This window comes from Eucalyptus grandis, chromosome 2, assembly GCF_016545825.1.
Source record: "Eucalyptus grandis isolate ANBG69807.140 chromosome 2, ASM1654582v1, whole genome shotgun sequence".
In the NCBI taxonomy this organism is placed as follows: domain Eukaryota; kingdom Viridiplantae; phylum Streptophyta; class Magnoliopsida; order Myrtales; family Myrtaceae; genus Eucalyptus; species Eucalyptus grandis.
In genome coordinates, this window is record NC_052613.1 from 3,769,508 (window position 1) to 3,891,403 (window position 121,896).

A 121,896-nucleotide genomic window follows, 5' to 3' on the forward strand; every position below is an offset into this window, starting at 1 on the left:
GATAAAATATTTATATAATTAAATTATATATTTATCTAAAAACTTAAAATTTTAGAATGGATGATAATAATCTAATTTTTTTTCTTTTTATAATATCATTGCAAGAGTCCTCAATTCAAATATTTTCAAATCCTATTTGTCTCTTCAATTAAATATGCCAATGCTTGATATTAGGTAAATGACCAAACTAAATGTAAGGAGAAGCGATATTCATTTAATTGCTTAAATTTTTAGAACAATCGACGATAATCCTACAAAATTTCACTGTTGCTTATCGACCTCTCTCACTCCTTTTCTCCCTTGTGCCCACAAAAAAATGGGCTAAGGCGAGAAAACATCTGGAGTCCAATTTTCTTTGCCTTAGGCAAAGATGACAAACATAAGGTGTCAAACATTTTTCTTATGAATTGTTTGCAATGTTTGCTCCATTTCCTTTGCCTGGTCATGATTTTGCATGGGACGTGCTACTACCCGGAAAGGACTAACAATGACTCTATTCCTTGAATTCAAAACCCTGGGAAGTCATCCCCTGACCCACCACCCATCGCCTCTGTCATCCTTGCCGCCGATGCATTTTATTGTCATTGTCGTCGCTGATAGAGTGTTTGAATATTAAACCATTTATTCATCTAAAAAGTTAAACTTTTAGAAGTAGTGATCTAAAAAAAAAAAAATTATATGATATTACAATAAGAGGTTTGAGGATAAATCTTTGCCTATGATACAAGCTGGGGAAAACAAAAACAAAATTTTTAACAAGTATGCTATCTCACATACACGGCCCTTCCTTGACCTCAAAATAGGGACTACCTATTAGCCACTAAATTCACTTTTGTTTTTTTGACTCATATCATAGAAGATTTTAAAGTAACAAAAATTCTATTGTACATGTTCCACATTATGGCAAGTGTAGAGCATACTACCGGGATTGATAAGAATATTTCTAGTTTTAAAAATCATACTAGGCATAAAAGAAGAGGGGAGAGAGGTTTTAGAGATTCATGACAAACTAAATAATATTATTTTTTGAAAGGGTGTGTTTAGCCCCTCAGTGGTTACATACATTGCCTTATATAGACATAAAACAACACACTAGAACTTCACAGACTCTGTTTGGTCGACAAAAGCCAATTATTTGTGCATGCTAAGCTTTTATACTGACAAACTAACTTTAGCACTCATTATCTCGCTTTTTTCGGTTCTGCCATAGTGCTACAATACTAAACAATACATGAACAATACTTTGGGTCAAATTTTTCATCTCATTCACATGATTCCTCTACCTCTTATGTTTTGTTTTGGATGGTCTCTAGTGGAGTCTTCTTTCCCTTAACTTATTATGCCTATGAATATGCTCTCTAGTTCTGTCATCTAAGTCATCCGAGCCTTCTCCATACTTTTGCCTCCGATATTCTTTAAGCATTCTTTCGATTTCCAGAGCTTCAACATGTTTGGAACTTGTATCATCTAGAGACTAGAATGGCTGGATGGGTTGTCAAGAGGATTGGTAGTGTTTTTTTCTAGATATTGTTGCTTGAGCGTTTTGAGGAGCTTTTCTACTTCTTCAATTGCTTCAGTCGGCCTTGGTCTTTTGGATGACTAGTGAGAATTTTAGGAGCATCAGAGGAACTCGTTGGAATACCAAGTAATGGACTTTCTCTATCAAAACCTAAATAAAATGTAACCTATAATTCACTATGATCAAAAGGATCTCGTGACATTAATCCTCCCCATGAATTTTCTGATGATGAAGTAAGATCCCGTGAATTTGTTGGTGACTCAGAAGTGTCCAGTACATCCATTTGTAGTATTTTCTTAAACAAGCATCAATCTTGGATGGGTCACACAATAGTCATCACCATGATCCCGAAAAAGGGGATCATTTTCCGTTGGCCATGCTTCTAGCAAAATAACTTGATTGTGCTAGCACAATATCCTTTATAATTCCAAATATTGTCAAGGATAAGCTGAGATTTTACTAGAAAGTGTTGCAAAAATCTCATTTTGAACATGTTGGGGCTTATATATGGATACTCCAATATATGCTAGAATTTTATACATATCTCTATAGGGTCAAGCCTGTATGCTCTAAGTTGGGTTTGAATAATATTTTTCTATGCACCCAATGGTTTAAACCAAATAAACATGTTCCCAAGATATTTATGCTTGACTTCTCCTTGAATAATTCTACTAATAATAAGAGGCATTTTAGCTGTTGGAAACTCAATAACCATGGTATAAAGATTAACAAATACTAATAAAACCATTTGAGTTTTTCTGGAAATTTCTTTATGGGAAGAAAGTGAGAGGATGAATGAATGGGTATTTAGGATGCAAATCATCTAGCTGGAAGAGAAGACCATGATATTCACTAAAAATATGTAAATGATATGACCACATAAGTCTTCCAAGATTTTCAACAAGAACATTATCTTGGATAAGCCAGGGATTTCTGGCAAGTATAGATATGAAGACAAGTTGGGCTTGATTTTTCAAGCCTTGAATCCACCCCTTGGATTTCTTACCACATGCATATTTATGAACATGATAGTTGCAAATTCTTTTGGCTTGAACAGAAAATCAGCAAGTATTTTCTTTTTTCTCGCAATATATTTGGTCTCAAAGGGATACTTTGAAAACCATTCTGCCCACCTAAGAAGCTGTGGATACGGAATTTTCTTCTGTTTGAACTTTAATATATGAGAGAATGAAGACATGTCCATCTCCACCTAGAAATGATGTCCTATAAGATGGAATTCAAACTTTTTGATGACAAGTTTTACCGCCTTGATTTCTTCGAATGTAGAGTGGTAATGCGTTTCTACTTGCACAAATTTTTCACTTTTATGTCCACAAACTTGTCGCTTTCCACCAATTTCTTCAAAAAAGACAGCAACCCAATATTCATCACTAGGGTTTGTTTGCAGTACTCTTTTTATTGTAGAAGGGATTTGCAAAGGAGGAAGGTACTGCAAAATTTCCTTAAGTCTGCGTACAAACTTAGTTTGATGTGGTCTTCACGAATGAGCATCTTTCTTGAGTATTTTTGTAGTAGACTTACAAACTCTGTGATTTTTGGAACAAAATCCCGAAGATAATTTATAATCCCTAGGAATTGCTGAACCTACTTATGAGAGAGATTTTCATTAAGGAACTTTTGCAATTCCTCGACAAATACGAGGATTAGAATAATAAGTTACATTTTTGATATGCATCCCAAAAAATTCAATTTCCTTCTAGGCAATGATCATCTTCTTCTGGCTTAGCATGATACCATATTTTCGCATCAAGTTTGTAAATTGGGCTAATAATTTACAATAAGAATCCTCATTTGGACTGTGAAGGAGGATGTCGTCAATACAAATCTAAGCATTGGTTAGGATGGGCTAGAAAATTCTATACATAGCCTTCTGAAACAATGAAAGAATTGTTTTGAGGCCAAAAGGGAGCACTATCCACTGGAAATGTTGGTTTGAAAAATAAAACCCAGTTTTGTACTTGTCTTTAGGGTGAATTCTTAATTGTCAAAATCCAATTTTAAGATCAAACTTAGATTACACTTTGGCTTGAGTGACCCTTAAGAGTAGAGAATTTAATGTGATAGAGGAAATTTATTATTCTACAAGTATTGATTGAGAGGCTGATGGTTAATAACCAGCCCCATCTTTCCTCTGTTTTGCTACGCTCACTTGTTGACATAAAATACTTCACAAGCCAATTGAGAATCTGAGGGCTCAATTTGTCCTTGATGAAGTAAATGCGAACATTCCTTTTGTGTTAAAAGTAAATGTTCTAGATTCATTTTAGAGTGACTGGTTTTGGTGGATTGACATTCTCATTTTTCTTGAAAGGAAGATTGATGAAGAAGTCAGGATTTTTCCACAAAGGGTTGGAAGCATTTTTGGACAAAGTCTCATGAGAGTCTGCACATACCCCAATAAGCGTTTGTAGAATTAGATCTATAATACTCATTTGGATAGTGAAAAATATTTGGAGCTGCCCTTTGAACCATAGTCCATTAGGTACAATTATAAGTTTAAAAATTTGTGTAAGGATATCTTAATCAATAATGATATCTTTATCTAGTGAACTTGAGTCAAGGATTTAAGTGGTGATTGAACATTGGGAAAAGAATTATATAGTGATGGGTTTGCTTCATACTCTTGTAACAAAGGTATCTCTAGAAGTAGAGTTAAAATACCGGGTGTATGACATCCGTTATTTTTCTAGAAGTATTTTTGTATCAAGAATAGAAACACTAGCTCCGGTGTTGACAATGGCAATAAGAGGAATAGGCTTGTCATAATTAGATGGGTATATTTTCACAAGGAAATACGAGAGGATAGAATGAGTATATACACAAAGATCTTGGATTGCGGGAGGTTTAGAGAAAAAGAATACATCTTCTTCCGATTCTTTTGATGAGCTTTCAGTATTACTAGTTTGTGACCATGTCTGGATAGCACACATAATGTGTTTGGTTGATTAATCTTCCAAGGAGAAGACCTATTCAACATTATTATCCTAGAGTGATACTCCAATTTACTTCTCTATATTCTAGATTAAATGGAAATTTCTTCCTTAGCTTTTGGATATTTCTTAGCAAAATGGCCTTTTTTATTGTAAATTTAATACTTGTCAGATTTTCTACATCTTCCAAAAGAGCTTCATTTAGAGCGTCTTTTTCATGAGAATCGCCACTTGCACCTTTTCTTCGTATGTTCTAAGGAAAATCTTTTGAAGTGTTTTCATTTTCTACATCGATCTCCACAAGAAGGATCATTACAAGAGTCTTTCTTTAAACACTTGATTTTTAACTCAGGCTTTTAGCAAGCCTAGTTAAGTCCTTTGTTGCTCTTGAGATAACTTCTGAAAGCCTTTCTTCGGATATAAAGATCATCAAGAGCAAGATGTATCTCCTGTTAAAGTTCTCCAATAGGAACATTGGCAAAAATCTTCTACTTATTCTGAATGGATCTTTCCACCATTTGTCCAATTTCTTTTGGGATGGAAGCTAAGAAAACTTGTTTTAGGTTAGGATCAGCTTCCAAAGCATAGAATAGTTTAAGCATTTCTTGGAAATGCCTAGTAAGATGCTTTCTTTGTAGAGAGCAAAATTTTCTTTCAAAAAATTCTCTTCTCCTAAGCTTAAGGAGATCTTCTAGTTTGCCAATAAAGAATCAATGGATAATTCAAATCACCTAATAAAAATCTATTTGGAACATAAATGTCATTTGATCTTAATTAGAAATAGTTCCACCAATTTTTTAAACTTCCAATGAATCTGCGCATGAACTTGGTCAGTATGCCATATTGGTGTTCAACAGAAAGTGCTTTGGTGTTGAGCCAAATATGGAATTCCTGCAATCTATCTAGCTATTTGAAATATGGAATGTTATTGGGTGTGAAGTAGCATTTTGAAGTCGAAGACTTCTGTTTGGGATTTGAGTTATGATGATGTACTACTTCAAGCTGGGATGAATTTGATTCCATCTCTACTTCAGGGGGATCGGTCATAAAGATAGCAGGCATACGAGATACTGGCATTTGTGGTTCAAAAGTTGAAGTGGTTTTAGAGGAAAGGGAATCTAATTCTGAGACTAATTTAAAGGTATTTTGCTTGGCATAATCAAATGCAACAATAGTTGATATACCTTGTCTATTTTGATCTTGCAAGAAAGTCCCAAGTGGGTATGAAACCATATGAGCAGAAGCGGGTTCCGGAAAAGGTTTGGCAATTGGTTTCTTTTCTTCGCTAATTTTTCTTTGCTTTTCTACCTCATTCCTAATGGTTTCAAAGCGTAATAATATCCCTTTGATCTTGCTTTGGAACTTCATCAATAATTGAAGCAATTAATGTAGCCCTAGAAGGGCCCGCTTCCATTGAGATTGTTTATCCACATTGAGAAAGTGGAGAAAGTGGATCTGGATGATCAACAACTTTGCCATCTTGTAGGGGCTTGATTTGTCTCCTTAGTTTACCCATTTCAACCATCTGGTCTTCCAAATAATGATGAGAAACATATCTCCCATATTCCATCCGGTGAAGTTTCTTCTGAAACATCTCAAGCAATTTATTTGTGACCGAAGTCGTTTGATCCACCTTCTAGTCAATGTGATCAAGACAGGCTTGGACAGTTGAAAGTTTTGCGTTGATTATCTTGAGAACATTATTTTGGGCTAAAGCATTTTTTGACTGCCCATTCAGGATTGTTTCAGTAGCCATAACTTTCTTTTGCCTCCCATGATCATCAATATATGTCGGCTTTGAGACCTTAGGGATATGACGAAATCAATTATAGATATCTGTAAATTCTTCTAATGCCGGGAATGGGGAACTAAAATTATATCTTTCTAGAGGAGGAAAGTATGAGGATTTGAACATGCAAATAGATGAAAGGACAAGTGGTGGTTTTGGTTTTGGGGAACATGAAGATTGAGACTATGAATTGATATTTTCCTCCATCTTCACCAAGAGGTCCAAACATGGGATCTCCATCAAGGTATCTCAGGTAAAGTTTATCTTTTGACTATTTCTTTCTTCTGGACAGTCTATCATCTTCTTCGTCATCAGATGACAAGAACCAACTCAGTCTTCACGTTACCCAAAACCAAAAGCACCACCTATCCTTTCATCTATTTGTATGTTCCAATCCTCAAACTTGACACCTCCGGAAAAACTTAATTTTAATGCCACATTCCTAGCATTAGAAGAATTTATAGATATTCATAATTAATTTCATCATATCCCTAAGATCCTAAATATGACAAATATGGATGACCATGAAAGGCAAAAGAAAGTTATGGCTGCTGAAGCTGTCCTGAATTGGCAATCAAAAATACTTTGGCCCAAAATAATATTCTCAAGACAATCGGCACCAATTTTTCAACTTTCCAAGCTTGTCTTAATCATGTTGACCAGAAGGTGGATCAAATGACTTTGGTCAAAAATAAATTACTTGAGGCATTTTAGAAGAAACTTCACCGAATGGAATCCGGGAGATATGTTTCTCATCATTATTTGGAAGACCAGAAGGTTGAAATGGAAAAATATGGAAACAAATCAAGCTTTTGCAAGACATAAAATTTGTTCATCCTCCAGCTCCACTTTCTCCACTTTCTCAACCTGGACAAACAATCTCAATGGAAGTGGATCCTTCTAGGGCTACATCAATTGCTTCAATTATTGATGAAGTTACAAAGTAGGATCAAAGAGAGATATAGTTACGCTTTGAAACCATCTTAGGGAGATAGAAAAGCAAAGAAAAATTAGCAAAGAAAAGAAGCCAGCTCCTGAACCTTTTCCAAAAGCCCCCTTTGCTCACATGGTTTCAAACCCACTTGAGGCTTTCCTATGAGACCAAAGCAGACAAAGTATACCAACCATTGTTACATTTGATTTTGCCAAGCAAAATATCTCTGAATTAGCCTCAAAATTGGATTCCCTTTCCCCTAAAATCACTTCAACTTATGAACCACAAATACTAGTATTCCGTCTACTATCTTTATGGCCGATCCCCCTAAAGTAGAGATGGAATCAAATCCATCCGAGCCAAAAGTAATACATCCTCATGACTTAAATCCTGAACAAAAGTCTTCGATTTCAAAATACTATTTCACACTTGATGACATTCCATATTCCAAATGGTCAATAGATTGCAAGAATTCCACGCTTGGCTCAACATTAAAAAAAAATTGTTGAACACATGTATGACATACTAACCAAGTTCATAAGTAGATTCATTGGAAGCTTAAAAGATTGGTAGAGAACTATTTCTGATCAAGATCAAATGACATTTCTGCTCCAAATAGATTTTCATCAACTAATCCGAGTAATCCACCAATTCTTTATTGGCAAACTAGAAGATCTCATTGAGCTTAGGAGAAGAGAATTTTTTTTTCAAAGAAAATGCTGCTCTCAACAAAGAAAGCATCTTAATAGGCATTTCCAAGACATGCTTAAACTATTTTATGCTTTGGGAGCTGATCCTAACCTAAAAGAGGTCTTCTTAGCTTCCATCCCAAAAGAAATTAGACAAATGGTGGAAAGATTCATTCAAAATAAGCATAAGATTTTTGCCGATGTTCCTCTTAAAGAACTCTAGCAGGAGATACATTTTACTTTTGATGATCCTTATATCCGAAGAAAGGCTTTCAAAATTTATCTCAATAGCAACAAGGAACTTAACCGGCCTTGCCAAAAGCTTCAGTTAAGAATCAAGTGTTCAAAGAAAGACTCATGTGATGATCATTTTTGTGGAGATCAATGTAAAAGACGAAGATACTTTAAAAGATTTTCCTTAGGATATACAAAGAAAAGGCGCAAACGGCGGTTCTTCCGAAAAAAAAGGCTCTAAACAAAGCTTTTCTGAAAGACATAGAAAATTTGATAGGTGTTACATTTGTAACAAGAAATGTCATTTTGCCAAGAATTGTCCAAAGGCTAAAAAAAGAAATTCCCATTTAATCTAGAAGATAAAGAAGTAAACTGGAGTATCACTCAAGATAATGATGTTGAATCGATCTTCTCCTTGGAAGATAAATCAACTAAACATACTATGTGTGCTATCCAGACATGGTCACGAACTAGTAACATTGAAAGTTCGTTAGAAGAGCCAAAAGAAGATGCATTCTTGTTCCCTGAACATCCTATAATTCATGATCTTTGTGCATATATTCCTTCTATCTTCTCGTATTTCCCGTAAAAATATACCCATCTAAGTATAACAAGCCTATTAATCTTGTTGCCCTTGTCAACACTGGAGCCAATGCTTCTATTCTCAATACAAAAATACTTTCAAAAAAATAATATACGTCATACACCCGGCATTTTAACTCTACTTCTAGAGATAGCTTTGCTATAAGAGTGCAAAGCAAACCCATCACCGTACAGTTCTTTCCCCAGTGTTCAGTCACCACTAAAATCCTTGACTCAAGTTCACCATATAAAGATATCATTATTAGCTGGGATATCTTTACACAAATTTCTAAACTCAGAATTGTGCCTAATAGACTCTAGTTTAAAGAATAGTTTCAAGAATTTGTAGACATCCAAAGATTTTTCACTATCCATATGAGCATTTTAAAGCCAATTCTACTAACCCTTCTTAGGGCGTTTGCATACTCTTATTCAGACTCTGTCCAAAAATGCTCCAACCTTTTGTGGAAAATCCCGACTTCTTCATCAATCTTCCTTTCAAGAAAAATGAGGATGTTAATCCCACCAAAGCGAGAACATTTACTTTTAACATAAAATGAATGTTCACATTTATTTTATCAAGGACTAATTGAGCTTTGAGATTCCCAATGGGCTTGTAAAGCATTTTATGTTAATAAGCGAGTGAAGCAAAACAAGAAAAGATGAGGCTAGTTATCAACCATCAACCTCTTAATTGATTCTTGCAGGATGATACGTTTCCTCTACCACATTGGAATTCTCTATTCTCCAGCCTCACCAAAGTTTATTCCAAGTTTAATCTTAAAGTTGGATTTTAGCAGTTGGGAATTCACCATAAAGACAGGTACAAAACTGGGTTTTGTATTCTGAACCAACATTTCCAATGGACAATGCTCTTTTTGGCCTCAAAACAGCTCATTTGTTATTTCAAAAGGCTATGTGCAAAATTTTCCTGCCCATCTTGGCAATGCTCATATTTATATTGACGATATCCTCCTATATAGTCAAAATGAGGATTCTCATTATAAATTATTAGCCTAATTTGCAAATTCGGTACGAAAACATGGCATCATGCTATCCCAAAAAAAGATAATCATTGCTCAGAAGGAAATTGAATTTCTTGGGATGCATCTTAAAAATGAAACTTATTGTCCCGGTCCTCATATTGCTGAGGAATTGCAAAAGTTTCCTAATGAAAATCTCTCTCATAAGTAGGTTTAGCAATTCCTAGGGATTGTAAATTATCTCCGAGAAAGATGCTCCTCCGTGAGAACCACAACAAACTAAGTTTGTATGCAAACTTAAAGAAATTTTGCAGCATCTTCCTCCTTTGCAAATCCCTTCTACAAGAAAAAAAGTAGTGCAAACAGACGCCAACGAAGAATATTGGGTTGCTGTTCTTTTTGAAAAAATTGGTGGAAAGTGACAAGTTGTAGACATAAAAGTGGAATGCATTACAACTCTACATTCAAAGAATTATTTATGGTAAAATATGACATCAAAAAGTTTGAATTCTATCTTATAAAACATCATTTCTTAGTGGAGATGGACATGTCTTCATTCTCGTAGATGCTGAAGTTCAAACAGAAGCAAATTCCGCATCCACAACTTTTTAGGTGGGTAGAATGGTTTTCAAAATATTTCTTTGAGACTAAACATATTGTAGGAAAAAAGAATATATTTGTTGATTTTCTATTTAGACCAAAATAATTTACAGCTATTATGTCCATAAATATGTATGTGGTAAGAAATCCAAGAGGCGGTTTCAAAGCCCGAGAAATCAAGCCCAATTGCCTTCAATACCCATTCATTCATCCTCTCAGTTTCTTTCCAAAAGAAGAATTTCCACAATAACTTAAATAGTTTTATTAGTATTTGTTTAATCTTTATACTATTGCCATTGAGTTTCCAATAGCCAAAGTGCTTCTTATTATCAATAAAATTATTAAAGGAGAAGCCAATCATAAATATCTTGAGGACATGTTTAGTTGGTTTTAACCATTTGGTGCATGAGAAAATGTTTTTCAAACCCAACTTAAAGCATTTAGGCCTTTAAGCTCTCATTTTATTTTTTAGGTCATGGGTATTTGTTCAACCTAGTAGAGATATGTGTAAAACTCTAGCTAATGTTGGATTATCCACATATAAGCCCCAACCCGTTCAAAATGAGATTTTTGCAACACTTGTAGAATCTCAACTTATCCTTGACAGTATAAAAAATTACATAGGATATTGTGCCAACACAATCAAATTATTTTGCTAGAAGCATGGCCAACAGAAGATGATCCTATTTATTGAGATCATAGTGATGACTATCACGTGACTCATCTAGCAATCCATACTTGCTGAAGAAAACACTACAGAATAGATGTATTGGACATTTCTAAGTCACCAACAATTTCACAAGATCCAGCTTCATCATCACAAGATTCATGGGTTGGACCATTGTCACAAGATCCTTTTGATCATAATGAATTACAACTTACACTCAGTCTAGGTCTTGACAGAGAAAGTGCATGACTCAAGCTTAAGTATTTACCCCAAGCTTGTATTCTAGTAAGTTCCGTTGATACTCTTACAAGTTCTCACTAGTCATCCAAAAGATCGAGGTTGACTAAAGTAATCAAAGAAGTAGAAAAGCTCCTCGAAACACTCAAGCAATAGTATCCAAAAAAAAAAACACTCCCAATCCTCTTAACTTCCTATCTAGCTCATACCGGTCTCTAGATGAAATAGGTACCCAACATCTTAAAGCTTTGGAAATCTAAAGAATGCTAAAAAAAAATTAGAGGCAATAGTATGGAGAAGACTCGGATGACTCAAACGACAGCACTATATAACCTATTGATAGGCATAATAAGTGAAGGGAAAGAAGACTTTACTGGAGACCTGTCCAAAAATAGACGAGGCAAAGGAATCACATGAAGGAGACGAAAAATTTGACCAAAAGTACTGTTCATGTATTATTTGGCACTGTTTATGTACTATTTAGTATTGTAGCATTGTACCAAAACCGAAAAAAGCAAGATAATAAGTGCAGAAGTCAATATGTCAGTAGAAAAGCTTAGCATGCGCAAATAATTAGCTTTTGTCGGCCAAATAGAATTTGTAAAGTTCTCGTGTGTTGTTTTATGCCTATATAAGACAGTGTATGTAACCGTTAAAGGGCACAACATACCCTCTCCAGAAATAATATTGTGTGATTTGTCATGAATCCCTAAAACCTCTCTCCCCTCTTCCTTTTTGGCTAATTGATTCTTTAAAACTAGAAATGTTCTAATCAATCTTGGTAGTATGCTCTGCACTTGCCATAATATGAAACCTATACATCAGAATTCTTCTACTTTAAAATTTTCTATGATATGACTTAAAAAACAAAAGTGAATTTGATGACTAATAGGCAATCCCTATTCTGAGGCCAAGAAAGGGCTATGCATGTGAGATAGCATACTTGCTATATATACTATTTTTGTTTCCCCTAGCTTGTATCATAGGCAAATTTTCAAGTAAAAAGACCTGACTAAGCGTAAGAAGGAACGATATAATATTTAGATATTAAATTATGTTTTCATTTAATAACTTAAGTTTTGAGAACAATTGGCAGTGGTCTTACAAAGCCTCACTATTGCTTGTCTACCCCTCTCATTCCCTCTGTCCCTCCTTTCACTCCTACATTAGGCGAGCACACCTACTAAAAAAAAGGGCTAAGTTGACAAAACATCTTGGTTGCTGTACAAAAAATCAAGGACTTTTTGGACACTTTTCCCCATTTTCAAAGAGAAAATATTCAGTTGTATGAGCACGTCACGTCATCCGCTAACGTGGTGCGCATTTACCACTTAGATATCGACATGTGTCCTATGGGGGATCCGCTGAAAAATGGAAGGGCAGGTTCTCTTAGCCGGCTCGACTCAGCTCACTGGGAGCATTAAAGGATGGTCAATAAATGCATAATGCTCCCACCCAAAAAAATTCTCTCTCCTCAATTGAATTTTCTAGGTTTCTTTCTTTTTCTCTCCTCACATCGCAAGAGAACAAATAGAGAACGATCGAGATGTCCTATATTTCCTTCTTCGTGCATCCCAGCCCCTCCACCTCCACCTCCCCAAAAGCCTCGATAGTCATCTGCCTTTGGTACGTCGGCTCCTCTAAGAGCCTCACTAGTCACAATTGGGTCCTGACCCCCTCCACCTCCGACTATTTCTAATGTGGAGATCGAGCACAAGGTTTGTGCTCGTGTTGGTCTCTCGGCAACTTCTGGACCTTTGTCCGATTGCATCCCTCCAACGAACGTGTCATCCACTTCAACTCTGAGCCGACGTGAGGTCTTTGAACTCTATGTTCTTGAGGTTGATGGTCGGGACCTGAGGGCCTCATGCTTCTTCTCCTCCTCTGCCTCCCCAAAAGCATCGCCAATCATTTGTCACTGGCACATTGCCCCTCGAGAGCCTCGCCGATTGCAATTGGGTCTCGAGCCTCCTCCACCTCCGTCTCCACCTTCGACTGTTTCCAACACAGAGATCGAGCACAGGAGGAGAAGAGAAGAGAGGAAAAAAAACCACCCCACTTCCCTCCCTTCCTGTCCCCTAAACTCCTCTCATTGTTCCCAACAGCTTCATGGATGCCTTCGATAGTTGTGCTCCATTCAGCTCAATCCCCCGAGAACTCCAAAAGCAAGAGCAAAGAGAAGAAGATGAAGGCGAAGGTCTAGCTCTAGGCCGATGGCAACTTTGAGTCTTTGGCGTCAGATAAGAAGCACAAGAAAGAAAAGAAGAGCGGCAACAAAGGCTTTGAATCCAAGTAGCCAAAGCTCCTGGAGCATCAGGGGGATGCGAAGAAGGAGAAGAAGAGGAAGGCGCTGGAGCTACGCGAGGAAGACGAGGAAGAGAAAAGCAAGACTAGCTCCAAGCTGGTCGACCCCGATAACTTGAAGGGGAAGAAGAAGAAGGCAAGGTTAAGTGACGGCGATCATGAGGTGGCTTAGGAGGAGAACCCCAATGCTGTGTCGAATTTAAGGATCTCGGACAGCTTGAGGTTGAAGATGAAGGACAATGGGATCGAGGCGTTGTTTCCCATTTAGGCCATGACATTTGATATCGTCCTCGATGGGATTGATTTGGTCGGCCGTGCTTGCACTGGTCAAGTGTCAAAACTTTTTATTTGAATTTTGCAGGATTGACATGTTGATGGTCGCGTGCTTGTTTGAAATTTGCTAATTAACTGATAAGTTAAAGAAGTGAATGGTCTGGACGTTGGAGTAATGATAGTGTGTGATGCGGAAAAGGGTCATGAAATCGACATAGTTGAAAAGAGAAGCAGGTTTTATTTGCTATACGAATGGTTGATGTATAATTAACGGCACAACAAAGCAATTGTGGTGTAGAGTGTAGCACAGTGCAATTGGTTCGTGAAATGTCTTTCGTGCATTTCTAGTCCTAAATCCCTGCATTTCAGCCCCGATTGTCATTGTAAAAGACAAATTCCAGCCGATCTTTTTAGGCATTGGACCTATAGCTGATAATTCAACCAAAAAACCTACAGCTAAATAAATCTTCTAATTTCTGGCAAATTCATCTATACATTAGTTAATTGGTGTTATTTGATATATATAAACCAAAAGTGCATGAAGACTGTTTGGCCGCACTTGCATTTCAAGTTTTCTAAGGATGATTGGCTGCTAGGAACATGAGTTTTCAAACTATTTGCTCTTTTTTGTAGTTGATGGGTTTTTACTTTTTGGGATAAGTGCAATAGAAGTCCTAAAACTTGTCACGAAAATGCAATTGAGTCCTAAAACTTGCAAAAAGTGCAATCAAGTCCTAAAACTTGTCAAATTGTTTTAATCGAGTCATAAAGTTAACACTGTCAACATTTTTAATGGAAAATGCTAACGTGGCATTTAAAATGAATTTTTATTTTCCATGTGGCTTTTTAATTTTTTTTTCTAATTTAAATTATATTTAAAATCTAAAAAGAAAAGTTAAAATTTATTTAAGCAACAAAAAAATTCAAAAAAAAAGTGGTTGGCACTTGCTTTGCCACCGCCCATTGCCGGAGGAACGGTGGGGGAGGAGCTGCAGTTTTGCTTTTTTTTTTTTTTTTTTAATTTTTAAAAATAAATTTAGCTTTTCTTTTTAGTTTTTAAATCTAATTTAAAAAATTGAATAAAAATAATTTAAAAAGCCACATGGAAAATAAAAATTCATTTTAAATGCCATATCGGCACCACGTTAGCATTTTTTGTTAAAAAGGTTAACGGTGTTAACATTGAAATAATTTGACAAGTTTTAGGACTTAATTGCATTTTTTACAAATTTTAAGACTCAATTGCATTTTCATAACAAGTTTTAGGACTTCTATTACACTCTGGCTTTTGTCTTGCTGATTTTGGAATCTTTGACGAATGGGCCTGCAAAAACCTCAAGGAAGATAGGATATAGTAGGCCACCAAGTGCTTTGGTGCTTTTACCTACTAGGGAATTGGCCAAGCAGGTATTGCAACCAAGCTTATGGAAATATTCTCATCTCTTTATGGAGATAAATGTCCAACATCATTTACTCTATTATTTTAGGTGTTTTCTGATTTTGAAGTTTATGGTGGAGCAATGGGCTTAACATCATGTTGTTTGTATGGTGGAGCTCCTTATCATGCTCAGGAGAGCCAATCGAGGAGAGGGGTCAATATAGTGATTGGAACACCTAGCCGTGTGAAAGTAATTCATTGAATTGGAAGCTTATTTGGTTTTCTTTCACCCGTTGGGAATAACGCATGTTCACAGTTGTTACATCTTGTGGCGGGATCACATTGGGAGGGAAAATATTGACTTGAGCTCTTTAACCTTCCTTGTCCTTGATGAGGCTGATGAAATGCTAAGGATAGGTTTTGTTGAAGATGTAGAGCTAATTCTTGGTGTATGTGTACTAATTTTTTTCACTATGAAGTTTTTGGCGGAAATATGCTTTACTTATCTATTGCAATTACAATTATTATTAGTGATGTTATCTTTTGAAATTTGACAATAGGTTTTTCAGTTTCAGCATCATGCAGCTGCTTAGAACCTTTTAAAAAAGAGATTTTTAAATCTTATTTTTAGAGCAAGATCTTCATTTTCTTTGTGCCTTTTAAATTCTCTACATGTAACATATCTCTTTTTGTGCATACATTGAGAGGGGCTCAAACCAATATTGCTATTCCTCTGCTTGAGGCTTGTCTGAGTAGGTTTACGTAAGGCATTATCTAGGCTGCGGTTTGAAAATCAATAATCTCCTAACATATTTGGAGAATCTCTATCTCAATTATGTGATTTTTTTCGATTTAACCACATTGCTGATAGATGTGGATATACTTATCCTTCAATTCTTCTGGTTCTTGCAGGCAAGGTGGAGGATACAAGTGAAGTTCAGATGCTGCTCTTTAGCGCTACTTTACCAGACTAGGTGAAGGGTCTATGTAACTCAATCTGGCAAAATTGTTTTGTTGTTCTGAATTTGTATCTTGGTTGTCAATGTTTGGTTTTCCTTATTTGCTTTCATGCAAACTCATCTTCACCCAACTTTTCCTGATGGCGCGACTTTGCATTTCCAGATTTCTTCCATGTTCCTTAAACAAAACAAGAGAACTATTGATCTAGTAGGTACTGAGAAAATGAAAGCCAGCACCAATGTTAGGCATATTGTTATTCCTTGTACAAGCTCGGCTAGACCTCAGCTTATCCCAGACATAATACACTGTTACAGCAGGCTAGTTGTTTCCATTTTCGTTTCTTCAATTCTATGCTCTTTTGTTAGCCACGAGATTTACTTGACAATATACACTTTTTAAACTTTCTTCTCTGGTTGTATTTTCTTTAGTGGAGGCTGTACCGTAATTTTTACTAAGACAAAGGAATCTGCTTCTCAACTTTTGGGATTGTTGCCTGGAGCACGGCCCTTGCATGGAGACATACAGCAAGCCCAACGAGAGGTAAATGATGAATGTGCAGAATCTTTAGAGATGCTAATACACGTAAGAGTATTAATGTGGTAACACGCTGAAGAGGAGATGAACAAAGAAGACAAAGCATGGTTTATTATACTAAATTACATGACTACGGATAGTTGGTTTGCCTGCTGTCTAGTTGTCAACCACATATAGCGAGTGACAATGTCTTGCGAGTTTGTTACTATCTTAATCAAATCAACCAACCTAGTTTGCCTAGAAGTTCATTTTCTTGGAGACTGCTGATATATTGATGTGTGGTGGTTTCACAAGGTATAAATGATTACGGCAATAAATGTTACATCCAGAGGCAAAGATATTGGTCTGTGGCAAAAAATTCCCTTTCATTTTAAAATATTTTCAGAGAATAAAAGTGGCTGATGCTTAAAATGGGGTACCTGCCCTCAGATTTTCGAGTGATGAATGCACAGGTCTAGGCTTCAATAGAATGAATTATGAGCATTTGCTTTTGGATCTAATTCATTGGTAGGTCCGGCATCATGACTGGAAACAATATTCTTTTGTTAATTTGTAGGGGCTATCTGTTTAAGTGATGCATTCCTTGTTGCTACTTGTTTTCTGGTTTCGTGTATGCAAGTACTTCTAGAAATTAACTCTCACATTCTAGGGCATGTTTGGTTACACTTAAGCAAAAGCGAAAAGTACTTCCCGCTAAAATTTAAAATATTATTTAAATTTGATTTATTCGAGATTAAATTCAACATTTTGGAGCATGATTTGCCTCTGGCACGTCGCCTCCCCAAGAGCCTCACTTGGTCGCAGCTGCTGGGTCCCGAGCCTCCTTGGCCTCTATCGTCACCTCTAGAGCCTCATTGCACTGATTTTTGGGAACCCTAGCAACATTTACTTTGGCTGCACCATCTCTCTTCGCCTCAACAACTTCTAGGCCCCTGTCTGATTGCGTCCCTCTGACGAGCTCGTCGTCATGCCTTACCCTATCCACAATCTCATCATCTGGGAACATTTCGGATACCGGCGGATGACTGCGTTGTTTGTGTGTTCTTCTTCCTCAACCGAGCTACTGAAAACCTGGAACATTGCAGTCGGTGAGGATTCTCCAAAATTGGAGATTCCTCTTCGCTGAGTTCACTACACCTAGAGTCCCTGTAGAATTTGGAAAGAAGATGTCGATTGTGTATGTGTCGGAGTTGCAAACGAAGGGGAAGGTTTGTCTCCATGTGTGTACGATCTATGTTTTTGTTCGATTCTTCTAGAATGATGCTGAGAAAGTTGTGGACTCCTATTTTAGTGTGATTGCGTCATGAATCTAGCTGCATTTTACTTTTTCGCGATCTGGTTTTGTTTTGATTCTCTTCCTCATGCTTTGTTTTTGGAAATGTGGTTGGAATTTGTGCTCTAATGAGTTGATTAATGTGAAAGCAATATTAAGATGAGCTATCAGGTTCCTTATGCATTAGATTCCAATCTCCGATTTGGTTTCTGCACCTTTGCTATGTGGAAATGGCTGCCAAGGTTGAGCCAATTGCTCACCTGCCTGCAAAAATTAAGATGAGTGAATTGTGAATTGGGTCGAGATTGCTTATGCAATGCTCAAGAATGGACAGGGGATTAGCTTCTTAGGGATTGGGTTTGTGTTCTATGGGTGATGTTTAGAGAGCCATGATGCAAAATGACAATGCTTTAGAAATTATTGCATTCTAATTTATTTATTATTCATAGATTATGAAGTTTTTAACGTATCTTCGGAGTGCACTCGCATTGAAAAGATGATTAGATCTTTCATTTGGTTTGTGCTAAAGATAGATTTTGTTGTGAGAAGAGGAAATTTCCAATTGTTTTGTTAATTTGGTCTTTCAGCAACAAGAATAATGAACAGCACTTGAAAAGGAACAACAGTAAAGCATTTAAACTAAACTTGGTAAGTAATCTTTATACACAGAAGGTCTACATTGACGAACCTGCTCAAATCACGTCTTTCAACCTCAATAGAAGAAAGATGAAATGTCATCAACCAAGTTTTATAGTTTTCGACTCTTCCTCCAACTTTAGCATTAAAATTCCAGCCGATAAGAGAATAACCACTGAAAATCATTCAGATTGTGCAGTTTGATATCACTATCAATGCTTATATCAGCTTGTCTATCATCAGCAAGTCCACCTGTCTCCTACATCTAAGTTGATTTTACCAGAAGTACTATGTTGATGTCTGTCCTGCTTCTCTAGAACAAGTAAACTAACAGAATTAAGGATGTCTACAATACATACAGAAACATAAAACGATGAACTTGCATCATTACCTCTAACACGAAAGCCCAAAACCCAATCAACCTGAAAAGCAGAAAAGTGTCATATGAATTAAGATGGATTCTAAGATTGATCACCAGAATCAAACAACAAAGTTGATCATAAGTAGATTTACCTGCTGAAATCCACTCTGGCGATGCCGCTGATGCACACTGGTATATCATTCAGATGACAGTCTCTTTTCATTGGCTTTACCGGTGGGCTTTTCAACTCTCTAGAAAGATTCTGCACCACAAAATCAATTTTGAATATATCATCAAGCCTCAATAGAAAGGACTTTTATGTGCCTTTGCACGTGGAAACAATCAACTTAGAACTAGCAACCAAAAGATATCCAGGGCTCCTAGATATCTTTAGAAAACAAACACGCCATGCAAGAGGACCAAACACCAAACTGCATCCACTCAATATATTGTAGAGGTTCATATCTTAGGAAGCAAAGCAAAAAAACAAAAACAAAAAAATTGTAAGTTCCATAGATTTGCTAAATGTAACTGAATGCAAGAAAGTATCTTACCTTTGTATATACGTAATATGTCAGCAATGATAAGGCCAATGTAAAAATATCTACCCTTCGTTTATTTGGACCATTTGAACCTTCTTTTGCTCCATCTTCTTCCATGGCAGACCGTGAACCCTTGTTTACAATTGTTCTCTTTCTTAATTGTGAATTACCTATTTCAGGTAATGCAGCTTTCTTCTTCGATCCATGTCTCTTAAAAGTAGCTATAATTTGCTTGCCATCATCATTCCAGATCTTAGAAGCAGCAATAATTTGCTTGCCATCATCATTCATGCTCTTAGAAGTAGCAATAATTTGCTTTTCATTGTCAGTCATGTGTTTCTTCTGAATGTCATTTTTCTACACAAGCTTTCTCTTCTTAGCTCTCTTTAGTAACACCAATTCCAAGAGAAGCTTGACCATCTGGACTACTGAATTCATCAGAACCTTGAGAATTTTGCTCTGATGCTTCATCATATTGTTCTGAACTCACTGGTTGAGAATGAGATGAAGCGAGCATATAAGGAGAAGCTAACCTTCTGGTTGAAGGTGCTTTTGCTGGAGGTACATCTACCTTCTGTTCATCATCATTTTTCTGAGAGGAAGAGGTTCCATCCATAGAACCACCCAGGGATGGGCAACCAGGCTTGATGGTGCATGGGTCCTCTCCTGGGGACAGATCCAGCTTACCTTCCAATGGCTGAACTTCAGGTGTTACAATAGAATTCCCTCCACTAAAAGACCTCTTGCTTGGAAAATGGGAGCCACCAAGCATTCGAGATACTTTTTTCGTGCTAGACAATGTCTTGGATCTTGACCCACAAACTTTCGTCCGAGCTCGCTTCAAACTAGAATTGAGATGGCTTATTGGCTCAACTGAATCATTTTTCAAGCGGCACTGAGGACATTGCCATTTCCCTAGTGGAATCTGCTAGAAATGGAAAACCATAAAATGAAACGACTAAATTATCTCAATCGAGTACGGTAAGACAAATGACAGCAATTAACGCATCTAACTCAAGGCAAGACCCCTCAAATAGCTATGAATTACCTTGAGAGGAGGATCAAGGCACTAAATATGAAAGGTCTGGGGACAACCATCACAAATAACACCTTCATAGTAATACTGCAAGACAAAATGTCACAAAAACCACTAGTCAAAGAACAATAAATGGTCCTAAAAAAGTCCTCAACATCGAAATGATATGAATCCTTAAGACATCTAATTGACACAAAAGAGGATAAAATTTTATCCTATAGACAAAATTTTTCCTATGGTCACTGCTATAATTCAACAAGGGTTTAGAGTAAAAATAAAGGAAAACTAGAAGGTGCCTCACAACTTAAGAAACGGCATAGATACGAATAAACGGAATTGGCATGTGATGCCAAAGCAATTAACAATATATTTCCCCATCAATTCCTTTCTTCTTCAATAAATACCAATCTGGAGAAATTTCAGATTTTAGCTTGTTCTTGGCAAAAGTTGTAGTCTTTGGGACCTCCAAGGCTACTGAAATTTGTTCTTTACCATTAATCAAATCATGTCCGCATGGCAGCTTTCTTTACTTACATTTGAACACCCAATTTTTGTTACTTATGTCATTTGTCAATGAACCGTCGTCCTTCATCTTCAAAATTCTTCCTCACATTTGCAGCTACCATGTGGCCTAAGCATGTCATGAATCAATTGAAAAGATGAGTGATACTCAAATGTGGCCAAAATTATGTAAATGCAGCTAAAGTACATCAAAAAGAAAAGCAATGAATGCTGTAACAATGGCTGGAAGTAATTAGAGATAACATTGTCATGCATCACTTTAGTGTAAGAAACATCCTAAGACACACCCAAATCGACAGCAATGTTTTCAGGGCAGAGAAAAATGATACAGGGGTTCAAGAGAATTCACAGCTTGGACTGAAAGGATGAATACATTCAATTTAAGAGTAGAAACATATTGTTCAAAACAATTTAATAGAAACGGGAAGAAAAATACTTTTAAAATGGGATGAGAAGTATCACAAAATTTTACGAACGGGACTAAAACATATAAATGCATGATAAAATTGCTTAGCCAAGAGAATGACCAGATATAATCTAATCTAATAACAACAAAAAGACAAACAAAATCATTCCTTGCACAAGAGATACAAAACTAGCACAAGATGAGTATCAAGGACAAGTTATTCGGATGAAGACTACAACAAGATCCATTTAATTCAAAACCAACCATTTCAATCCAAGTCCGTCCATTATAGATTTTCATCTTCCCACTTACTCTCGACTATCCATATACAAAATCCAAAGTTGGATCATGATCACCAACAAAGCACTTTAGGGTGGGCAACGGCATTACATCTCGACTTAATCATCAAAAAGTGAGATTGCATCAGGTCCACTGCAGTAGCGACACAATGCAATATGTTTCTAGTTAAATTTCCAGCCATGACTAAAGTGAGTAGAAGAGTAATTTGGTCTCGCAACATCAAATATATAAGAGTAAAACTCATTACCTTTTTTGAAACCACTCTTGAACCTCCAAGGTTGAGTTTTTCTTCAACAACTCTGCCGGTTGTTGTCCAAGAGATGAACAAATTTTACTCCTTAAGAGTTGAAACTATCATTTATGTCTAGCACACAAATAAATGAAAGTTTGCACTTACTTTCTCTGATTACATTCTTTGGATATTTGAGAATATATTACAATGATGTCCAAAAATAAGTAGACAGACAAGCATCAAAATGCTGCTACATCATACGAAGAAGCCTTTGAGTAGTTTTAGCAGCTTGGTTGTTCATTCCAACATTGGAACAAAAACGCCTCTTAAAGGTCAAATGAATCTTAGTGTTAGAGAGAGAGAGAGAGAGAGAGAGAGAGATTATATTGATCTAGATGGAAAAACATAAAGAAGCATACATAAGATCTTTTACCATAAAATTTGCAGCATATATTGTTTCCATTTTTACTAATTGTCCATTTTTTAAACCCAATTGCTTCACAGTGTACTCATGCTTATTCCGAACCACAATCAATAACTTAAGGACAATAGAAGGTAGATTCTTAAATAAATTCTAACAAAAAATAATAGATAACTAGTCACAGAGATTGTGTAAGGTAGATTCTTAAATAAATTCTAACACAAAATAATAGATAACTAGTAATAGAGATTGTATAATCTATTCCTTCATCAAACAAAAAAATTGTTTGATGAAGGAAGATGCAACGATAATGACCACATAAGGTCAATCCTGCACAAAAGTGAGAGTATCATAAACTTCATGCTTTTAATTAATGAAATCATTCTATAGAATTAAACAAGTATCATACCTTATGTGAGGTGCCTCCAGTGCATGAAGACACTTTTCTCTTTCGCTTTTCACTGATGCCCTTCAACCGAGTATTTAGTATATATTTTGGTCTTCTCCAAAGGGGATCAAGTATTCAAATTTCAGAGTTCTCTACATCTTCATATTCATCATTTCTCACTAAGAAATTAATATATTCACTACTGTCAAAGATTGCATTTAGTTTGTGATATGGAGTGAAGACGCAACAAGGTTATAGTTGCAAGTTCTTCCGTAACATCATAATTTGCACTAAAATTCATAACACTGAAAGATAATTGCATCAACCTCTTCAAGCGCAATGTTTTTTACTTTACCACAGTATGAGAGCTTTGTTCAATATCACAATAAATCCCTTGTTTTGCTACTTTTGTCCACCTCGTCTGAATATATTGTAAATGAATACTTATAACATCTACAACATTTCTCAAGATGCATAAAGTATGCCTACACAACCATCCTCGCATTTCAAATAACTTGCAGTTACATGTAATGGTTAAATCATTCGGAGTAAAATGAATAATATGCCTCCTTTCATTACTTTCAGTTGCCACAATATAAGTATGCAATGGTCCATCAATTTTCGATCTACAAATAGACACGGACAAAACATGCAAGAACCCATCCTGAAAATTCCCTTAAATGACATGAGTGTATACATCTGTAGCATGTTTCAAAATTCCGCTATTTCTAATTGCAATTTGCAGCTTCCCTCAAGCGCACTCAAAATCACTAACAACTTCAGAGTTGCGCATTTTTCTGCTTGTTTCTCATAATGACTGAGAAATTCAGACAAAGTCATAGTCTTACATTAGTCTTACATGCTATATCTTGAAAGACATTATTTGTGCTCTCACTTCTTCGTGTGGATATGATTCTTGCAGAAAAAATATCCCGGCCAAACGCTAGACACCATTAATGACACAACTGGTACATGTTGTTCAATCACTTGTGATCTCTCAAGCTCTATTCTTGACACATATCTTTCCAATCATTCTCAATTCCCATTTCAGATTCACAATGATATAAAAGCTTATGTCAGTATCATCGTGAAAACACGACTTTCCAAGAAGATGCCCAATATGATGCGTAGCATTTTTCCCAATATACCATATATATAAACGGTGGTTAGTTTTTGGAAGAATAATCTTAATGGCATTCGCCATGGTATGATCTTGATCAGTGAAAATAATCTTGGGTACTTTGTTACCCATTGCCTCTAAAAAAGATTGAAATGCCCAAACGAAAGAAACAATTGTTTCATCCAATAAAAATGCACAACTAAAGAAGACATTCTTCCAATGATGATTCAAGCGAACGAAATGAGCACATATCATATTGTACTTATTTGTACGATAAGTTATATCAAATACCACTACATCTCCAAAATTTTCATAATCTAGCTTGGATACACCATCAGATTAGAAAAGTTGATTAATCTCTATTACTCATCCAGTTGAAATGTATAAGAAAAATTGTTTCTATTTGATTGTAAGAAATTTTGACAATCACGTAAAGTAAAGCTAATATTCTCCTACCATTTTACTTTACCACTAAGGTAAGAGTACGCTTTTGTAACCCTTATACCAGCTCTAGCTATAGAAGTCAAAATACTTTTACTAGTATTCGTCATGTGTCGATATGATCATATGAGGTGTTTCTGTTTATCATCAATGAAAGGATGATCATAAACATCATTAAACTTGTCCACTATCCATACTCCATTTTCGATTTTGAATTTTATACAAGCTTGACATCCAGTTCTCTTCATAGTCCTATCAACATCTCTTTATTCATGAGGTGGGATCGGTGGAAAGTGTCATTCACAATTACAAAGAAATGTGCATGTTTGTAATATTCATTTACTATTGTTAACCTTTTGTCATTTTCTTACTCCAAATTCCTTGGAAATTGTATATGCATTGTATGTTTTATATGATTTATTCTCATTAGCAAATGTCATGCTAATTCTAAATTAAAATTATTTATCAACATTATACACAATGATATTATCCTTTGCGGTCTCTTCAAATTTTTGAAAGAAAAAATCCAATCATTTAAAAAATGCAGATAAAGGGAAACTAACTTTAATTCTAAAAGAATGAGTCATACCCATTTATCCTTAGAATAAGTTAAGCTAGTAGCAGAGTACTCAGAATAATTTGTCGAAAATTTGTACAAATATAAGTTAGTGACTTCAAAAAATTGTGAAATGTGCACATTTCAATCATAGAAGAAAATGCCATACCCACTTATCTACGAGGTTACTCCTCGTTTTGTTCTCAGTCTTGGTTTTGCAACTAACATGTACTTTACTTCCTCTAACTGCAAGCTCAACACACCACCATGAACAAGTTTGTCATTACATAATGAATTCAGCATAAGAGTTTCCAAAAATACAACCCACGATAAAAAAAATTCAGATTTAGTTTCACACAGTTAAAGTAGTTTACGCATGAATGGTCAATAGCTCTAAAAGCAAATAAACGAAGCCCCACATTGAACAATTCCGCAGAAAAAAAAAAAATCTAGACAAATAGCACAACTTTATCGGAACCTATCAAAGACTTCCAAGGGAAGGGAAAAAAAGAAAACTTACACGACAAAGAGGAAAGAGAAATGAATTGTTAGTAATAATCATTACGTGAAAACTTAAGATGGATATTGGTACGAAAGTACGAATCAAATACATCATTCTAGTCAATGTCGACACAAACCAAAGTAATCCCAAGCTTAAAGACCAATGTAAATGCTAAAGCATGAAAATGTAAAAGCTTAGAATTAGAATAATCCAACCTACTTTGATGAGAGTTTATTGCGTTATCTAAGACTTTTAGAAGTGATGCTAGTCAATGCTAATACTTAGTCCATATGGGAATGTAAAAGTAATTTCAAGAAAAATGTAAACTCAAAAAGGTAATTGTACATTCATTCCTTCAAGAATGAAGGAAAGAAAATTAACCTGTATTACCTTACTTGGAGAAATCTGTCACATTCATTTCTTCAGGAACAGTAATAACACTATCATCATTCTTCACAGAGTTTGCAACACATACATCCTCGCTCAAAATACGAGGTGATTCGCCTCCCCCGCGCTCTTTTATGAGCTCATTATTCCATTTGAGGGACTGATATATAAACATGGAGAAAATTATCTCGAGAAATCAATATTATTTGAGCGAGAATTCCATTGAACTTATTTAAGTGAAGTACATTAAAAGAGCACTCAAATCAAGACAAAATTCATCAATGTATGGAGGAACATTTTTCATTGCAAATTCCCGATGCAGTTATCCATCATTCCCACTTATGTTTTATATCAAATCACAAACTATGCAATTATATTCTAATCAACTTCTTACCTACTAAAGGATTCACACTACAAATCATTAAAAGATAACCCCCCCCCCCCCGGCGGCAAAAAAAAAAAAAAAACAAAGAAAATAAAAGCCACTAGACCAAAGTTCACTCAAAGAGAAAATTGTGACATTCTCCAAAAAAACTTCACACAATAAGTTCTGAAATAATAGAATTTTAATTTTACCAATAATTACTTTTGCATAAAAGATGTACATAAAAGAATCAGTTTATAAAGTTGCAACCAATGAAACATACACATAAAGATGTTCAAAACTCAAGCTATTAAGCAAAATACCCCACCTTCACTGACCGAACAAATCATTCTCTCCCTTAGCACACTCGATGGAAGCCCTTTGTAAAATCTGAAAGCAAGAAAAGCATTAAAATGTTTGCACTCAGTCGAAGCTCAAAAGAAAGGCCTATAAATGGACATACTTAGGCTATGTTTGGGAACCCATTTGCAAAGCTCTTTAGACCTGTAAAGGCCCTTGAGTAAATGCTAATGTGTTTGGCATTTATTTTTAGTAGCCCATTTCCCAAATGCTAGCATTTCCAAGGCCTTCTAAGGGTCATTAGCCCAAGGCTCCCTCCCACTTACTTTGGTTTTCTAACTTTCTCGGCATGTAAGGCTGCGCATGGTAACCTTCCCCAACCCAAGAATTTCTGTTCTTTTCTTTCTCATAACAAAAAAGAATAGAAACCTGTTTGATAACGGCAAGTTAGTTTTTGTTCCCGGGAACAAAAAGTTAGCCCGGAATGGTTTTGGAATAGAAATGAAAAGTAAAAAGTTGTTTCTTGTTCTCGAGAACAAGTTTAAGAAATAAGTGAATTTTTTTCTTTTATTCTTCTCATGCTGACCGCCATTGACCGCCGTTAACCCCGCCCGCCGTCGCCCACCGCCGCCGATCACCGCGACGCCGCCGCTGCCACACGTCGCCACCGGCCAAGAAATATTGCCATGTGCAGCCTAAGTGGCCTGGTTAATGAATTTTTTGAATTTTCGATATTACCCTCACTCACTAATCATTATTCCACATTTGCCCCTTCTTAAATCACATCTTCTCTCTCTACGTGCGACCCTAGCTCTCCTTGCGAAGACCACCGCCGCATTGCACCTCTCGCCACACCTCCACCTCTTCTCCCTCCACACTACCGCCCCTTCCCTCTTTGCCGCCGCCACTAAGGGGCCGCCGTCCCTCCCGACCCCTACACCCGTGCACCTCCTTCCTCCACCTCCTCGCCCCAAGCCTCTCTAAGACGGTGGAGTACATGATCTCCAAGGTCAATGACCTCATGAACTAGGCCCACTGCGGCTCCATTTGACCCATGACCTTTAGCCTCGCTTGTTGTGCCGTTGAGATGATGCACACTGGCGCCGCCCGGGACTATCTCAATCACTTTGACATCATCTTTAGGCCCAACCCTCACCGGTCCGATTGCATGATCGTCGCCGGCCTGCTCACCAACAAGATGGCTTCTACTCTTTGCAAGTAGGTTTGCATCTACTTCCTTCTTTTCTTCCCAAATTTTTCTATTCAATCGATTGTAGTACGGTTTGACGAGGGATGATGCCAAAGCAATTGAGATAGTCCCAACTACAACGACCATGGAAGCTCCAAAGTAATGGAATATCATCTTCACGAAGCACCTAAAGCTAAAGCTAAAGCACAAGGTCTATCGCAATGGCTTCCTCTCTCTTCACACCTCCATCGGCAAGGTACATTTGCTTTCACTACTAATCTTTGCCATTGATGTCTAGCTCAACCCGAACAGCAATTTAGTTGCCTTTCATTGGGTTAGGACATGATTCGGTTTGATTGGCTAATCTATGTCAAGAGTGCAATGACAATAGATTTGTTACCATTTTCCCCCGAATTTAGCTTGCTCGATTGAATTGAATGGCCACTGCTCAATGCTGCTTGATATTTTATTATGTCTATCATCATGAATTGTTTCGTTTTGTGTTTCTGGTTGTAATACTCTCCGTGATTGAGCTTGTTTTCGGGAGATTAGTCCATGTTGTGATTAATGGAGTATGATGGCAGCAGGTAAGCAGGATTTTGAAGAATGATGAAGTTATTTGTTGTGTCACTAATGTTCAATGCTTATTTGGTTGATGTTGGAGAAGCCTAAAGATGATACTTATATTCACAGCCTGATTATTGTTGGGTAATTGGATTTATAGGTTCCCTCTATTTAGGGTATTGCTTGCTTGTCTTCTTCATCATAGTTGTTTTGTTGGGTGAAATCGTTAGTAGGTGCAATATGATGAATGTGAAGTTCTTGGGTTTGGTTTGTTAAAAGTCTGAATGGTATATATTAATCTTGTTTGTCTTGGAAAAAAGTGTGTTGCTTGCATACATATATGCATAGATCCTCCTTTGTGATGCTTTTCTTGTTGTTCATCTGGGAAATTAAATATTTGATCTTTTGCTTATTAAGAACAGCTAATTGGGTACGGTTCAATATATATTTGATTGATTTAGAACCTGGATGTGAACATTTGCAATTGATCTATTGTTGCTTTTGTTCAATGTGCAACTGGTCTTTTGAAACTTCATATTTTTTAGATTTTTCTTTCATTAACCTTACTTTCAATTGATGTAGAGTATTGATTGAATTTTTGGTAAGGTTCACTATATTCCACTCTATGAACTATGAGGTGCATTTTCCTTTTGGCTACTTAAATCCTTTGGCATAAAATTTATAGTTGCATTGCCTTCAGAACTTTTCATTTTTTGCATGTATACAATTCCTCAAAAAACCGAAAAAGAAACACTTGTTATTTTAGAAGAAGTTGGTTGCTCATGATGTTGCAACTTGCAGGAAAATGGGAACCAAATTTATACTGTCCTTGTACCTCACATGTATAGATTCTACATTCCAGATGGCACAGCATGCTTTAAAATGCTTCCAAAGGACTCCTAACTAGTGGCCTTCAGGGATTGAAGTCATGGACGAACTGTAATCAATAGAAGCTGCTAGTGCTAATAGAATACTATGGGGCAATGCTTTAATTTATTTGTTATGTCATTCTTACTTGATGTGATGTTAATCAAAGTCTGTTGCTCCACATTTTTCCATTTTTCTCAGGATGAATCTTGGGCTTTGAATGTTCATTTTCATTGTATCCAGCAGTTATTAGGAGTTGTCTTCTCTTCTAAGTTCTTTGGAATATTCATGACTTGTATATCGATAGGTGCATTGACTTGTGAATTGAGACATTGTTATGGTACTTTTGTTTAAGGGAGGAACAGTTTTTCTAAGGCTAATCCTCGACTTTGTCAGCAATCTAAGGTTCACAAAAGAAGTCCATTGCTCCTCGAGAGTCGGAGCTCTTTAATTTTTTGGCATGACAAGGCTTTGAACATGAGCAAAAGCTCATTATTATTGCCATCACGAATGTGTTCAGGGGGTGATCGCTCTACAATCAATCTCCAAGAAGTGTTATGTTGTTCGGTCCATTCCTAGTGGATTTTGAGCTCTAAGATTGGATGGGTAAATTGATGGAGTAATTTAAAGCAAAGAGTTGCTCAGTTGTCCATTCCGAATGAACAAGATATGTCATTTAGTGATATCATGTTGCAGCTAAGACATGTCTAATTTTTTTTGTTGCAAAATAAGAGACATATTTCTTATAACATGCCAATATTAGATAAAACTTTCCATATGATATTGTAAACAACAAATTTTATTTTCATATTCTCATTAACTTTGTCAATTGGTCAGTATACTTTCTTTACCATTTGTAAATTTAAGGGCCCTATTATTTTCGACACTTCTCATGTGATTTTTTTTATATAAATTTGTTATCATGTCACTTTTACATTTTTCTTAATGCGAAAATATAAAAATTACCATCATTGTGTTATTTTTTCTATTTTAAATAAATTAAAATAGAAAAAAATTAAATTAATCATATTAAAGAACTTTCCAAATATATATTTACCAAACAGCATTTTTCCAAAGTTGCTTCCCAAATAACTTTTCAATTACAATTTACCAAACAGTCTTTATATTTTAGTAAACTCCTTTAGGCTAAAAGCCTTTGCTTTTTCCCAATAGCTTTCCCCAAAAGTTAAACCAAACGCAGCCTTAGTCCCAAAACAGTAATCATTTTCTTGCTTTAAGTTGTCCATCCAGCCTGTTAATTGGAGCAAGTGCAAACCATGGACAATTATCACTCATGCACTCTTCCTCAGCAACAATAATAAGGTTAAAACTTTTATATTAAAGGTCATGATGACAAATACTCCAATGGGAATGGCAGGACGTGACTTGCTTTCGGGAGTCAAAAGGGCCGACGAAGAACTCTCCCTCTCAGTCTCCTAATAAGCTCTCCGACTCTAGCTTGACCTAGAAGCCAAAGCAGCCACTATCACCAAGCCTCCATGCCTCTTGAAACAGAGGTGATAGAAAAGACAAAAAAAAAGGCAAAGGAGAAAGAGAGGTCTCACAGTACCCATACGCCTCTCTCTCTCCTCCGCCACAATATCCCTCACAGCAGTCACGACGTCGCCAAAACCCCAAAACTTAGCACCGCCACCAGTATATCTAGCCTCGCAAACCTCTTTTGCTTCAAAATCCTTGGCTACATACTTGAGCCTGAAATCGGGACCGAATAAGAAGTAGAAGACAGAAGCTCAAGAGGCCAGTCAGCGGTCGGTGATTTTTGGAGCTGCGACTAGAAAGTCGATGACGGTAATGAGGACAGAGGCGAGGAGGGAAGCGCTTAAGGTGAGTGAGAGGGCTTGAGACAGAAAGGAGGGGGTGCTTGGGGTGAGTGAGAGGGCTCGGGACAGAGAGGAGGGGAGTGCTTGAGGAAGAGAGAGGCAAAAGCGGGAAGAAAAAGTGCACGCTTCATTGAAAAAAAGAGAGAGAAAATGCTGCAAGCCTCTCCTTCTTCGCCGCACCGTCGACCCCGCCCAAGTCTATCGAGATCTCCCTCGCAATCGAGTGGGCTAGCGTCAGGGATAGTGCTTGGTCAACGACAGGGAGCCTGGTGCCACTCGGGAACGAGACCGAGGCCACCTCCCTCATGCCAAAGGCCGATGGCTTTGTGACATAGACCAACAGCATGGTTGGCATGAGGGATGGAGAGGACAAGCAAATGCCGAAGACGGAGCATGCCAAAGGTAGATGACCAGCGAGGCTTTTGGGTAGGCAAAGATGGAGGCGGAGATGGAGGCGGAGAAGGTGGGATGCGCAGAGAAGGAAACAGATGAAGTCTCGATGCTTCTTTGTTCTTTTACGAGGAGAGAGAGAACCTAGAAAATTCAAGTGAGAAGAGAGAAATATTTTTAGTGAGAGTATTGCTGACCCGCCCTTTCTTCTGCAATAGAGCCGAGCTGAGCCGAGCCAGCCAATAACCGGCCCTTCCATTTTATAGTGGGTCTCACTCACAAGACACGTGTTGGTATCTCATTGGTAGATGCGCAACACGTCGGCAGATGATGTGACGCACTCATACCACTGAATATTTTCTCATTTCGAAAACCCTCGAAAAGATTTTGGTGCAAGGCAAGTTCGGAGATTCTTTGAGTTTTGAGCATTGAGTATTTTCGGAATGCAAAATACATGTTTTCATTTCAATTTTACCACACTATACTTTCATAATTGCGAAAATGTCCTGAAAACCCTCCCCTTACATGACATGCTGGCGAAGGTCTCAATCATTGGTGAGCGGCGGATAAATTCTATTTGCCATTCCTAAGAGGGGAGTGTAGAAATGTTTTCAATTGTTTTTTTTTTCCTCAAATAGTCTTGTTAACAAGAGGGTTTAATGCGTAATATACATATACATGTATATTTATGATGATAAAACATTTTATTTTTCAAAATATCAGATTGTATATATATCATGGGCACAATTGATGCATTGAAAATTGTACTATCTTCCTCTTTTGAATGCTTAACACAATTCGAAAAGGAGATTTAACATTGCTAAAACAACGTATTGATTTCTATTAGATGTAACTATTTCAGTCCATGTCGTGATACAGTAATTTCTCCGTAATCATTTAGTCCTGCTAGACTTGAGCCGCGTAAATCTACCGAATCACTGCATGAAGGAAAAAATCATTATACTATTCATTCGACTATAATTCATTTAGCAAGATGTATCTAGCTCTTTCTGCCTTAATTTTGAACCATGTTTTGATTTCTTATCTAAGTACACCAAGAGTAATATGCATCTGCACTCGCTTATTCGACCGAATTTTCTCTGACTGAGAAGCTAAAACTACAGAAACAAAGGGCCATAAGTACGTAAAACTGTGTTGGGTTATACTCTAAATTGGCCCACGGGACTTGTTCTCGAGCCCTTGGACCCTTGATGCGTTAAGAAAACAACTTCTTCGAAACACTAGACTCTTGATTTTCTTGGATTGATATAAATCATGCATAGTTTATGTATATACGCACGACTAGGGCTTGTTTATTAACCATCCAAATAGTACATGATTCTTGATTTTTTTGAGTTAAGAGTAATTTTGAAAAAATCGTATTTTAGTAAATTTTTGTTCTGAACAAATTTCTATTTTTTTTGTTCCTGAAATAGATTTGGAACATAATCAAGAATAAATAAATAAAAGTCAATTCTTGTTCCAAAGAACAAATCTAAAAATCAAGACCATATTTTCTTCTTCTTCTTCCCTTTCATTCTTCTTCATCTACCGCTATCAGCGATTGCTGTTCACCGCTGTCCACCGATTACCGACAACCGGTCCGATGAGCTCGCCGAAGGCAAGCCCAGCCACCGACAAGGCTCGCCCAACCCCGGCAAGGCCCACCTGGCCACCAGCGAGGCTCGGCAGGTCAAGGCGAGCCTCGTGATCTGGTGAGGTGAGCCATGTGAGGCCGAGCCTCACCGATGGCAGGCGCCTCACCCAGAGGCGAGGCTCAAGCCCCGTTGATGGCCATGAGTAGTGCAGCCCCGACGAGGCTTGCCTTGAAGGTCGCCGAAAAAAAGGGCCAAGAGGGTCAACAACGCTCCGATGAGATCAATTTTTTTAACCTATTTTTTTAACCGACCACTTGAAGAAGAAGAAGAAGAAGAAGAAGAAGAAGAAGAAGAGAGAGAAAGGAAAAAAATATTAAAAAATTATTTAAAAATTAAAAAAAAAATGATTTAGAGTAGAAATTTTGAACACCATACTAAACACAATTATATTCTAGAATAAGAAATTTTGGGCAATTACCAAACGGCTTAAAATACTTAGAAATTGTTCCCGGTAACAGAATAAAAAAGAATCATTTTTTTTTATCAAAATTTGTCCCCCAAACAAGCATCATCCAAAACACCCCTAGTTTCCACCGATTTATACTAATCCTTTGTATCTTGACCACGAGTTAATGGTGTGGGTTTTGATAGGAAAAGTGTGTTTTAGAAATTAGTTTTTCTAACTTTCACCCATTTGATTCACTGAAAATGACTAATCAATCAAAAATACTTTCTAGTTCACAAAGATTTTCATGCATAAAATTAAGAAAGTGAATTCCTAAATTTAAAAAAGTGAAAAAAAATCAATTATTCTCGATTGTTTGACGACGGTCGATGACAGCTTGAGCCTTGCCCAAGGTTGATCAACCGGCACACTTAAAGACAAGGGCGAATCGTGTGTCAAATCGCAAATGAACTTTCTGGTCGTGTGTTAAAGAAACCGCGACGGGCGACATTACTTTAGACAGGATATAAAGACAGGACGATGTGTGGTCTTTGTTTATTGGGTTGCAAGGATGGGATGGTGCTCGACTGCAAAGATGTAGCTCAACAAAATAGTGTCTGGACCAGTTTCTTCTAAGGGAAGCCATCATAGGAGAACAATCAAGAATCTTCTACATGATAATCATCTGTCGGGGCAACAAGAACACAAGTTTAAAAATTATATATGAATTTTCGCATGCTTTCCTTTGGTTGCACTTAAAGCTGCATGGATCCATGGAGATGTCGCATGCTTTTGTCAGCGTCCGAGACTCGCAGAACACGCGCGCTTTCTGTCAATTCAATGGCCGGTGCTTCTTGAATTGCCGAGAGAGTGGAAATCATCCGACGAAACTCGAGATCTCTTTCTTCTTTTTCTTTAGGTTTGTGTTGCCTGGGGGGATGAATGGGACAAGACAAGAGGACATAACCTATGTATTGTAGGATTTTTGTTCCATCTGGAAATTAAATTCAAGAAACGATCGATTTCCTCTCTTTTGCATTTGCCTAAAGAGAGAATTCCCTTTAGCTTTTTCCGAACATTTCTGGCTAAAGGTTTCAGCTCAATTCAGCTTTGGCAACTTTTCTTTTCCGTGTTTATTACTTTATTCGCAATAGATTTACCGACAGTACTTTATGGAGTTCTTTAGAACGGAATTTCATTGCTGCAATTGTTGCTTTTGTTCAACATGCTAAAAAGCATCGATCAAATTCAAAATTTTTGTAAGGGTTTGGCGGCATTTCGAAGTTTGGTAACAGTAACGAAAAGGGAAAAAACACAAAAAGCAGTTTCATTTCGCTTCACTTCGATTGAATAAGTTATGAACCACGGAACGAAAGCACAACCCAAAAAACCAAAAAAAATAAAATAAAATAGAGCAACCATAGAAGGAAAAAGCTTTCTGGTTGGTTCAACCAATATCGCAACCTAGCTTGAGAAATTATCATTGAGTATCGAATATGAACTAAATTGAATCTAAATTATTAACAATAGTGGGTTCATGTAGGTACCACATGAATCCCACCAGATCACACGGTCCAATTTTATCTGAGCACATGGACCCGCCTCAATCGGGCAATTCCTCGCTCAATCCACGACCGTCCACATCATGTCATTCTCGAAGATCCAGTGGCACACCTCTATTTGCCCGGGTCTGGACCCGAGCGCCACAAATGCACCGTGGTCCGGACTCCACGACGACGTGTCGAGATGACATATGGCGACCCCATGGTTAATCCTACTCCTCCCCACAAAGTTTAAAATATCAGCCTCATAAACTTTCACTTTAGGCACAGCGTGACAGTAGTATAACAAGTATGGGTATAGGCTCTGGTGGCACGACACCGACTTGGTCGGTTCTCCACCCTTGATCCCTCTGACCGAACCGATCACGACCTTCTGCTTCGACCCATTGACGTTCTCTGTCGTCCGGACCGTGATGCCGCGGCCGAGGATGGACGATGCGAAGTCGACCATGTCCTCTGCGGACCCGACGCACCGCTTCATCTCTCCCCGGCTCGGTGGCCTCTCGCACTCGCGCAGTGCGTTGAGGATCACATGCTCCGTGGCTGAGCCCTCCTGCACGGCGAACAGCTCCTTCACTTCCTGCAGCCGCTGGGTCGAGAACGGTAATTTCGATGCGATGGCCCGGGGCAAAAATGACCTTCGGGGCATCTTGTCGACGATGTCGGGCATTTGCATAACGGTCCCCGGCCTCAACTCGGACTCCCTGAAGAATCTGCCCGGCTCGACCCACCTATTTACGGAGCCGCCACTGATGGTACGTGAAGAAGGTGACGATAGCTGTGCTTCGCTTGAAACATTGCTATAACCAGCGAATGTGACACCCTTCTGGGCGTAATCTTTGAAATTTCGATCGACACTATACTCCTTGAAATCGATTGTGGTCTGGCCTTTCGATCCTTTGCCATACTCTTTGAACGTGTCGTTGCCCTCATTGAACGACTTCCCGTAACTCGCGAATGTCGTCTTTGCGGAGTTGGCGCTCCGGGCATAGGACTGAAACGAGCTGTCGCCGACATTGGCTTTGTTCCGATAGCTCGTGAAGCTCTCTGTGGCGGAGTTCCCGCCGGTGCTATAGCCCTTGAACGTGTTATGCGGGTCATTCGCGTTCCCACCGTAGCTCGTGAACGTTTCGTTTCCGGCGTTGCCCAGCAGCCCGTAGCCCGAGAAGGTCGAGGAAATCGTGTTCGAGTCGCCGCTGTAGGTGGCGAAATGTGTCGGGGAGCTGTTCCCGTGCTTGGCATAGCTCGTGAAGGACTGGCCTCCGGTGTTGGCGTCTTGGTTATAGCTCGTGAAAGACCGCTTGTGATCGTTGCCTGTTCGGAAAGGTCGTATCATCAACCAGAATCGACCAAGCTAGGAATGTCTACAGGGAATTAGGTTCGATAATCAAAAGAGTTTTACCGTCCGAGTCGTAGGTGGTGAATAGCAGGTTCGGCACGTTCACTCTCAAGTGGTAGTTCTTGAAGTCGCCGGACCCGCCGTTGGCTCCGAACGCGTAATTGGCGAAGCTGCTGTTGGCGACGTTGCCGTCCGTCGCGTAGTTGGCGAAGCCCTCGCTGTGGCCCGAGCCCTCCTTGGTGTACTTCTTGAAGGAGAAGTCAGGCGTGTTGAGCCCCTCCGAGTAGTTCTTGAACGAGTCCGCCCCGCCGAGCCGGCCCGTGCCGTACCCCGCGAACCGCTTGTTGGCGTACACCGCGAAGTTCACGTCCTCGTCCACGTCCTTCCGGTGGCTCCTCAGGCCCTCGTCGAAGGAGCAGAAGAGGTCGGCGAGGGAGCAGAAGAGGCGGAGGTGCGAGGCGAGGGTGCTCCCCGCGGCGAGCTTCGCGAGTTGGGCGGCGGCGGCAGCGGACAGCGGGGAGGCCTTCGAGAGGAGGAAGGGCGGCGGGGCGCCGCCGCCGGAGAGCTGCGCCTTCCAGTAGCGGAGGAAGGCGGCTTTAGGCGCGAAAGGGTTCGGCCTGGCCGCGGTGCCCGGCGCGTCTGCGGCGGCGGTTCCCGTCGCCGTCGCCGCATCTACATTCCATGTGAAAAGGGACGAAAGCAAGAAGATCAGAAGGCAGATCCGGCTGCGTTTGCAGTCCATTTGAGAGAGAGAGAGAGAGAGAGAGGGTGAGTGAGAGTGAAGTGAGATATCGAGAAGATCATATATAAGGAAGAAATCGAAGGAGAGAGAGAGGGCGCTTTCGCTTTTCTCCATTTTTTTTTCCTTCCTCTTTTACTTCTGTCTTCTGGTCTATAATGATGAAAGTGTCCTTAGGGTTTCCGTCGTGCCAAGTTATTTCCACTTTGTTTTTCAATCATATTTGTTGTTGTTTATTTTTATTTTTTTCATGAATTATGTACATCTTGGCCTTTGCGTAGGTTGACGGACATGGACACCCATAATAATAATAATAATAATAATAATAATAATAATAATAATAATAATAATAGTCATGAGTATTCAAGCACGCTCCTCATGATTTTGCGGTCGACATGAAGCCATGAGTGAATAATGCCTTGCAAGCTTTCTCTTCCCTTTTCCTCAATTGTGGATCGTGCTGCACTAGGACAGTGTGTTGAGTATATTTCGATTAAGTTTTGAATTATCGAAAGCTAACACCTTTTGTAACGCTTCTTAACGTTAGAAATTTGTAACGTTTTTCGTTCGTCATTATTCTATAACAATCTTGTAATATTCCAAAACGGTTTTATAACTGTCTTAATTATTATTAATATACAATAAATTTGTAACGGTTGGAATGCGGAAGAGAGAATTATGAGATTTTAGTATATTTCCATATATATAAAAGAGTACGGGGACAATTTATTTATAAATTGAAAGAAAGGAAATCAAAGGAAATCAAATTAGCTGTGTACAATCAAAATAGATACCAAAAATTAGAGAAAATATTCTAAATATCTTTAAAAGATATAAAAATATTGCGGACATCCCTAATATCGTTAACAGTAACATCTTCCAATTAAATGCAAAAATTGACGATGAAATAAAGCCTCTTTTTTTGACCTACAAATTGTTACATATAAGAAAGTTTATAATTGATCGTTGTCGTATGGCGTGTGTTACATTGCTAATTAACTTGTCATAGATAATATTATTATCTTAAGGAGGGCTGCAGAATATGAAGCACGAAGTGATGGGGCTGATAAAGCAAGTTTAATTCGACACGGCAGAGAATATATCGGAAAACAAGAACCGGCTCGGAGCCCGATCAACGGATTCAAGAAGGGCACAAAGATCATCCCCATTATTTGAAAAATTAGATTGCTGAAATGGAACGAAAAGAACTAATATAAATAATGGGTAGTGGAAATATTTCTTTAAAAAATTGTTAAAATTCACTGCCCCTCGAAGAATCGAATGTATTCTCCACACGATCTTAACATACCCGATCCCATTGCTTATTAGCACGTCGATTTTTTACAAATTAATCTTAGTGAATAATCACTCGTAGCATTACTTTCTAGATTAATTTTTTGAAGGGAAAATGCAAATTTACCATATTTTTTGGGATATAATGCGTTAATTTATGGAATGTGAAATTGATTTTCACGTACTAATTGCACAAAGCGGAATGGCGGAAAGCGTTTGAAACTGCAATAAGTATTTTGCCGTTGAAACCGACCTAAATTGCGCTGTCAAATTGATGACGATGACTACTTTGCGTGCAAAAATGGATAGCGAGGGAGTGCAGCCATTTATGCTCCCACCACGCCCTCTAAAGTATTAATTTACAACAGCTGTGGTCCTTAATGTCGCCACGTGGTGCATGTGCCTTGGCATTGACTCTCGTATGACTCCTTTATTTATTTATTTATTTATTATTAATTTTGTTAACGAGTATCCTAAAGCACTGGTTAAATTTTTAGAAAAATATGGTTTGTCATTTGGAAAGCGCTACCTTTCTCGCGCTATGCACAATCGATGCGTTAAGAATGAATATACCTTTTTATTATTATTATTATTGGTATAGGACGACTGAATTGTCGTTGTGATTGGAGCGTGAGCTTTTTTTGGCATTACAAAAACAAATTGTTTTTTTTTGGGATAATTTTTGTTTTCCCTTCGGATCCAAGACAAGTAATTCAAATGCACGTGGAGGAGATCGTCAATGCTTTGTTTGTGACTAACTTCATGATAATTGGATCATGCATTGTGGATTAAACCAAATAACCGATGGCCTTTAAAGGCAGTCTGGGAATTGTGGGTGTAAGAGGATTGTTTTGAAATGAATGGGGTAACTGGCTTGATGGTTTTGCCACATTCATTGGAATATGTTTGTTGTCATGGGCTGAACATTGAGATCATGGTTGCGACTCAACTTCGCAAAATAATTTGATTATCATAAGATCATCACTTTAAAGCCATCATTGATCTTATTAGTCCATAGTTCACGGTTGATGCCAGACCCATGCTTTACTTAAATATATCAAAAGACTATTCAATTTGGGTTTGTTGTGACCTTTTCAAAGATAAACCATCACGAGAAAGTTAATAAATTATTCCCACCCATATCAATCGCAACTTTAGATTTTAATTTAATCAATTAAACATGCAATTTAATTCATTTAGAAGTCACCATTAATCTAATATGGGCCGATTAGAAACCAAATAAAATGTGAGAAAATATATTATTTCTGCAAACCAAAGATATTATTGATATTGAGACTTAATTACACTAGATAAATCTAAAATCATTTCGTTACCTTTTGTCTTTATTGAAAAATCATTTTGCAAGCGTCTTTGCTAATTTTTAGTCAATTATTCGAGTGCGCAAACTATTGTGGCTAGTGATATAACCTAGAGGGAATGAATAGGTTATTTAACAAACTTGACAACATTTTTGTTGAAATGAGTAGAAACAAGTTTATATGTGTAGGAATAAACTCGATATATGCATAAACTACATGCGCATTGCTTTTATCGAATAAATGAAGTAACAAGTAAATAAGATAGAGATAAATCCACACAAATTTATGATGGTTTTATTTGGAGTAAGTCTACATCTATTATTTCAGACTTAGCCACCGACAAGATTGGAATTCACTAGTGACTCTTGAGATGTACTGCTCTACCCAAAAATGGTATAGATCACACTACCAAGATACACGCATTCCAAAAATGGTAGATCACACTACCAAAATACACGCATCATTATGGTCCTTGTATACTTCTCACATGATGAACAATCAGTGCACGACTTTCAATGAGTCTGTCAATCGATCACGAAGTGTGTAAGTATCCTCGTAATTCGTGTGGTACATCTCTGTTCACATTGGCTCATTTTGGTCCCTTTTATAGTCATCAACATTCAAGTCGACTTTTGACTAATCTTTGAGATAATCAAAGTAGCTGTTGTAGATTACAACAAAAGCAATCATATTTTCTAGCAATCTTGCCACTTCCATGAATAGTCTCCGAGTTAGGAAATAATCCTTGTCCAATGGTATGATGAGTAATAGATTTGATTTTTTTCAAAGCAAATAAATTCGCAATTCCAAGCTTGTGATTGGCTATCAAATTCCTTTAAATGTGCAATCACGATCACAGAAAATCCGGGTCTTTATTATGTCACTCGTCAAAGAGTGATCTTCTCAATTTGATATAAGTCGTAGCTTTTACCAACTTAAATTGGTTCTACCTAGTGGTCTAGTTGACAATTCTTGTGTTTATCAAACTCTATCGATTTTTCCCAAGCAAGTATATGAATTAGACATTCACAAATCTGTTCACCTCTAAGTCCTCACGAACTCTTCGTTGTCTTTGACTTGTTCACCCTTGAAGTCCTTCTAGTCTTTCAAGTTCTTTCACTTAGCGGTGCCAATGACAGTTTGGATGGTGTCAAGTAGAGGTGTTAAAACGGGTCATTTGTTTTTTTGACAAAAAGTAATTAAATGGATTTAATAATTAAAAATTTTGATAGGTGGGTTTTAAGTGGGTCTTAAATAGGTTGGATTTAGAACCCATTTTCACCCAAAACCTCACAATCTCTCTCTTCTCTCTTTGACTTTACAAAAATATATTTTTTTATAAAAACCGAAATTATAATTATTTTTTATTTAAATTTTCTTTTCTTTTCTTTTTCTTTCTTCGATGGCCGGCGACCAGCTAGGTGAGCCTCGAGCTCGACGGCGTCGGTGAGCTCAAGCTCACCGGATTTGGCGAGGTGGAGGCCTCGCCGACACTCGCCGAGGCTCGAGGCTCGCTAATCCGGCGAGACTCGAAATCGTTGGCATCGGGCAAAGCTTGAGGCTCGCCAAATCCAACGAGGGGTGAGCTGGAGCTCGCTTGACGCCGGCGAGCCTCGAGCTCGCCAGATCCGGCGAGGCGAAGGCCTCGTCGATGTCCGGTGAGGCTCGAGCCTCGCCAAATCCGGCGAGGGGCAAGCTCAAGCTCGCCGGTGTTGGCGGCGGGCGAGCTCCGAGGCTCGCTTGTGGTTAGCCAAAGAAGAAGAAGAACAACAACAACAAAAAGAAAAAGAGAAAAGAAAATTATATTTAAATAAAAATAAAAATCAATTTAAAAATCAATTTAAAAAATAAAAAATAATTAAAATTGGATTTTTTTAAATAATTACTTTTAAAATTATAAAAAAATTTCATTAAATTTGTGTTGTATAAAACTATTTTAGCAATATCATTTATATATATACATAATAAATAAGCTTTCTTAAGTTTAGTTAAATTGGTTGGGTATGCATCAGGTAGGGTATGGGTCAAAAATTTTGCATTGCAATAAATGGATCATAAAAGGGTTAAATAGGCCGATTTGGGTCCGACCATTTATGACCCGGGTCGAGCCACCCGTTTAACGGGTATAGTGTCGAGTCATCAATAGCCATCTTAATTGAAACAACACCGGCATCTACTACAAAGAGTAAGAGATAGTTTTGTTAGTATTAGAATCCATTTTCTTAACAATCTCCCCTCGATGCAATACATGTAAGAGATTTGAGGCTTGAGATAAAATGTCAATTGCTTTGAATTTTCTAAATAATCGGTGGAAAAACCAAACAATTGATATAGTCTCTGAAAAATTGATGTAGACTAACGAAAGCTAGAGACATAGAGACAATGTAGAATTCGAACTAAAATCATGTTTTTATGTATAGATATAAAGTGCAAGCTAATTTAATTTGCATCGAGTAAGAATGAAAATGTCGGTAAGGAGAAGCATCATTGTGCTTCCGCTGTTTTGATGCTCATGTCAGATACTTTTTGCTGCTTCTGTCAAGCTGCTTGTGCTTCCCATGTGCATGTAGTTCTCATATGCATACACACAACTTTCTCCCCCTTTTTTTAGTAGGATAATAGATTTTCAACGTTAATTCTTATATTCGATTTTTAACCATTTTTTATAGCAAAAAAGAAAAAGGTTTTGCACACATATCATGAAAGAAATACGATTACAAGCTTTCCTAAATTTGTCATATAATACGTGCCGTTGGAACATTTATTACTAAATTTCTTTTATCAATAACTTTGTTTTTATGTAATGTCAAATCGGTATATCAAGTGAACTTTCAAGTTATGTATGGTCATTCGGATTTCTAATCAGGATAAGATAGGTTATGAGATTTTGTTTTATCCTATCTATTATATGATGATTACCATAATTAAGTGAGAAAAAATTTCATATCATCCTATATATATATATATATATATATATATATATATATATATATATATATATATATTATTTGGTATAAATGCCTATATAAATTACAAATTTTACAAACGAAGATGGTAAAAATCTCTCGCAACACTTTTGTCCACTTTAATTTTATTTTATTTTCTCTCTTTTTTAATTAATTCATTTTTTTATTTTTTTCTTTCCCTTCCATTATTCTCTAATAAAATTTTATTAAATAGAAAATTGTACTAATATACCTAAGATACTAAAACACCTAAAATATGTGATAAATATATATTTATATATTGAATTTATATTATAAGATAGGATTAAATTTGAATATATAAATAATAATAAGATTAAATTAAAAATATATATATTATTTATTATTTATTTTGAATTTCTTATATTAGAATTCAAATATAAATTTGAATATATAAATAATAATAAGATTAAATTAAAAATATATATATTATTTTTTATTTTGAATTTTGAATTTCTTATATTATAATTCAAATATTATTTATATTGAAATATAATTTTAATTTGTTAATTTAAGAAATTTGTTATTTGAGAAAAAACTTTTTATTATGTATATTATCAATCTTATCCACATTTATCACACATTCCCCATTGAATAATTTTATTCAATCTATATTTCTTCTAGGGAAAATCTCAAATAAGAACCTGAAGTGGAGTCATTTTCTCAAAAAATGACCTAAAGTGAATATTGTTTCAAATAAGAACCCGGAGTGGCTAACTTACTCTCAATTAAGGACATGAACTTCTAATTTTATTCACAGCCAGGGGTACTTTTGTCCAAGAATATTGTTGTTTATTTTTAGTCTCTCTCTTTCTTCTTTTTTCTTTCATCATCTTTCTCACCCTCTACATCACCTCCATTATTAGCCCCTCCATCGCTCTTTGTGTCATCTTGTTGTATGACCAATATTGGATTTTCTTTAAATGAGCCATTACAACGTAGTCTAACTCGTTGAAAATTTTAAATTTCGCTCCTCAAAATGGTTTGTAGACAATTCCACGAAGCCAAAATAAGCTTTCAAAAATAAGTTATTTTTATTCTAACGTTCATCGCAAATTCTAATCTCAAAGCCATAATATGAATCTACTTTTGCTGAGACTCAACTTCTTGTCCAACTCTCAAGCTATGCAATTAATCCCTTTGGCGATGTATTTCTCTCACCTCGAGAGTGCATCAAATTCCACTTATTCCGAGCCTTTCGCTAACCCTGCAATTTTTTGTGTTGTTTTTTGTCCTGCTTGCCAACAACAAAGTAGCAATATCCAAACATCGCCAGATCATCTTGTTTGACTAACTTATGCCTCTATTCAATTAACACTTGGTGATCAACAATTTCACGCTAAAGAACAATTTTGTTGCAGCTGGCAACAATTTCAACCTTGACAAGAGTTTGCCTCATCAATTTCAAATTTGTGTTTGCCTCTGTTGCGTAAATTCAATCTTTCAAAGATCCCCCTTCCCCTTTGCAATGCCAATGGCTCCTTTCAATAATCCATAGTCTAGAGACACCCACTTATACTCTTGCCATTCTCATCAACACAGCTCTTCTCTTCAATCGATGTCGCATCTTGAGATTGATCATTAATCGTATCTAACATCATTACCTGTAGAAATTGTTGTACTTCGTTACCCCATTGCTGCCATTGACAAGTCATATTCGAGCTCTCGACCTCATCAACTGCTGCCTCTAATAGAAAATCCAACATCATCGTCGTCAGATGGAGGTCAATCCAAGCTTTAGGCTAAGCACAAGCAAGCCGAGATTTGATGCATCATGAGGAACTGAGGATTTTAGCATCCGAGAAGGTGGCCAATAGCAAATAACTCCAATCCGACTTCTTGTCACTAGGACCAACTACGTGATGACATGAAGCTCATGAGGTCGTTGGTAGGGGCCCTGATTATGGTGTTGAAGGAGGCAATGTAGAGTGAAGGAGGAGGTGTGAGGAAGATGAAGAACAAAAAAAATTAAAGAAAAAATGTTATTGGACAAAACTACCCCCAAGCTACAAATAAGATTGAAAGTTTGGATCCTTATTTGAGACAAAATCAATCATTTTTTGTTCTTATTTGATACAATGTCTACTTTGGATCCTTTTTTGAGAAAATAAACCCACTTTAGACCCTTATTTGAGATTTTCCCTTTCTTTTATATATCCGATTTTATCCTATTTTGAGTAAACATCAAACGCAAGATATGATAAATTTTGTCTTATTCTAAATTTTATTATGATCACCAAATGCAGCTTCACTGGATTGGACATGTTAACTTACTTAATTTGCAGCGAGTCTAACGTTGCTCGGTTTCTCCAACCTTTCCTTATCCATACCTGGGAAGATGGAGAAAATGTCAAACTATCTCCGTCATTTTATTTTATTTTTGAATTCAGGCATGCTATTCCATCCGTTAAACTTGGAAAAAATTTATAAACCAAAATGTCAAATTATTTAAAATGGCTCCACTTCACATTTTCATATTTTCGTGAACGTTATAAGGGAACAAAATTTCAAAGTTAAAAAATAAAATAAAAAAATGATTCCAAAAATATATAGATTTAAAAAGAAAAAAATAGATTTGGCGCAAAATGGAAGCTCCTCTCGTTAGAGATTTTTTCCCCTCGAATTATTTGACGAAGACGAAGATGCTGACAGCGTCCACCTGCGCCACCTCCGCGCGTCCTCCATCGCCGCCGCTCCCTCCGCGGAAAGATGAGAGCTTTCACCTCAGACCCGCTTCTCGGCGGCAGCTCCTCGCCGCCCTCGTCTTCCCCGTCGCTCCTCTCCTCGTCGCCGGCGAGCCCACGTCTCCGTTCTCGCCCGTCGCTGACGCCCGCGGCCTCTTCCAGATGCCCCCTCCTCGGCTCACCAATAGGTGAGAGTGAGAGTGAACCTTGTCTGTGATTTTGCTCATTCTGACGTATACTGCTCTTGCCGTGTCGGGTTTGCTATGAATTGCTGGTGTTAGTGTTGCTTGAGGCAGTTTTTGATTGGAAGTCCTGTCCTTTTTTATTCTCACGGCTCAAGAAGCTGTGCATTTTTGTTTACTACGGTTGAATTGTGCTTGCATTTTGTTCAAATGTGAAGTTTAGAGGCACGGGCTAGGTATTTATTGGTGGGTTTGCTGTGGGAAGGTATTTATTGGTGGGTTTGCTGTGGGAAGGTATTTATTGGTGGGTTTGCCGTGGGAAGGTATTTCTTTGCGAGGGCAGGGGAGTCTGAGTATGATGCCCCCTCCTCGGCTTACCAATAGTTGAGAGTGAGAGTGACCCTCTGTTTGTGATTTTGCTCGTTTAACATGTATTGTTCTTGCCGTGTTGGGTTTGCTATGAATTGCTGGTGGTTATTGTTGCTTGGGGCAGTTTTTGATTGGAAGTCCTGTCCTTTCCAATTCTTGCGTCTCAAGAAGCCGTGCCTTTTAGTTTACTATGGTTGAGTTGTGCTTGCCGTGAAGTTTAGGGGCACGGACTATGTATTTATTGGTGGGTTTGCTGTGGGAAGGTATTTCTTGGTGAAGGCAGGGGAGTCTGAGTACGAAAGCCTTGGAATAATCAACACTAATCCGGTCGCGAAGACGTCAGTCGATAGCGGGTTGTCAGAGAAAGGGAAGAAGCAGATGGTTCGGGCAGCCTTTGATTTGAAGGAGATGGGGGCATGCGAAAGGAACTGTTGGATTTGGCCTTCTATCACTCAGAGAGCTTACCAAGCTGCTGAAATCATTGCTTCGGTGAACAGGATCAGTCGGAGGTGAGTCATTAACCTCTTTGAAACCAGTATGTGAAGAGGCTTGAGAAGTTCAAGTCGCTGGACTTAAATTAAATTGCACAGGGTTTTAGTCATAAACCTCTGTTTTGTTTATAGAAGCGCAGGTAATTGGTATGGTAATTTTTTACTAAAGAATTCACGAGTTTCAACTTAGCCAATTCCAATTAAATTGGTTCAATTGGCTTTCCACTGTCAAGCTGTGGTGAACTTATTAGAAGTCGAGCTATGGTCTCTTATCCTTCTTGCTTATCTTATTTGAATGGAACACGCACTTCTGTAGTTAGAATTCTGAAGTTGGATGTCATAATGATGTTGCGATCACTGTTGGCAAAAAAAATCATGTTTTTATGTTTACTTGTCACTCCAATTGTTTCATTATCCAATTGCAGCTACATAGTCCCAGAGTATACCTTCCTAGATGCCAGGGGATTGGGAGCCTATGAAGGGAAGAACCTTGACTCTGTTTCAGAGGTAAGAGGAGAGCAAAGCTGTATTTGCTTAGTATGATTGAATGTTGTTATTTCCACGTTATTAGCTTTTCTCATACTTGAAAGTATTGTTCATACCTTGCCGAGTGGAATGTTTGGTGGAGGGTTTTCTATGCTAATGTATATCTGGAGAGGATTAACCATCTCTTCTACTGGATACTTGTTTATGGGTTCATGTGCTCATTTATGTGTGTGTTTCCTTCTCTTTGTAACTGGACGAACTCTCATCCATAATAGCATTAGGTATATGCATCTGACAGCATCTCTCCAAGGATCAAGCCTCCTCCCATAGATGATGGGACTCCTAATGAGAGTGTCGCAGACGTATTCGTTCGCGTCACACAACTTATGTCAATTCTTGAGACCCAGTACTCAGAAGACACCGTAATCATTGTCTCGCCTGATTCTGACAACTTGTCAGTTTTACAAGCTGGCATAGTTGGCCTTGACCTTCGGAGGTAGATGTTATCAAATTTATATGATACATAAATCTTGTAAACAGTGGCCTTTGTTGCTTCATTTTGTGAAGTTTTTCAGGCACAGAGAGCTTTCTTTTGCTCCTGGAGAGGTCAGATTTGTCGATGCCAGCAGCATACCAACTTATAAACAGCCTGCATCTGCTGTTTATAAATGCTTAAATCCACCGAGTTGTACCTGAATTGTATACTCTCTCTCAAAATCTATAATTAGTATGAGGTATCCCAGCCTTCTATTATTTTTAACATAGAGGTTGCAGAATAAACCTGTGACATTTGAATATGTAGAGGGCAAAGGCCCTGTAAGAGGGAAAACTCTTAACTAAATTTTATTTTTCTTGCTGTGCTGGCCCTGTCATCTTAGGTATAATGTTGACACTACCAATCATGTGAAACAATATTGTACCTTAAGGACTTGGTCTTGATAATTTCGGGCCTCATCAGTTAGCTGCCGTTAATGAACTTACATGGTTTGGCTGTATCTGCTAAAGGAGTAAGTTGTTTTATACATCTTTTATTCATTTTGAAGGCTTTAAAGCTCTTGCATCTAGAACTTAGGAGGAAAAGCTCGGTTCATGTTGGAGTTGACGTTCACTTATTCGGAAAGTAGTAAGTCTGCATGTGTGAACCTGTTGGAGTTCATCGTCACTTGTTCTTATAATCATCTTCCACTCTACCTTTCCAAAACGTTGTATTGCAGTCTGCAATTGTCACTTTTGTTCTAAGGAAATAATATCCATCTTTATATGTTTCTTTGGTGTCTAATCATTTTTGCTTTCCATAACGAAGCAATGTGCAGAATTCCATTTTTAGTCAATCATGGAAACGGAGCCTTTTGCTTTGCATTTATATGTTTTGGGCCAGCCTCCCCACGTCGCTTCATGAGTTACTCTTTCTCATTAAAATAGTCATCATGGAATTTGCTCTCTTCCTTTTGAGGCATCAGATGACTAATTTTCCATGAGGACTAATGCTGATATTTCCTTCTTTACCTCTGGAAATGCTTGGTTCTCTAGTTTCCGGTTCTTTGTGTGGCCTCCTGTTGAGAATAGGATGGCTTTCAATATTCAAGTTCAATGTATTGTGACAGATCCCACGGAAGGATTTGGTCACAAAAACCTGTGAGATGGGTAAGAAGTATGGCCTTTTCGCATAATGATTGACCTCGTATGCCCAATCTGTGTTCTCTGCTGATTTTCAAACACCCTATCCCATTTCAAATTTGGATCATGCCGAAACTACTAAGTCACATTGATTTTAAACCGCCTCTTGTAAAATTAACCCCTTGAAGTATTTAGATTGTCTGGTTACGGATAATCCCACCTAACTCTCATGCTTTGTTGCGAATCCGGTCTTGTGCTCAATTGTCAATGCCTCCTAGGAACTCCTCACATCTGACAGTCAAACGATTTTTGCAGGCACAAAACTATCCTTTCCTTTCGGATGGCATCGCTGCAGATACACGGAGATCAGCGAGGAAGGCATTTGTTCTGATTACAGGAAACGTGACCCGTTCGATGAGATGCTGAGCAAAACTGGTGCAGGGGTACTTGGCTTCTGTGGTTTTAGGTGAGTTGAGGTGGGAAGGAAAATCACAAAGTTGTGGAGGGCTCTTCTGATGCCAGATCAATGAAAACTTTGGTCAGCTGCAGCTGCTGCAGCTGGTGTGTACGTTTGGTCTAAGCAGCTCAACCCCCCATCCCCCACCCCCATCAAACGCTTTTGCATTTCTTGACTCTTGGTGTAATATTCAGTCCATCAAATTCTGATCTTGAGAATTCCAATTTGCACTGTGGAACTGCTCTTTCCCTCTCGACCGTACATGTCCAGATATACTAAAGTCACTAAAAAGTTCGCTTTTTCAGGTACTCCCCTCGCTTAATTTACTCATAATGCGAATGATCATTGGACAAAACAAATTTACAAACCGACCAAAAAGAAAAAGAAACGAAATAAAGAATTCCATTCAAATTTAAAAAAGGAAGGAATTCGCAAGAGAAGGAAATATGAAAATTCAGAAAGGAGGCGTGCTTTTTTCTGTTAAAAAGGCGCAAAAAAGCAGAGGAAAAGATAAGGCGTTCCGGCCAGCCGGCCAATCGAGGCCCGTGTATGACGTATCGTCCACTAATGCAATTATCGATTTTCCGGCGCACAAAAAGGGAAGTTGGGGGAAAACTAAATTCGAAATACGCGACACGTACGATGAAATAACATACGACGGCAACTCTCTCTCGTCTTTCTCTCTCTTCCGGTCGTCGATCGGTTTGGTTTGATTTGATTTGATTTGATCATCAAGCACTCCGAATGCCGTCATAACACCCCCGCTGATCGCCGTCAAGAACCGTCCGCCCCTCTTTTAAGGGTCGCCATCGCCGCCGTCCTCTGCTCTGCTTCGGCTTCACATCACATCACCGGTCGACTGAGCTCGCGTTCCTTCCATCTCTCTCTCTCTCTCTCTCTCTCTCTGTGGCCTGCCTTTGAAATTGGTCTTGCCGGGGAAGGTGGTTTTTCGATTTGGAGGGGAAAAGGTGGATTCTTGATGCGCCGCTAGGGATTCTTCTCGATCGGGTCGTTCCTCGCGATGGCTATCCGGGGTGTCGATTTCAAGTGGTTAGTTCCCCGATCTCTCCTCGACCCACGAGTTTTTTCGGGAGCGTTCTTGCTTGGATGGTCTTTCTTGATTCTGGGTAATGACGAAATGGGTGTTCTTGCAGGTACGACGGCTTCTTCTTGTCCATGCTCGCGACCAGTGTGTATCCTTTGTGGGTATCTTTCGAGTTGTCGTGCTCTTTTGAATGGGGTTTCGTCGGGGTGATTTGTAGCGTTGGGAATGCGAGTGCGTATTTAAATTGGCGAGATTTCAAGAGTCGGTGTAGTAATTCTCCACATTGGATGTTATTGGGAAAGAGTTCGCGGATTGATTGAATCTTTGAATCTTCCGAGATATCTGTGCAGCATTGGATGCATTTCTCATTGTTGGAGATCGATTATGGACTAATCTTTTATTATCACTTGTTGTCGAAGACGTATTTTTCTTGACCACGTGTTTTCAGTATCATTGTGGCGATCAACTGGAAGCGGTATCATCTCTGTACATACCCGTTGCACATATGGATTGTGGTGGGTTTCGCATCTCGATTTGATTATATTGTGTGCATGTGTGTGTGAGTGAGGATCTTTTGTTCTTTGCACAATGAAGGATTGCTTTTTTACCTTATGGATACTCTTTGGTGCAGGTTGATTACACGACTGTATTCGTTTTTCGATTGTTAATGTTTGTAGATAATGGACTTGCTGCCGGAATGGGATTGTACGTCCTTCTACCATTCATATTGATATTTTGGATATCCTGTGGGGTCGTTATGATTGTCAAGTGATTGTGCATATATGAGTGCTTGGATATTTTGTCATTCTGGAGCTTATTTTTTACTTATGCAGTTTCAAACTAATTCATCACATCAGGGACTATCTAAATAGTGCTTTTTTTAATCCTTTCAACACATCATGTCTTGGCTGTGCATAGTTTGACACCATTTCATCTACTCTACCAATTAGTACAGATGCTGTGGTCTATGTTATTGCTTATCCTATACCTGCTTTATCTCTCATTCGTTAACTTGAGAATTATTAGTGGACACTCAGTGTAATCTATAGATAATTGTGCAATCCATGCGGTTCAAATAGAATTCGCTTTTGTCAAGCATCTAGAATTCTAATCGCGTGCGGTGATGTCAAGTTGCTGTACTGTCGGTTAGTGACTGTTCATAACTGTGTTCTGGACTCTGAGGTTGTGGAACTTTCGTGCTTGTATTGCACGAAGAATTAACGATGAATAAATTTGATTGTGTTTGTGTAAGTTGCAAATGTCCTTTTGATATTTATATTGAATATTTGTGGGTTCTTAGGGACTTTGGTTGGCAGCAGAGATATGCTCGATTTTGTGGGAGAGTAGTTGTACTTTCTGTTCTCTCCCTGATATTATATCCGTTTCTTTGGGCCTGGACTATAATCGGCACCCTATGGTTCACAAGTGCAAGAAATTGTGTAAGTCTTTTCTTTTGTCAAATCAGTATTAGTGCCCGCATCATCAGTGAATTTAAATTGAAGACTTTGTATTTCGGTTTTCTCAGTTACCAGAAGAGGGTCAGAAATGGGGTTTCCTTATTTGGTTACTCTTCAGTTATTGTGGCCTCCTGTGCATAGCTTGCATGTCTGTGGGAAAGGTTTGTGGCTTTGTTCATTTAAGCATTGTCCATATTTCCATTGCCCCTTCCCACTGCTCCCAAAACTGTCTCGACCTTTTCCTCATACTCACCTCTAGACTTGCCGTGACCTACATAATTGTTTATTCATAGAGATTGCTTCTTCTCTAACCTGTCATATAATGGAAATCACAGTGGTTGACACGAAGACAAGCACACCTTGTGCGAGCTCAACAAGGCATACCCGTTTCAGAGTATGGGGTAAGTACGATAAAGTGATGCAGAGATATGGATATATGCTTAAAAAGTTGTACTTTTGATTAATTTTTTTTAAAGACTTTATTTTTATACTTGAGGTTCTTTTAAGAGTCCATTCAACTTTATGTTTACGTTATCTATCTTGCTGTTACTTTGATAAATCATTTGTTCCTTCTCTACAGCGAAAGACATATAAAAGCACCTCTGTGCCAAAGAATAGACTTGTGCTTGTTTGTCTTTGTATTTCAAAACTATTGCGTCATCGATTAGAATTGGTTTGTAACACGACACAAACACGGACTTGGGTTAAGGATCAAGGATAGATCCTTATTTCTGCCAGAATATCTAGTTCAATCTTCTGTTAAGGCTTCTTGGCTTCTAAAGTTACAATAAAGATGAGCAAATTGCAATTATAAGTTTTGCATGAAGTAACTTCATTGGATATAGTGGGGTCAAGGTTCCAATCCTACTATGTCAGTTATGATTCCTTTGTTCAGAGCTACATTAGGGAACTCTAGAAGCATTTTTCCCCCATCTCGGCATCCATATTGATGTAGACCTATTCTGTGTATTCTTGGCAATATTTTCTAAAATTTTTGGTTACTTTCCCCTGTAAATTAATTCTTATTACCAGTGCAAATGTTTTTCTATCACATTATGTGTTTGCTCATTCCTATATCGTGCCCTGGAGTTCTTCTGCAGGTTCTAGTTGATATGGTACGGGTGCCAGACTGGGCATTTGAAGCAGCCGGTCAAGAGATGAGGGGTATGGGACCGGATGCTGCTACTTACCACCCTGGTCTATATCTAACTACAACACAGGCAAGTGGCGCTTTTGATTTTGGTTTGTAGGTCAAGGATTTAGATTCCCTAAGTGATAGGTTTTTCTGTTTGCCGATGGGATTTTGAGCCCCTATGATCTTATTGGATTCAGGGACCACGGTTGATGTAATGTGAGCTAAAAACCTCCAATTAGGATTGGTCTTCTGTAAATTGGCTTTAGTTATCATCGATCCAATCATATTCACAGGGGAGTTTTTCACAAACTCGTTGATGGCAAGTTTAAACTTTGGGGTGAGCTTCCTATTATGTTGTGTGCAGAGGGAAGCCGTTGAAGCCCTTATCCAGGAACTCCCCAAGTTCAGGCTTAAAGCTGTTCCAACTGACTGCAGTGAATGCCCCATCTGCTTAGAAGAGTTCCATGTGGGGAATGAGGTAAGAAAATATGCTTCTCTTCAGAGATTTTTGTAGCTTATGAGTGGAATAATGGTTGAGCCTCCTCATTTCAGAAGTCCACCTTAAGTTAAAAAGGTTACATTTCAGAAAGGTGGAGACACTAGTGCTTATAACAAGTTTCTTCTTAGTGTTGTGTCGATCTATTGTGGTTAACTTTGAGGGTGTGGGACAAAGTACCTTACCCCCAAAAAATTTCAGGTTCGAGGCCTTCCTTGTGCTCACAATTTTCACGTGGAGTGCATCGATGAGTGGCTACGTCTTAATGTGAAATGTCCTCGGTGCCGCTGCTCTGTGTTCCCAAACCTGGACCTCAGTGCCTTGTCTAACCTTCGCCCTGAATCAGAACGATCACCGGCCCCTATTATCACAACAAACCGTTACGTGCAGACCCAACAATCTTCTAGCCAAAGCTATCTGATGAGATTGCCTGGCTTTCTCCGTCCAGTTCGGTCTGAGAATGCGGGGCTGCCCAACGGCAATGATGTTCTCCTGGACATCAGTGAGAATGGACAAGTGGCTGCGGCTACTCAGGAACGAGCGAACGGCATGGGACTACTACCTCCCGATGGGTCTAGGCTCAATGGACAGTCTACATGAGGTAAAGAGTACGTTCATCATTGTTTCTCGTCTCACAAAAGTTTTTCCTTTAATTTACGCTAACCCTGTCCCGAGTAAAGACAGAAATGTTCGTCCATGTGATCGTCATTTGTCCATCGCGTGGCGCCCGTCATATGTGATAAGTCTTACTGATGTAGGGTACGGATTTTGTAACAAAATTGGTTGCAAACTCATTTTCAGATCAATGATATGCGGATATATGCCTTTTACCAAGCTGAATTATATGCCTAGCCCGTTGGACTGATTTCTTTAAATCAAGCTGCCTTTAACCAATTGGGTTCAAAGTTCCAGCTCAGGAAAATTTGAAATTTTGAACATGCCGACGTGCATCGATATCATTTTATGATACGGTGACTCGCATCTCACTTCTCATTTGCTCTTTATCGATCTTTGTCTGCCGATGTGTTGTGATTGTACGACACGGGTCGAATCTCGGTTTGCAAATAAAGAGGGTATTATATGTCCGAAGAGCTTGTGTCATACATATATGTATATATGATTCTGAATTTGTCTTGGTGGAGAAGCAGACTGCATCTAGCTTGTGGGGTGGAAAAAGGAGGGAGGAATGGGGTTTGGATGCTTTGCTTGTTTATGATAAGGTGATGTGTGTCTTACGGAAATAGTGGAAATGCTTGGGACATTATTCGTGACATCTCTTTTTGTCGGCCTCTTGTATTTCGCGTGAGCGTTTGGATGTCCATTAGAGGAAAAAAATTTGAGGAACAGGGAGAATCTGTGCGCTTTAAGATCCATGCAGAATAGCCCCGTGTTAAAGTAAGCTCCTCTCTTGCCAACTCCTTTTGTCGTACCGGCTCTTAGCCTTTCGAGCCTTTTACCATCCTGGAATTCCATTTCGAGCGAGCTTTATCATGGTGTCGATGAATTGCTAATCCTAGGATCGGAAGTACCCTCGCGGGGCGAACGGTGGGGGCTTTTGTCGACGGCGGCGGCGCCGTCGTTGTTGAATCGAAAACGAAGGCTTGTCCATGGATTCGTGGTCTCAGTTGTGCCGACGCATACGAAAGCAATGGGATTATCTTTGACTTACTGGGCAAAAAAAAGGAAAGACACTAGCTCAAATCATATGCTTAAGTATCCAATGGGAGCTGATTGACGGTCCTTGTCAATTTTATGAGTCAATTACTCTATCTATGTTGGAAAAGTAAAAATGAAAACGACAAGAATAGAAGAGAGCAAAAGAAATTGAAGGGTTAATACAATATTAAAAAAAAAATACCCATTGTGTCGTAAATATCTTAAATTTTATTTGGATCTTAAAAATTATAAATTTGCCCATTGTAATACGAATATCCAAACGTGTTTTGTAACAAAAAAATCCTAAATTTTCCTATTGTAATACAAATACTTAAAAAAAAATTGTAATATGAAAAACCTCAAATTTAGACTAATGTAAAATATACATTAAATGGAATTGAAAAAGATGGTATAAGTAAACAAAAAAAGAAACTTGACCCATGGTTTGGGTCTTTTTTATTAAGCTTAGGATCTTTTGGGTGTAAAGAAAGTTCGGGGTATTTACGTTGAGGCCTTTTGTCGTATTCGCCCAAAACTTAACCCCTAAGCTGAGTGCCACGTCATCGAGGTCCCCACCTCGGGGCCCCGCACGTGTCCGCAAGCTGTCGGCTCGTCTCGTCGGGGCGACCTCACGCAACCACTGACCACAAGCTTCCCCCTGACAAGATCCACGTGGCCACTGGACCCCACCCAAAATCTACTTCCCACCTTTTCCTTTCTCTCTCTCTCAAATATTAACCTTTTTCGCTTTCTTTCGTTTTCTCCTCTCGCAAGTTCCCTGTCCCCCCACGAATTTATTAACCCCCTCTTACGTAAGATCTCCGCCATGAAAGCCAAGCTCCAACTCAATCTCAAGCTCGACCTCCTCGGACTCCTCGAACTCCTAGGACTCCTCGAGCCCCGCCGCCGCCGCCGGAGACGATGATGAAGAAGAAGCCGCCGTCCCTGTCCTCCTCCCGCGACCTCGACTCCCCCTCCCACCTCTCCGAGTCCCCCCACTCCCCGCTCCGCTTCCACTCCCCTCTCCGCTCCGACCTCGGCGACCCCCGACACCCCTCCCTACTCCTCCCCCGCCGCCTCCCCCACTACCACCACCACCACCACCCCCCGCCGCCGCCGCTCCCGCCGCCGCAGAAGCCCGCCGCCGCCGACCGGTCCCCCTCCCCCCCCCCGCCGGATGCCCAGAAGCCCCTGCCCACGGCGGCGCCGCCGGGGAAGGAGCCCCCCGGGGAGTCCGGTAGCTGCGCGGAGGAGGAAGAGGAGGAGGAGGAGGAGGAGGAGTCGGGCGCGTCGCCGGCGGGGCCGCCGGTGATGGTGATCAGCAGGGCCGTGCGGGAGGGGGGGCCGGCCCGGGAGTTGAGGCACAGGCGAGGAGGAGCACCGAGGACGGCGGCGAGTATGAGGAGGCTGAAGGTGTGGGGGAGGTTGAAGCGGGCGGGGCCGTGCTTCAGGGTCGCGGAGGTGGTCCTGTGCATGGTCTCGTTCTCGGTCATGGCCGCCGACAAGACCAAAGGGTGGAGCGGCGATTCCTTCGATCGCTACAAGGAGTACAGGTGAAGGGCATTTTCTTTGTTGTTATAGATTACATGAACAGGTCCTGGCGGAGGGGCTTATGGAGCTAATGCTGTGTGAGCTTTTGATTCGATGGCAGGTACTGCTTGTCGGTGAACGTCATTGCTTTCGTTTACGCCAGCTTTCAAGCTTTTGATCTGTTCTTGTACATGAGCAAGGGCAAGCACGTCATCCAACACCGAACCCATTATTACTTCAATTTCTTCATGGATCAGGCAAGTAATTCCCATGTAGTAGTGTCGTTTCTGCTGAATTATGATGTTCCATGATTGATCGCCGCGCTGATTGTAGGGGAAATGGATGAATTTCCTAGTGTTCATGCCAAGAGGTCTGGTCGCATTCTATTCGAACCATAATGATCGTCCTTGATAAAAGGTGTATAATGTCTTGTCACTGTTATAGGATCGTTGCGCTGTATCTATCATGTTTGAGCATGAGCTTCGAGTGCGATTTTTGCAGAGTTTCTTGTTATCCTATAGGTTTTGCTCTCTAGAGATTAAGGCAGGCGGGTATTACTTGTTCTTCTAAACATCATTCAATGATGGTTTCAGGCCTGCTCAGCAGTATCGATTAGTGAAGAATATGCTTAAAAATTGTAACTTGGTGGGGACCTCGTTTCCTGCTGCATCAATTTATGCTTGCTTCCTTTTGTGGCTAAGCCGATACCACTGAAGAAAGAACAAGAAGCGCATCCGGAGACATTAGGAATGAAACTATCCATGGGATGGAATGAGAATTACTGAAAGAGAGAATTAAGAGTCCCTCGGTTCCTTTTAAGATCTTGAGTGATGGTATGCATACTGAGAAATGTCTATAACATTGATATACTACAGACGATGCGGTAGAATATTGGTGGTCGTTTGAACAAGGGAGCCATATGGAACACGCCCAATAAGAGTCAGCAGGCCACTTAGCTTGATATACTAAATTTGCAAACCTATCTCACGTTTTACCTTGCACTGTTTCAAAAGATCTCATTGCCTCACTTATCAATTTCATTCCCTGAACTGCTTGTCCTAGCAATCTCAATATTGTTGTCGGCTCTAAGCCTATAATAGCCTTAATTACAAGTGTCAAAGGCTTCAAAATCCCAAGGCTATGGCTTCTTTGATTGCTTTTGTGCAATCAACTTAGGAAGATGAAACTACTAAGAGAGGGATACGCTATTCGAGTGCAGAATTGCCTTATGCTTGAATCCGCGTGTCATCTCTTAGCTATAGGTTATTCATGGCCTTTCACTTGACTGTGAATCTTTGAACCTATACATGATGTGTTTCTTTTTTCTGGATAACTTCGAGAGTTTTATTGCATAGACAACACGGCAGGGTAGCAAATGTTGCTTCATGCTCAAGAATCTGTACACTGATCAGCTAAAAGCATGTTGGCACAAAGTGTTCTTTGTCGAACCTAAACATGATTTGAATAAAAGCAACTGTTCCCATGAGGAGATTGACGGAAACTGACCAAGAATTTTCACTGCAGATTCTGGCGTATCTTCTGATGTCAGCATCATCATCCGCAGCAACCCGCGTCGACGACTGGAAATCAAATTGGGGGAGCGATAAGTTCACGGAGATGGCCAGTGCTTCCATCGCCATGTCCTTCTTGGCCTTCATGGCTTTCGCCATCAGCTCCCTCATTTCCAGCTACAGCCTGTTCATCCGTTTATAATGATCTGGGAAAGCTCGATACATACTGCTGGTTCTCCAAGCTACAGGGGATTAGTCATATAGGAAATTCTTTTTTACCCGACATTACGAAATTAAGCATATCATTTGATTTTTGTACAGGGAGAAATAAGTGCTAGCGGCTCAGATCCTTTCTACCCCGTTGAATGGGAAGCATGTAGATGTAGGGTACCATAAAAGCAGCTGGATGTGGCTAATGCATGTATACTGTTCTGTATACTGAATCAATAAGCAGCCATCCTTTTCTTCCTGCTCAAAATAAGAGATCTTTTGCCTTGTACATCTAACTTCATAAGTTGTGCATAATCTGATGTCAAAAATGATGAGCAAGCCGATGGCTCTGGCTAATGAACCCATCCACTTTGCTTCTTTGAGCGCATGTCGTCGATTTTAATCATGCAAACTGATTCATTACCGTTTGCTCTCGGTAAATTGGCTATTTATCTTATCAGTGACAATGGATTTTGCCGTCCGAACAGACGTGAGATCACTAAATTTGCGTTAGACTATGGTGCCGTTAGCTGTAGGAAACAATAATAAATATCAAGAAACTGAGGTCCAGCTTTAAACAATCAAGACAGTTTGGCCGAGTGGTCTAAGGCGCCAGATTTAGGCTCTGGTCCGAAAGGGCGTGGGTTCAAATCCCACAGCTGTCAGTTTTTCCTTTTCTTTTTCTTTTTCCTTTTTAAATTTTCCTCTTATTATGGACCGAATCATTTTGTATTTTCCACTTTGTTCACGGTGGCCCTTGGGCCCTAACCCAAAAACATCAAACGTCCAATGTAGAATGCATTTGGGAATCACTTTCAAAACTCTCTTAAGCTTTAAAAGCATCTGGGCAAATGCAAGGACCAATTGTCAATTTTTTTTAGAGAGCTCTAGGATTTGCTATTATGTTTCCAAAGGCCTCTAACCCAAGGCAAGTCTAGAGTGGTTTGGCTTTTGACTATTTTCGTAATGCGAGTATATACCATCCCTATAATTTCATAATTATAGAAATACTCTTGACTTACTCTACCTTGCTAGTGCGGGACTCATCCATCGATGAGCAACTAGGCAGCCTCACTTGGGGTTTACAGAAACCCAAGTGGCGTTGCTTGAGGTTGCGACTTCAAGCAAGGGTGGCCAACGGTGGTTTGAGTTTCATTGATGAAGTTCTAAAATTTTAAAAATAAAAAATAAAAATAGCAAAAAGTCTTTTACAAAGTGTAGTATTTTCCAAATAACATTTACATCAAAATTATTTCTCGACATATTTAGAAATTACACTTTACCAAACACTTTCACATTTAAAAAAAAAATGCTCCTTCACCTCAAAACCTCAAATCTTTTATATGTTTTTCGAAGGCTTTTCCCGACAGCGCTAGCCGTAGTCTATCGCTGCTATGATAAAACATTGATGAGCTTCTTTGACTTTTGAAACATCCCAGGACGCAATCTTCATTCAAGTACCAATGAAAGGGGGTAGAAGTTACAGCTCCTAGGTTTGGTTTTGGGGGTTTCTCTTGCTGGCTTTTCTAACTTCCCTTATTACCTACCACTTCACTTTATCACATCGAAAGATCCTATATGCAAAAGACAAATTAGGGACGTCAGCGTGGTCCGAAGATTTCAGCCTCTGTCCCAAACTCTTACCTCATGTGTGGGGTCTCATGACCTCAGGCGACATTGGCCAACAGCTTTGAGTTCCGGTAGCAAATAATTAAAATTTTAGTAATGTCGAATTAGGGACGTCACCATGATTTGAAGATTTTACTTTCTATCTAGATGTTGAACCGTTCTATCTATTTTGAATTTCTCGAGCGACCTACCATTCTGTTCCCTCCGGTGGGGTTTCAACTTTCCATCATGCCCCCGCTCTTGAAGTAAAACTCGCACCTCATAAAGTGCTAGAAGTTGAGTTAGCAAGCAGGAAATTATTAAGAGCCATAGAGAGAGTTGAAGGGTCTAATGGCTCATCATTAGTCTCCCCGATGTTCGTGGCCTTGCATATCATGATTGATTTGTCAAACAATCATCGAGTAAATGTCCCGGATCGATTTGCATTTACCTAAATATTCTTAGAAATAGCACCTTTCGACATATTTATTAATACGATCACATGATTTGACACAAAAGGGTATATTTGTCTTTAGAAAAACTCAACAATAAAGGAAAATGTATTTTATCCTTTTCAGATTAGAAAATTCATTTTCTTGACTTTAAATGTGCATGTCTTTTATCTTATCGTAAGTGATTTTTCATTGAGTAATCATTTTTTCAACAAAACAAGATACACAAACTTCACTTATACATATACACCCATAATTTTTAATTATTTGGATTTAACTCAATCTCTATCTTGCCACCCATCTATGATGCCAGCCTGTTTTCCTCTACTAATGAATGTACATGGAAAATTCTTCAACAAATCATTGTTAGTTGCGAAAGCGACGCCCAAGATCTCCATAATTTGAATCAAGAACACATATACAATTGAGTAAAGAGATTTGCATATTTAATTTGGAATCCATCATTTTTGTTATAGAATAGCCACAATTTAAAGCTTAAGTATTTTTTTCTTTATTGCCCTCTATATTATTAACTCAATGAAATCGCCCCTTACCCTTAGTGATCAATAAATGCTCTTTAAGTAAAGTTATTTGTGTGTCGGGATTAGAAAATAGGCTTGAGTACTATCTATGAAGTTTTCATCTATGACCTCTTATCATGGGCCAGGTTTAACTCGACCCATACTAATTAATTCTATATTAAACTAATTAATAAACCTTATATATTACTTGATTCAACCAATCTCGTAAAAATTACGATATCAATTAATGTAACTCACATTTAAAAAAACTCTTACAATCATAACTTTTTTTTTGTGGTGGTACTGTACAATGGCATGAAAAATGAATGAAAAATGAATGAATACGGTGAGGTGAGATCAATCAATGATCTTAAAAATGGTCCCGACATTCATTAATCCGGTCTTGACCACGAACGGCTTAGAGAGCTTAGAATGGTTCCAGCAAGTACAAAGTATCATTGGATTCCAGATCAAGTATCATTGGATACCAGATCAAGCCAACCGCGATGAGCATATCTTAAAAAGTCACGAACCAGGCAATCAAATAAAGCCCTGTCTGTGGGGTCCACACGGAAATTTAATAAAAATATGACAGCGAAAAAAAAAAAAAAAATCGGAGATAGGAGCTAAATCTTATAGGCACATGCAAGGCTACTTGTTCCTTCACGTGTGCCTCGCTTTGATGTCGATGAAATGTAAATGGACTTTTTTTAGGGGTTGAGAGGATGGAATTTTATCCAAAAAAAAAAAAAAAAATCCTAAACTTAAAGTGTAGTGGATTCGATTCTAGACATTATAGCTCAATCGGTGTGATCATATATCTTTTGATAGTTTCTTAATATAATTCCATTGGCCAATTTATGCTTTTTAATCTTTAACATAACAATCCAATTATTGTCCTCTATCATAAATATCACGGTCAGTGGTGACGTGAGTGATTTTTATAATTTAAAAAAAATTCTGAATTTTCTTTTATTTTTATGTCCTTTTTTTCTCCCCTTTCTTTTTACCCCTATTTTACTGTTTCATTTTTTTTTTTTTTTTCATCCACGGGTCATCTAGGCCTTGGCAATAACCGGTGATTTAGGTATAGAAACCTAGTCATGATTCATTATGAACCCAACTAAGGGCATGCTTATTTTAGTGAAAGTGTTTCTCGAAAATTAATTTTGTGGACTTTTTACCTATTTGATTCACCGAAAATGACTAGTCAACGAAAAACACTTTTCAGTTAATGAAAACGTGCGTAAAATTGGGAAAATGAATTCCTAATTCTAAAAGATAAGAACATATTCTTAGAATCGCTCCTCTCAATTTTTTTAATTTTTAATTTTCTTTTCTTTCATTGTCTTTTCCTTCTCTCTTCGCTAATCGCTAGATCTCAGCATAGAGTTATGAGATTGAAATTATTAAAAAATTTGACTATTTTTTTGTCTGAGATAAAGTTATATGAGATAGAAATTATCTTCCAAATAATACCAAACACTAGAAAACGTTTTCGACCAAAGATTATAAGTTTTTTTGAAAAATGATGTCCTGAAAAATATATTCCTTTATCATAAAATTCTCTTCAAAACAAACGGATCCTAGGACATTGATTTGCCAACTCATTCTTTGGAAACCACGTATGCTTCCCTCACGACACGATCTTCTAAATCTTCTAGCCATGTTAGCCCGAGTTAACTCACTCCTTGCAGACTTCTACCGACGTGAAGGAAACTCGGAGCGAGTTCAAGGTTGGCAATATGAGGTACAGCTCCTGCGAAAGTGATGGAGTCGTGTTTACATGTAAAGCTAAAAAGTCAAGATTCAAACCTAGAGATGACGAGCTTAGAGACCAAGTTTAGGAGAGTACGAAGTAAGGTTTCATGACCCCGACCCTCTGTCTAGATTAAATCCAACATTTCACCTACAATGCAATCATTTTGACAGCAAGACCCCTCATTGAGTTCCTTAACGTGCACATTTGATTTTCAATTAGGTCCCGTAATACATAACTTTGTTTTTATGCCCACGCCTCCTCAATTTGACTGGAGCGTGTAAAAGCAAAAGGGTTGTCGATACCGTCATAGTGCGTTATAAAAATTATATGAAATTTTGAAGATCGCCACCACCCATCACTTTCCCCTATATTAAACTTCTTATTTGAAAATTTAGGGCAATTTGCATTGTGGACCTTTTATACAGTGTCTTTAAATTTGGATTGGCCAAAGAACCGGTGAGTTGATCGACGGAACCGCCAAGTTGATGATGTACATAGTTTACAACTGTATTAAAAAGTACCAACTTATTTATTTCTTTTCTTTTATTTTTTTTTCATTTTCCTTCTTCCTCCACCAGTGCCAGGCCTCAGCAATGGCCAGCTACTACCCACAAGCGAGGTTGCCAGCTATCCTGAGGCCCAATGATTGACAAAGGAAGAAGGAAAATGAAAAAACAAAGAAAAGAAAAATATTAATATTTGAATTTTTAAAAATTAATTTGTAAAATGTCTAATCGACATATAGGACGGTTAGAGTCCAAATCAGCACTTTTCGATTAAAATTGACTAAAATGATTAAATTGACAAATTGACAAAATTTATGACTCGGTTTGACAATTGAAAAGTTTAAGACCTGAATTGATATAAATGATATAGGTTTATGATTTTTTTTATAATCATCAAAAGGCTTATGATTCTTTTATTTGCTAAAAGAAAGGCTCCTCGCATAAAATTAAATGTATCATGTCCTAAGTCTTTTGTAGCATAATATAGGGGAAATATTAAATTAAATTCGACTCTTCACATTTCTAATACTCTCATCGGTTGTCCCACAAATTGTATTTCAATTCAAAGATTTTTTCTAATGAGTTCATATTATATATTAGAAAATCGGTTAGCAGAGATCCTTACACGAAGCTCAGACTTAGAGTAATTAATGACCTCAATGACTTGTACTTCAAAACTAAAAAACGCTGCATATTATAAAATAATTAGGTTCACATCATAATATAAAGGACTCAAGTAGCATCTAATTGATTCAATTATGATGCGCATTTATACTTGTGCATATGTATAATTGGTGGATAAATAATATGGTGGAGTAAATTAAACATTCGACCAAACAAAAAAAAAAAAACGGAATATGGAAAATTTTGACCCTGGATACGGTACTCAATCAGAAAGCAAGTACATTAATTTGATGGTCATATATAGTCTTTTGCTTTTCTAGGTTTTTGGAGAGTTTTTTTTTTTTTAAATTTTCCTTTGTATTTTAAAAAAAAAATTGATTTTTTTTTATCTCATAATCAATAGGATCATTTAATGTGGAGGATTCGAGCGTGTATGGTGAAAAATTACTAAATTAGATGTGAATATAATGAAGAGTAAGTTCTCTACCTTATTAAGTTTTGTCAAAAGTACTTTTGACACCCCCTGCATTTTCAACATTTGCTTTAACCCCTTGTCAAGTACAAAAGATAAAGGATAAAAGGAGCTTGTGTGGAAATTGCTAATGTGACATTCACATCATCCTTTCAATCTCGAAAAACTTTTAAAAGGGAAGAATTCTAAAAGAATTTCGAAATGAGAAAATTAAAAGCATTGTCAGACTTTACCCATTCGCAAGAGAGAACCCTTTGCCAACAATTGCTATGACCATTTTGGATCCCTAAAGCCCTAGCTAAGGCGAGAGAGGATTACTGCTCTTGATCATGGAGTAGAGGGCTGCTCAACATGACCCTAATTAAATTGTCGGTCATAATTAATTATAAGTACAGGCGATACCCATTGACGATGATCATATATATTATTATTTTCAATTGGCTAGCATTGATCCAACAACGATAATCTCATTTCACGGGTCTAGTGAATTTAAGTCTCCATAAGAATCTAAAAATAGAAAGAACAGATTTCAATACACAATGAAAAACATTGAAAATATATATATTACTAAATATGATCATTAATTTTTTTAAAAAGCTTTTTTTTTTTTTTTTTTACGAGAATGCATTTAACAATTCACGTGGCGACAATAACCGTCCTCCAAGATTAGCAACAAATAAGGTTCGCCGCGTGGCGGGCCACCGCGATCAAGAACAAGTGAAAACAGAAAGCAAGAACCGGCAGTTGCAGGCCTTCTTTCGTTTGCAAATCTGGTTGGAGGGATTGGATTGGAAGGAGGGAAGAAGAAGAAGGAAGGAAGGAAGGAAGGAAGAGAGGTGGAGGTCGTGGTGGCGGGGGGCGAGAAGTCGTCTTCTTCTCTCCTCTGACATTCCACCTCTGTCAAAAAAACTTGTTTTTTTTTTCATTACATTAAATCGAAAGAAAAAAAAAATTACCTTTTGTTGCTGTCGTCGTCGTTGTTGTTTCTTGCCCGTTGTCTTTGATTTCCCAGCCTGCCCCTACCCGTTTGTCTTCTCTCTCCCTCTCTCCCCCCTCTTGTCTTCATCCATAGCTGTTTTTTCAATTATATATTATTATGCACAGTTGAAACGCAGACACCCCACCAAGAAAAGGGAATAAATTTCGTTACTTTGGGGGCTCTTGCGCTTATATCATCTCTGTAAAGGAGATATTTTTTCTGGGTTTTCTAAAATTCATTCGCCCGCGTATATATATTCCCTTGTATTGGGTTGGATGTCTCCCTAGAAAAGACCCGGAGGAGCACAATCGTTTAGGTCTGGTCATTCGAAGGTATGTCTTCTGAAGCTTCCATGGCTTTTCCGTTGTTCCAGTTGGGACCTTGTCTTCTTTGCCTGTGGTGGGTTCATGTTCGGAGAGCCAATTTCTTGATTTGTTGTTCTTGGTTGGTTTCTTGGCTGTTGCTCGTTTCTCTTGTTTGTCTCGTTTCTGGGCATGTTTTATTGGGGATATGGGACACTTCTTGATGTGGGTAAGATTTGATTTGCAAAGATCTAGTGTGTCATGGGTTACGGCTTTTGCGTTTGCGTTTACTTGTTCGAAAATCAGAAGGGAAAGAAACTTGGGAAAGCTCTTGGAGCGGTTACGAGATTGCGAAGATCGAATCTTTTGTTTACTGATGTGACATTCACGTTACCGTAAGATTGGGCAACTGTTTGAGTTAATTCCTGTGTTCTTGATCTTGGTAGTTTGGACCATGAATCACTGTTTCATTGTGAAATGACCGTTTGCAGATAAATTATTTAGTCTAAATTCGGAGTTTGAGAATGCCTGGAATTGTAATGGATGGAACCAACGGAGAAGAAATAGTGAGCGAAGTTGATAACGGAAACGCCGCACCTTTTAAGGAAAGTCCAGTCGATAATAGATCACCTAAGAGCCCTGCCAGTCAGCAGAGCCATCAAAGCCATCAAAGTCATCAAAGTGCTCGTCATGAGGTCCCCGTTGATGGAGTGGTGGACACCTCCATTGAGAAGCTTTATGCAAACGTGTATGAAATGCAGAGTTCTGATCATTCTCCTTCTAGACAGAGCTTTGAGTCTGAGGGTGATGAGTCCAGGATTGATTCTGAGTTGCGCCATCTTGTTGGTGGTGAAATGAGGGAGGTGGAGATAATGGAAGAGGATGAGGTTGAGAAACCCGAGGATGACAGTCACAGTGATGCTACTTCCAAGAAGGATAGTCCATCTTCTAGTAAGAAGTCAGGGAAGCTTGAGAAGGCCCGATCCCCCAGTACGAAATCTGTTTCTTCTGGAAAATCAAAGAAAGCTTCTCATTCTCGGATGGAATTGGAAGCGACATCGAGACCATCTCCTAAGACCAAGAGTCCTTCTGAAAAACCTCCTATTGATAGAAGGAATGACAAGAATGCAAAAAAGTCAAATGCAAATGTCACCTCTGCGAAGAAGCTAAAAAATCTATCTCCAGTGGGCCGAAGGTACAGAATGGAACTTCAAATTCACCTGAATCTGGATTGGGTAATCCTGATTTAGGGCCATTTTTGTTGAAGCAAGCAAGGGATTTGGTATCTTCAGGGGATAACCCTCAGAAAGCTCTTGAGTTGGCACTCCGAGCAGCAAAGTCATTTGAATTATGTGCAAATGGCAAACCCAGCTTAGAGCTGGTTATGTGTTTACATGTTACTGCCGCAATATACTGCAGCTTAGGCCAGTACAGTGAGGCAATTCCTGTTCTTGAGCGGGCAATTGAGATACCTGATGTTGAGGAAGGTCAAGACCATGCTCTGCAAAGTTTGCAGGCCACATGCAGTTGGGTGATACCTATGCAATGTTGGGCCAGCTTGAGAATTCAATAAGGTGCTATACCACAGGGTTGGAGGTTCAGAAACAGGTACTGGGTGAAAGGGATCCTAGAGTTGGTGAGACGTATCGGTATCTGGCCGAAGCTCATGTTCAAGCATTGCAGTTTGATGAGGCTCAGCAGTTTTGTCAGATGGCCCTTGACTTTCATCACGAGAATGGTTCACCTGCTTCTCTTGAGGAAGCAGCAGATCGGAGGCTTATGGGCCTTATATGTGAAACCAAGGGGGATCATGAAGCTGCTCTTGAACATCTGGTTTTAGCTAGCATGGCCATGGTCGCAAATGGCCAGGAGGTGGAGGTGGCTTCTGTTGATATCAGTATCGGTGACGCATATTTGTCTCTGTCTAGATATGATGAGGCTGTGTTTGCTTATCAGAAAGCTCTGACAGTTTTCAAGACCGCCAAAGGAGAGAACCATCCTTCTGTAGCTTGTGTGTTTGTCCGTCTGGCTGAGTTGTATAACAAGACGGGGAAGTTTAGAGAAGCAAAGTCATACTGTGAAAATGCTTTAAGAATTTATGAGAAGCCTGCGCATGGGATACCTCCTGAGGAATTTGCTACTGGTCTAACTGATGTATCTGCCATATATGAGTCAATGAACGAATTGGAGGAAGCAATTAAATTGCTTGAGAAGGCACTTAAGATATATAATGATGCCCCGGGCCAGCAAAGCACAGTAGCTGGGATTGAAGCCCAGATGGGGGTCATGTATTACATGCTGGGGAACTATTCTGATTCATACGCATCATTTAACAATGCCATAACTAAACTTCGTGCAAGCGGGGAGAGGAAGTCTGCCTTTTTTGGTATTGCTCTTAATCAAATGGGGCTAGCTTGTGTGCAGCGTTATGCAATAAATGAGGCTGCTGAATTGTTCGAAGAAGCCAAGAACATTTTAGAAGAAGAATACGGGCCTTATCATCCTGATACCCTTGGTGTGTATAGCAATCTGGCAGGCACTTATGATGCTATCGGCAGGTCCCCACTCTTTACCTTTTTCTTCTTCTTTCCTCTATTTGGTTTCCTCTTTCATAAGATGAAATCTGATATGGTTCTGCACTTAAGCATGTCAAAAGATGTGCTATATTCTTGAGTGAACTTGCATCAGGGGTTTGCCTATAAAGGCAGTGATAGATTTGTTGCTACAATCCATTTGAGGAGCATCGATAAGATAGAATATCTTTTAGGTGTCTGCTTGTGGCTAGGAAGTTTTGAGTTTCTAGAATCTTATTTGCGTGTAGAAAGAAGCGTCCTAACTATTAATTGTTTACTTTTTCTCACTGATCCTTTTTAAATGACAATAGGTTGGATGACGCAATAAAGATCCTGGAGTATGTTGTAGAGATGAGAGAAGAAAAGCTTGGGACAGCGAACCCTGATGTGGATGATGAGAAGAGGAGGTTGGCTGAGTTACTGAAAGAAGCAGGCAAGGTTCGGAGCAGAAAAGGCAGGTCCTTGGAGAACCTCCTCGATGCTAACATTCAGACTGTAAATAGCAATGGCATTAAGGTATGACAGCGATGGTCACCGATGCAGAATGAACATATGTATCATAGATCTTACTTAAAGAAACACAGAGTTGGTGAACAAAAAGAGATGAACAGGAGGGCATTGGTGTTTGTGCAATCATCTTTTTCTGGCACATGCAATACAGGGCGGAAGTTCCTTTCATTGTTTGTTTATATTGTTATGATGATCGTATTACCTTCCGGAAGAAAGCGGTTACATTGTCGTAATTTATTCAACAGGTTTGAGGATATTTATTCATAGTTTTCCTCACATTTGTACTGGGATGAGTTTTATCCCAAAGTTATACGATACATCGATAGCTGCATCATACAGGTGTTGGCAGTTTGCACGTTCTTTTTCCTTCCCTTGTGCTTTTAATTCCCGTGTCCATTATGTATCCTCGGTCCCTTCTCTGGACCTCTGTAAATGATGTTCAGATATACGTTGATTGTTCGCTGAAATGATGAAGGGTTGCTTAATCATGGTAGTAGTACTGTTATTTATTGATGCAGTTGGATGGTCAATTATAAGGTACGAATGGATGTGGATAAGGTCTATTCATGTTTGGTTATGTACATAACAATCAGATAATACACAACTTCAATAATGATTTTGTGTTCATCCAATCAAGTTGTGCTTGGGACCCCATTTGAATGCTTTATATAGAATCATGGGGGAGTGGGTGCTGGTGGACGGTCAATCTCAAATCATGCTAGCCTTTTCGATGTCGGCGATAGCTTTGGGCTTTCGGTTTTACCATCGTTTTGATTTTTTGGAACTGATTTGGCTATGAAGTCTTTGAGCAAGAACTGTTCTCTTCGAAGATTGTATTATTGATTCAAGAGAACGTGGGCTGGAGAGAGTTGGCTTCTCTGATGAGTAGCTACCGTGTGAAGGGAATAATAGCCGAAAAGCATTGCGGGTGTCACGTAATCTGTGATATCCGACATGTGAACTCTCTAGACAAGCTCAAATCAACTTTTTCAGACATGGGAAAGCTAATGGATCTGCTGTCTCCCTGTTAAGACAATGAGAGAAAGGAGAGAAGAAAAACTCTTGCATGATTTCAAACATGTAAAATGATAAGCGGGTGTTATTCAAACACGACACGAAATTAGCGTGGTTTTCTTGGGGTTTCTACTTGTCCAAACACTTCTCTTGTACTTTCGCAGTTTTTAATATTACACAATAGTTGTGTCTATTTGAATGTCCAAAGGAGATCAGTTTTATGAGATAAAATTTGTTTTCAAATTGCTTTTGATGTAGATCTTAACATCAACCAAGAAAAAATTATCAAAATTAGAGAACTTGATTAGAGTCATCCTCACCAGCCGCGATATACAGCTTATGTAAAATGGGTCTTGAGCTGAGTTTCTGGGAGAACGATACACAACACCACGTGAGAGGATACCAAGCTCTGCTAAAAAATTTTGCAGTTTGCACATAAACTAGAAAAAAACACTTTATATGCTTTCTGTTCCTTAAGCGGTTTGAAAAAAAAAAAAAGGGAAGATGATTTATGTTATTTTTACCATCACATATCACATGGTATGTTTACCCAATTGTCATAATTCATTTCCTGAAACTTTTAATATCAATATGGTCTTATGGAGTAATAAAACAAAAAATTGTAACTAGCACTTTGACAGGATAAACATTTTTTAATAGAGATGACATTGCATAATTTTTTAATATTTTTTTTTTTAAAATCAGCCGAAACTACACGTTGCTTTTAATCAAGAAACACTTAAACAAATTAGAAATAAAATATATATTGTTTTCCTTTTGTACAAAATTTATTTATTTTTTTCAATCAGAGAAACAGAGGACTACTGTGGTTCGGCTTAAACCCTCGTCTGTCCGAAACGACACGAACAAAAAGAGCAGAACACAAGCCTCCCGCTTTGAAAGCCTCTGTTCTCCGACCAAAACCCTGCAAAGGTTCAACCTTTCCTGCTCGTTCTCGCTTCCGAGAGTCCAATTCCTCGTTCAAGATCGGAACTTTCGAAGTGCAAGAGCACCCACCAAAGAAACGAAGCCCCTGAATTCGAAAGGCGTCGACTTTGTGAGTTCTTGTTCTCTCGGACCCTTTTCTTGATTCTTCCCCCCTCGGGACCCATTAGCTTTCGCGGCGAGTTGGACAAATTTTGGAAACTTGACCAGCTGGGTACGTTGGTATTTCGTTGCTGTGTAGCGAAAACCCGCCATGGAGAATAAGCCATCGAGTTTTGTTGATCGCCCAGTTGTGAGTGCTTTCTCTCTGATTGGTTCCTTCCCCATTTGATAGCGTTTCTTGCTGTTAGTGTCTCGCTGCTTGATGACTTATAGCGTGCGCGTTGATGCATTCGGGTTAGGTACCGGGAGACGTGGTTCTTGATCTGTCGAAAATGTCTAATCAGACTATAAAGATTGGCGGCGGCCTTCGTCAGGTTTTTCCTTTCTTTTCTTATATAGTGCCAAATTTAGTTTCGTTTTTATATGCTGGTTCTGTGAAACTTTTGATGGAAATCGTCAAGATGATGAATTGAATTTGATTTGGCCACTTAAGTGATTGGTTTACTGTACTCCATCAGAATGCGGGGAATGCCATTGCGTTGTTCTTGTTTTCGTGTTTTCTCCTCACTCTTTAATTTTCTCTATTGCAGTTTTCTCAACATGGTTCACCTTGTTTAAGATTACTAACGGATTTTTGTAAGAAAAATTGATTTTTGAATCATTTGCATTGTCATATATTTGGCTTATACATTTGGCTACTGATGAGCACTGTCCAAGTTAGAGATTGATGCACGTGAGTTTTCTACCTCTGAGGTTTTTGTTTTCCTGAATGCATTGTCTGATGGCTTTGAGGGATATGATTGTGGATTGAGTGGCCTAGGATGAGGGAATTTGCGATACATATTTCATTGAAAATTCCACAAGCATAATACTGGGACCTGATGATCTTATGAAGTTCGGGTCTTTCTAGCTGTGAGTACTTTATTCTGGAAAACAAAATTGCTTATGCCTTATTTTGCCAGTGACGGTCAAAATAGTTTGCCGTATAGAGGATCAGCTCTTTCAAGTCCTGCTTCCAGTTTTGATAGTGTAGAAAAGAAACATATTCTTAGAGGTCTTGTTTCCTCATGTGGAAAATTGAAGATGGTTGATTTTTCTTTTTCTTATTGAAGAAGAATAGCATTAATTCTTATTTGGGCACCCTTTGTCTTTACAGGAATCTGATTTTATTACAGTCATGAAGGCTGGGAAACTAAGGTTCTCGAAACCAAATAAATACTGGGTCGAAAGCTCTCAAAAGAGGGTGAGTATTTCATCTAGTTTGCTCTTGACAAGATTTTGCCGGGATAAAGGGCAACTGTCATATTCTGCTTTAATACTCAGGGGGTATCCTGTCCGTCTTTCGTTGAGCAACAATTCAATAGCCACCCAGGAAAAGATGACCAATTGTTTTTTGTCGAGAAGGCTTTGTTAGTCTTTTGGTTTATCTTCATTAGCATAGGAAGGTTTTTTTGAATGTGTCATAAGGCACTCCAGGACAACTAGTGGCTACCTATCCAACTGATCACACAGCACCAGTTGTTATGTACTTGCTTATTTTTCTCCATAGAAAAATAATTTGAAAACTCTTGTTGCTTCATTGTTGGTTGGGTGGACAGTCACGTGTGCTCCTAGAGCACTTGAAAGTTCTCCTCACGAGGACCTATGTAGATGTTAACACTGGGATAGAGTTTCAACATAACTTTGCTTTAGTATTTAGACTGGAGCTCATCTAGAAGGGACACAAATATGGTTCCAGGACTGAATATGGACAGTTTATTTGATGTGAGAAGTGAAGCGTATTTGGAGAAAATATAAAAGGGACTAACTTATTGTGTTGATGGATTTTCATTATGTTCTTCCTAAATGATTGGGTCTGTGGTTAAATATATGTTGGAATTGGGCTGCCACTGGCTATTGATCCGTCTCTTCCAATGGATGTTAAGTTCTTCCGGTACTTTTCATTTTATTTGAAATAGCTAGTTGTCAAACTTTGGATATTTATGGATCAAAAACCTGAGTTTTTTAGGCGCAATGCTGTTTAGATGCGGCTAAACTGAATTAGGGCCTAAAAATTTCACCAAACCTTGCAGTTTCTAAGTATTTGAATTGATCTTTACAGTCTTAGTGGTCTAACTTGTGCCCTCCAGACAGAAATAGGCATAAATAAACGCAAGGTAGTTTAAATCTCGGCATGAAGTTCTACTGCTCGAGTAATTTTAAATGTTGAACAGGGAAACCAAATTCCCAGGCAGTCTGCATCATGGAGGTTTAAATGCTTTAGGTTTTTGGCAAATTGAAGAGTTGTACATGGTTATTTAGCATTATGAAAAAAATTATTGTTCTCTGCAGTATATGCCTTGTGTGGAAGACACTGTCCTTGGAATCGTGGTCGACACTAAAGCAGAGGTAAGTTGCCTCTGAATTGTCATGACTTGATCCATCCTCGTACAAGAGATGTTCTAACTGCCACACCTTGTTGATAACATGCCTTATTTGAGGCGAAGAATCTTCCTCAGTCATTTATTAGAGAGAGTAGTGATATCTATGGTGAGGAAATGTATGGTTGAAGCTCATGTGCGTTTGCTTTCTCTTTTCTTCTTCTTCTTCTTCTTCTTCTCTCTCTCTCTCTCTCTCTCTCTCTCTTTAATTTCCCTTTGAAATGAAGTCATGTAACATAGGGTAATGCGGTGGGAAGCAAGGTCTGTTAGAATGAGAAGCTATGTGAGATGATACGGAATTTTCTTATCAGGTGGCCAGATCTTCTTCTAGCATTTCTGAAACTGTCATGGATTCCCTGGGTAGTAGACTATAGACAATAAACAAGCTATTGTTTGGTTTACTAGTACCTGGCTTATAGTCAGTTTGATTACCTTCAATTTAGAACAGATTGAACAAGGTGTCACGTATCAAATGAAAAAATAGAAGAAAAGATTGAAAAAGGGTAAACTTGTTCAAAGTTACCCCGCAGCACCAGTAAAGTGATTACCTTTCTTGGCAGAATTGGATTCTGAACTGCAAGAATATAAAGGAAAGGGTAATGCCTGAAAGAGAAGCCAGTAATTTGGAGACATTAAACTAAATGTTACCCATATAAATTGAATGATAGCAGGGGAGTTAGATTCTACGCATAAGGACCAATATGGCAATGGCAAACAATTATCTCTGCTACTATAAGACGAATGAGGCAATGACAAGCAATTAAGATCAATGTATGATCTCATTTACTGTGTATGGCATTAGCTGTAGGAATATATATATATATGTTGCTGAAGGTTTCTGTGGATAATGAGGTGTCCTTGTTAATGTTTCAGAGATTCTTAGTTAGTCATAATGCCTCTGTTCATGTTCTGCTTTCTAATATGCTTGTTCAGGTGTTGGCATCTCTCCTGCTTAATATGTTATTATTTGTCCAATATGAAATGATGTCGACTTAGCTTTCCATGAATGGCTTATATTTATTGTTGTTATCACATTCGTCTTTAACCTTCTTACACTAATTTTCATCTAATTACAGAACTTCCTTGTTGACATCAAAGGACCAGCATTGGCCTTTTTGCCTGTACTTGCCTTTGAAGGAGGAACTAGAAGAAACATACCAAAGTTTGAGGTACGTGGTGTTTCTTTTGATTTTTGCGGATGCATGAAGTAGTTCTGCAATAATTCCTTAACAGAGAAATTTTACTACTAATGGACACTCTCTAAGTGTACTGCTCTGTTTCATGAAGATTCAGCTGCATTATTTGCTGAATGGTAATTTTTGGTCAAGCATGCATTCAAATCTTCTGACAAAGATAAGAATCATAACATGATCGAAAAATCTGGCTTCTCAACCACATCATATTCTAGAAATGGAGGAAGCAATCATAATCACTAAAGGATGAGAAAGCGGTGATTAATTCTAGATTCATGATTAAAAATCAATAATCGTAGCAGATTCCCCGTTTCTTGTCAAAGATCTGAGCTGTATTATTAGAAGTAACGATTATAGCCTTGTAGGTGCTGGTTCATCAAATTTTTTGGTCATGGATGTTATTTACCTGTTACTATTCTCATATTGATAGATGAAGCATTTGGCCTGCGAAAAACTATAGAAGTGAATTTTTTGTCAAGGAATGATGTATATGAAGGATATGGTGGTTGTATGACGAATTATGACTAAGCCTGAATTGTTTATGGTCGTGTGACTTACATATTCATGATAGCATTACCATGCCTAACTTAGTTTTATATGCTGTAGCAAGGGACTTTGCTTTATGCTCGGGTTGCGAAAGCAAATCCCGGTACTAATCCAGAGCTGTCATGTACAGATGGTGAGTTTGCTTGAATCTGCCATGCATTCATGTCATCTGTGCGATTTCACTTATCTCTAATTAGTGTTTTACATTTATGCATGCTTGCTGAGTTATGATTTTGTTTTGTCAATTAGCAAGCGGGAAAGCAGCAGAATTCGGACCCCTCAAAGATGGTTACTCGTTTGAGTGTTCAACTGGTCTATCAAGGATGTAATTTGCTCTTCCATCCTACTTGTTGGGCATTCACAAAAGTTTAAGACACGAACATGATCGCTCTATTCTATTGATCATTTACCTATTTCTATTTTCGTTTTCTAGGCTGCTAAGTTCGCCAACCTGTCCAGTTCTCGAGGAATTTGGCAAGAAGTTATCTTTCGAGATAGCAGCTGGCTTGAATGGCCGGGTCTGGGTATGTTGCTTATGCTTGATTAGGACATGGATACCATCTCTGTGAATCATAATGCCATCATTCTTTTCAGTGTAAAATTCATTGAGCCTGCTTAACAGCTTTTAAACCTTTTCCTCTTTATAGTTGGTCCAGATGACAAATTGCATACGTTAAAAGTTATCATTAAATTTCAGGTAAATGCGGCATCTCCATCTACCACAATTGTTGTTTCTAATGCGATTATGAAGTCGGAGTCCTTAAGTGGGGTGCAGCAGAGAATTATGGTTCGGAAGCTGCTCGATAGAATTCAATGATCCGTTTTTTGTTCAAAAAATCGTTTTATCCCTCCCTTGGCAAGGTAATCTTATCTCTTTGTTGCCAGATAAATCAATTTCACTGATACAATTTTGTGAAAAAAGTTATTTTTCTCCCTCAATGATCCACGGTCTAAAAGTTTTGATCTTTCTGATGCGGCAGCTTGTGTATGTCCTCGCAAGCGGATAGAGTGCAAATGAAGGTACAAGGTGAAGATTGCCATCGAAATCCAGCTATCTACGCTCATGCAGGAACTTGTAGTGAAATTCATTAACCTTCAATATATGGATGGGGCCAATTTGACAGGTCTTTCTTTCTCTTTTTGGTGCAATGACGTGAGTTGTGGATATATTTTGTGAAACGCGTTTTTCTTCTTCTTTATTGGAAGTAATACAACTAGAGCATAAAAACAGACGAGTTGTCTTAAAATCTCATGAAGACATTGCTTGCTGTTTGCCACCGCGACTATCAATGGCGACGAGTTGGGATCGTCGCCATCGACAACCTCGTCTCCAGCCACTTTAGCTGCTCTCAACAACCACATGTCTTGTTTAAGCCATTTGTTGTTTTCAACAACCACCCGAGGTGGTCTTTCTTAGTCTCTTGATGTTGATTATATGCGCTCTCTCTAGTGTGCTTTGCTGAGTTTTGATTTCATGGGGTTTTACATTCCAAAGTCGGGTGCTTCCCATTCCTTGCATATCTACAAACCCTAGAGAAAACAGACATGGCCGGTTTGCATTGACACCAAAAAAAAAAATCTAGATAGGCTAACGGAAAGATAAATCTTTTTAAGTACGGAAGATGGAGAGATTTATTGAATGATGAAGTTTAATTTTTTTTTGTTTTTTTTGTCAACTTTATTCTTACATTACACCTTAAGTAGCGGGCGGAAGATGGAGTTTCCATCCCATCCCCCTTCCTCTCACCTTCCCCTTCCATGTTGGAAGAGTGGCCACTGGGGTGAATCCCAGTGGTTAATGATGAAGTTTAGTTAAAGTCTGCATTTTTTTGTTGGTCATCTCTGTCCATGATCCGTCTACTTTGACAATTGTTCGACCCACATCGAGATGGGAGGATCGTTTAGAAAGTTCGAAACTTATTATATAGAATCTAATTTAATTGCAAACTTTAGAATGTGTCAATATAGTTTAAAATCTTTTTGATGATTTGCCAATCGAATCTTAAATATTTCAATTAGGTTATTTAGTCCTAAATGTTTTAATTATTTGTAAATTTAATTCTAAATCTTTTGACAATTTATCAATATAATCATTTCGGTTAAATATCTAAATAATAAGTTTTAGAGCAAATATTTAAAAGGTTTAGAATTAAATTAACACAATTAAAATGTTTATAATTGAATTGGTATTCATATAATAAATTTAAGATTTTTTGGGTAATTATTTCCATCAAGACGAAGTATCTTTATTTTCTCAAATAAAAACTCGGAATAAATTTTGTTTAAAATAAAGACCTAAAGTGGCATTGGTTGTTTCAAATAAGGGCTTAAAGTGGTTTTGGTTGTTTCAAATAAGAACCCGATCTCGCCGGTCGATTAAATTTTCCGACCGATCAAAGATATTTTCGTTATTTACCATTTTCCCTTATTTTCTTCCTTTTTTCTTCTTTCTTTCCATTTTTTTTTTTTTTTTTGGTACTTCTTCTTCCTCTTCGCCGATGGTCGGCTGACCATCAACGATGCCCATAGAGGGTTGGGCAAGGGTTGCCCTTGCCTCGATGAGGGCCACCCACGTCGGCCACAGGCAAGGCAACCTCGCCTTGGGCCATTTGTGAGGTCTACCCTCGTGAGCCCTAAGTAAGGGTGGCCTCGCCGCCCCGGATGAGGGGTCAACCACCCTAACCAGAGCCGACGAGATCGCCCACCCTTGTCGACCGTGGGCAAGGCCACCCTCGCTAGATCTAACGAGGGTCAGCCTTAGGTGAGGGCTTGACCATCCTCGCTAGCGGGCAACAACCCTCGCCAGCCCTTACCAGCGGCTAGTCTAGCAAGGGTTAGCCTTGCCTGGGGCGATGAGGGCCAACCTCATAGATGGCCCTTGGGTGAGAGTCGCCTCGTCGGCGAGGGCAGCCCTCCGGCCACCGATGAAGAGGAAGAAGAACCAAAAAAAAAAAAAAAAAGACAAATGACGAAAATGTTTTTGATTGTCAAGAAGTTAGGTTTTTTTAAAATATATATATCACTTCATATCTTCATTTGAAACAACTATCCACTTCAAATCCTTATTTGAAAAGTTATGTTACTTTAAATCATTATTTAAAATAAAGTTCACTTGAGTCTTTTTTTCAATATTTTCTAAATTTAAGGTTTTTGGATAATTATTTCCATCGAGAGGAGGAGAGTCAAACCATCGGGAACTAGTTACGTTGCTCATTAGAAGACATAACATCCTCCTCCAAACATACGACAAGATACAACCGGATGCTCTTAATTACAATCCCTGAACGGGTAGAGATAGGGATGGGTCCACGGGGTCTAATACTGATCAAAGGTCTAGTCGCATTGAATGCCTCTTGGCTTTGCAATCACCGTGCTGCTGATCAATCACTTATTCCACCGGATGCCTCCACCCAACTGCGCTAGACAGCCTCACGTCCTAATGAAGTACGCCATGCAACTGCACGCACTGCGCTTCCAGGATCTTCTCACCGAGTCTCCCCGGCTCCACAAAACCAGAAATATAAAATGGAAAATTGAAATGAAGGCAAGGGAATCTGACTCAAAGCAAAGTCCCGTCGTTCAGGAACTAGGAAAACATTCGTCCTGGCCTTTCTGGGGCCGCTGCCGTTGCATTAAACTCATGTCCCGTCCACCTTTGGAGCCATTGCGTTGCATTAAAGGCACCCCTCTATAATTTAGGCGTCCTTTCACATTCATCGACCAACTACAGCCTCTGCATCCTTCGTTCCTGTTCAAGTCTGGTACTATTCACTACTGTTCGGGACTCGTGATCATGTTTTGATCCGTTCCTGAGCGTGAGGGAGTTCGTGTGAAATGATTTGACTAGTGATGGGAATTTAGGTAGTTCACTGTAAATGAGTTTTTCTATTTTTTTTTTTAATATTCATGTTGAAGAATTGCCATGTGTAATTGAAATATAGTTAATATATATTTTTTGAGTCGTAGCTTAACGACTTACAAAGATGAGTCTGACCGAATTCGTTTAATGGGTTTAGATTTGAATTTTCTGTTGTGAGAGATGCAGTTTCAAAAATTATTTCCTTGCAAAAGTAGCCGATCCTAGGGTGGAAAAAGGGGTATAATTCATTCACGTGGAATCTACCTCTAACCCTATGAATTTCCTGCCTACTTTTTACATTTTCATATTTTTCACAGATTAGATATTATAAATTATATAATGCTTGTCATTGGCTCATGATGCTGTCTACTTTCCTAGGGATATATAGGTGGTGCCCTGTGGATGTATTGTCCATTTGGGTTCTTAAATTTCTTGGGCATTAATTGATTCCAATCACCTTGGCATCAAATGTACTTAAGTGATAGGTCACAAAATACTAGGTAAAATTGTCCTAAAATCCTTAAAAATTTTACATGTTTTATCAATTAAATCCTAAATATTCTCAAATTTTATTAATTGAATCAATCTGATCAATTTTAACTGTAAATCACTGACTTGATAATCTAGTCAACATCAACCGTCCTACATGGTATGATGAATAATAACATAAACAAATTTTAATATTTTCATTTTTTTTTGTCTTTTTCTTTTTTCTTTTCCTTTTCTTTATTTTATTTTTCTTCTTTTTTGGTTCAAAAAGCCAACAAGGCCACCAGCCAAGGGCTACAAGCCCTCACAGGCCTTAGGAGGAATCAAGGGGGTGATCCTTGGTTAGAGGTGGGCGGAAGTTGTTGGCCCTCAACTAGTGGCCAACTGCCCTTCTGGCCCTTGAACCAAAAAAGAAAGAAAAGAAAAGGGAAGGAATTTTTTTTAAATAAAAGATAATGAAATATTATTTCAATTGTCAATATTCGTATTAGTTGTGTCACGTAAAATAGTCAACATCCATGTCAACAATTTCCAATTAAAATTAGCCTTGTAAAAAGATTTGAGACTCATTGGCAAAATTAAAGGATTTATAAATAAATTGGCAAAAGTACAATAGGTTAAGGATTATTTTCTCCAAATTACTCTCATGTCCAACAAGCAACAACAACTTAGGAAGTAATTGGACAGGAGAGAATCCATTTCCTAATAAAATACCCCGATTTGTTTTACTCCGCCTAATATACACATGTAGAAATCTTCACAAAGTTGGTAGTAGCATTTGATTTTTGAAAGATCTATCAAATGTGTGTGATAATTCTATGAATAAGATGTATATTGAGACACGTTACGGAACAAAGAATCCTCTTCCTCTTTATTTTGCTTGAAGCCTATATGCTATATTCGAAGGATCTCGACTTTAATCCAGTTTTGTTTTGATTTTTAATTGGCACATTCCATAATACTATGTAAGTTAAGTGATAGGAAAGGCTCATGCAAAAACTCCATCCAGAGGAGGTACTACACAAGGTCAAGATTGGCATTTTGTATGTTTTGGCATGTTTCAATTTTTGTGAATGTTAAAAACCCTTCATTGTACTCATCCAAGCCCTTCTATTTTTTATGGATATTTCTCCTCTTCATCTTTCCTAAAAACCATATTAAAATTTCTTAAAAGATACATAACGAGATAAATATGCAATTTATGAATCTTGCAACTAAATCGCGTATTACTTTTTCCTAATATTAAGGACTCTTTTCATCTTCTTTTGCTAAAAGACTTCTTGAAAGGTACATAAATCCAACCAAAATCAGATACGATTCTTTAGGCGTTTGTCTCTCTCTGTTTTCTCAAGGAGTTCAGGCGAAACCGTCCCTAAGAACTTCAAATGCCGTCGCCATTTGCTCGTTAAGGTCGCCACATCTACGCAGTGACCTTAAAGCTTTTAGGGACGGTGCATTGAGCAGACCTTATAGGGTCGGCAACGTTTCATTGTCCTTAAAAGACCACTGCCGCCGGGACGGCCCTTGCATCTCCTGTCTCCCTATATAGAGTGCGGCCGGCTGAACATTATGGGGACGGAACAAAATTGTTCCTAAAAGTCGGAGCTTTGTCATTGAATTAGCAACGAGAGCATTTTCTTTTAAGTTAAATGACATATATAGTCCATTAACTTTGGCTAAATGTGCAATGTGGTTCTTAAACTTTAAATTTGTTTAATATGATCCCTGAACTATAGCTTAATGTGCAAAATCGTCTCTGAACTTTTAATTTATTCAATGTGAATGATGGACTTTTGATTTATGTTTAATTTAGTTTGTGGATTGTGGAAATATTCGATATTATTCCTAAACTATAATTAATGGAAGGACAACATTTCATACAGTCCAGGACTAATTTGAACATGTACCAAAAGTACATGGATCATATTGAATAAATTAAAAATTCATGGATAACATTACATATTAGACTAAAATTCAAGAATCACATTGCATATTTGGCCAAAATTTATGGATTGTGTGTACCAATATCCCTTTCTTTTATGAAGACAAAATGGTGCAATAAATAGCAAGAAAACATGTACGCACCTTGCTATCGAACTTTCATTGTCCAGGTGATAAACTTCGCACTATCGTGCATCAAGACAAAGCAAGAACAAGCAAGCAAGCCATCTTGCAATCAATACTCAAAAAAGATTCAAGATTCTATCCGAGAACTCCCCCGACAGCTCGACCCTTTATCAATGTCCCGCAGGTGTTCACCACTCTAATAAGCAACCCTATTGCAGCAGAGTAGAAAGAGACTATTAAAAAACAAATCCTATCCCAAATAGCTCTTGCCAATTTTTTGGACCACTTATTATATAGCAGAGATTTCATGAGCCCTTCTAGGAAGACATGTCTGCAAATTTCGGAAGCTCACCAAGGGAGATCACTTTCAAGAAAGCTATGGCTCGTGGCACCATTACAAAAGGGTCTGCAGAAGTCGAATCATCACATGCACAAAAAGCCTGAAGCCTTGTTTTGTGAGCAACAGTAACTTGACATGCACAGAATGTAGAATGACAACAAAAATCAAGGGTTGGGCCTTTGGATCATCTAGGGTACTTCACAGATACATCAGACAAAGTGTAAGACAAAAACGTTCCGAAACAGATTCGAGAACCATTCACATAACCTTAGCTTTGGTAACCTATACCTATGTGACTCTTCATATAAGTACTCTAGGATTTTCAAGAGAGAGGAGAGAGAATCGATAAAGACTAGGGCCTTGTTTAATAACACTCCGAATAATGTTTGATCATGTTCTTTGTTCCCCGAAATAAAAAGAGAACAGAAATCCGTTTATGAAATTTTTTATTTTTGAGAACAAAAATTCATTTTTTTATTCCTAAAAATAAATTTGGAGTAGAATCAAAAAGTAGAAAAATTATTTGTAGAAAAAGTTATTTCTTATTCTCAAGAATAATTCCTAATCAAGTCAAACTTTTTCTTTTCTTTTCTTTTCTTTTTTTCTCCTTCTCTCTTCTTCTTTCTCCCAGCCAATCACCAACCATTGTTGGCCACTACCGCAGTCGTTGACGGTGGTCGACAATTGGCTAGGCGAGGTCTAACGAGCTCGCCGAAGGTTCATTTTGCTACCACGAGCCTCGACCTCACAAACTGGGTAAGGTCAAGCCCCGCTTGGCCACCAACAAGCCTCAACCTCGCATCGCATGGGCAAGGTCAAGCCTCACTGGTGGTTAGGCAAGGCTCACTTGGCCACCGCAAGCTTTACTGGCCTAGATCTATGAGGTCAAGGATTACGATGGCCAGGCGAGCTCATCGACCTTGTCAAGAAGAGGAGAAAATGAAAAAGAAAAAAGAGAGAAAATATATATATAATAAAAGTATTAAAAAAAAAATTAAGAGTCCTACCACACGCATTTCTATCTGAGGAATAAAAATTTTAGGCAATTACCAAGTGCCTTTAAAAATTCAAAAATTATTCTCATAAACAAAATTAAAAAAATCATTTTTAAGCAAAAATTGTTCGCAGGAACAAAATGGTTACCAAACGCACTCTAGGTCTTTACTCAATTGAGTTCACATCTCACTTTATTAGAGAATGGTATTTATACCCAAACAATATGCACAAGAAAGGAAATACACAATCTTAAAAGGAAATTAACTATCTTAAAAAATAATGAAACATTAAATTATATCCTTGACATCTAATAATATCCCTAAGAGTATTCTCTAACAGAGAATTCTTTAGTATTCATAAGTATTCTCTTTCCGTGTCATCATGGTGTGTGAAGAGCATTTTTTATGTTTTAATACTTTCTTTAATATCAACCCATAACATTTTAGGATACATACGAACCAAAATAAAAATTCATGATTTTTCAAATTATAAGGTGCATAACCTGTGTAACTCCTTTTGTTACACAAGCCACCTTCATCATCATCATCGAAAAGTTGGAATATTTGACCGGCTATACAAATCAAGAGCTGAGTGATTTAGATTGGTTAAGAAAAGTACGCTCTGGTAATTAGACTTTTGGCAAATCGCTTGAGGTATCTTAAGCCAAAAAGAAATCCAAGAACAACTCCCCCAACGCCCCGAAAAGGGAAAAAGGGAAAACTCCTCCTTTCATCAGATTTGGAAAAGGGTAAAGTTGTTCAGAGTTACCCTGCAGCACCAATAAAGTGATTACCTTTCTTGGTAGAATTGGATTCTGAACTGCAAGAACGTAAAGGAAAGAGTAATGCCTGAAAGAGAAGCCAGTACATTCGGAGACATTAAACTAAATATCGCCCGTATAAAGTGAATGATAGCAGGAGAGTTGGATTATATGCACAAGGGCCAATATGGTAACGGCAAACTATTATCTCTGCTACTATAAGATCAATGAGGCAATGACAAGCAATTTAGATCAATGAATGATCTCATTCATTGTGTATACATTGCTTATATTTATTCTTGTTATCACATTTATTTTAACCTTCTTACACTAATTTTCATCTAATTACAGAACTTCCTTGTTGACATCAAAGGATCAGCATTGGCCTTTTTGCCTGTACTTGCCTTTGAAGGATGAACTAGACGAAACATAACGAAGTTTGAGGAACATGTTTTTTTTTTTAATATTTGTGGATGCATGCAATAGTTCTGCAATAATTCCTTAACGGAGAAATTTTGATACTAATGGGCTCTCTCTAAATGTACTGCTCTATTTCATGGAGATTCAGCTGCATTATTTGCCGAATGGTAATCGTTGGTCGAGCATGCATTCGAATCTTCATAACATGATCATGGAATCTGGCTTCTCAGCCACATCATAGTCTAGATAATGGAGGAAGCAATCATAACCACCAAAAAATGCAAAAGCGGTGATTAATTCCAGATTCATGATTAAAAATCAGTAATCGTAGCAGATTCACCGTTTCTTGTCCACATAAATATCTGAGCTCTATTATTAGAAGCAATGATTACAGCCTTGTACGTGCTGGTTCATCACTTTTTTTGTTCATGGATGTTATTTGCCTGTTACTATGCTCATATAGATAGATGAAGTATCTTGCCTGCGAGTAAATCGCTTATAAAACTACAGAAATGAATACTTTATCAAAGAATGATGTATATGAAGGATATGGTGGTTGTATGATGAATTATGACTAAGTTTGAATTGTTTACGGTTATGCGACCTACATATTCATGATAGCCTTCACATGCCCTAACTTAGTTTTGTATGCTATAGCAAGGGACTTAGCTTTATGCTCGGGTTGCGAAAGCAAATCCCGGTACCGGCCAAAGCTGTCATGTACGGATGGTGAGTTTGCTTGAATCAGTAGTGCTTTCATGTCATCTGTGCGATTTCATTTGTCTCTAGTTAGTGTTTCAGAGATATGCACACTCATACTCGTTGAGACGATTTTGTTTTATCAATTAGCAAGCGGGAAAGCAGCAGAATTTGGACCCCTGAAAGATGGTTACTCGTTTGAGTGTTCAACTGGTCTATCAAGGATGTAATATGCTCTTCCATCCTACTTGTAGGGCAATCACACAAGTTCTAGACATGAACATTATATCTCTATTCTAGTGATCATTTACCTCCATTTCTATTTTCCTTTTCGAGGCTGCTTAGTTTGCCAACCTGTCCAGTACTCAAGGAATTCGGCAAGAAGTTATCTTTCAAGATAGCAATCGGCTCGAATGGCCTATAAGAGTTTTTTTCTTTCTTTCTTTCTTTCTTTCTTTTAATGTGAATTACATTAATTGATATTGTAATTTACTGTTTTATGGAATTAGTCTACCAAAGTGAGATAAAATATCTCTTAATTAATCTAATATGAGACTAGCTAATGTCGGCCAAGTTGAGTCCAGCCGGCAATAAGAGAGTCTAGTTAAAAACTTTATAGATAGTATTAAAGTTTTTCTTCTAATCCCGACACACAATTATCCTTACATTAGAAGCATTTACTAAACGGTAAAAGATTAGGAATAGTCTTATTGAGCCAAAATACAAAGGGCAATAGAAAAGAAGTACTTAAGCTTTGAACCGTCGCAGTTTTGCATCAAAAGCGATGGATTCCAAATCAGGCGCGCAAGTCTTTTTATTTGATTACATATATGTTATTGATTCTAGTTATGGAGATCTTGGAGTGCACTTTTGAGTTTTACATTGCCAAATCTGGGTATGTTGCTCTATGCATGATTAGGACATCGATACCATCTGTGTGAATCATAATGCCAACACTCTTTTCGGTGTATAATTTACTGTTGCCTGCTGAGCAGCTTTTAAACATTTTCTTCTCTATAGTTGGTCTAGATTACAAATAGCATTCGTTAAAAGTTATCATATATTTCAGGAAAATGCGGCATCTCCATCTACCATAATTGTTGTTTCCAATGCGATTATGAAGTCGGAGTCCTTGAGTGGGGTGCAGCAGAGAATTATGGTCCAAAAGCTGCTCGATAGAATTCAGTGATCTATTTTTTATTCATATAAATCGTTTTATCCCTCCCTTCCCAAGGTAATATCATCTCATCGTTGCCAGATAAATCATTTTCCCGGATACAACCCTCAATGATCCAAGGTTTGAAAGTTTTGATCTTTCAGATGCGGCAGCTTGTGTATGTCCTCACAAGCCGATAGAGAGTGCAAATGAAAGTACAAGGTGAACATTGCCATCGAAATCCAGCTCTCTACGCTTATAGTGAAATTCTAGAACGCGAGGAACTTGTAGTGATATTCATTAACCTTCAAGTAATAGATGGGGCCAAGTTGACAGGTTTTTTTCTTCTTCTTTTTCTCTGTTTTGGTGCAATTTCAGAACGCGAGTTGTGGATATAATCTGTGAAACGCAATTTTTTTTCTGTAAGTAAAAGTTGTTGCAAGTAATACACCAAGAGCAAATGAGATAAAACAGGCGGGTTGTCTCTAAATCTCATGAAGACATTGCTTGCTGTTTGCCGCCGTGACTATCAATGGCGACGAGTAGCAATAATCGCCATTGACAACCACGTTTCCAACTACTTTAGCTGCTCTCAACAACCGCACCTCGGGGAGTTGTTGTGTCTTGTGTGGGCTGTTTGTTGCTTTCAACAACCAACCGAGGTGGTCTTTCTCAGTCTCTCGACGTTGACATTTTATATGTCTCTCTCTCTCTCTCTCTCTCTCTCTCTCTCTCTCGTTAGTGTGCTTTGCTGAGTTCTGATTTCATGGGGTTTTTACATTCCAGAGTTGTTTGTTTCCCATTCCTTCCATATCTGCAAGCCCTTGAGAAAGCAGACATGGACGGTTTGCATTTAGCAAGGGGCACCCAACCAAGATAGACCGTAGGAAAGTGAAATCTTTCTAAGTACAAAAACAAGGAGAGAATATTGGTTTAGGATTAAAAATTGGCAAATCATAAAAAGATTTAAGATTAAATCAGTATAATTGAAATTGTATTTATTCAATAGGTTTAAGATTTTTTGGACAATTATCACCATCAAGATAGAGGATCGTTAAAAATCATCCGGAACTAGTTATGCTGCTCATAAAGAGACATAACACCCTCCTGCAAACATAGGATAAGATCGAGCCGGATGCTCTTTATTACAATCCTTGAACAGGTCGGGATAGGGATGGGTCCATGGTATCTAACACTGATCAAAGGTTTAGTTGCATTCTCTTAATTACAATCCCTGAACGGGTCAGGATGAAGAGGGGTCCATGGTTTTTAACACTGATCAAAGGTTTAGTCGCATTGAATGCCTCTTGTGCTTTGCAATCTCAGTGCTGCTGATCAATCACTTTTTCCACTGGAAGCGACCACCCAACCGAGCTTTGATAGCCTAACGTCCTGATGAAAGTACACACCATGCAATTGCACGCACCCCACCTGCTGCTCTTCCAGGCTCTTCCCACTCACTCTCCCCAGCTCCAGAAAACCAGAGACATGCTATGGCAAAATGAGATGATGAAGTCAAGGGAATCTAACTCAAGCGTAGTCCTGTTCCCCAGGAAGTAGTAAACTGCTGTCCTGTCCTGGCATTCTCGGGGCCGCTGCCATCGCATTAAACTCATGTCCTGGCTACATTTTGGAGCCATTGGATTGCATTAAATGCGCCCCCAATAAGTTAGGCGGCCTTTCAGATTCCTCGACCAACTACGGCCTTGGCATCCTTCGTCCCTATCCAAGTCTAGTACTATTCACTATCGTTCGGGACTCGTGATCACGTTTTGATCGGTTCCTCGGCGTGAGGGAGTTTGATTTGCATGTGAAGTGATTTGACTAGTGATGGTGATTAGGTAGCTCACTGGAAATGAGTTTTCTACATATTCCTTTATTTTTTTTTATTGTAACTTCATATCGAGACGTACAAACGAATTGTATTAATACGGTTAATATATTTTAATTGAATCATAAGTCAACCAAGGTTTTAAGTAAAATTGAATACGACCGAGTACGCCTAATTGGTTTAGATTTGAATTCTCTCTTAAGAGATGCCTTTTCAATGATTCTTTTCTTGTGAAAAGTAGCCAACCCTACAGTATTTAATAACCCGGTGGAAAAGGGGGAATGATTCATTCACATGGAATCTACCTTAACCCTATGAATTCGCCGCCTGCCTTTTCCATTTTAACATTTTTTACAGGTTAGATATTCTAAAATATTCAATGCTTGTCATTGGCTCATGATACTGTCTCTTTACCTAGGGATACATAGGTGGTGCTATTTGGGTGTATTGTCCATTTGGGTTCTCTAATTTCTTGGGCATTAATTGTTTCCAATCACCTTGGCATCAAATGTACTTCAAAGTTAGGTCACAAAATACTAGTTAAATATTTTCAAAAAGCCTCAAATATATAACATTTTTGTCATTTAATCTTAAATATTTTAGTTTTACCAATTCAATTCTAAATATTTCTAAATTTTGCAAATTGGGTTCATCTAGTCAATTTTTAATAGGAAACCACTGATATGGTAGTTCAATCAACAGTGATTGTTTTATGTTGCACGATCGATATTGACCTAGATAAATTTTAATATTTTTTTTCCTTTTTCTTTTTTTTTTTGTTCAAATGGTCGGCAATGTCGTCGACCCTCACAAAGCCCTTGCTAGCCAAGGGCAAAGGTCGTGGCCCTACTGCTATATCTAGCGAGGGCTCGCGGCACCCTCACCAAATTTGGTGATGTAAGGACATGGCAACCCACGCTAGCCATAATGAGGGCAAGTGAGGGCCATAGTGTACCGACCAAAAAAAAAAAAAAAGGCCATAGTGTAGCTAGCAAGGGCCGCGGCCAGCAAGGGCTTCGTGACCCTCGCCTAGGAGTCCTTAGCCCTCAGTCAATGGTTGGTGGATGCCATTGGCCCTTAGCCCAATGATTGACAGCCTTGCCAGTCCTTTGAACCAAAAAGGAAACAAAAAAATCTTTAAAAATTAATTAAAATTCTAAAAAAATAAAATACTATTAAAAATTATTCACATTAGTGCTAGCTATGTCAAGTAAGCCGACTCATTCACGTCAGTAATTTTCGACCAAAATTAGCCGGACAGACTCAATTAGTAAATTAGAAAATATTCATGACTCAATTGATAAAAGTACAATAAGTTTCCAAAATACTTTCATGTCCAATAAGCATCACCCATGTAGGAAGTAATTGGGGAGTAGAAAATCCATTTCCCAATAAAATTCCACAACTTGCTTTAAACCACGTGATATATAAATGTAGGAATCTCCACAAATTTCGTAGTAGCATTGATTTTTGAAAGATCAGTGACATGTATGCCATAATCCTGTGAACACGATGTATATTGAGACATGTTACAGGACAAAGAGTCCTCTACCTCTTTATGTTATAGGCATATGCCATATGCATAGGATCTCGACATTAATCTAACTTTGTTTTGATTTTAAGTGTCACATCACAATCCTATTTTAAATTAAAATGATAGAAAAGGAAAGATAATAAAAGCTCATGTAAACTCCATCTAGAGGAGGTTTGTCTACACAAGAGTAAGACTTGACATTTTGGATACTTGGCGTGTTTCAATTTATTGTGAATTTTAAAAAACCTTAAAAGTACTCATCTAATGTGTTATTTTAGTAATGTCCACGGCTCTTATCTAGGGGTACAATAAGAAGACGACCTTCTATTTTTTTAGGGATACTTCTCGTCTTCATCTTTCCTAAAATCCATATTAAAAATTCTTAAATGATACATATCGAGATAAATTTGCAATTTATAATTCCAAAAAAAATCGTGCATGATTTTCTCCCAATATTAAGGAGACTTTTCATCTTCTTTTACTGAAAGATTTCTTGAAAGTAGTGCCCTTAAAGTTTTTAGGGACGGTGCATTGGGCAGTCCTATAGGTGTTTGAGGGACGGCCACGTTTCATTGTCCTTAAAGGACCACCATAAGGACGGTCCTCGTGTTGAGGTTCTCTCGTGAATATTTTAGGGACGGAGTGAAACAAACAATTTTCAACATTAATGTGATTTTCAAACTTTGAATTTATTCAATGTAGTGTCTAAACTTTATCTTAATGTGTAATATCATTATTGAATTTTTAATTTATTCAATGTGATCCTTAAATTTTTTATATAAGTTCAATTTAATCCCTATATTGTTTGTCCTTAAACTTGAACTAATGAAATGACAACATCGAACATTTCATACGGTTCATAGACTAAATTAAATATGCACTAAAAGTTCAGATACTATATTAAACAAATTAAAAACTAAGGGATTACATTGAACAAATTTAAAACTTGAAAATTACATTGCACATTTAATCAAAATTCAAGAATTTTTTGTTTAATTATCTCTTTCTTTTACGAAAGTGAAATGGTGCAACAAATAGCAAGAAAACATGTATGTACCTTGCTATTGAACTTTCAACCACTGGGATTCACCCAGTCAGTCACCCTTCCAACATGGAAGAGGGAGGTGAGGGGTTCAAATCCCCACCTTCTCAAGAGGAGATGGGGTGAGGACGCGTAAGTTTCAGGAGTGGGTTTCAACTTCCACGCCCTGTAAGAGGCAGGGCAAAAAGTCTAAGAGTGAGTGTAGAGTAGGAATAGAGTAGGACTGACAAAAAAAAAACTTTCATTATTCCGGTGATAAGGTTCGCACTAACATGCACCAAGACAAGGCAAGAACAAGCAAGACATCTCGCAATCAATGCTAAAAAAAGATTCAAGATTATATCCGACAACTCCCCCCACGGCTTGACCCTTCATCAATGTCCCACCAGCTTATCTAAGACAAGGGGTTCACCACTCTAATAAGCAAGACGATTAGCAGTGGAGTAGAAGACTGTCAAGAAACAAATCATTTCCCCAGTAGCTCTTGCCAATTTTAGGACCACTTAGTATATAGCAGAGATTTTCATGAGCCCACTGAGGAAAAGAGATGTCTGCAAATTTCGGAAGCTCACCAAGGTAGATCACTTTCAAGAAAGCCATGGCTCGTGCCTCCATTACAGAAGGGTCTGCAGAACTCGAATCACCACACGCACAAAAAGCTCGAATCCTTGTGAGCAACAGTAACTTGACATGCACAGAATATAAGATGACAACAAAAATCAAGGGTTGGGCCTTTGGACCATCCAGGGTACCTCACAAATACATCGTACAAAGTGTAAGACAAACATTTCGAAAGAGTTTCGAGAACCATTCACGGGTCACTACCTTTGGTAACCTATACCTATGTGACCCTTCATGTAAGTATTCTGGGATTTTCGAGAGAGATGAGAGAGAATCGAGACTACATCTTCGCTAGATTGGCTTCATATTTCACTTTATTCGAGAAGAGTATTTTTATCCGAACAATATGCATATAAAAGGAAATAATCTAATCTAACAAGGAAATTAGCTACCTTAGAAAACAACAAAATATCAAATTATATCTCTAATATTTAATGGTATCTCTAAGAGTATTCTTTTATAGAGAATCTTTAATATCCATAAGTATACTTCGACACTTCACTCTCTTTCCACGTCATGGTATGTGAAGAACATTCTTTATGTTTAATGCTTTCATTAATATCAATTCATAACTTTTTTGTGACGTGCAAACTAAAATAATTCATGATTTTTTGAATTATATGGTGCATAGCCAGTGTAGCCCCTTTGTTACACAAACCACCATCATCATCGAAAAGTTCGAATATATAACCAGCTATCCAAATCGATAGCGAGTGATTTAGATTGGGTAAGAAAGGTATCCGGTAATCAGAATTTGGCAAAAAGCTTGAAGGATCTTGAGCCAAAAAGAAATCCAAGAGCAACCCCCCAACGCCCGGAAAAGGAAAAGGGAAAACTTTTCCTTTCATCAGATTTGAATCTCCTGACTTTTATCCTCTCCTTTTTCAAGAGAACAAGAGGAACCAGCAGCTTTAGACACATGTCTCGCAGGAAGTGGGGTTGAGCTCATGTGCCGTGTTAAAGATATTACAGTGGGAAAGAGGAAAAAAGGGGTGGTTTGAGCGTTGTGTGGACTCAGACACGGAGAGGCCCCATGCCTTCTAATAATACGTAAGCGTCATGGTATCGAACAAGAAATCCTTGGTCCGGATCTGCGTTTTGCTGTAAGAGACAAGACAGCTTTTGGCATTTGCACATTCTGACAAGTCAACCTCCTCATCTTACATTTTCTGTGTCGGCCATTGACTCAGGATTATTGTAGGATATTGAGCAGTTTCTTGAATGAGATTCCCTAATTTTCTAATCTGATTACACTTTGCTTGTGTTTATCTTTTTTGGGTATAGGTACCCCTTCAGCATAAGACACATAATTCAGTATTTTCTCGCATCCTACCTAATTAGACATACTAATTATGTTGATTTTGCATACATATGAAGCGTAGATACTACAATAAGAGTATGAGGATAACAACTAGCTTTTCACGTACAACGATTTCATTTCGTGGGTAACTCGTGTGAGAATTTATTATTTACCCAAAATGAACACTAAAAATGATAACATAATTATGGATAGGTTCATTTTTTTATGGATAGTGAATGAGACCAACTTTCAGAGCTTAAACATTATGACGCCCATACATCATTTCTCGTGGTTCGCTATTCTTTTTTCTAAATTTAAATGTCTTGACCTACTGACAAATAACCAATCAAAAGATGTCATATGATGTCTCACCTCATTTAATGGAAAAAAAAGTTTAGTAAAAGCTGAGTATCTTTATACTTCGATTATAGCTTTTAAAAAGGACTATGACTAAAACCGGTTTAGAAAGTTAACACACAATAGGTTATATGACAAACTATCATTGTTTTAACGGAAAAAAAAGGTAAACTATTATTGAGTGTTTGAATATGAAAGGTTTGTATAAATACCTATTTACAATCTGTCATATCACTTAAATTATTGAATTATTTATGGACAGATATTACAAATTAGTATACCTAGGATTGCTTGTGAATTTTTTATTTACACGAGACTTAGCTGGCTGGTCACCCACGACAATTACGCCCCCAATCTTGTTCTTCCACGACAAGTATAAATGTATGCACACGGAGGAAAGCACTACTTCTACACTTCCCAACGGAAGACCTTCACAGCCTATCAGAAAAGGAGTAGACTTTTCCCCCCTCCCTCTCCTCTCTCCCTCTCTCTCTCTCTCTCTCTCTCTCTCTGTCACAGAAGCACTGAAATCATAGGCTTGGCAGCAAGATGAAGGGAGAGAAGAAGGAACACAGAAAAGGGCTGTGGACAGCAGAGGAGGACAGGCTTCTGGCGGACTACGTGAGGGTGCATGGCAAGGGGAAGTGGAATCGCATTCCCCAGATGACAGGTTAGATTCTTTAATCATTTCTTCTTCTTTTTGGGAAAAATCTTCGCGAGTTATAATGGGTATGGTCAAAGAACAGTGTTGGTGTCTGAGCCTTAAGCTGTTTTTGTTCTTGTGCAGGCCTGAAAAGATGTGGCAAGAGCTGCAGGTTGAGGTGGATGAATTACCTGAGCCCGAGCGTGAAGCGAGGTGATTTCTCGGAGGAAGAAGACGACCTCATCATCAGACTCCACAATCTTCTTGGAAACAGGTCTCTCTCTCTCTCTCTCTCTCTCTCTCTGACCTCTCTTTTTCTTCTTCTTTTCGATCTCTTCTGGCATGACATGTACCTGCAATTAGAACTTAAAACCTGTATTTTTCTTCCATTATTGACATCGCTTGTTAAGCCGAATGAGTAGACATACCTATCTGGGTATGCAGTTCTTCTCTCCTCCTATGTTTTCCACACGAAAATCACATTAATTGTTCCCACTTATTGAGACTTTCGAGTGGTAATTTAATTAACTTTTGTCAAGACCCTTCACTATAATTCCTTCTGGTTTCATTTCAGTCTTGTTTTTCAATGTTCTGAGCAAAGTTTCTGACTTTGTGACCCAAGAGCAACAAGAACACACAGCTTTTTGCATTTGTCCTTGAAGCAATGATTTACCCTATCTTTTCGCCCTCGATCATGATTAATGCTGGCAAACTTTCTACACATAAATGATGCACATATATATTTATAATATATACATAAAGTTGTCAATAACGCCACCGTAATGAAGCTAACGCTAGGGGTACATTTTACGGTGCGAGGTGACTTTCAAATCATTTCACTTTTGGACGTAACTGAACTTTTACTTCATTCGACCATGTCCCTGTTGACGATAATCCGCCTCGTCAAGGACGGTAGGCCATGGCGATGAATGATGATAGCATAGCATATAGTGATAGATGTCCTCTAGGAAGTGGTGGCAGACAGCAACGCCTTCAGAACTTTTCTGCATGTGACTTTCGATTACCGCCCATGCTCGAAGAGAAAACGAAGACAGAGAACATGGAACAACTCTAAAACGTGGGTTTGATGTCTTTTTTATCTTTGTTTTCCAGATGGTCGCTTATTGCGGGGCGAGTTCCTGGGAGAACCGATAATCAAGTGAAGAACCATTGGAACACTCATTTGAGCAAGAGGCTCGGGTTCAAAAAAGGCAAGGGCAGGGCTGATGATCATCGTCCGAGAACCCACCTCAAAAAGGAGAAGGAGAATCATGCCATGGTGCTGGGCTCGAGCTTGGAGCCACCCTCCAGCGACCACTTAGAAGAAACTGCTCGGAAAATCACAGGGGATGACAAGTCGTCTCGGGGAGCACTGGTCGAATGTGATTCCTCACAGCAATTGGCTACTCCGAGCAATGAGTTCCAGAACCCCTTTTGGTTCTTTAACAGTGATTTGAATCTTTATAGTCCCGATTTCACAGACAGATTGGGCGAGTACGCTCTAGATCTTGTATCGGATGGCTTGTAAACGAATTTTCTTTTCTCAGCCTTGATCCGAAGTAATCTTTAGAAGCAATTAATCTCTCCTTTCCCTACGGTTCTCTATGTGGACATGCAAAAGCTAGTTCTTGTTTTCCTGGAAAAGGAACTAGCATCGTACAGGTACCGATTCAGGTGACAACAAACGCATGCATTAACTTAGAAAACACCAAATGTGGTAAATGTAAAAAACTTAGCGATCTAGATGTTAGTTCGACACAAATCTTCCTTCGACACATGTTATTATTCGGAATGCTTGGCTACAGACGGTACATCGAATCAAAGATGGATGCTGACGGAGATCGTTTGGACTTTTGGGTACAATACAACGAAAGAGACAATAGGATTTTATGAAGATGAGACCACACGCGGAGAAGAGAAACAAAAGTTCAAAACAAATGCCAAACGTGTGCCAACTGTTCTTGATTGAAGTGGGTCTCTTCCTTGGCTGGCATTATGTATCGTTGAAGAAGTAGGGTTCTGATTTATAAGGGGGACCCTTCTTCTAGATTTTCGCGAAGATGGAGCAACACAACAAAGCTCTCAAGATCAAAGGTTCTCGATCTAGGGTCAGCACACGGCCAACGGATACAACGCAGTCGTATACTAGAAGAGTCTACAAGACAAATCAGAGTTCTGTCATGGTTTTAACTTCCAAATACAGTAACAGTAAGCGTCGTCGTATGAATCGGAAAACAGTTGCTAATGCGACACGATGGACGAGAAGACTTACGAGGAATTGCTTCATCATAGTCATCGTGAGACCACATTTGCCATAACGTGGAGCCTACATATCCAAGTAATGAATCCGACTACTTAGGCGTTGGCCGCTTGGCCTTTCGCTTGATCCAAGGAATTTTAGGTGGCGCAGGTAAAAGAGAAACGGGACAACGAACGATGCAATGATTAACCCACCAATTGCGCCACCTTTGCCCCCAATTCCCTTCCCAGGTTTTTTTTCTTTTCCAGCCACATCGGGCTGGCGTCAACTAATCATTTGACATGGCCAGGAAGCTTTTTCCCCAAATCGCCATAGTGATTCGGGAAAGAGGTCTTTCACTTAGTGACAAGTAAAGTGACAGTCCCCACGGAAGTGGCCATAGAGATGTGGCATGGGCCCTGAAATGATGGCTAATCATCATCCCTCCCAGCATTACCTCAGGCATCTTGCGAACAAGGGCGAGGACCCGGCTCCATTCCAGGCCGAGGGATTGGGGGGGGGGGCTGGTTTTGACCTTGTCGTGTGTTCAGACAGTTTTCCCCAAGACGGCTAGGCACGTCTGGCCGTCCTTTGCGTATTCGTTCCGGACATGTGACGATGCGTCGCATGGCGGAGCTCGACGGGAGGGCGAGGAAGATGGTCGCGACCACGGCGGTCGGATGGTTTCAACGACGGTGTCATTGACGCCGTAGAAAGGCGTTGCTCTTGCGCGGCGGGCGAAAAGGTCTGCTGCTTTCCGCTCGTAAAAATAGAAAGCTAGGACGAGGGATGGGGACCGCCTCCTTGAGGGGGGCTATGCTGGTCGCTGGCGCAATGATTTCGGCCATTATATGATATGGAATGCATCCTATGCAATCGGTTTTTCATAATGCTCCGCACGCACTGAAAGTAGAACCGGTCCTGATCCAACATCCGGAGCTGCTTTGAGGCTTTTTTTTGTGTGTGCTTGCATTCACATGTTCACATGAATCGGAGTTCGGTGACGTCAGAGACGACTCGGTCGTGATTGTACGAATTGAGGAGCGGTAACTCGATGAGAAATTGCTAGATCACAAACCCACAAGAGAATTAAAAGAAAAAGGATAATAGTGACATGTTAGGGAAATAGGGAAATTGTAGTTTGCAGAAAAGAGAATGAGAAATTACAACTCTAGATTGTCAATTATGTTATCTTTATGACTCTTAAGGATGTAAGATGGTTCTATTTGAATCAGGCCATTTTTAAAACAATTCAGCCCGCAATTCGTTGGTTATGACTTTTCTTCCCTTTTTTTTTTTGGAAATTTGGGGGGTGAATCACCTCATTGATTTGAGTTGTCGTCTTCAAAATCGAACAAGGTGGTCCGACATTCAAGATGGTGTTCAGACAATCCCTCGGCCCATGCTCCAAACATTCTAGACCCACTCCATCAAGATATTACGTCTCATTGAAGGGAGAAAATATTCCGTGATTTGTAACCATCACATCATCGGCCTATGTGGTGAGCATGAGTATAGTCTACTCCACTCAAAGGGTGCCACGTGTCCATGATGTGGACATTGATGGAAAATAAAAAAATGAAAACCTTTCTCCAGCTGGGAGACTAGTGAATTGAGAAGAGACTGTGCCAAGTAATACTAAATGCTGAAATTTAACAACCGCCTAAAACTCTCCCTCCTCTTTTCAAGGGTTGTTTATCTGCTCTCTCTCTCTCTCTCTTCCTTTACGTTGCTAATTCCGTCAAAAAACTCATTTCATCTTTAGTGAAAATTTCGAATAAACCTTATTGTTGTGAGAATTTTTAATTATGAATCTTTGGTGGTTGTTGAGGCCCAAAACGGGGCCCGTCTTTAATCGGCCCAAAATGCACATCACTGAAGCCAGTTCGCCGCCCATTTTAAGCCAATGGGTCGATTGTTTTGGGCCTTCCAAGCCCAAAGAAGGGCTCACCCTCACTGGGCCGAAAAAACCATTTTGGACGAATTTGAGGCCCATTATAGGCCCATGGACTGATTAATCTGTACCTCAAGTTGCCCAGCAAGGCCGAAACATGGTGCACACCCAAGCTGCAGGGCCAACGAGCCCCAAATGCGACCTATCTGTGGTGGGCCTTAATGGGCAAACAACGACTAGTTTGAGTGCTCACTTCCTCTCATCTTAGTTTGGGTATGAATTTTCCTAAATTGGAGTTAAATATAGAAATGTTTTAATTAAATAGGTTGGGTCCAATATTGCTCACTATATTTGCATCGCATAAAAACGGATTATATGGGTCGATTTGGGTTGGACTGAACCCAGCCCACCTATTTGACGAGGCTCCATATTGCTTGGACCCCATATTAAATCCAATCATAAGATACAAATTGAGAATCTATCAATTATGATAGCTAAGGTTATAAATTTATATTAAAAATTTCACCGTAGAACTTATCGAACAATACTAATTTTTCACCAATGGCAATTACAAGAATAGATTTTCTAATTATTATAGATGCAACGAGAGGATTCACCTATTATTTGAAATGATAGTTTTGAATCACATAATTTCTTCATTAATATTTTGGCTCTACGTGCACCACAAGAATCAACAATTCAAAATTTTCAAGCCCCATCACAAATCACCTGTGTATGTAATTAGGGATTATAACATAAATGATCCCGAAATTTTGATCTAATATACAATACTATACATGAACTTTTTGATTTGTATAATGAATTATTCAAACTCTAGTCCAATATATAATGTTGCTCTTGAACTTTTAATTTGTTTAATGTAATTCTTAAATTATAAAAAATAATATTTAAAAATTCACAAATCACATTAAACCAAGATTTATCGATTATTCGTGTCATCTCGATAATCTTTGGATCTTTCTTAGTTGGGAATGGCAAAACATTTTTCTCACTTTGGATGTCGTTTGTCTCCTCGGACAAACGTGTGCCGACTCCCAGATCCTAAGACAGAGTAGCGAGCGAGAGGAGCGGGAGGGAGGGAGGGAGGGAGACAGAGGAGATGGGAGACCTGACGCTCGGTCGCTTCGGGCAGGCAGAGGCGCGTCGTCGGAAAAAAAAAGCACACGTCGCTTCCCACCTGCGGTCCAAAAATCGGAGCTCCGTCAAATCAGTCCGCGCATTCCCACGCGAGATCCGATCCGATCCGATCAGATCTCGCCACCCCGATCGATGGCGCGAACACCGACGCCCGCGTAATCATTGTCATCGCCTCCCGCCGTCGATCGGGTCAGGTGATGAGCTTTTTCCGATCGCTTTCGGTGCTCCCTCTTTTTCGACACCGCCGAAGGCGCAGATGGAGGCGAAGCTGAAGCTTTGGAGAGGCTTCCGCAGATGGGAGGTCGAGAATGCGACGTCGTCTCGACAGGATGTGACTCGTGAGAATCCATATCACGATGCAAATCTCCATCTCTCTCTCTCTCTCTCTCTCTAGTTCTCGTTAGTTCTCGTTACACGAAAATGGAGAACATCTGGTTGAACTTCAAAAACCGCGTTCCATTTTAACTTGCTTTTCTTCTTTCATCTCTTGTTTTTTTTTTTGTCTTTTCAGCTACTAATTGGAGCTGAAAATATGGAGAAGATCTTAAAAGAGTCTTTTCATGTGTATATATAAAAAAAAATTAAGAGTCAGTAATCGTGCTTTGAATATATAAATACTACTATTCAAAAATTAGGCAATGGATCGATTTTTTTGTTATGTCTCGTGACTCGATTTTTTTTACAAGTGTCCATGGCTCGGTTAACATTAACCTAAATCATGACTCAAGAGTTTTGTTTAAATGATCAGAATTTTTAATGTAAGTAGAAACATACTCAGGGCTTTGTAGGGGAAGTATTTTTGATAATAATAATAATAAGTTTATGGATATTTATTTTAGACTACCGTCCAAAAATAACAACGATATATAGTTAATTAAGTCATATTATCTGGCCTTCAAATGAGGAAATACATATTACAAAAATAAAAGGAAAACATCTGCTAGCAAATCCTTGACCTTGTCTCATGCTTCTCTAAGCCATACTAATTATGCTTCTAAAGTATGATGTTAATAATACAATAATTTTTATACAATGTTCACTTAGATACCATAACTTTTTTTTTCAATCACTTGAGTATTAATTTAGTTATTAATCATTCACTTAAGCGCCATTGGTGATTTATGTGGCCAAAGAATCTAACACAACATCAATTCATTATAAATTGGCCGATGTGACTCATTGAAAAAAAATCAATTAACAAAAACACAAGATATAAAGTCATTCTAGCCCTACCATTAACAAAAAAAAAAAAATAGAAAAAAATCAAATACCAAGCATATTGATATGAGTGAGAAAGTAAAAAGACCTTGAAGTAATAATACTATGTAGAATTTTATGAGATTACTATCAATTATTCAAAAAATCTTAAATTATTAGATGAATAGTCAAATACTAGATTTAGCATTTAAATATTCCATCTTTTCGCAATTGAAATCATCGTGAGAGGTCCTTGATTTATTTTAAATGAGTTTATAAATTAAAAAAAAAAAGAAATAGTAGTATTAGTTGAATAATCAAAACAGGCGAAGATTCATGGGACCTACCGACCCGCAAGATCGAAAGATATGGTCCGTCCGAGAGCATATCGCTCTATATCTCCAATGATCGCGACCCATCGCACATCGGACTTTGTCTTCTTTTATTTCTTTTATTTTTTTAAAAATTTTTTATGCCAAATTTTCATTTAATTTTTTTTTTTGGAGAGCCGCCACATGGGACTCCAACCAAACCACACGCTCGCCAAGTCCATTATTATTATTTTTTTATGCCAAATTTTCATTTAAATTTTTTTGGAGACCCACGGTCAAACCCTCAGCCAAGTCCATGTTCACCGGTCTTTTTCAGCCAATCCCTTTCATTTTCTTTTTCTTCCTTTCCATTTTCTATTATTTATATATATATATTTTCCATTTTGTTTTGTTAACGAGATCTCTTTCTTTTATAAATTAATTTCTTTTTCCACGATCAGCTTTCTCACCTGTTAAAGCGAGAGGACCCCCTCTTTTTTTTTTTTTTTCCCTTTTTTTTTTTTTTCAGGTTCCACTGGCTGTGGCTCTTTATGCGGGGCATCTAAATCTAGCGGTGAAGGATCCAATGATTGGATTTGGATTTGGACTTAGACTTAGATTTGGATTTGGCTTTCTGGGATTTCTTTCACATGGCGATTTGAGTTCCGGTCCTCTGGGTGCTTCAAAAGAAGTGCTGGAAAAGGTCCATCCGGGGTCCGTATCCAAGGCATATCTTATCTCTTTTTCTCGGATGAGTTTTGTCCACAAGCGATGTAAACCCAACATTAGGAGACATGATCGGAAGGGAAATTCGTCCGGTTCATACATGAAAGAAAAATGCAGCCCGTCCCGGACGCGCGTTTGCGCGACGACGCGATACGGATGTGGGGATTTTGGAATCGAATGAAGTAATCATGTAGTATGCCCATGTCACGGACTTGAGAATTCCGTGATCACGAGACCGTGCAAAATTGAACAAGGCTATCCTAACTCACCCGAGAGCCTTTGTAATGTTCCCGAGACAGGTAAGATGGTAATTGCGTCGAGATTTAAAACTCTCTAAACATAAATATAAGTAGTTAATGGGTGAAGAGATACAATTTTGTCCGTCGGATGTAATCTCAATCATTGGTTATAATCGGAGAGTCTCCAATATAAGAAGAGATGCCCTCCACTCGTTATATCCATTCAATCATTTTGGTTCCATTCTCTGTTCGTAAGTTTTATCTCTAGAAACTTTCACTTTCTATGATTCAAATGAGCTTAAGTGATCGATTCAATGAAGGCTTGGCTTAGGTGCTCCAACGATCCCAAGTTATCCCAAAAAGTTTAAATTGTCATACGGTCTCAATCCTAAACGATTAGCCTGTAACACTATTACGAGAGATGTTAGATTATATATGTGTATAATTAAAAAAAGAAGATCAATTTTGGTCATTATTGACGTGCGTTGGACTTGGTCAAAACAGTATTTGGTCATTTGTGAAAATCAACAAAAAGTTGAGTCGACAATCTTGGGTACAATCGCCAAGGTAATGGAACCGATGAAACCATTGAGAAAGTGGTGTCGACGTCCTTTTTGTACTCTCCATTCATAACATTTGTTTGTATGCGCCCTCGCATACAAACAAACAAACAAGGATCTTATTTTTCAATTATCTTTAAATTCTTGCACTTTAATTATAATTTCTAAATTCATCTCATCAATCAAATTTCAGCGTATTTCTTAATTGTAATTTCTAGATTTGTGTGATCGATTATATTCATATGTATATCTTTACTATAATTCCTATGGGCTCATATTAAATTTTGACGTTACATTTTTATATTTTTCGGCCATGTCGTTGATTAAATATCTATATAGTTTGTGTACACTAGATTTCATTTGAAGTGAAGTTCTCGATTTTCTTATCTATCTATAATATTTCCTATTCGAAATAGGCATAGAATTTGTTTCATCTAATAAAATTGATAATGACTTCTAAAGATGGCATTTCATCGTACGGAAAAACAATATTATTAAAATATATTGATCATATTTTGTATGCATTAAAAGTGCAAAGGGTTAGAGTCGGCAAATGACTTGTCAACGTGACAGTTTATTGATTAATTAATTTATAGAAAAAAAAATTCTTACTTAGTTACCTATCACAATGTAGGTGGATTCTTATTCCATGTGCGTGAATAGAATAATTTGTGTACATCCGTAGAAATTAATCCAATTGAAACATTTTAAGTACAGATTTATTGCACGACATCTCATTAGATTCGTCATATCGCAAATTCGATCATTGTACAAGAAGCGACATAATATTATATTCTTATATTCTTTAATTTAGATTTGACACGACACGATCGTAATTAAAAGGACAAAAAACAGGATTACCAATTTTGATGGTCCTAATTTTTTTGAAGAAATTTCCAATTTCTAACCCTTCTTGCCGCAGCCAGGCGTCACGTTTGAACACCTGGTTCCTGAAAATGCCCTGCCGTCCCTGTTCGAGAGAACCATGACAAGATCCGAGCAAAATCTTATGGTGGACCCGTTCTTCTTGACACCTCGTTTTCATCGGATCCGAAGGCTTTCTCGTATCGCCATCGCCACCAGAAGTCAAAATGCAAAATTTCATCTCCCCCGCGTTAAAGTTCGATCCTTTTTAAAGCTCGGAAAAAGCAAGAATCGAGGGTCATTTTTTTGCCCATGACACCTGCTGCCGCCCCTGTTTTCCTACCCTTTCTTCTTTAATTATTCTTGATAATCCAATGCCGTGCGTCCACAACGAAGCAAATCTCGGCTCCAAAATCCATGCACAGGGAGCAGCACACCGACCCCAATCGATGAGCACGGAAACAGAGGAGGTGAGATTGTTTTTACATGGATGCGTTCTGTCTGTCCGTCTGTCAAGTGTTTTGACACAGGAGAGGAGAGAGAGTAAAACAGGGGAACAGTGAACGGAGATGTGTCTGAAAGGACAAGGGACAAGTGGGATATAATGCCGGTAGATTTTGCCAAGATATCGCGAAGGGAAAAAAAAATAGGATCTTTCTGAGAATCTCTGCCTTTATCTGCTCCCCTTCCATTCAATTGGAAAGGCGAAATCGCCCCAAGATCTTCTCTTTTTCTCTTTTCTTGGTTTTTTCCTCTCTCCCTTTCTTTTCCCACTTCCTCTGCTATAAAGACCCGTCACTGCGATATCCCACGTTCTCCCTCATTCATTCGTTGAGACCCCTCAACAAGAAATCGTGCGTTCGTACAGTTTCATCTACATCAGGAAAGGCTCTTTGCTCTGATCTTTTCCTTGCGAGTTAATCATTATGACGATGGCCGGCGAAATTCTCCGGCGGCAGTCGCCGGCGGAGGTCGACTTGTGTGGTGGGTCGGGTCAGGAGCTGCATGTTCTTGCGGTGGATGATAGCCTTGTGGATAGGAAGGTCATTGAGAAGCTGCTTAAGAGATTGTCTTGTAAAGGTGGGTGTCTATGTTTCTTGGTTCAAATTTTCTTGATTTATCCTGCTCTGGGTATGATTTGATTATGTTGAATTGAATCCTTTTGGGCATTTGAATCTGCAGTTACGGCTGTTGATAGTGGATTGAGGGCTTTGCAGTTTCTGGGATTGGATGGAGAGAAGAGCTCTGTTGGACTTGATGTAAGAACCAAATTTAGCTCATGCTCAATGTTTCTTCATTTGCGCTGTGCCTGCTTTGTCTTGTTGGTTGATTAGAAAATGACAGGAAATCAAAAGGGAATTAGCCTTAGCGAGAAGAAATTGTGTTCTATGTAGTAACGCTTATGATGCTTTTGGAGTGTAGTTTTGCTTGTCTGAAGAAATGGTTTGTTGTTTGAACTAAGCAAGAGTTTGAGTGCTGATTCTTCGTTCTTGAACATCATCAGGATTTGAAGGTTAATCTGATAATGACTGATTACTCCATGCCGGGCATGACTGGATATGAGCTTCTCAAGAAGATCAAGGTCAGTGATTTTTCGCTTTTAGGAGAATTGATTCTGTCAAATCAGCAAAGTCTTGTTGTGAAGATGGCTTAAGAAAACCAAGAAAAAGGGTCTGAGATTTTCTTTGTAAATCTGAACAGGAATCATCAGCTTTCAGAGAAACGCCGGTGGTTATCATGTCCTCCGAAAGAATTCTCGCCCGTATTAACCGGTATTGTTTCACTCTATGCTTTTTGAAGTTTACAAAGATAGACTCTTCGCCATATGATAATTGTAGTTTATAAACCACACATCAGAATTGACTCATTTGAGGGAACTTTCTACAGTAGTCATGAAAAGTCTTGTATCCATGAGATTGATATGAAGAGATTGTCATTTGCATTAGAAATGAAACAATATGATGATCTGGCCCAAAAACAAATAGGACTGATTATTCGACAGATCGATTGATTGGTATTCGATGTTTGATACTGGTCTGAAATCATTGACTGAAGTTGCGGGTTTGTCTAAATAGTACCTTGAAATTCGGGATGTAGCACGAGATGATCAATACTTCATCTGCAGTTTCTATTTGAAGTTTCTCTAATTGTGGGGATCTTATTTGCTTGATGGATAGATGTCTAGAGGAAGGAGCAGAGGAATTTCTTGCGAAGCCAGTGCAGCTGTCCGATGTTCAGCGCCTGAAAAATTTCGTGATGGGTGGGGGAGAAGTTTGCCCGGACAGAAGAATCAACAAGAGAAGACTTGAAGAAAATAACGATAACGATGACAACGAAAATCATGCCCCATCGCCGGTGTCGCCCCTGTGCAGTCGCGATTGGGCAGTGTGCTCATCTTCATCGTCCGATTCTTCATCGCCGTCTATAGCCGTGTCTTCATCCAAGAGGCTTAAGATACATCATCAAGCTTGAGGATATTCATTCGTATATACCAGAATTTGATTTATTGTTGTTTTTTGGCCGATGATCGGCATATTCATGGCTAGGAATGGCACCTTTTGTTCAGTAAATATAATATGATCTCTTTCCCCTATCCACACCAGCAAAATCTTCCCAATCGTCTTTTACGTTCGCGAACCTGATCTCAAATTATTTCTCGTCTCATCAGTAGTTGTAAGGCCATCTACCAAAGCCTGAAATTGTCATTGCAGAATTCAATACATGCTTGTCAATTACAGGCCGTCATTAGATGCTCAACAGTTCATCTATCAACCACCACAGGCAAAGATCAAGTTGCTCAAACCTACCCGCCATGGTCCATATGAATGCCAATGAATGCAAAACGTAGCTATTCATGTAAATTGATCTTTCACCCGACAATGGTGTTACCATCAAACTAGAGAGAGAATGGAGATTCGATATTTGAATAAAGTCAAGAACTAGAACAGGACGGTGTTTATGGTGTGAAAAGAACATGTGGACGAGCGGATTACACCAGCATTAAACATCAAAGGCAGATTACCAATGTATCCGTGGCATTAGCATTCATTTATCTTTATTAGCGCAACAGCATAGGAAGTGATCTGAAAATAGACAGTCCAAATTACCTCAACCACAAGTGCTGCGACTCATTAATAAACGAATAATTCACCAAATCAGCAGCACGACAGAAGCAAGCCCCTCATGCCATGTGGAATGTTTTGTCATTTAGCCGTCGCCGGATAGGTTCGAGTGCATGCCTAGCTGTTAATAAACATGTATTGATCGAAGTACACATGGAAATCGAGCATATGAAGAAAACTCCAGCTCAACAGTAGCTGGAACTAATGGAAACAGCTCCAAGTAAATGTCCACAATGAACAAAAGGAAGAGAACAAAAACAATAAAACACGAGGCATTCCAAAATATTTTGCCCTCTCACCTCGAAGCTTTATGCATTGTTCGTTAACTACAATGAAAGGAGGCAGGACCGCAAAATATTTTTTGACAATTCAGCAGTTAGCAGTCGGCACAATTTTGACAAGTCTATTCACAACCCTCGCGATCATTGTTACCTCCAGAACAAGGACTCTGCAGTCATTTAAAATGAATAGAGAACAAAACCAACCAACTGCACAGAACTAATCTTCATTGGAACTGTCAGCAGCCGACAACAAAGTGTGCAAGCTCACAATTCCTACGATGTTTTCACTTGAAGGCTAGAACCAAGACAACAAAAATCCTCTCGTCACAAGTCTGTGGTCATTGTTTAGCGCAATTGTGTTTTCCATTTGAAATTCTGTATCGCTCTTCTTTACAATTTGTAGCATGCAAAAACATTTTTCGCAGGATGTCATCATCTCCATCATCGCCTCGATCATCGCCACCGGCTGATCATTCCATCGTCAAGGCTGTTATCGGTACGGCAGTTGGAACCCTAGTCGTAGCTGCTATCTTCTTCTGGGTGTTCTGGAAAATAGTTGCTGGACGTGTCAAGAGAAGTAGGACCGACAGGAGCTTTCGGCGGGAAGATGTCGCCGACAAAATGTTCGGGAAACTAGGTAAGAATGTGAAAGGATTGATTGTTGATGAGGGTGGTGTGGATGTGCTTTATCTAAGGAAACTTGAAGAAGGCCAACATAGGAGCTACTTCTCAAAGACGTTCGATAATCCTAGTTATGAAGACCATGAAGAGGAGAAACGAGTGTGTTGCCTGACGGAAAGTTCAGGACAGTCTGCATCAAAACGGAAAAATGTGCATCCAATCTACGAAGACTACGAATCGTTCTATGAAAGTACTTCCGAGCAACCAGGAAAACTGACCCTGAAAGATCCAGCTTCAAAGCTACATGCTTTGCCTCCTCAGCCTGCCATTCCTACTGCAGGACCATCTCCAGCTTCAGTCCCCTATACGTCGATACAGCAAATGACAGCATCACCTCCTCCACCCCCACCCCCCCCCTCCACCAACATTGCTGCCACGACCATCGCCACCACCATCGCCGCTGCTGCCGGCGCCGCCTCCACCTCCAACATCACGGCCACTGAGACCCCTAATCCCACCTAAAAGAAAAGGTCCAGCAATGCCAACACCGCCACCACCTCCCCCAAAAACAGGAGCAGGCGTCATGTTCTCATCGACAAAACCTCCACCGGCGCCAAGAGGGAAAGCGACAGATGAAAGCAGGACATGCAATCCAAGAGAAGAAAGCTCAGGAGGGGCAGATCATGGCCCAACGAAGCTCAAGCCATTGCATTGGGACAAAGTCATCTCCAATGTCGATCACTCAGTGGTGTGGGATCAGATTAACGATGGATCATTGCGGTAACACGTCCTCCTAATATTTTGATATGATATTTGACTCATTTCATTTTCCTAAAAATTATGTTTCAACCTGCTTTTCACTTCTGCTAATTGGCAGTCTTCTCTAAAATCCAGATTTGATGATGAGCTAATTGAAATGTTATTTGGATACACTGAATTGAATCCTGGATCCACTGTAAAGAGAATGAATAACATGCAATCATCTTCAGTCGGGCCCAACTCTGCTTTGTCATCCCGAATTTTCATTTTTGAAGCCCGGAAGTCCCAAAACAATGCAATTGTACTGAAATCACTTGCCATATCCCGTCAAGAAATTGTCTATGCCCTCCTTGAGGGCCATGGACTCAGCGGTGACGTGCTTGAGAAACTCACCAAAATGACTCCCACCAAAGAAGAAGAATCTAAGATCCTTCAATTCGATGGCGACCCAACCAAGCTTGCAGATGCAGAATGCTTTTTCTACCACATCCTGAGAGCCGTTCCTTCGGCCTTCACCCGATTTAATGCGATGCTTTTTCGGGGGAACTATGAGTCAGAGGTCCTTTACCTGAAGGAATCCTTGCAAGTGCTTGAACTGGGGTGCAAGGAGCTGAGAAGTCGGGGCCTCTTATTCAAACTTCTCGAAGCTGTTCTCAAGGCAGGAAACCGCCTGAATGCTGGAACTGCCAGAGGCAATGCACAAGGTTTCAACCTAAATGCCCTTGGAAAGCTTTCTGACATTAAAAGCACTGATGGAAAGACAACTCTACTGCACTTCGTAGTCGAACAGGTTGCCCATTCCGAGGGAAAACGTTGCTTGATCAACAAGAATCATAACATCTGCAGAACTAGCAGCCAAGGAAGCAGACAATTTGGTGCAGACTCAGACGACAATATGGCGGATCAGAAAGAGTGTTTAACGCTAGGATTGGGAGTGCTAGGAAATCTAAACGCAGAACTTTCCAATGTCAGAAGAGCAGCTACTATTGAATACGAAAGTTTGTTCAATATGTGTTCCTCTCTCTCAAGCCGTGTTGCCGAAATTAGGAATCTTGTGGCAACATCTGATAATGGTGAAGATGGAGGCTACCTAACGGAAATGAAAGAATTCTTAGAAGAGTGTGATCAGGAGCTCAAGGTGGTCAGAGAGGAGCAAGCAAGGGTCCTGGAGCTTCTGAAGCGGACCACGGACTTTTATCAAGTGGGAGCTTATAAAGAAAAGGGGACACAACCGCTTCAATTGTTTCTTCTCGTGAAAGATTTCCTCGAGATGGTCGATCAAGTAAAAAGGGACATCACTCAGAAAATACAGAAGAAAAATGTGGCCAGAAATGAAGGGCTATCCCTGCCGCCATCTCCACTGCTGAGAAGTCCATTGAAGTTCCGGAACTTATCCTTCCGCTTCATGACATACCCACCAATGACAGCATCCTCAAGTGAATCAGAGGATGATTTTTGAATCATGCTACAGCTTCAGGCAATAAATAGGTGACAAAAGAAAGTTGTAGAGGATAGTTGGAAATGCTAGACCCTATTGGGAAGAAATAAGATTAAAACTTCTCGTTCATCATTCAGTAGTAGTAAGTTAGCTCTCTCCCTAGAATGATCTTGCTAACTTGCGGAAATAAAACCAGACAGTCGTAATGATTGCAAGAAGTAACCTCTAGCATGATGCAAAAGGTTGACTCAATGTGTGCTTAGGTCGATATTGTTTAGCATGCGGGACCACTGTCAACCCGTGATAACATCTCTTAAGATCTCTTAAGATCAAAACTGGGTCTACCAACCGCTAGGTACTTGGAGCTATGTAGGACAATGCATGATATTATCAGCTTACGCATACCCGAACTAGCTCAGGTCTATGGAGAAAGCCATTATATACCCAATAGGAGTTCAACCAACCCGTGAAAATCCAGTACAGGTTGATACCACCCGGCCAGAAAAGTCTGCATGATATGATTATGTGATAATTTAAGTGCCTGTCTGTGAAGTTTTAAAAACATTTCCTGTCGAGTAAAAGAGAGAAACCTGACATTCATCATGCCACTTTATTCTTCTTGAGGAACGCTGCAAGAATCCCGACATTCATTATGCCATTTTTTTCTTCTTAAGGAATGCTGCAAGGGGACATCTTCAGTTGTTTTTTACTCTTAAGTAGCACATCATTAACTGAGCTTTTGGGTAACATTTCTTTGCTCAATGTTGTCATTTAATCATAACCCTTTTGTCCGTTGCATTACATACATGAACCCCCAAATATCATTGCATAAGGTGCTTCATTCAGAAGCCAAGTTTTCTCTATGCATCCAGAGCAAGGTGGGGCAATATTTTATCATTCAAATTTGTGCCCTCGGAGAATCAGATCTATTGATCAAAAAACAAATGTCGTAAAGCATCTCAAATTCATTTCCTGTCGGACTTTATCAATTCTTAGTACAAGGTAGTATCAGTTTCTTCAACAACATAAATCAACGGTAGCCTCTAGTAGTTAAAGAGCCGAAAATTGCATAACATAGAATTGGAAGGGAGAGGATCTATTTGATGAAAGGAACCCATTGATGCCTTTTGAATTTCCCATATCGCCTCGCATATTCACATAGCAAAACGAGTCCTCTACAACAGGACATCCTTCTTACAGGTAAAAATAACCTAACTCACTCTCAAGAGAAGCAACTCACCTCAGATACTCGAAAACAACATGTGTACGTCCATGAAAATCAGACATTAAACCTAGTTAAAGGCTGAACAGACATCAGAGAAGGACAGACCAAATTCGTCGTTTATAACAGGACAGAATTCCTAAGAGCTAGGCGTTGCTGTAAAAATGAGTCAACAGGTAGTTCCCAGGTCACCTTGCAAACTCCCCTCTGCTTTGACAGGATCCTGCTTGTAGGGCCCTCTGCAACCTGGGCAGCGGCTGTCCTCCTCAAGAATCCTCTTATGGCAGAAAAGGCATAGACGGAACCCACAAAAACAAGGCAAGAAGCTAGAGTCTGTTAAGTCTAAATCTTCATAGCAAATGGGACAAGAAGTAGGCGCCGGCAAGACACCTGGGCAAAACCAGGGGACTCCGCCATCATCATGACACCGACTTGAATTGGAAATACCGTGTTGCTTTGACAAATTGGGCAGACTCTGTGGCCGAAAAGCATCGTCAGGTCTCCATGCTTGGGAATTCACCAGAGCAAACTTTGAACCCGTTCTCAAACCCTCACACATTGATCTTTCAGAATCGTTTGGGATCACACCACAAGACTCTGATCTACCAGTAGATTTTTCTTCCTGAGACAGGTCAAAGGGCGGAGTCTTGCGGTCATCATCAGCAGCCAAGGCATCAGCCACTGCTTCCCAATCATCCAAGCAATCGTCATTCCCATCCTCCTCTTCTGTAATACTCCCGGAACAGCAACCGGCGCTGCTGCTGCAGCTGGTGCTGCTACCGCCATAGCTGGACCCTGATTCATGTTTGCCCGGCACAATATTAAAACCGACAGGTCTGTCCGACCGAAACTCCGAATCACTCTCCCGGTCGAACGACCCATAACGCTCCGCATCTGCCACCCTCGTCACGTCCCCATTCCCCATCGAGCAATAACTTTCATTCCCCCGCCCATGACAGCCGTCCCAAGCCTCCTTCCCTCCTTTCTTCTTCACTGCACAGGGGCACAACATTTCCCCGAATAAACAACCGAAACAGAGGCAAACGAAGGATCCAGAAACCCGCCAACACCGAAGCCAATAACCCCAGAAGGAAATTTCTCAAACGCCCAATTGGCCGCGCATTACCAATCCAGCAAATCCAGACAAAAACAGAGAAGCAAAAACCAATAAAAAAACACACCGGCTCAATTAGAATGCGTACCCTGAGAAAGCCACTGCTCCCGCCGGGCGTCGAGCTTGCACTGCTTCAGCTTGGCCGACCTGTTGGCCTGCAACAAATCCAAACAACAACAAAACCACCACAGGACCGCATGAGAGAACGAACCGCGCGGAACCCATAACAGCACCCGCATTGACAGATGAAAATAGAGCCTACCCTCTTCTTCTTGGCGAAGTCCCTGGAGATGGGGACCGCCGGAAGGGACGAAGCGTTCGCCACCGCATCGGAAACCACCATCCCCGCCGATTCCCCACCGAGCAACAGCATTCGAATCCTCCGTCTATCCCTCTCCTCTCGCCTTCGAACCGAGAACCCTTCAAGGAATCGAGGCGGCGACGGCGACGGAGCGCGAAAGGCTGAGACTTTCGGACGAACAAGACCGAAACCGCGACCTTCCTCTCTCTTCTCTCTCTCTCTGTCTCTCCTCTGAGCTTCGATCTCTTCTTTGCAGGCGCTCCATCGCTCTGACTCGAAGGCGGACAGAAAACCCCACACGGGCGGACACCGACACACGTGCGGGCACGAATTACGATTTTGCCCTCGGGGTTCCGTGCGATTTACGGGGCAAACCGGCGGGGTCGGCTGGTAAATACGCGAGGATCTTCTGATCCTTACGGCGTCGTTCCGTTGACGCCAGACCGACGCTTTGACTCGGTTTCCCCGTCCCAACGGGAGACAGCCCACATCATTTGTGATGGCTGGACTGTACCGTAATTGTCCGTTTTCATATTGCCAAAACTGAATTTTTTTCTAGAAATTATTTTTTTAATTATTTATAAAAATGAAAGAATGAAAACCATTTGCATGGTCCACGAAAATGCATATAAATTATTATCGATATAAATAGAGTCTGGACCATTAATAGAGTATGGACCATGAATATTTTCCCTCGAATTCCCCCGCGTCATATTCTCTTTGACCAATTTCAGCTAAAGAAATAGTTAGAAACGGCACAGGCCTTGGAAGGCAATCTTGAACAAGATTATTGACAAGATATAAATAGTTAGTGATAGCTTTAACCCGTTCATCAACATTACCGACTTGTCTCGTTCGCGAAACCCTTTTGTAATTCATCGGTTTAGAAACAGGCCGGAGCCGAGAGTGAAAATGAGAAACAAGAGAGGGTCGACGTCCAGTTCCTCTATGGACGGCGGGGAAGAGAGAACGCCTTTTCGAAGCAATTCGACTGCGAAAAAGCTATGTATATGATCGATCCAATACGAAACGACTGATTGAAAGGGAACTGATTAGAGATTCATAGTTTCCCAGATGGTGGTGGGAGATCAATGCCCTTCTCCTGACTGAACCGATAAGATACTAGTAGGAGATATCCCGCAATAATACGAAGGTAATAGTAGCAGCAGCAACATGGTGAAAATAGAATCATAGTACTAATGCTCTCATTTAACCCTTCCATCGATATGGATGGTCCGTTATTTTATGATGTTTTTGAATGACTATCTTGTCAATCAATGGCAACAATCAAAATGGGCATCAATGGAAGAAAGAGTAGTTATTTAATACCAGCCCTAAATAACCACCTATAAGAACATCACTAGCAGTTCAACATGCCGAGAAACAAAAAGTATTAGCTGCATAAAGCCAATGGCTTCCTCACCAAAGCAGCAGGATTTATGCTTCAACTCGACGGATCACATTGCAGGTGCAAAAATTGTATGGCAATCGAAGCTGCTCCATGGGCATGTAAATTGGCAGTACTGACAAAAGTTATCCCCCGTTAGAGCCTTGCTCATCTTTTTTCTGCAGTGGCCAAAATTGAGGAAATATGTAAGAATAGAGTTTCTTTTGAACGAAACTTCCCCATAATCTTCAAATCTGCAAGCATTTATGTAAGTAATGCAATCTGCATCAATATGTCACCATTTTACAAGATTCTAAGGAGACATAAGGTCCAACTTCGACTCCACCATAAGGACACATTTGAAAAATACTGAAAAACAGAAAGGCCAAAAGCATATGAATCATGGATAATACCCATGGGAACACACCAAAAAGCAATTGACCGAGACTGACCAATACTGGAATGCATTTAGAAACAGCAAATCGTCAGCGTAACTACATTGACTGAGCATTCAGAGCCAAGTAACAAAAATGCAATTATGCAATGACTAGATTTTGACAACTCATCCAGCAAAACAATGCTGGTAAACATAGGCACTCATTTATTGTCCCAAAGATACATGCACCATCTCATCATCCCTAGCCTGATCTCTGGAACTTCAAAGCTCCATGTTCAATGACTATATAACAGCAAACATTTCGATATCTCGACAAAATGCTAGATTAATCAGTCTGGAAACAGCAGGACAAGAGATAAGAAGAATAAGGGCACCTCCCAAAGGGAAAAAAAGAGAGCCAATATTCACATTTAATTTCCATATGATATGCGTTTGGCAGGAGTTCTCTTTCCTGCAGCAACTGTCCGGGTACTTAGGTATGGCCTGCACCTATGAGGTATAGTAGAAAACTCGATTTGCCCTCTGTAGAAGAATCAATTGCATAGGAAGGTATCGCAAAATAGAAACTTGCTCACACAACAACAAGCAAAGCTAGCAAATAATCTCAGGACCATGGATGAGAAAAGATTTGCTGGCAGAATATATACATGAAATCGCACTACAATAAATCTCACATTCTTCTCTACTTTTCCAGTAAACTGAAAAATTTTCATTTCGAACAGCACAAAATGCGTCAATACGTTCATGAGATCTATAATAGGCAACTTAAGATTGCGGCCGAGTTTGACAGATCAAGTTAAGGACGAAATTATCAGTGCAAAAGAAAAACTCCTCTCCACTACCCGCTCCCACTTCACTCTTGATGAACAACGAGACGAATTATTCTGTTCCTTTTTTTTCTTTCAGTCAGTATCGAGACAAGATTGTCGAAATTCAAATTATCGACAACGAGAGGCTCGAAAAAGAGCACGCAGAAACCGAACGCGAGTTCGCTCGTGAACATCTTCCTCGCTAATCCCACGGCTCATCGCCGCAGTCTTATATTATCATCGTATTCTAAGCTAACCATCAACCGGTTCAATTCCACTCCCCCGCTCGCTATCGAAGCAACCTACTCCCAGAACAAGTAAGCATAACATACGGCGTATTCCAAAAGATCGACAGAGACCAAGCAAAATCGCATAGAATCAATCACACGCGGCAACAGCTCGAGCGCACGATCCTCCGCTGATCGCCGCGGCCGCGATCGAGGGGGAAACCGAGGCGAAACCCTAGCCGGAGCTTCGGCTTCACGGCGGCGGATTCCGCGAGATAGGCGCGAGCGAATCCGGCAGGGCGGGAGGGGGGAAGCGTACCGAGTGAGCGTTGTGCCAAGCGAGGCCGCGGTAGAGGTTGACGGAGAAGGTCGCCGTCAGGTACACGGTGGTGACGCCGAGCGCCGCCGTGAAGGACTTGAACGCCAGATCCCCTGCTTTGCTCGCGATTCCCATCTCTCTCTCTCTCTCTCTCTCTCTCTCTCTCTAGCTCTCACAAGAATGAACAAATGGAGGCAACGCAATCAATGGGCCGGGCCGGGTCTACTAAACGGGCCCGGCCCAATTAAGCATGGTGGGCTCCTCTGCGCGCACTCACATACAAGCATGGGCAAGCTTGGGCTGGGCCTATTTGGGCTACATGGGCCCATTTAGGAGGGTAGCATGTCTAGGCTCGGTCCAAGTTTCTTATTGTTGCGAATAAGACTGCTTGCCTTTACAGGCCCCATCTGAATTGAGTTAAAAAACATCCCAACGGGAGAGGGCCTTATCCTTCAGAGATGCAAATTCTCGCAAGAAAGAGGATGAAATAGTAGGATCAACAAAACCAACACGGGCTAATTCCTTTAGCAAGATATCACTCATTTAATCACGATCATAGATCTCCCCAAATTCTCTATTGAATGGTTATTTTGTACGTCAATTTAACTCATTCGATTTTGGGATGATTAAAGTTTACTCAACGACCACGTTCGAATATTTGTACCTATTGAAATTTGATGTCCAAAAATACTTCCCCCTAGAAATTTAAAGGGAATCGCCTTAGCCACTAATAGGTACGTTCTAGGTTAACGGGTCTCGCTCCTTAGATGCCACACACGATGCCACACATGTGGTTATTATCGTACTCACAAAATGTGATTCAAATAATAAAAAAAGTACACCACAATTCTCAAGGTTGTCCTTTTCATATCATTATATGATTAACACTCAGACTATCAAAAATTTTCTCGTGCTTGACAAGTGCCATATCAACACTCATTATTGTAATTCTATCAGAAATGTCCGATCGGAATATATTCCTAATGGAAAATGGATTGTTAAAAGCAGAATGCCCTGAGTAGGTGTTCCTGTCAGTTACATGCCATCCCAATCACTTTCTCCAAAAGGCACCTTTACAAGTTGTCGATCCTCTAGGCACTAATTAGCCTCATCGAATCAGCTATCAATCTAATAGCATGAGATTCCTAACTTTTTACATAGAATGGTTTAAAATGGTCACGACGTTTCATTCAATCGAGTATGGATGAAAAAGAAAATGACTAGCATTGTTTGATGTGACAATTCTATATGTCCGGAAACCTCGTCTAAATCGAACTTCTTTCTTCCCTTCTTCTTCCTCCTTCTGTTCACTCTTGTCCAACCTACGACCTCGACTTTTTCCGCGGTCACCTACGCCGGGTTTCGAAGAAAGCGAGGTTTAGGCCCCCCCCGCAGCGTCCAAAATCTGAACACTTTAGAAGATATTCTATTAGGCCGGCCAAAATATCTCAAACGTGCAAAACCATTCGGATGAGAAGGAAAAAAAAAAAAAAAAAAAAAACTCAATTTGTCCTATGTGATGGAAGGCCAATTTCCCTTTTTCCTTTGGAGTGTGTTTGTTTGAATTAAAATATTTTTCGGAAATTAATTTTTGGACTTTCGCTCATTTGATTTGCCGAAAATGACTAATGAACTAAAAGACCTTCTAGGTTAACGAAAATATTCATGCATAAAATTAGGAAGATGAGTTCTCAAATTTAAAGAGGTGAAAACACTTTAAGAAATTGCACCTCTCGAAATGTTTAATATTTTTATTTTATTTCATTTTATCTCATTTTCTTTTTCCTCCTGCTCGTTGAGTCTCGATGATGGTTGATGACTGGTCACAAGCGTGGGCCAACAAGGCTCGAACTTGCCAAATCCTGATGAGGAGCCTCGCTTGTGGCCTTTCCCCAACTATCGTCGGGCTCAACGATCGGCAAAGAAGGAAGAAAAAGAAAATGAAAGAAAAGAAATAAACTAAAACGAAAATTTATTTAAAATTCGATTTTATTTTTTGCCCGAGATTAATTCATGAAATTGAAATTATTTTTCACATGAGATCCAAACACTAGAAAACGTCTCTGGACCTTGAGTTCTTAATGAAAGATGTTCCTTAGAGTTTCGTTTAGATTGTGTTAAAGTTGTGTGATTTTTGGAATTCGTTTACTTAGCGAATGTTCTTGGTTTCTATCGACGAGCAAGCTGCCCTTTTATTGTCAAGTTTGAATAAACTCTTGTTTGTAACTCGTCTTTTGAATCCGTACTGTTGAATAAATGTTTTGTATTATTTCTTTAGCTTACAATAGATAGTTGATGATGGATATTGAACTGTCCTTGTACATTAACTCAGTAAATATCATGTTTAAATTGAATTATGGAATTGTTGCACAATGGGGTAAGCGTGATTTGGGAACGCCGCTACTCCTTGGGACGACGTTGCCTTGAGTGGTAATAGGGATGCTTTAGGGGCAAAGGGCTCCTTTGGATGCCTGGGGGTGTAACATGATTCTCCTAGATGTCCTCACGATGTTGGATGAATGCGAGATGCTTGAGGGGTAATAAGCAGCCAATTCCTAATAAAGATGATCGATGGCATTTTCATATTTCATTCAAGTTTTATTGGGTTACTGTTTTCAAAGTAAATGTTTTCCCACTTGTGATCCTAATTTTGAGAAAGATTTTCAAGCAAGTTGATATCAAAATAATCTTCTGTTTTTTATGTCTAAACTTCCTTGAATGTGCTGTCATTGGCATGCATAGTGTAGATTAGGTAGTAGTTGCTTGTCGAGTTTTATGCTCACTTTTGATGGATTATTATTTTTTAGACCAGTAGATATGCCTTTGCCACCTAGTTCTTCTCCATGACCCTTTACAATACCTGTTTGATTTCATGTGGTACCACACGAGTTGTCGATCCTCTAGGCACTAATTAGCCTCATCGAATTAGCTATCAATCTAATAGCATGAGATTCCTAACTCTTTACATAGAATGGTTTAAAATGGTCACGACGTTTCATTCATTCGAGTATGGATGAAAAGGAAAATGACTAGCATTGTTTGATGTGACAATTCTACATGCCCCGAACCTCGTATAAATCGAACTTCTTTCTTCCCTTCTTTTTCCTCCTTCCGTTCACTCTTGTCCAACCTACGACCTTGACTTTTTCCGCGGTCGCCTACGCCGGGTTTCGAAGAAAGCGAGGTTTAGGCCACCCCGAAAAGGCGGCGTCCAAAATCTGAACACTTTAGAAGATACTCTATTAGGCCGGCCAAAATATCTCAAACGTGCAAAACCATTCGGATGAGGAAGGAAAAAAAAACTCAATTTGTCCTGTGTGACGGAAGGCCAATTTCCCTTTTTCTTTCAGAGTGTGTTTGTTTGAATTAAAATATTTTTCGAAATTAATTTTTTGAACTTTCGATCATTTGATTTGTCGAAAATGACTAACGAACTGAAAACACTTTTAGGTCAACGAAAATATTCATGCATAAAATTAGAAAGATGAGTTCTCAAATTTATAGAGGTGAAAATACTTTAAGAAATTGCACCTCTCGAAATGTTCAATATTTTTATTTCATTTCATTTTATTTCATTTTCTTTTCCTCCTGCTCATTGAGTCTCAACGATGATTGATGACTGGTCATAAGTGTGGGCCAATGAGGCTCGAACTTGCCAAATCCCGATGTGGAGCCTCACTTGTGCCTGTCCCCGACTGTCATCATGGCTCGGCGATCGGCAAAGGAAGGAAGAAAAAGAAAAAGAAAGAAAAGAAATAAACTAAAATGAAAAATTATTTAAAAGTCAATTTTATATTTTGCCCAAGATTAATCCATGAGATTGAAATCATTTTCCACATGAGATCCAAACACCGGAAAATGTCTCTGGACCTTGAGTTCTTCATGAAAGATGTTCCTCAGAGTCTCGTCTAGATTGTGTTAAAGTATCCTGGCTTACAATGGATAGTTGATGATGGACATTGAACCATTCCTATACATTAACTTAGTGGATATCATGTTTAAATTGAATTATGGAATTGTTGCACTATAGGGTAAGTGTGTGATTTGGGAATGCCGCCGATCCTTGAGATGACGATGCCTTGAGTGGTAATAGGGATGCTTGAGGGGTAAAGGGTTCCTCCGGATGCCCGGGGCTATAATACGATTCCTCTAGATGTCCTCGTGATGCCGAATAAATGCGAGATGCTTGAGGGGCAACAGGCAACCAATTCCTAATAAAGATGATTAATGGCATTTTCAGATTTCATTCAAGTTTTACTGGGTTATTGTTTTCAAAATAAATGTTTTCCCACTTGTGATCCTAATTTTGAAAAAGATTTTCAAGCAAGTTGATATCATAATAATTTTCTGTTTTTTATGTCTAAACTTCCTCGAATGTGCTATCATTGGCATGAGTAGTGTAGATTAGGTAGTAGTTGCTTGTTGAGTTTTATGCTCACTTTTGATGGATTATTATTTTTTAGACCAGTAGATATGCCTTTGCCACCTAGTTCTTCTCCATGACCCTTTACAATACCTGATTGATTTTATGTGGCACCATACGGAGTTGAACGACCCTGATTTCTCCAAGGTCACCTTCAACCAGATCATTGCGATACTGACGGTAGATGCTAGGCCTTCCACGGGCCTAGTGCTAATCGGGTTCATTGTCATCTACACCTGGATCGATGGGCATCTAGTAGGACCACTCCCACGCCCGGACAATGACAACGATGGAGACAACGAGGTCGAGTAAGATGAGGGCCTGAAGAATGAGGTCGAGCAAGCAGAGGTCTTCGACTTGTAGAGTTGTGTAGATAGACAATATTGCGGTCGGAGCAACACAATAGATGGACCTTTGGTATAGCCCGGAGCAGGAGCATATTCTATCTCCAATATACCTTACTTAGGTCGCAAAAAGTACATAAATAATGTGTGAAATGAAATTTACCCAGTTTTATATTTCTAAATACATTGTTTGAATTCCATGTGTATTGGATTGTCACTATACGTTTTCGCAAGCTCGAAAAGTGGAAAGAATTGAATAACTAAGTTAAGGCGTGACATGCTAGAAACATCACATAAGGATATACTATACTCTTATTTTTGTAATCATTCGGGGCCATCGTTTTCAGAATTTCTTTTTTAATAGACGACCGTGAAGCCAATTATCGGATGGCAAAAAGGGGGGAGAAAGTCAAGATGTCTTGGGGAATGGGGAGAGAGAAATGCGAAAGCTTTATCGATTGGTGGGTGGGTGGGAAGGGAGCCCCCACGAATACCTTATCTTTTTTTTTTTGGCTTATCCCTATGCACAAAAACCCCCCACCATTAAATGAAAATGCAATGAATGTAACATTATCGTTCTCCAAAGGGTACGGATACTGCCTCGAGATAACATAAAATAAGAAAAAAGATCCTCGCCCCTCGTGGCGAATATCCTCTCCTCCATATTCAACGGCTCCAATGCCATCTCCCCCTTTCGATGATGCCATGATATCAAAAAATTAAGATAAGATGCAGAAAGAAAGAGATGAGCCAAAAAGCATGGCTTTAGAAAAGAGTTCCAATAATAGAACCCTCCACCCCCAAAAAAGAGTTCCTTAAAATTGGAATCGGTCTAGTGATGATCGGCTTACTCATCTTGACTTTTTAAAGCGTTGATCATGCGATAAGAGAATAAGTTAATACCACATTTTAAATAATTTCAAGGGATAATGACATAAATGGATATTTTGATCAATCTTGGTGGTATATTCTGCACTTGCCATGATGTAGAGTTTATGTATCAGAATTCAGCTATTCTAAAAGATTTTATAATATAAACTCTAGTTCAATGTGAGATATGGTCAATGAACTTTTGATCTGTTCAATGTAGTTCATCAACTTTATTTTAATTTGCAATGTCGTCCATGAACTAAACTTTTAATTTATGTTCAATTTTAGTTTTTGAATTATATGAAAATGTTTAATATTGTTTATGAATTTTAAATAATAGAAGGATAACAATGAGGATTTTCATATAGTCTAACGATTAAATCGAACAAGTACCGAAAATTCAAAGATTATATCAAATAAATTTAAATTTCAAGAACAAACATTGCATATTGGGTTAAAATATTTAGATACCCAATTATACATCGGGTTAGAGTTCAATGACAATTCATCTCATTTTCTTAGTTTCAATTCACGATCAACCTAATTTCTCAATACCCACTTTCGAGAAAATGTTTTTCTTCTTCTACACTCGAACCAATCTTGATAAAGATGAGGCGTCTGTTTTCAATTCGATTTTTCAAAAAAAAAAAAAAATCCCTCTACGCGCCATCATCTAATCAACGTGAAAAAAGGACGATGAGAAAAGGTGTGAGATCTCATTAGCCGGTCAAGCAATGGAAAAAAAACAAAATTCGGATTGGGGATTATTGCGCTCTTACCGGGTTGGAATCAAACTAGCCGACACGTTATTCCTGCGAAACTGTCCTTTTTAAAAATTCACACGTCGGAAAATATCATTATTCAAAGTCAAATTGACACGCCTGCTGTCGGGGCTTTGACCAGGATCGATCTGGCCTCGATAATCGCTCTACTCCCCAGCAATAAGATGATATGCTCCTTTTAAAAATGACCCAATTTGATCAAATAATTGAACTCGGTTTAGTGGTCCTTCTACCACCAAACCCTAACCCTATTTTTCATAGATCAAGGAGAGAACTTATGATCGACCGCCACGAATTAATTGCACAATCTGAAGTCAAATATCGATGGGAAATTAATGGTGTGCGCGAATGTTTCTGCACCATGCATGTATTATGAAAATCCTGTACACGTGTCCGGTCTAATGAAATTTGTTGCAAGAGGAGAAGGAAAAACAACATTGGGTTATGTATACTCTCATTCGAGATTCAAAAGGGCATACAAAAAAATTGATTTTGTTTGAAATGATTTAGTTGTTTTTGGCAAAATGTCATCTTTACCTTGTGTCGATAAATCCCCTTTTTTGTGATGGATTTTATTTAAGCGGAAGATAATGGGTGATTTTCACATTTGATTTGACTTTTTAATTAGGGAAAAAAAAGTTTCAAAAGGGTCCTTGTGCTTTCTTTTCCGGGAGTTGTCAATGTAGCTCTTGTAGCGACATAAGTTTCATAGATATCATCGAGCGAATTAGAACAAGTGTATTTCATTTGTCCAAAATCTAGAGACGGGCAATTTAAATATCGACTCAAGATTTCAACAAAGTAATTTGACTAAAGGAAAACGATTGATGATGAGTGTATTACAAAAGCAGTGACATTGATGTAAAATTATATAATAAAAGTAGTATAATATTTGAATTTAAAGGGCTAGTAACGAGAAAAAATCTTTAAGAGAGAGAGAGAGAGAGAGAGAGAGCCATTCTCCTCCTCTTTTTCTTAATTTCTAGTATTTTAAAACTGCTTCGTCTAAACTTTAAGGCATAAAATTCGAGGGTATTCATTCACCCAGGAACTCAAGGAACCTTAGGGGATAAATGTGGACATTCCATCACTTTCTTGGTGGTGGCTACCGCTAGATAGATAAATATAGTAGCCTCTGGATTTGAGATAACGAGGTGGATCTAGAGAGGATTCTTACTAGGTCATATATGCCGTTAAGCGAATTAGAGCTTGTAGCGACATAAGTTTCATATATGCCATCGAGTGAATTAGAATAGACGTACTCCATTCATATAGAATTTGGGGACGGGCAATTTAAATTTCATCTCAGGATCTCGACAAAGTAATTTGACCAAAGGAAAACGTCTGACCATGAGTGTATTACAAAAGCATGACACGATGTTAAATTATATATAAAAAAAATCGAAATGATTGCTTTTGGCAAAAGGTCATCTTTAGCTCGTGTCGATAAATCCCCTTTTTTGTGATGGATTTTACTTAAGTGGAAGATAATGGATGATTTTCACATTTTATTTGACTTTTTAATTAGAGAATAAAAAGTTTCAAAAGGTTCCTTGTGCATTCTTTTCCTAGAGTTGTCAATGTAGGCTCTTGTAGCGACATAAGTTTCATATATGTCATTGAGCGAATTAGAACAAGTGTATTTTGTTCGTATAGAATTTAGGGACCATCAATTTAAATATCAACTCAGGACTTCAACAAAGTAAATTGACTAAAGGAAAACGATTGATGGGGAGTGTATTACAAAAGTAGTGACATTGATGTAAAATTAT

The 121,896-nt window shown here is 39.0% G+C and overlaps 10 protein-coding genes, 1 long non-coding RNA gene, 1 other non-coding gene and 2 pseudogenes across 15 annotated transcripts; 11 read left to right on the forward strand and 3 right to left on the reverse strand.

Moving 5' to 3' along the window:
- The first annotated feature begins 13,298 nt into the window (after positions 1 to 13,298).
- On the forward strand, positions 13,299 to 17,205 carry LOC120290260 (annotated as a pseudogene).
- Positions 17,206 to 34,736: 17,531 nt separating this feature from the next.
- LOC104418597 (polygalacturonase 1 beta-like protein 3) lies at positions 34,737 to 36,989 on the reverse strand. The gene is made up of 2 exons (XM_010029980.3): positions 36,280 to 36,989; positions 34,737 to 36,191 (listed from the first exon to the last, which is right to left on the reverse strand). Exons 1-2 carry the CDS (start codon positions 36,956 to 36,958, stop codon positions 34,939 to 34,941), a joined length of 1,932 nt encoding a protein of 643 aa, XP_010028282.2. The 5' UTR covers positions 36,959 to 36,989; the 3' UTR covers positions 34,737 to 34,938.
- An 8,155-nt stretch (positions 36,990 to 45,144) lies between these two features.
- Positions 45,145 to 49,093, forward strand: LOC104418605. Of its 3 annotated transcripts, none has more exons than XR_001983295.2 (7): positions 45,145 to 45,423; positions 46,050 to 46,295; positions 46,703 to 46,784; positions 47,045 to 47,259; positions 47,339 to 47,497; positions 47,642 to 47,770; positions 48,696 to 49,093. XR_001983295.2 is itself a non-coding variant. In XM_010029998.3 (6 exons), exons 1-5 carry the CDS (start codon positions 45,194 to 45,196, stop codon positions 47,457 to 47,459), a joined length of 894 nt encoding a protein of 297 aa, XP_010028300.2. In that variant the 5' UTR covers positions 45,145 to 45,193; the 3' UTR covers positions 47,460 to 47,497; positions 48,696 to 49,093. The 3 variants fall into 3 exon arrangements, 1 of the variants encoding a protein (XP_010028300.2); XR_720714.3 differs by lacking the exon at positions 47,642 to 47,770 and adding an exon at positions 47,807 to 47,886; XM_010029998.3 differs by lacking the exon at positions 47,642 to 47,770.
- Positions 49,094 to 49,420: 327 nt separating this feature from the next.
- LOC104418627 (E3 ubiquitin-protein ligase SIS3) lies at positions 49,421 to 53,810 on the forward strand. The gene is made up of 10 exons (XM_010030019.3): positions 49,421 to 49,887; positions 49,992 to 50,030; positions 50,331 to 50,397; positions 50,514 to 50,587; positions 51,183 to 51,321; positions 51,408 to 51,500; positions 51,675 to 51,740; positions 52,440 to 52,559; positions 52,839 to 52,952; positions 53,172 to 53,810. Exons 1-10 carry the CDS (start codon positions 49,859 to 49,861, stop codon positions 53,568 to 53,570), a joined length of 1,140 nt encoding a protein of 379 aa, XP_010028321.2. The 5' UTR covers positions 49,421 to 49,858; the 3' UTR covers positions 53,571 to 53,810.
- Positions 53,811 to 54,957: 1,147 nt separating this feature from the next.
- On the forward strand, positions 54,958 to 58,168 carry LOC104434312 (CASP-like protein 4A3). The gene is made up of 3 exons (XM_010047263.2): positions 54,958 to 56,179; positions 56,278 to 56,413; positions 57,681 to 58,168. Exons 1-3 carry the CDS (start codon positions 55,548 to 55,550, stop codon positions 57,867 to 57,869), a joined length of 957 nt encoding a protein of 318 aa, XP_010045565.2. The 5' UTR covers positions 54,958 to 55,547; the 3' UTR covers positions 57,870 to 58,168.
- A 294-nt stretch (positions 58,169 to 58,462) lies between these two features.
- On the forward strand, positions 58,463 to 58,542 carry TRNAL-UAG. The gene has a single exon. It is a non-coding gene; the product is annotated as a tRNA-Leu (tRNA).
- A 6,373-nt stretch (positions 58,543 to 64,915) lies between these two features.
- LOC104418639 (protein KINESIN LIGHT CHAIN-RELATED 3) lies at positions 64,916 to 68,674 on the forward strand. Its single transcript, XM_010030038.3, is given in 5 exon segments — positions 64,916 to 65,133; positions 65,595 to 66,275; positions 66,278 to 66,602; positions 66,605 to 67,661; positions 67,988 to 68,674. Coding segments are annotated over 4 exon segments (2,241 nt in total). The 5' UTR covers positions 64,916 to 65,133; positions 65,595 to 65,627; the 3' UTR covers positions 68,199 to 68,674.
- A 1,374-nt stretch (positions 68,675 to 70,048) lies between these two features.
- LOC104418660 (putative exosome complex component rrp40) lies at positions 70,049 to 85,247 on the forward strand. Of its 2 annotated transcripts, XM_010030073.3 has the most exons (11): positions 70,050 to 70,257; positions 70,387 to 70,437; positions 70,547 to 70,621; positions 71,404 to 71,490; positions 72,579 to 72,635; positions 73,744 to 73,836; positions 74,467 to 74,539; positions 74,656 to 74,731; positions 74,840 to 74,930; positions 75,104 to 75,267; positions 75,387 to 75,683. In XM_010030073.3, the coding sequence occupies exons 2-10, from the start codon at positions 70,399 to 70,401 to the stop codon at positions 75,221 to 75,223; spliced, it is 711 nt and encodes a 236-aa protein (XP_010028375.2). In that variant the 5' UTR covers positions 70,050 to 70,257; positions 70,387 to 70,398; the 3' UTR covers positions 75,224 to 75,267; positions 75,387 to 75,683. The 2 variants fall into 2 exon arrangements, with proteins under 2 accessions (XP_039163755.1, XP_010028375.2); XM_039307821.1 differs by lacking the exon at positions 75,387 to 75,683 and adding an exon at positions 85,230 to 85,247 and having other exon boundaries at positions 70,049 to 70,437; positions 75,104 to 75,228.
- On the forward strand, positions 83,105 to 85,225 carry LOC120290265 (annotated as a pseudogene).
- A 7,179-nt stretch (positions 85,248 to 92,426) lies between the features above and the next one.
- Positions 92,427 to 94,048, forward strand: LOC104418676 (transcription factor WER-like). The gene is given in 3 exon segments (NM_001302722.1): positions 92,427 to 92,547; positions 92,665 to 92,794; positions 93,634 to 94,048. Coding segments are annotated over 3 exon segments (666 nt in total).
- An 8,008-nt stretch (positions 94,049 to 102,056) lies between these two features.
- On the forward strand, positions 102,057 to 104,305 carry LOC104418684 (two-component response regulator ARR5). The gene is made up of 5 exons (XM_010030097.3): positions 102,057 to 102,788; positions 102,891 to 102,967; positions 103,213 to 103,290; positions 103,410 to 103,480; positions 103,886 to 104,305. Exons 1-5 carry the CDS (start codon positions 102,635 to 102,637, stop codon positions 104,178 to 104,180), a joined length of 675 nt encoding a protein of 224 aa, XP_010028399.2. The 5' UTR covers positions 102,057 to 102,634; the 3' UTR covers positions 104,181 to 104,305.
- Positions 104,306 to 106,247: 1,942 nt separating this feature from the next.
- LOC104434314 (formin-like protein 4) lies at positions 106,248 to 108,108 on the forward strand. The gene is made up of 2 exons (XM_010047264.3): positions 106,248 to 106,512; positions 106,627 to 108,108. Exons 1-2 carry the CDS (start codon positions 106,271 to 106,273, stop codon positions 107,948 to 107,950), a joined length of 1,566 nt encoding a protein of 521 aa, XP_010045566.2. The 5' UTR covers positions 106,248 to 106,270; the 3' UTR covers positions 107,951 to 108,108.
- Positions 108,109 to 108,876: 768 nt separating this feature from the next.
- On the reverse strand, positions 108,877 to 110,839 carry LOC104418691. Its single transcript, XM_010030109.3, has 3 exons — positions 110,528 to 110,839; positions 110,354 to 110,420; positions 108,877 to 110,144 (listed from the first exon to the last, which is right to left on the reverse strand). The coding sequence occupies exons 1-3, from the start codon at positions 110,636 to 110,638 to the stop codon at positions 109,321 to 109,323; spliced, it is 1,002 nt and encodes a 333-aa protein (XP_010028411.2). The 5' UTR covers positions 110,639 to 110,839; the 3' UTR covers positions 108,877 to 109,320.
- A 903-nt stretch (positions 110,840 to 111,742) lies between these two features.
- LOC104418700 lies at positions 111,743 to 113,867 on the reverse strand. The gene is made up of 2 exons (XR_720730.3): positions 113,706 to 113,867; positions 111,743 to 112,132 (listed from the first exon to the last, which is right to left on the reverse strand). It is a non-coding gene; the product is annotated as an uncharacterized LOC104418700 (long non-coding RNA).
- Positions 113,868 to 121,896: the final 8,029 nt, after the last annotated feature.

What these genes read in the sequence shown, in the direction of transcription:
- LOC104434312 (XM_010047263.2), top strand. Translation starts at nt 55,548, where the DNA reads ATGATGAAGAAGAAGCCGCCGTCCCTGTCCTCCTCCCGCGACCTCGAC. An exon ending in GATCGCTACAAGGAGTACAG is followed by an intron (nt 56,180 to 56,277) that starts GTGAAGGGCATT and finishes ATTCGATGGCAG; the next exon opens with GTACTGCTTGTCGGTGAACG. An exon ending in TCAATTTCTTCATGGATCAG is followed by an intron (nt 56,414 to 57,680) that starts GCAAGTAATTCC and finishes TTTTCACTGCAG; the next exon opens with ATTCTGGCGTATCTTCTGAT.
- LOC104418597 (XM_010029980.3), bottom strand. Translation starts at nt 36,958, where the DNA reads ATGGACTGCAAACGCAGCCGGATCTGCCTTCTGATCTTCTTGCTTTCG. An exon ending in CACCACCTACGACTCGGACG is followed by an intron (nt 36,192 to 36,279) that starts GTAAAACTCTTT and finishes CTTTCCGAACAG; the next exon opens with GCAACGATCACAAGCGGTCT.
- LOC104418660 (XM_039307821.1), top strand. Translation starts at nt 70,399, where the DNA reads ATGGAGAATAAGCCATCGAGTTTTGTTGATCGCCCAGTT. An exon ending in GTTTTGTTGATCGCCCAGTT is followed by an intron (nt 70,438 to 70,546) that starts GTGAGTGCTTTC and finishes CATTCGGGTTAG; the next exon opens with GTACCGGGAGACGTGGTTCT. An exon ending in AGAGCTGTCATGTACAGATG is followed by an intron (nt 74,540 to 74,655) that starts GTGAGTTTGCTT and finishes TTTGTCAATTAG; the next exon opens with CAAGCGGGAAAGCAGCAGAA.
- LOC104418627 (XM_010030019.3), top strand. Translation starts at nt 49,859, where the DNA reads ATGGCTATCCGGGGTGTCGATTTCAAGTG. An exon ending in TCACAAGTGCAAGAAATTGT is followed by an intron (nt 51,322 to 51,407) that starts GTAAGTCTTTTC and finishes CGGTTTTCTCAG; the next exon opens with TTACCAGAAGAGGGTCAGAA. An exon ending in TACCCGTTTCAGAGTATGGG is followed by an intron (nt 51,741 to 52,439) that starts GTAAGTACGATA and finishes GTTCTTCTGCAG; the next exon opens with GTTCTAGTTGATATGGTACG.
- LOC104418605 (XM_010029998.3), top strand. Translation starts at nt 45,194, where the DNA reads ATGCTGACAGCGTCCACCTGCGCCACCTCCGCGCGTCCTCCATCGCCG. An exon ending in GTGAACAGGATCAGTCGGAG is followed by an intron (nt 46,296 to 46,702) that starts GTGAGTCATTAA and finishes ATCCAATTGCAG; the next exon opens with CTACATAGTCCCAGAGTATA. An exon ending in ACCTTGACTCTGTTTCAGAG is followed by an intron (nt 46,785 to 47,044) that starts GTAAGAGGAGAG and finishes TAATAGCATTAG; the next exon opens with GTATATGCATCTGACAGCAT.
- LOC104418691 (XM_010030109.3), bottom strand. Translation starts at nt 110,638, where the DNA reads ATGCTGTTGCTCGGTGGGGAATCGGCGGGGATGGTGGTTTCCGATGCG. An exon ending in ACTTCGCCAAGAAGAAGAGG is followed by an intron (nt 110,421 to 110,527) that starts GTAGGCTCTATT and finishes GATTTGTTGCAG; the next exon opens with GCCAACAGGTCGGCCAAGCT. An exon ending in GGAGCAGTGGCTTTCTCAGG is followed by an intron (nt 110,145 to 110,353) that starts GTACGCATTCTA and finishes GCCCCTGTGCAG; the next exon opens with TGAAGAAGAAAGGAGGGAAG.
- LOC104434314 (XM_010047264.3), top strand. Translation starts at nt 106,271, where the DNA reads ATGCCAACACCGCCACCACCTCCCCCAAAAACAGGAGCAGGCGTCATG. An exon ending in ATTAACGATGGATCATTGCG is followed by an intron (nt 106,513 to 106,626) that starts GTAACACGTCCT and finishes TCTAAAATCCAG; the next exon opens with ATTTGATGATGAGCTAATTG.
- LOC104418684 (XM_010030097.3), top strand. Translation starts at nt 102,635, where the DNA reads ATGACGATGGCCGGCGAAATTCTCCGGCGGCAGTCGCCGGCGGAGGTC. An exon ending in AGCTTCTCAAGAAGATCAAG is followed by an intron (nt 103,291 to 103,409) that starts GTCAGTGATTTT and finishes AAATCTGAACAG; the next exon opens with GAATCATCAGCTTTCAGAGA. An exon ending in ATTCTCGCCCGTATTAACCG is followed by an intron (nt 103,481 to 103,885) that starts GTATTGTTTCAC and finishes CTTGATGGATAG; the next exon opens with ATGTCTAGAGGAAGGAGCAG.